This window comes from Fundulus heteroclitus, chromosome 5 (assembly GCF_011125445.2).
Source record: "Fundulus heteroclitus isolate FHET01 chromosome 5, MU-UCD_Fhet_4.1, whole genome shotgun sequence".
NCBI lineage: Eukaryota > Metazoa > Chordata > Actinopteri > Cyprinodontiformes > Fundulidae > Fundulus > Fundulus heteroclitus.
In genome coordinates, this window is record NC_046365.1 from 5151717 (window position 1) to 5295895 (window position 144179).

A 144179-nucleotide genomic window follows, 5' to 3' on the forward strand; every position below is an offset into this window, starting at 1 on the left:
GTACCCTCAGGATGTGTGTCTGTTACACTGCGAGGTATGGTGTGGAAGGAAAACTCAAAGTTGGCTGTAGTTTAAACAAAGGTGGTTTATTAGGCCTCCTTCATCACGGCATAGGTCAGGGACAAGGAAAAAACGACATCTTCCCAACAGTCTCTTAGTTTTCAATCTGCTTCAGACTCTCAAGCCTTCTCCCTCTTTTTTCTTGGTTCAGCCAACAGTTCCCTTATATACTGTTGTCCCCACCTTCTCAATTAACTGCCCAGCCAATCAAAGTCCAGCAAACAAGGTTCTTTCTATAAAAGAGCTTGGTTTGAGGCGGGCCTCCTCTTTGGTAGGTTCCAAGATGGCCGCTACAAGGACACACCCAAAAGGTAACAAACATTTCACAAACAAAAAGATCACATATACCAGGGGTCACTAATTAAAAATCAGCGGGGTCCGAATAAAGAAAATCAACAACCAGTAAAGGTCCGGACACATTTTTTATTACAATCCGTTACTTTAAACAGTATTTAACACTGAAATAAAATGTTTATGCATCCACCTTTTACATTGACTTTTTAAACAAAAAATAACATAATTCAATTCAATTCAATTAAAATAAAACTAGAACTTTTTCTATTTTAAAATCCAAAGTGCTTTTTGAAATAGAGAACCACAATCTTTCACAGTTTGGTATATAGACAATTTCTTGACTGTCACATCTTTTATAAAACAACTGAACTTTTTTTAATTTCTTTTTTATGGCTTAATGATAGACGTGAGCTTTAGGCTGCCCTGCAAGGATTTTACACCTGGGTTTGATTGGCAACAAAGCCAACCTCAAGCACATATCGAGGTGCTCATTCGTTCTACGCCTTTAAATCAGCTATATTCTCCGTATGTATGAGCAAGCGGATATGATTGGGAACGCTCCGGAGGGCTTTGCCATATTAACAAGTGAAGTTAGCACAGGGGTTGAAGCAAAAATAATGTTTGAATGAAAACATTTTCTCGCCAGCCCATATATTCCTGGGGCCGTGGACATCATGCCGCATTAGTTGGCTCACTTACTTAGTGTGCAAAGTCAACTAAATCTGATACTTTTAAAATATCCATTGAAAATTCCTGTATCTCTGCCACCTTTCAGCTTTGAAGCCTTTGCGTCATCCTGGACAGCCTCTCCATCACTTTCCACATCCACATCATCATCTGGGTTACTTTCATCTCTGCAGCATCAAGTTCTTCCTTCACACTGTTGACAAACTGGTCCACAGTCCACTTTACAATCCCAGCTCCCTTTCCTCCCTCGCGTTACTCTTCTTTGTGTTTTAAATAAAACATAATAGCGAATCACGAGGAGATCCCTGGTTGGTCGCCGCGTTTATCAGCGAGGGAATAAACGCTGACAGACGACATGGCCACAGGTGGAAATAATTAATTAATTAACTGCCGGAGCAGATTGACGCTTACCGAGGGAAGTTGTTGTCAGCTGTTCTATCCGCTGAACTTTCTGACCTGCTGGTTCGCATAAATCCAAAGAAAACCTTTGACCACCGCTACTTTCATTCATACCATCTGTAGCCAGTTTAAAATTCTCTCCCAAAGGTTAAAATGATGAATACCGATAAACCTCAGACTGGCAATGTCCGCTTTGGAAAGACCCGCCCTGCTCTCATTCTGATTGGCTAATGTCCCGGCTCTGCCAGGTTTGATTGGTTAAGAGCAGCTTGTGTTTAAAACCTTGAATAAAAAGTCTAGACGGAATTTTTTGCGCTCAATTTCCAAATGACGGAAATCCGTCGCAGCGACGGAGAACTTGAGTTAGACACTGTCGTTGGACAACATGCAGTAATATATAAATTTTTTAAATGAGGTTGGGTCCGGATTAGGTAGCAGCTGGGTCCGGATCCGGACCGTGGTCCGCTAATCCGTGACCTCTGACATATACACATTCTAGAATTTAATTGTTACAGAAAATATTATTGCTTCTTAACAGTGTCTGTGTGTTGAAAGTCATCAGTTGATGAACAATGAATATATCATGGTGTATCTGTATCCTGCTGACTCGTTATGTTAATAAATAAGTTTAGTTAACTTACGAACCCAAGTTTCTTCATTAAGATTAGAAACATTACATGGTACCAGGATTGGTTCAACAGATGTCATGGTAAGTGTGAAACCGCCTGATGCGCGGAAAATAGCACTGCTTCTCACTGTCGCGGGACCTCAGGCTGTAGTGGTATTTAATACGTTTGTGTTTGCTTAAAGTGATCAAAAGGAACAATTTGACAAAGTCGTGGAAAAATTTGATGACCACTGTTCACCAAGGAAGAACGAGACCTTCGAACAGCATGTATTTCGATCCCGCATGCAATCGCAATCTGAAAGTTTTGATGCGGTAGTGGTGGTGGCGCAGCGAGCAGAAGCAAGTGGAAGGGAGGGGTCCCAAACATGTCAAAATCCAGCCTATTTGTAGGCGAACCAACAGCGCCACAAATTAATATAATCCTCATTACCAAAACAAAATATGAATTATCCAAACTAAAAAATATCTCAACCATAAAATCTGTCAACTAAAGTCTAAACAAAACCATCAAAAAATAAATAAATAAATAAAATAAAAAACAATAATAATGATAATGTGCCCAAAGCACATAACAGTCATTCGGGTGAAGAGAGAGGCGGAGCTCTCCACCAACCACTGCCTGGTGATGAGTTAGCACCGATGGTGGGGGAGGAAGCCGGTCAGACCTGGCAGGCCCAAATGTATTGTAAAAGTTTGCTTGGAACGTCTGGCAGAGTCCCCTGTGAGACAGAGCTTTAACTCCAACCTCCAGGAGAGCTTTGAACACGTCCTGAAGGAGGTGGGGGACGTTGAGTCTGAGTGGACCATGTTCCGTGCCTCTATTGTCGAGGTGGCAAGTCAGAGCTGTGACTGCAAGGTGGTCGGTGCATGTCGCGTTGTCAACCCTCAAAGGCACTGGTGGACACAAGCAGTGAGGGAAGCTGTCAAGCTGAAAAAATGGTCCTATCGGGACTGTGGGACTTGGGACTCCGGAAGTAGCTGATAGTTACCAGCAGTGAAAACGGCAGGCTGGTCGCTGTGGCAAAAACTCGGGCGTGGAAAGAGTTCGGAGTGGCCATGGAGAAAGACGTCTGTACGGCTTTGAAGCAATTCTGGTCGACTATCCGGCATCTCAGGAGGGGAAAGCAGTGCAGTACCAACACTGTTTATAATGGGGGTGGCACACTGCTGACCTCGACTCAGGATGTCATGTGTCGGTAGACGGAATACTTTGAAGAGCTCCTTAATCCCACCAACATATCTTCCATTATGGAAGCAGAGCCTGGGGACTTCTGGTCAGGTTCTCCAATATCTGGGGCTGAGGTCAGAGATGGTTAAAAAGCTCCTTGGTGGCAAGGCCCCAGGGGGTGGGTGAGATTCGTCCTGAGTACCTTAAGGCTCTGGATGTTGTGGGGCTGTGTTGGTTAACACGGCTCTCCAATATCGCGTGGACATCGGGGACAGTTCCCCTGGATTAGCAGACTGGGGTGGTGGTCCCCTTAATTAAAAAGGGAGACCGGAGGGTGTGTACCAACTATAGAGGAATCACCCTCTTAAGCCTCCCTGGTAAGGTCTACTATGGGGTTATGGAAAGGAGGGTCCATCAGATAGTCGAATCTGTGTGTGTGTGTGTGTGTGTGTGTGTGTGTGTGTGTGTGTGTGTGTGTGTGTGTGTTGGGCATGGGCGTAGGTTTGCATAGGGACCATAGGGACATGTCCCTACCAAAATTTTGGACCGACTTAATTGTCCCTACCAATAACTTGATGTGAATAACATTGTAATATTTATTATCATTTACAATACAACGTTGCTGCTTGCATCGCTTGTCTTCTGGTGGCTGCGGCTGCCCGGTCTGACTGCCTGCCCGGTCTGACTGCCTGCCCGGTCTGTCCTGTCCCTTTAAATCTGCAGCACACGTGACTGTGCTGTGTGCTGTTTAACACCACTCTCATTGGTTGTGCTGCCCTAAATTCCGCCTTCCCTCTTCCTGATTGGCGTGTGTGTGTGTGTTCTTGTGCGCGCGTGCTTGAAGCGCGAGATTTAAGTTTTGATTCATACTGGGATACTGCGGTTACCATAATTGATACTAGATTATGAAATTAGTCCCTGTTAAGAAACTAAATATTATCTGCACTAAAATGCAGAGCTGCTGGAAGTAATTTTGAACAGGGGGTGCTATGAAATTTTTTGGGGGGGTTTTTTGGACAAAAGACCTATGAGACTATGGGCCTATTTAAAATACAACTAAAAATAAATAAATAGATTGAGATTCACTATATAAGCACGACACACACTAGATGCTGTTTGTTAATGTTTAAAGTATTACTGGATCTGATGAATGTCGAATTGGGACTTTTTTCCCACTTTGAAAAAGTTTGCATTTGAACTTACCAGCATCAGAGACAGACGGTAAATACGTGCCTATTAAACCAAATATAGTCTAAACATGTCTGTTGTCTAAATGTATTGTGTATTTTCTTTTGAAGATATAGAAATGTGCAGAGATAAACCCCACCCTTATTTTTTTATCTAAAATACTCTGTCTGCACCATAAAACATGGCAAAATTATACATTCAAGGGACTGCAAATACATTTCTTGTGTTTACTCTGCACTGGAAGTAGAACTGCAACTGACACTGACAGCATTTCAAATCTTAAATTCAAATTTCAACAAATGTACAGCTGTAGTAACTCTGTAGCCCATTCCATTTAATTTATTTTAACATTCCAAACACATTTCTTACATCATAAATCTGAAGTGTACTGTAGATAACAGCTTCTCCTTACCTACATCTTCTCAGACAACTAATTATTTTCCTAACGATAGTGAGTTGTCAATGTTTAAATGTGCAATAAATCTTAATACATAAGCAGCATGGAGGACCCAACACTGTACTTTGAGTAAGATGGGTGACACCAAGACTGATTTGTAACATGAGTAGTTTTCCATTTCATCATTGAAATGAGAACATATTAATATACTATTGGTATATACTAGTATGACTATTAAAGAACAGCAGATTAAACTTTAAGATATGTAAAGGCCTATATTTAATAAATTTTGCGACCGCATCAACAGATTGAATAATTTCTTACTTTTTGGTGTACCAAATTAATGATGTAATATTTTATGGGCTAAGTCCCTGGTGATAAGAATGTCTAGCTCCACCCCTGCTTTGTACTAATTTACAAATGGACAGTGTGGAAATCTATGTACAATAAAACCAATGTAAATAGTGTTTTATTCGTCTTTACCCTAATTCTAGAAGAAGAAATAGTCAAATAAATAGCACTATTATTTTGTGGAACCCTAATCATGCTATTATAACTAAGCAAAAGTCTAAATTAAAAAATAGCAGTTGTTTAGGCAGCATCTTGTGTTGTTATACTGTATATCATGTAAAATAACACCTGCTATTTATGCCTGAACTGCCTCAAAGGGTTGACAAAAAATTAAACCCGAGACTGGAAGCTATTCATATGGACGTACATGCACATGCAGCCTATGTGAACAAGAGTCTGAAGAACAACATAGAGAGATTGGTTGATGAGGGGATGGGTTAAATGCAGAAGTGAATTTGTCCAGGGTGAGATGAATAAAGTATCAATTATTATAAAAAAAAAAAAAACGGGGGAGTGGTGGCCTAGTGGTTAGAGCAGTGCGCTTGCGCTCTGAGAAGGATGCAAGTACCCGGTTCGATCCCAACTGCCTGCCTGCACTCTGGGTCCCTGAGCAAGACCCTTAACCCCTGATTGCTCCTCGGGCGCCCCACAGTGGCAGCCCACTGCTCCCCAAAGGGGATGGGTTAAATGAAGAAGTGAATTTCTCCATTGTGAGATGAATAAAGTATCAATTATTGTGTGTGACGTCATACCGTAGTCCACGGTATGACGTGGACTACGGTATGACGTAGTCCACGTCATACCGTGGACTACGGTAATACCGTAATTAATCACAAATTAAAGGTATCTTTAATTTGTGATTAATTAAAGATACCTTTAATTAATCACAAAACACTTTTTTAGTTATTTCTAAAATTTCGCTTGTTGGTCCTTTAAACCAGTATCTTTTTCTCATTTGATCAAAATTGGGCAACACATGGGTGCTACTAATTGTCCCCCTGACTTTTTTCATGCCAGGTTGTTTTTTTTTTTTTTTGACAGAGGTTTTTAACATCACTGTTCCGACTCTTGTCTTTTTTAACTCATGTCTTAGCTCAGGAATTGAGCCTACTGTATGTTTCTCGTTTGCCCTTCCTTTTCTAGGTTTTAGACATTTTCTTTACTCAACTACATTTTTAGAAAATAATTAGGCTTTTAGGGGAATTGCAGTCCGGCTTCAGACTGCAACATGAGACAGCATCTGCCTAATTAAAAGTGCATAGTGATGTTGCTTTTTCCATTTATGGTAGGTGCCTGTCCCGGTACTGCTGGACCTCACTGCAGCTTTTGATACCATCTGTCATTCTGTCCTTTTGTCTTAACCAACCCACTATGTTGGTATCTGGGGCTCATCACTTAAATGGTTCACATCCTCTCAGACAGACAGGTCTTTCACATTTATGATTAATAATGTATCTTCCTTTAGCGCTTCTGTCATGTGGGGTGCCACAGGGTTCCATTCTTAGTCCTTTTTTTCGCTATCTGCTGCAACTTGGAGTGACCCAGAACTTCTTTTTAAATTAGCAAATGAAAACATTTTGTTTAGTGGGATTGCCACCACTGATGTCAGCACTCTGATTCTTAAATGTAGTACCACTGTAAGAAATCTGGGGGTGAATTTTGACAAGGATTTTATATTCAGCAAACAAGTTGATTGTGAGATGTATTTCTTAATTTACAGTCTTCTAGCTTAATTTAGGCCTTTTTTAAGCCGTACTAATCTTGAGAGGCTCTGACTTCTAGTGTTAAGAAGTTACAGGTGTAACGTTCCTGGCACTGGAGCTGATACACAATTCAGCACACCTGCTCCACTCCTCTCGTTTCTGCAATTAGTCCTCACTGGTTCCACCTGTCTCACCTCCATATATACCCAGTCCAGATCAGCCCCCAGTGCCAGATTGTCTCAAGCCAACCCTTGTTACTTTCCAGCGTTCCTGAAACCTGCCAGCTTTACCGTTATCTGACCTGATTCCGCCACCGTTTACCGAGCCTGCCAGACCCCTGAATTGTTCCTGTTCTCCCGCCTGTGTGCCCGACCTGATCAGCCTTCTGACCGCCGATTCTGTCTCTGCTCTGGATAGCCTGTTTGTGTACCGGACCCCTGCTCTGATTAAGTCTTCGAATCTGCGTGACCCCTTTTGCATCTTTGCCCATCAGTAAACAGACCTTGGAACGGACCTGGATTTCCCTGCTGGATTGCCCCTGTTTGCCTGCCGCTCAACGGCCTCACATTACTGTCCGCCGTCGGACCTCCGCCCCGGACCTAAACCGGACCCGAGCTCTGAATCCCTCTGCCAGGTTAGTGATCTTCCTTCTCCCTCCTTGCCAGCTTTTTCCCTTTTTTCCCGATCACTAACCTGTAGTGTCTGCCACAGGGGGTTTCCAGTTAGAGAGCTGCCTGCTGTGCGCTCCCCGTGCCGCGCTGCCTGCGCGTTTTCCCCGACACGCTCAGAGCTCAAGTAAATAAAACACTTAAAGGCTCATACCTGTTTGTGTGCATATTGGGTCCTTATTCCTGTACGTTACAGTACAATCTGGCCAAAGAAGATGGACTCTGCACCAAACTATCAGTGGCGACAGGGTGTCGAAAAATCCATTTCTGACTTAGAGACTGGAATGACCGAGATTCTAACTCTTCTTCGCAGCCAGGCGGCCCCGGCTCCGCCACTTCCGCAATCTCCTACTCCAACTACGTCACGCATGGTGACGTCACTTCCTGAGCCGCGGCTCTCCCCGCCCGAGCTCTTTATAGGTGATCCCGTCCAGTGCAGGGCATTTCTCACTCAATGTGAGATTCAGTTTGAGCTCCAACCTTCATCTTATCCCACTGACCGCTCTAGAGTGGCATATGTAATTTCTCTGCTGTCTGGAAAGGCGAGGTTGTGGGCAACATCTGAATGGCAGTCTGATTCCCCTCTGTGCTATTCTTATTTTGATTTTTCCCGTGAGCTGGTCAGAGTATTCAGCCCAGTGCTGCCCTGCAGGGAGTCCACTAGGGGGCTTCTGGCTCTCAGGCAGGGAGATAAGTCTGTCTCCAATTATATCATAGATTTCCTCCTTCTAGCAGCTGAGAGTCCCTGGAATGAGCCTGCACTCATGGATGTCTTCATCTCGGGGTTGAATGACAGAATAAGGGACGAGCTCGCTACCAAGGATTACCCACATTCCCTCAAACAGTTAGAGGAATTGGTGACTCGTATTGACCTCCGTCTTATGGAACGGCGGAGGGAACGCTGTCCTGTTTCCTGGACCTCTTCCACACCAGCAGCACTACTGCCCCCTCCTGGTCCAGCTGCTCCTGAGCCTATGCAGCTAGGCAGAGCGCGACTGTCTGTCGAAGAGCGCCAGCGCAGGTTCCAGCAGAACCTCTGTCTTTATTGTGGGGGGGAGCGCCACCGTGCTAGCACCTGTCCGTTAAAAGACCAGGCTCAGTAGGGCGGGGGGAGTCCCTACTGAGCCGGACCAAGGTCTCTGCCTCCTCTGAATTTTTGTTACCTGCTACCATTTTTGTTTCTGCCAAGCACCATAACCTGTCTGTGTTTGTGGATTCTGGGGCTGAAACCGAATTCATGGACGAGGGATTAGCCAGGAGGCTAAGCATCAGACTCCACCTGGGTCCGTCTCCTCTCAGCATCCTGGCGCTGGACGGCCACAAGTTGCACCATTCCCATCTCGTCACAGAACCCGTCGATCTTCTCATTGGAGGTAATCATAGAGAGAACCTAACCTTTATGATTATTAACTCCCCTCAGGTTCCAGTCATCCTGGGCAGCTCTTGGCTAAAGAAACACAACCCCCTCATAGACTGGCGTAAGGAGGTCACTGGTTGGGCTCCTTCTTGCTCTGTCTCCTGTTTAAGGTCTGCCCTACCTCTCCGGTCGCCTCAAGGAGAGCCGGATGAGATTTACCCCGACCTGTCTAAGGTTCCCTCCGACTACCACGACCTCAGAGAGGTATTTAATAAAGCTAAAGCCACCAGTCTACCTCCGCACCGTCCTTACGACTGCTGCATTGAGCTGCTTCCTGGGACTGCCCCTCCCAGAGGTCGCCTTTATTCCCTGTCTATCCCTGAGTCCGAGGCCATGCAGAGGTACATTGATGACTCTCTCAGGGCTGGCATTATCCGTCCTTCTTCCTCACCTGCTGGGGCAGGTTTTTTCTTTGTGGGTAAGAAGGATGGCTCACTCCGTCCCTGCATTGATTACAGGGGGTTGAATGACATTTCGGTGAAGAATCATTACCCCATTCCCTTAATGAATACAGCCTTCGACCAGGTCAGGGGGGCCAAGCTGTTTACCAAGTTGGACCTCAGAAACGCTTACCACCTGGTTCGAATCAGGGAGGGAGATGAGTGGAAAACGGCCTTTAACACTCCCACGGGTCACTATGAATACCTGGTTATGCCGTTCGGGCTCACCAATGCCCCAGCCGTCTTCCAGAACCTCGTGAACGAAGTGCTTAGGGATATGATTGGGAGGTTCGTCTTTGTCTATCTCAATGACATCTTGATTTATTCAGAAGACCTCACGACCCATAAACAGCATGTACGTTCAGTCCTGCTTCGCCTGTTACAGAACCAGTTATATGTTAAGGCGGAGAATTGTGAATTTCATGTGTCCTCCACTAGTTTTCTTGGGTTTATCCTTGCTCCTGGTCAGATGGCCATGGATCCCGCCAAGGTCCGTTCAGTTATTGAGTGGCCCACACCTGCTGACCGGAGACAACTCCAGAGGTTTCTGGGGTTTGCCAACTTTTATCGACGTTTTATTAGGAGTTATAGCCAAGTGGCATCTCCGCTCCACGCTCTGACCTCTGTAAAAACAAGGTTCGCCTGGAATGACCAGTCAGATCAAGCTTTTCGGCGGCTAAAACGCCTGTTTACCTCAGCCCCAGTGCTGGTCGCCCCTGACCCTGAGAAACAGTTCATCGTGGAGGTTGATGCCTCTAGTTCTGGAGTAGGAGCAGTACTCAGCCAGAAAGTTGAACAGGGTCGGTTACAGCCTTGCGCTTACTTCTCCAGAAAGTTATCTCCGGCAGAGCACAACTACGACGTCGGAGACCGGGAGCTCTTGGCAGTCAAGTTGGCTCTGGAGGAGTGGAGGCACTGGCTGGAGGGGTCCAAACTTCCCTTCCTGGTGTGGACAGATCACAGGAATCTGGAGTATTTAAGGACAGCTAAGAGACTCAATCCTCGTCAAGCTAGATGGGCTCTTTTCTTCAGCCGTTTCAGTTTTTCCCTGTCTTTCAGGCCTGGCTCCAAGAACCTCAAGCCCGATGCTCTGTCCCGTATGTTTGAGGCAGAGAAGGAAGTCCCTGAGCAGACGCAGGGATACATCCTCCCTGAATCGGTCAGATGTGCGGTTACCCGGATCGGGTTGGAGACAGAGGTCAGGAACGCCCTCAATGGGGTACGTGTCCCCGAGGCTTGCCCCAAGAAGAGACTTTTCGTCCCTGACCCACTAAGAGGCAGGGTCCTCGAGTTCTGCCACAGCTCCCGTTTGTACTGTCACCCGGGCATCACCAAGACGCTACACATTGTACGCACCCAGTTCTGGTGGCCCACGCTGTCTAGGGACATTAAGGATTTTGTCTCGGCCTGTACCCACTGCAACCAGGCGAAGGTCTCACGAAAACCCCCGTCCGGTCTCCTCCGACCCCTGCCTGTTCCCTCCCGGCCGTGGTCCAGTCTGTCTATGGACTTTGTCACGGGCCTGCCTGTTTCCGAGGACAACTCGGTCATCCTGACCATTGTAGACCGCTTCTCAAAAATGGTCCACTTGGTTCCCTTACCAAAACTCCCTTCGGCCAAGCAGATGGGCTTCATTCTGGCGAAGGAAGTGTTTCGGCTTCACGGGTTGCCCTCTGACATAGTTTCGGACAGGGGACCCCAGTTTGTGGCCCGTTACTAGCAAGAGTTCTGTGCCATGCTGGGGATCTCAGTTAGCCTCTCCTCTGGTTTCCATCCTCAGACTGACGGCCAGACGGAGAGGCTCAACCAAGAGGTGGAGGCTAAGCTCCGCCTCATCTGTGGGTTCGACTCCACCAAGTGGGCCAGTAACCTCCTTTGGGTGGAGCACGCCATCAATTCAACGCCCTCCAGCTCAACCGGGCTCTCCCCTTTTTACATAGTGTATGGGTTTCAACCACCGGTGTTTACCGTTGAGGAGAGAGAGGCCAGGGTTCCCTCGGCCCATTTGTCCGCCCTAAGGTGTCAGCGAGCCTGGAGGAGAGCTAGAAGGGCCCTTCTCACCTCCTCCCAGTCCCAGGCGCGGGCTGCCAACCGCCGGCGGATCCCAGCCCCTCAGTATACACCCGGGGATAAAGTCTGGCTTTCTACCAGGAACCTTCCGCTTAAGGTGGATTGCAAGAAGCTGGCTCCTCGATTTGTTGGCCCCTTTCCTGTCTCCAAGGTAGTGAACCCGGTGGCGGTCCGTCTCCGCCTGCCTCCGTCAATGAGGGTTCATCCTACCTTCCATGTGTCCCAAGTTAAGCCCTTCAAGACTTCATGCCTGTTGCCCGCCTGTCTCACCTCCATATATACCCAGTCCAGATCAGCCCCCAGTGCCAGATTGTCTCAAGCCAACCCTTGTTACTTTCCAGCGTTCCTGAAACCTGCCAGCTTTACCGTTATCCGACCTGATTCCGCCACCGTTTACCGAGCCTGCCAGACCCCTGAATTGTTCCTGTTCGCCCGCCTGTGTGCCCGACCTGATCAGCCTTCTGACCGCCGATTCTGTCTCTGCCCTGGATAGCCTGTTTGTGTACCGGACCCCCGCTCTGATTAAGTCTTCGAATCTGCCTGACCCTTTTTGCATCTCTGCCCATCAGTTAACAGACCTTGGAACGGACCTGGATTTCCCTGCTGGATTGCCCCTGTTTGCCTGCCGCTCAACGGCCTCACATTACTGTCCGCCGTCGGACCTCCGCCCCGGACCTAAACCGGACCCGAGCTCTTAATCCCTCTACCAGGTTAGTGATCTTCCTTCTCCCTCCTTGCCAGCTTTTTCCCTTTTTTCCCGATCACTAACCTGTAGTGTCTGCCACAGGGGGTTTCCAGTTGGAGAGCTGCCTGCTGTGCGCTCCCCGTGCCGCGCTGCCTGCGCGTTTTCCCCGACACGCTCAGAGCTCGAGTAAATAAAACACTTAAAGGCTCATACCTGTTTGTGTGCATAGTGGGTCCTTATTCCTGTACGTTACAACAGGCCTGTATCCAATCTTCCTTTCTTTTGTAAAACTATTTTAACAAGGTATTTGTTAATCAAGCATGTGGCAATTTCCTGTTTGAAGAGTTTCAGTTAGGCTTTCAGAGCTCATTGTAGTGCTGAAACAGCTCTGGTGAAAGTCACTAATAATATCCTCATGGCACGGTCAGCCCAATATTTATATCTAGTTCTCAGGAGAATTCAAGAAGAGCTGGGACGATGATCGCATGGCTCGACCCCTCATGCAGAACCTCAAATCAGAACAGTAGGATGGGTCCGGATCATTAAGAGCTATAAAAACAAGGCAGCCAGTGGAGAGAAAACACCACAGGGATAATGTGCCCACCTATGGAGGATTTAGTTAAAACATCTTAATCGAAAGTAGGTTTACTACAACTATAAAAGCTTTTGGTATGAATCTGTTTACACAAGATAATTATACCTAGAATATGAGCTCAGTAAACTTGGGTAGAATCAAAAGAACAAAGCAGAGCCTCACTTTATGGTATTGGAGTGAAATTGTCCTAATAATATCAACTAAATGAGCAGTGAAGCCCATTGGTTTGTCACACAGGTATATCACATAAAGGTGGAGATAATTAGAACATCCTTACTCAGCATTTTGATGGAGATTTGTCCTTTGGTGTGTCCCTGGCTGCTTTCTTGCCCTCTTGTCCAAATGTCACCTCCTTTGAAACGTGATTCATTCGTTGTTGTTCTGCGTCGATCAGAATGCTCTGAAGACGTTCTGTGCCGCGGCCTGCACCGCCACACTAACTTTGAAAACTTCGGGGTGGCCCCGCTGACGCTGTACAAAGTTAGCACTGGAGACAACTGGAGTGGCATCCTTAAAGTATGAATGACTTGGGTTAGGGTTAGACATGCCATGTGGAAATCGTTTGTTAAAATTAGTCTGAATTACTTGTTGCAATGAATCTATTAATATGTAAAATTAAATCATTAAATATTCAAATCATATAATGATTTGGATATTTATTGTATTCTTTTATGTTTCTGTATTGCAGCGTGCCATATAACAAAACGAACTTCCATATATTTTAAAGGACGAAATTAATTCAGTATATTGATATATTAAATTCTAAATAATTACTAACTAAATAAGACACATTAACTTTGAATTGTTGGATTTTGACACTTTGACCTCCCTCTCTGCCTTGCAGGACACCATGAGGGAGTGCCGGGTCGGCGACAGTAACTGTCCCAGCTACCTGTTCTGAGCCTCTCCCGTCTTCTTCACCACGTTTGTTGTCACGGTTTGTGCTTGTAAACTTGGTGGTGGCAGCAATCATGCAGGCGCTGGAGGACAGCACCGAGGTAAAACTGTGATTTATGGACCAGCATAAGCTGGAAAGAGTTCATGACTGATTTAACATATATTCTGTTGAACTCACAGTTTTATATCCTGTCATGGCTGCATTTACAGCCACACATGTGTGGTAAAAATATATTTTATGTAATTTAGTTTCTTTTTCATATAGGGCTTCATTTACAGAGACATTTCATTATTTGGAATTTATTTATCACCATAACACTGTATTTCAAAATTAGTGTGCACATTTTGCTTTACCCCGTTTTGTTATGACTCAGTTTTTCAGTTGCTCTAGTCCCTTGGCTGAGGAAGCAGCAGGTGGCCAAGGGGCTGAGCTGATTTGGATCATACCAAATTAGTCTATCCATTTTTGTACATTTGATCCTTTTTGGGTTACATAAAAGAACCCTGTTTTTGAAAATATACCTGTGCCTGACTGTCCTTGCAGCAAGGACAGTCAGTCCTATGTCATGGACCGAGCTGCAAGGTCCTTGCTGCTCGGTCCATGACATATCCACTCTATAAAAGACACAGACACCTTTTTTATTTTGTGATGTAAAATCAGGCTAAATATTTGGTCAGTTTGTGTCACTAAATTATTTAAGGATCTTCAGCCCTAGATGATTTTTTATAAATTTCTTGAACATCAGAGATTTGCCTACGTTTCCTAAATAACAAGTAACATTTCCTGTAAAGTTTTTGACTTTACAAGAAAGTATATTCGGAAGGTCAGAGACTGATGTTGTATGGAGGACCAAGTCTTCCATAATTAAAAATAAATACAGAAATAAATAAATGCTCAATAAATAAATATGCATACAATTATGTGCCACCAAAAATATAATAAACAAATAAATGTAGGTAGAAAATAAATTATACGGTGAGACAAAATGTATATATCTCCTTTAATTAGTCACTTTATTTATTAATTACTTATTTTTTAAGTATTTATTTATGTGCATGTTATAATATTTTTGTCTGTTTTATTCTTTCTTTGTATTTTTTTGCCCTATTTATTTCTCCGATGCTATTTATTTCTGCCTGTCCTTTTTACATTTCTGTTTGTCTTTTTTACATTTCTGTCTGTCCTTTTTACATTTCTGTTTCTCGTTTTTACATTTCTGTCTGTCCTTTTTACATTTCTGTTTGCCATTTTTACATTTCTGTCTGTCCTTTTTACATTTCTGTTTCTCGTTTTTACATTTCTGTGTGTCCTTTTTACATTTCTGTTTCCCGCTTTTACATTTCTGTCTGTCCTTTTTACATTTCTGTTTCTCGTTTTTACATTTCTGTCTCTCGTTTTTACATTTCTGCCTGTCCTTTTTACATTTCTGTATGCATTTCTGCCTCATTATGCAAATGAGGAGGGGCTACAGAAATGTAAAAACGAGAAACAGAAATGTAAAAAGGACAGACAGAAATGTAAAAAAGACAAACAGAAATGTAAAAAGGACAGACAGAAATGTAAAAAAGACAAACAGAAATGTAAAAAGGACAGGCAGAAATAAATAGCATCGGAGAAATAAATAGGGCAAAAAAATACAAAGAAAGAATAAAACAGACAAAAATATTATAACATGCACATAAATAAATACTTAAAAAAAGTAATTAATAAATAAAGTGACTAATTAAAGGGGATATATACATTTTGTCTCACTGTATAATTTATTTTCTACCTACATTTATTTGTTTATTATATTTTTGGTGGCACATAATTGTATGCATATTTATTTATTGAGCATTTATTTATTTCTGTATTTATTTTTAATTATGGAAGACTTGGTCCTCCATAATGTTGGACAAGAAACACAGGCTTGCGATTTTCACTCTAATTCATCCCAGAGATGGTTGAGGTTGGGTCTCAAATTCTCTCTCGCTCATCCATCTCTTTACAGACCTGACTTTGTGAACTGGTGGAGACAGATTATTCATCCCTCCAGAGAACATGCCTCCAGTGCTCTAGAGTTCAGTGCTGGCAGGTTTACAGCATTGCACTTTGTAATGTAATGTTTGTATGCAGCTGGTTAGAAACTGTCCATTGTTCTTGAGCTAAGCTAAAATGCACAAGAACTTTATATAGCTGTTGACTCAGCAGAAAGTTGTAGACCTCTGCACAATCTCTACCCCAGCACCCACTGACTCCATTTTGTACTTTTATGCCACCTTCAACTTGACTGGCCTTATTGCACAGTGAGCATCTTATCACAGTCTCACACTGGAATTTACAGATACCGGCCCATTCTTTCATAAATGTTTGTAGAAGCTTTTTGCAGGCCGTAATGAGCTGTTTCTTTCATTTCCATCAGGAAAACAGCACATGAACATTAAATCCAGTACAGACTCAGATAAAGACTTACAATACTTGCTGGATAGGTGTCGAAACATTTTTAGAAAAATATTATTAGATAATGTTTCATTTTCAACTTAAATTAAAATAAGGAATCACTCAACTAATGGATGTTTGTTTCTTGAAATAGGAGGTCAAACAAGATCGGCTGAGGCTAGTCCTACCAGCCGATGCAGGTCAACCCAGAGGAGAGACGATAACTCTGGACAAGCAAATATTTTTTTCTAAAACTTAAAGTTTATTTACTAAACTTATGTACTTACTTTTGACATACTTATTCTATACTTATGTGTGCATAAGTATAGTATACTTATTTACTTATACACCATTTGTATACTTATTGTATGGCCTTACTTTGGTATAATCATAAAGTTTACCAATTTTAACTTTTTATTAAAATATATTTTAACTGATTAACTTTTAACTGATTTTTACAACACACCGAAATAATACTTCTGAAATATAGATTTAATACCAATTTAATAGTGAAATCGGCTGTTGTAACATGAACTTCAACAGGTCATGGTTCGAGATCATCCATTGTGACTGAATTAAAACAATTCTGCATAAAATAGTAGGCCAACATATCTCCAAAGTAAAGTAAAGCTCTCATTTTACATTCATGCAAAAGCTTGAAGGCAGCTGTTGTAGACAGATGTGCAACCAGTTATTAGTTTTAGGGGTTTGTGTATTTTTCCCCCATTGTGCCAGGTTGGTTAGGACAGCCTATTCATTTAATAAGTGAGACCATTTTGGTTTCACTCAGGTAATTTGTGTTTGGTATTAAAATTGTTTCATGTTCCGCAAAATGTAGGCGTGACCAACAAAGAAACAGAAAATCATGGAAGCCGAGAGCGGATGTGTCCCTGCCAGCGAGTTAATTTTTAATTTTCTCATTATCCAAAAATAAGACAATTTTCTCATGCTAACAGGATGATTTATCCTGAGAAAAGAAACTTTGTTTTCTCGAAATCACGAGATTATTGGTGTGTGAGTTAAAGCTGTTTCCATCCTTCAATGCCACAAGAGTGGGAGAGGACTTCTAAATGTAAGTCATAGCATGTAGTCTATGTGTAATTCTGTAAATAATCCTGTGAATAGATTGTAGGTAAACCATAATGAGATCACGGTGTTGGATTGATGATTTGTTTCTACGTTTCATTCATAGGCTATTAGACCTGGGCTTCTGGGGCTTTAGTGTAACTGGTTCACCCTGCATTGTGTTCTGTTCGCATGTGGTTCGAAGAAGGACAGAGGCTGGTTTTGGGTTGACTTGACATTTAATCTTTCTCTCTCTCTCTGTGATTGCAGCCGAAGCAGCATTAAAATACATACTGGTCTTAGACATAATTGAATTACAGAGTTTTCTTCTAGATTTATAGCAATGATAACATCTAGTCACCCTTGTTAGAATATACCAATAGGAACAATATAAACATAGATATGCCAACATAGATTACATTAATTAACCTGTACCTGTTTGAAGAAGATGCGGTCCAAGACACCTTCCTGAACAAGAAAATAACCTGCAAAATAAAGAATAATTAATACAAAAAGTCTACAGTGTGTAGCGGGAAATTAAGCTAACTGTAGCTCCGCTATTAACCAACAATGCAAGTTATGTTATTTTACATTTTAATAAGACACCGATTTTGACTCACATCTGCCATTTAATACTCAGTGGATAACCAGAATGTATTCTTGTTCAATTAGAAGTAGCAATATATCACCTATAAACTGTAAATCATACAAGAAAAATGCTTTTATAACAGGACAGCAGCAGCAGCATTCACCCGCCCCTTGTGAGCGTCGGATTACGTGCCTGCCTGCTTGAGCTGCGTTCAAGTGCAGTAGGACATACTCATTGCTCCTTCCTAACAGCTACTAACACAATAAAAGCTGCTTACGTAATACTAAAAACCTATTTGGTGGAATTTTTAAGCTTAACCTAAGTAATATTATTAACCTGTTATACTCACGCCCCAACCAGCCGTTACCAACTGCAAAGTCACAGACCATACACAAAGATCTAATCCCAGAATCCAATATTGGAAGCTATCTAACAGACAGATCAAAGAACAAGTTCATCAGAGCTATTCTTCCGGAGTACAGAGGTGCAGCCTACACCCCATAATAAACTGATCTAAATATGTAGTGTTTTGAAACACAACCATACAAAGCAGAGATAAACAAAAAGACAACCATTTAAACTGTGGTTTCAATACATACTGGCTGTAAAAGGTCCCACACAAGGAGTCTCTGACCCATTGTCTCAATAAGATGAGTCACAGGTCTAATGACACGCCATAGCCTAGATATAACCAGTCCCGGTGCAGGAATAGGGCCTCTAAGGGGTCCAAGTCCAATATCATTGTCCCGTCTGATGAGGTCCGTATCAGGCGATAGAACAGTGTCAGTAACCACGACAATGGGTAAGGGATCAGTAGTCAGTTGATGGTCAGAGTCAGCACTAAGTAAATCAGCCACTCAACTGTGAGAGTTTGGCCGGGGAGCTGCAATAACTCTTCCACTATAGCACGGTAGGACCTCGTCACATCCAGCTCATGGTCATCCATCACTGCGTCATGGACACCACTTTGTCTGCAACCTGACATGATCCATGAAGAGATACGCTCCTCTGGACATTCTTCTTCTAGGCTTCCGGGACCGCTCAGCTCCAATCCTGTAGTACCACACTCTTCCGGAGCGTCCTCGGCACCAAGCTCCTCTCCACTGTTGCTTGATGCATGCTCAGTATGAGGGATTGCTGCAAAGCCATCGACAATGCAGAGGACTGTCCACTGTGGCTCTACTCTCTTTCTGGAGGAATGAATGCTGCTTGTCAAGACTCCATGCAATTTGCTGGATTTGCTTAGATAGAAACCTTGTCACCGATTTGTATAATCTGACTGAATTTGACTTTGTAAAGTGACTTGTGTGTTGTGAATTGGCGCTATATCAATACAATTGAACTCAATTGAATTGCCTGACCAGTCAGTTTATGATGGCCAGCCAGGTTTGGGTAGGTTTGCAGTTTTGCCATACTCTTGCTACATTCAGATGTTGAGAGATGTTCAGAGCATGGGAAATTATTTGGGTATCCTGGGTATCCCAGGGCGTTCCCAGGCCAGCCGAGAAACATAGTCCCTCCAGCGTGTCCTGGGTCTTCCTCGTGGTCTCCTCACGGTGGGACATGCCCGGAATACCTTACCAGGGAGACGTCTAGGAGGCATCCTAACCAGATGCCTGAGTCACCTCAACTGGCTCCTCTCGACGTGGAGGAGCAGTGGCTCTACTCTGAGTCCTCCCTGGATGACTGAGCTCCTCATGTAGATTTAACATCCAACTAAAAATGACGAGACGGTTACTTTCATTTAGCTGAACTTTAGTGAATAACGGTGAAAAAAAGGAAGAAAAATCTACAGCGTGTGCCAGTATGGCCCGGCTCAAAAACAATGCCTTTTCATTCTCATGTAAAGTAATTTTTTTTGTTTACTTCCTGCTCCTAGAGCATCGTGGGTAATGAAGTACCCCTCAATGCAACTCCAAATCAAATGACGCCTGTCAATCTCTCGCTCCATCTTCCCCTCATCTGTGAACAAGACCCCAAGATGCTTAAACTCCTCCACTAGGGCCAGTACATCCTCTCCAACCCGGAGAAGGCACTCTACCCTTTTCCGGCTCAAGACCATGGTCTCGGATTTGGAGGCACTGATCCTTATCCTGGCCACTTCACACTCAGCTGCGAACCGCTCCAGTAAGAGCTATAGATCACAACCTGATGAAGCCAGTAGAACCACATCATCCGCGAATAGCAGAGATGCGATCCTAAGGCCACCAAAATGGATCCTCTCAATATCTTGGCTGTGCATAGAAATTCTGTCCATAAAGAATCGGTGACAAAGGGCAACCTTGGCGGAGTCCAACTCACTGGAAACGAGTCCGACTTAATGCCGGCAATGCGGACCAAGCTCTGACACCGGTCATACAGAGAGCTAAAAGCCCTTATTAGAGGGCACTGTACTCCATACTCCTGGAATACCTCCACAGGATCCCCCAAGGGACACGGTCGAATGCCTTCTTCAGATCCACAAAGCACATGTACATTGGTTGGGCAAACCCCCACGCATCCTCCAGGATCCTGCTGAGGGTATACAGCCGATCCAGTGTTCTACGGCCAGGACAAAAAACACACTGCTCTTCCTGAATCCGAGATTCGAGGGACCCTCCCTTCCAGAACCCTGTCATAGAGGCTTAAGAGGGTGATTACTATATAGTTGGAACACACCCTCTGGTCCCCCTCTGACCACCACCCCAATCTGCCAATCCAGGGGAACTGCTCCTGATGTCCATGCAATATTGCAGAGACATGTTAACCAACACGACCCCACAACATCCAGAACCTTAAAGGCATACTATGCAACATTTTTCAGTTAATTAGTGTTCCATACCGTTTTGGAAGATTAAATGAGTAATTTCAGGTCGAACAAAGGTTTTCTCGGCCACCCTGGTGGTCTGTAGGGGAAATACCGTACTTGCAATTGCAGGAGCCCTCGGCTCGCACCCACAGGCTCAGAAGTCTCATGCATCGTGAGAGTCGGTCTTGCTTTACGGCGTGTTGTGAATTTATTTGTTGAGAACTTATTTCATAACAAATTAATGGTAAATTAATGAGTTAAAATTATAAGGTAATGTTAATATTGATAACACAGTTCATGTGTTAAATGTGGTTGAATTTAAGACTGCATTTATTTGATTTGGAGTTTCATTGAGGTAGACTTCATTACCCATAATGCTTGGGGAGCAGGAAGTAAACAAAGAATAACGTAACTTTACGTGCTGTTGTATGCGCGGTCGAATCGAGCCAACTGATTCACGCTGTATGTTTTTCCCTTTTTATTTTCACTGTCATTCACTAAAGTTCAGCACAATGGAAATAACCGTCTCGCCTCGTCATTTTTAGTTGGAAGTTAAATCTGCAACATATTTTGGTGCCGAAACCCGGGAATTCAGAAGATAATGGCTGACAACGCTAGAAGCACCGAGGAGCAACCGAACGCTGTGGAACTACTTTTTGAAAGATCTAAACGGAAGCGTTGGACAATACAGAGCTCCACGACGAAAGTGCTGAACCAGATTGATGATGAGGTATCAAAGGAAGACCCGGACATCAGCCGTGTGTGAGAGATGCTGGCCGTGTTGTCAGCTAAAGAGGACAGTTTGCGCGAACTGGAACGCACCACGGAGGAATACACACCACTGGATGCCATGGACGCGGAGATCGAACTCGCGGAGGAATACAGAGACCGTATCATCCAGATGAAAGCGCGGGCTCACCAAGTGATCTGTGCACATGAGACTGTGAGTAAATACGATCCCCGACCGGCTCGACTAAGTGATGTTAGCGCAAGCACCGCTGGCTCTCAGCGCAGCAACCCGACTGACACTGCCAAAGCTAATGATCGAAAAATTCAATGGAGATGTAAGTTTATGGCAGGAATTTTGGAGTCAGTATGAGACTGCTATTTATAACAATGATACCCTCTGCAGTAAAGAGAAGTTTACCTACCTGAAAACTTACCTCACTGGAACGGCTGCAAAGGCAGTAGCAGGGCTCACCTTGACAGATAGTAACTATGATGCTGCAGTTGATATACTCCGAAGCAGATGTGGACGGAAAGATCTCATTGTAAATGCTCCCATGTCAAAACTTTTGAATCTCACTCCTGTAAAGAAATCATCCGATCTCAGCGCGTTGAGGCAGTTATATGATGACTGTGAAATTCAAATCAGAAGCTTAGAGTCACTTGGAGTAGTATGAGACACCTACGGAGGCATATTATGCCCAATACTGCTCCAGATGTTGCCAGAGGATATGGCTCTTGAATACAGTCGACAGAGAGGAGAACAGATGATGCATCCCCACCTGCTGATTCTGCCAACATGGACACTGTCATTTCATCTGTAATTCCCCAAGCTGAAAAGGACAAACCTGAAATGGAGAACACTGTGCTGCTACAAACAGCAAAGGTATGGGTGGTAGGGCCCACAAGCAGGAAGATGGTCCGCTGCTTTCTAGATGGAGGCAGCCAGGGGAGTTTTGTGCATAAGAATGTGGTGAAGGCTCTGCAGCTACCTGTTACCAGACAAGGGACACTTACCCTTCACCCCCCTAGGGCCAAAACCAAAATTTCCAGGGCGGGCGGGCGAAACGAGACCCTCCGTTTCCGTACAGCCCCGTACGGCCCCAATGCCCAGGTATGCGCGGCGGCGTTCCGAAGCTCGCCGCGGCCGGGCCGGCCCCCTTAAAAATCGGCGGGCGGGCCGGGCAGGTGCAGAGCGGATCCCCGCCCGCCACGCCGCCGCCGCCGTCCCGCCGCCGCGCACGGCGGCCGTGCGGCGGCCCCCCAAAGAAGGCCCTTCTCCGCTCGCAGCGCGGGCTCCATCCACAGTGTGGCGCCCGGGGGTAGGGTCGCGAACCGTACGCAGGCGGAGGGGGGGGGCCGTACAGCCCCGCATTGGCCGAGCCCGCGCGTCCGTCGAAGTGGCGCGATTTTGGGAGGGGCCAGGCGGGCCGAACGTGGACCGGCCGTACAGGACCCACAGATTCCCTTTGCTGCTGGCGTCGGGCCTTCGGCGCCACCAACCTGTCGGAGCGGGGATGGCGCCAGCGTGGCAGGGGGCGGGAAGGGAAAAACGGGAAAGGTTCACGCATTGGCCGAGCCCGCACGTCCGTCAAAGTGGCGCATTTTTGGGAGGGCCAAGCGTCCGAAACGTGGACCGGCCGTACAGGACCCATAGACTCCCTTTGCCGCTGCCGTCGGGCCAGAACTAAAAAAAAATACGCCACTTATTTTAATATAATGTTAAAATTATTATTTAACCCGTTTGCAAATATAGATTCCAGACCCCTAATGTGAAATAAAAAATTAATCTCCCACTTCCAGGCTGGGGGGGTCTTGGTCACAGACCTCTCCCCAGGAAGAGGGCCTCTTGCTGGGTAAGAGTGCTGGAACGATGACCCCCCTGCTGGAGCTCTGACATGCATAAGGCAACATCTCTAAATGTTTGGTAGGACAGGTTACAGTTTGTAACAGTGGTAGCCACATGCTGAACTTCATAAGACAATGTTATATTTATTAAAAATAACCTACCGCGATATGTACACTTTAGATGTACGTACGCTACCGCGTTATGTACACTTTATATGTACGTACGCTACCGCGTTATGTACATTTTAGAAGTAGGGCAGCTACCGCGTTATGTACACTTTATATGTACGTACGCTACCGCGTTATGTACACTTTATATGTACGTACGCTACCGCGTTATGTACAATTTAGATGTACGTACGCTACCGCGTTATGTACACTTTAGATGTATGTACGCTACCGCGTTATGTACAATTTAGATGTACGTACGCTACCGCGTTATGTACACTTTAGATGTACGTACGCTACCGCGTTATGTACACTTTATATGTACGTACGCTACCGCGTTATGTACATTTTAGAAGTAGGGCAGCTACCGCGTTATGTACAATTTAGATGTACGTACGCTACCGCGTTATGTACACTTTAGATGTATGTACGCTACCGCGTTATGTACAATTTAAATGTACGTACGCTACCGCGTTATGTACACTTTAGATGTACGTACGCTACCGCGTTATGTACACTTTATATGTACGTACGCTACCGCGTTATGTACATTTTAGATGTAGGGCAGCTACCGCGTTATGTACACTTTATATGTACGTACGCTACCGCGTTATGTACAATTTAGATGTACGTACGCTACCGCGTTATGTACACTTTAGATGTATGTACGCTACCGCGTTATGTACAATTTAGATGTACGTACGCTACCGCGTTATGTACACTTTAGATGTACGTACGCTACCGCGTTATGTACACTTTATATGTACGTACGCTACCGCGTTATGTACAATTTAGATGTACGTACGCTACCGCGTTATGTACACTTTAGAAGTAGGGCAGCTACCGCGTTATGTACACTTTATATGTACGTACGCTACCGCGTTATGTACAATTTAGATGTACGTACGCTACCGCGTTATGTACACTTTAGATGTACGTACGCTACCGCGTTATGTACACTTTATATGTACGTACGCTACCGCGTTATGTACAATTTAGATGTACGTACGCTACCGCGTTATGTACACTTTATATGTACGTACGCTACCGCGTTATGTACATTTTATATGTACGTACGCTACCGCGTTATGTACATTTTAGATGTAGGGCAGCTACCACGTTATGTACAATTTAGATGTACGTACGCTACCGCGTTATGTACACTTTAGATGTACGTACGCTACCGCGTTATGTACAATTTAGATGTAGGGCAGCCACCGCGTTATGTACATTTTAGAAGTAGGGCAGCTACCGCGTTATGTACAATTTATATGTACGTACGCTACCGCGTTATGTACACTTTATATGTACGTACGCTACCGCGTTATGTACAATTTAGATGTAGGGCAGCCACCGCGTTATGTACACTTTATATGTACGTACACTACCGCGTTATGTACACTTTATATGTACGTACGCTACCGCGTTATGTACATTTAGGACCTAAAAAAAAACGCCACTTGTTAAAAGATAATGTTCAAATTATTATTAAATCTGTTTGCAAATATAGCTTCCAGACCCCTAATGTGAAATTTAAAAAAAAAATAATCTCCCACTTCCAGGCTGGGGGGGTCTCTGTCACACACCTCTCCCCAGGAAGAGTGCCTCTCGCTGGGCTAGAGTGCTTGACTGGACCCCCCCTTCTGGAAGTCTGCCTTACCATAGGCATAATTTGAGCTACTCCTGTTAAATTCGTATCCACGCCATGCTGGAGACAGAACTCAAAAAAAATACGCCACTTATTTTAATATAATGTTAAAATTATTATTTAACCCGTTTGCAAATATAGCTTCCAGACCCTTAATGTGAAATTTAAAAAAAAAAAATTAATCTCCCACTTCCAGGCTGGGGGGGTCTCTGTCACACACCTCTTCCCAGGAAGAGTGCCTCTCGCTGGGCTAGAGTGCTGGAACGATGACCCCCCCTGCTGGAGCTCATTCCAGTGAGATGCTGACCGATCGTTCCCCCGGGGACAGGTTTTGGCAGCATCTCATCCACAAAACCTGCGCTGTTTTAAGAAAACTGTAGGAAATAAATGAGTGATAAGCTAAGTTAAGCTCTTACCACTACTCACAGACATTTTGACACATTTAAAAATTCCACCTCCAGGCTGGGGGGGTCTCTGTCAGAGACCTCTCCCTAGGAAGAGTGCCTCTCGCTGGGCTAGAGTGCTTGACTGGACCCCCCCTTCTGGAAGTCTGCCTTACCATAGGCATAATTTGAGCTACTCCTGTTAAATTCGTATCCACGCCATGCTGGAGACAGAACTCAAAAAAAATACGCCACTTATTTTAATATAATGTTAAAATTATTATTTAACCCGTTTGCAAATATAGCTTCCAGACCCCTAATGTGAAATTTAAAAAAAAAAAAATTTAATCTCCCACTTCCAGGCTGGGGGGGTCTCAGTCAGAGACCTCTCCCCAGGAAAAGTGCCTCTCGCTGGGCTAGAGTGCTTGACTGGACCCCCCTTCTGGAAGTCTGCCTTACCATAGGCATAATTTGAGCTACTCCTGTTAAATTCGTATCCACGCCATGCTGGAGACAGAACTCAAAAAAAATACGCCACTTATTTTAATATAATGTTAAAATTATTATTTAACCCGTTTGCAAATATAGCTTCCAGACCCTTAATGTGAAATTTAAAAAAAAAAAATTAATCTCCCACTTCCAGGCTGGGGGGGTCTCTGTCACACACCTCTTCCCAGGAAGAGTGCCTCTCGCTGGGCTAGAGTGCTGGAACGATGACCCCCCCTGCTGGAGCTCATTCCAGTGAGATGCTGACCGATCGTTCCCCCGGGGACAGGTTTTGGCAGCATCTCACCCACAAAACCTGCGCTGTTTTGAGAAAACTGTAGGAAATAAATGAGTGATAAGCTAAGTTAAGCTCTTACCACTACTCACAGACATTTTGACACATATTTAAAAATTCCACCTCCAGGCTTGGGGGGGTCTCAGTCACACACCTCTCCCCAGGAAGAGTGCCTCTCGCTGGGCTAGAGTGCTGGAACGATGACCCCCCCTGCTGGAGCTCTGACATACATCAGGCAACATCTCTAAATGTTTGGTAGAGCAGGTTACAGTTTATATTTATTAAAAATAACCTACTGCGATATGTACACTTTATATGTACGGCAGCTACGCCGTTATGTACACTTTAGATGTACGTCAGCTACTGCATTATGTACATCTAGAACCGAAAAAAAAAACGCCACTTTTTAAAAGATAATGTTCAAATTATTATTAAATCTGTTTCCAAATATCCCTTCCAGAGTCCTATTAAGAAATTAGAAAAATATTTCAAAGTACAAGATGTTTATTTGCTTTAATTTTGTAAATGAAAATATGATGGCCGAGGTGAGATTCGAACCCTGCTCCTCTGGGTGGAAGGCAATGTTGTTATCCACTCTGCTACACCCCTTAGCCCCTATATATAGGGGGCAGAGAGCCGTTTTGTACTTCCATGTTGCCTGTACAGCCTCCCTCCTTCTGTACACCTTGACCCCTCCTTAACCCACATAATTACATAGGCCACGCTCTCAGCCAATAGCAAAAGCTGTTCCCCTCCCCCGGTAGTTGTGGTCGTGTAGTGCAGTTTCAGACACAACAGTGGAGCTTGATTTCCAATGAGTCCCACCTTCAGCCCGTAACCTACCGTGTTATGTACAATTTATATGTACGTCTGCTACCGTGTTATGTACATCTAGGATCGAAAAAAAAAAACGCCACTTTTTAAAAGATAATGTTCAAATTATTATTAAATCTGTTTCCAAATTTCCCTTCCAGAGCCCTATTAAGAAATTAGAAAAATATTTCAAGTCTAAGTTGTTTATTTACTTTAATGTTGTAAATGAGAATATGATGGCTGAGGTGGGATTCGAACCCTGCTCCTCTGGGTGGAAGGCAGTGTTCTTATCCACTCTGCTACACCCCTTAGCCCCTATATATAGGGGGCAGAGAACCGTTTTGTACTTCCATGTTGCCTGTACAGCCTCCCTCCTTCTGTACACCTTGGCCCTCTGTGTTGTCCTGCTCTAACTCTACTCCTCAGGTGTGCCTAGTTGGCTGAGGGGGTGTGGCCCACACCTGCAGCTCGTTGCAGGCGGCTTCCTCTGGCTTCTTAAGCAGAGCGCTGACACATGGAAGACGCCAGAGCCTTAAGCAGTGGTGGTACGACGTGGCCTCTGACCCAACTCCTGAAAACCTGCTGGTGAGTTTTTTCATCTTTGAACTTTGACTAATTTTGGATCTCCCTGTTTTTGTCACAGTTTTTGGTGCTTCTGGATCCTGCTGGTTCTTCCCTCACTCTGGTCAATCCATCTGTCACCCACTTCTGCCCAGCTTTATGGTAAGCAGTGCAGCTTCTAGTAGTTCTCCTGGTTCACCTTTCAGAGTCACTTACTCTTCTTCTCTTTGCAGTCTCTCCAGCCGTGACGTTCTGACCCTGCCGAGTTGTCCATAGTCCCGTCTGTTATAGCTGCCTGTTTCCTAAATAAACATTTTAAAACTGTGCTTTGCTTCCCGATCATATCTGCATGTGGGCTCGTCATCTGAAAACCATGACAGTACCAAGTTTGGTACACTTCTTTTTAGGAGGCCCTGATTAAGGCCTCATTAAGGTCAAAAACCCAGCTGCTGGAAGACAAAATATAGAGCTAGATGGGCTCCAATGGGCTTGTTTCGATCGTCTCCATTTACTGTTTCGTTTGGTACCAAGTTTGTGAGGCTACGATGCTCCTCTGCTAAACAGTGGCACATAACACTGCTTTCTAGGAGGCCCCATTGAGGCCTCCTAAGCAAGGTGAAAAAACAAGCTGGTGGGAGACAAAGGAAAAAGCTACATGGACTCAAGTGGGCTTGTTTCGATCGTCTCTATTTACTCTTTCATTTGGTACCAAGTTTGTGAGGCTACGATGCTGCTTTGCTAAACAGTGGCCCAGAACACTGGTTTCTAGGAGGCCTATTGAGGCCTCCTAACTAAGGTGAAAAACCCAGCTGCTGGGAGACAAAGGAAAAAGCTACATGGGCTCAAGTGGGCTTGTTTCGATCGTCTTTATTTACTCTTTCGTTTGGTACCAAGTTTGTGAGGCTACGATGCTGCTTTGCTAAACAGTGGCCCAGAACACTGGTTTCTAGGAGGCCTATTGAGGCCTCCTAACTAAGGTGAAAAACCCAGCTGCTGGGAGACAAAGGAAAAAGCTACATGGCCTCAAGTGGGCTTGTTTCGATCGTCTCTATTTACTCTTTCGTTTGGTACCAAGTTTGTGAGGCTACGATGCTCCTTTGCTAAACAGTGGCACATAACACTGGTTTCTGGGAGGCCCTATTGAGCCTCCTAAGCAAGGGGAAAAAACAAGCTGGTGGGAGACAAAGGAAAAAGCTACATGGGCTCAAGTGGGCTTGTTTCGATCGTCTCTATTTACTCTTTCATTTGGTACCAAGTTTGTGAGGCTACAATGCTGCTTTGCTAAACAGTGGCCCAGAACACTGGTTTCTAGGAGGCCTATTGAGGCCTCCTAACTAAGGTGAAAAACCCAGCTGCTGGGAGACAAAGGAAAAAGCTACATGGGCTCAAGTGGGCTTGTTTCGATCGTCTCTATTTACTCTTTCGTTTGGTACCAAGTTTGTGAGGCTACGATGCTCCTTTGCTAAACAGTGGCACATAACACTGGTTTCTGGGAGGCCCTATTGAGCCTCCTAAGCAAGGGGAAAAAACAAGCTGGTGGGAGACAAAGGAAAAAGCTACATGGGCTCAAGTGGGCTTGTTTCGATCGTCTCTATTTACTCTTTCATTTGGTACCAAGTTTGTGAGGCTACAATGCTGCTTTGCTAAACAGTGGCCCAGAACACTGGTTTCTAGGAGGCCTATTGAGGCCTCCTAACTAAGGTGAAAAACCCAGCTGCTGGGAGACAAAGGAAAAAGCTACATGGCCTCAAGTGGGCTTGTTTCGATCGTCTCTATTTACTCTTTCGTTTGGTACCAAGTTTGTGAGGCTACGATGCTCCTTTGCTAAACAGTGGCACATAACACTGGTTTCTGGGAGGCCCTATTGAGCCTCCTAAGCAAGGGGAAAAAACAAGCTGGTGGGAGACAAAGGAAAAAGCTACATGGCCTCAAGTGGGCTTGTTTCGATCGTCTCTATTTACTCTTTCGTTTGGTACCAAGTTTGTGAGGCTACGATGCTCCTTTGCTAAACAGTGGCACATAACACTGGTTTCTGGGAGGCCCTATTGAGCCTCCTAAGCAAGGGGAAAAAACAAGCTGGTGGGAGACAAAGGAAAAAGCTACATGGGCTCAAGTGGGCTTGTTTCGATCGTCTCTATTTACTCTTTCATTTGGTACCAAGTTTGTGAGGCTACAATGCTGCTTTGCTAAACAGTGGCCCAGAACACTGGTTTCTAGGAGGCCTATTGAGGCCTCCTAACTAAGGTGAAAAACCCAGCTGGTGGGAGACAAAGGAAAAAGCTACATGGCCTCAAGTGGGCTTGTTTCGATCGTCTCTATTTACTCTTTCGTTTGGTACCAAGTTTGTGAGGCTACGATGCTCCTTTGCTAAACAGTGGCACATAACACTGGTTTCTGGGAGGCCCTATTGAGCCTCCTAAGCAAGGGGAAAAAACAAGCTGGTGGGAGACAAAGGAAAAAGCTACATGGCCTCAAGTGGGCTTGTTTCGATCGTCTCTATTTACTCTTTCGTTTGGTACCAAGTTTGTGAGGCTACGATGCTCCTTTGCTAAACAGTGGCACATAACACTGGTTTCTGGGAGGCCCTATTGAGCCTCCTAAGCAAGGGGAAAAAACAAGCTGGTGGGAGACAAAGGAAAAAGCTACATGGGCTCAAGTGGGCTTGTTTCGATCGTCTCTATTTACTCTTTCATTTGGTACCAAGTTTGTGAGGCTACAATGCTGCTTTGCTAAACAGTGGCCCAGAACACTGGTTTCTAGGAGGCCTATTGAGGCCTCCTAACTAAGGTGAAAAACCCAGCTGCTGGGAGACAAAGGAAAAAGCTACATGGCCTCAAGTGGGCTTGTTTCGATCGTCTCTATTTACTCTTTCGTTTGGTACCAAGTTTGTGAGGCTACGATGCTCCTTTGCTAAACAGTGGCACATAACACTGGTTTCTGGGAGGCCCTATTGAGCCTCCTAAGCAAGGGGAAAAAACAAGCTGGTGGGAGACAAAGGAAAAAGCTACATGGCCTCAAGTGGGCTTGTTTCGATCGTCTCTATTTACTCTTTCGTTTGGTACCAAGTTTGTGAGGCTACGATGCTCCTTTGCTAAACAGTGGCACATAACACTGGTTTCTGGGAGGCCCTATTGAGCCTCCTAAGCAAGGGGAAAAAACAAGCTGGTGGGAGACAAAGGAAAAAGCTACATGGGCTCAAGTGGGCTTGTTTCGATCGTCTCTATTTACTCTTTCATTTGGTACCAAGTTTGTGAGGCTACAATGCTGCTTTGCTAAACAGTGGCCCAGAACACTGGTTTCTAGGAGGCCTATTGAGGCCTCCTAACTAAGGTGAAAAACCCAGCTGCTGGGAGACAAAGGAAAAAGCTACATGGCCTCAAGTGGGCTTGTTTCGATCGTCTCTATTTACTCTTTCGTTTGGTACCAAGTTTGTGAGGCTACGATGCTCCTTTGCTAAACAGTGGCACATAACACTGGTTTCTGGGAGGCCCTATTGAGCCTCCTAAGCAAGGGGAAAAAACAAGCTGGTGGGAGACAAAGGAAAAAGCTACATGGCCTCAAGTGGGCTTGTTTCGATCGTCTCTATTTACTCTTTCGTTTGGTACCAAGTTTGTGAGGCTACGATGCTCCTATGCTGAACAGTGGCACAAAACACACTGCTTCTCTGTGTTTTGTGCATCTCTTTTTCATACTTCAAACGGTTGCCATTCTTAGACGCAAGCACCCAGAGGCACAAAAATCACAGACGGCGGTTGAGGGGTGAGCTAGAACTCATATCTAAAGTTTGGTATCACTGCGCATAAATAAACCTTTCTTCCTCAGCTTTTGAGACTCAAATACTGTCTTGAACCCTTAGGAAGTTGGCTGAATTTTTTGGGACAAACAGCTTTTGTTGTTTTTTTCACAGGAGGCTGATTTTAACATATTTTGTAGGTGACCTTATGAGGAGCAGAACCTGTGATTTTGAACTCCCTGGGTGGTTCCACGTGGACACAGTGGGGGTCAAAAGGTGAAAATTTGCAACCTTTGATGGCACACAGCTCACACACGGTTTGTCTGTTCCAGCTCAAACTCGGCATACAGGAGCCCCTTTGAGGCATCTACCAACAGGTAAGAGCTCATACCTGTATCCCCTTCCTATAGCTACTTCCTTTTAGCAATGAGATAAGAAGATGTGGTTAGTGGCATGTTGTAGAGCACTTCCAGGAAATGAGCATTTACAAGTTTGGTCCAAATCCATGAGCTGCAAAGGCCTCAATTATCAAAAATCAAATATTGCTTGGCTGGTGGCATAGCTCCAGAAACAAAACGGGCCCAGATTTCCACTCTTGGCCATATGCTGCAGTACCATTCCCCACCACCATTGGTGCTATTGATATTTGGACAGGCCTGTACACCATCCCTCCTTCTGTACACCTTCCATTGTAAAGCAATGGAACCAGTTCTGTACAGCCTCCCTCCTTATGTACGCCTTGGCCCCTAAAAAACACGCATAATTAAATAAGCCATGGTCTCGGCCAATAGCAGAAGCTTCCCCACTTTTCCCTTCCCGCCCGTAGTTGGTCCGTGCAGTGCTCTTTCCGACACGTTGGTGGCGCTATGCTGGGTGGGCTAATAAGCCATTGTAAAGCAATGGAACCCGTTCCGGACAGCCTCCCTCCTTCTGTACACCTTCCATTGTAAAGCAATGGAACCAGTTCTGTACAGCCTCCCTCCTTATGTACGCCTTGGCCCCTAAAAAACACGCATAATTAATTAAGCCACGGTCTCGGCCAATAGCAGAAGCTTCCCCACTTTTCCCTTCCCGCCCGTAGTTGGTTGGTGCAGTGCTCTTTCCGACACGTTGGTGGCGCTATGCTGGGTGGGCCAATAAGCCATTGTAAAGCAATGGGACCAGTTCCGGACAGCCTCCCTCCTTCTGTACACCTTCCATTGTAAAGCAATGGAACCAGTTCTGTACAGCCTCCCTCCTTATGTACGCCTTGGCCCCTAAAAAACACGCATAATTAATTAAGCCACGGTCTCGGCCAATAGCAGAAGCTTCCCCACTTTTCCCTTCCCGCCCGTAGTTGGTTGGTGCAGTGCTCTTTCCGACACGTTGGTGGCGCTATGCTGGGTGGGCCAATAAGCCATTGTAAAGCAATGGGACCAGTTCCGGACAGCCTCCCTCCTTCTGTACACCTTCCATTGTAAAGCAATGGAAATAGTTCTGTACAGCCTCCCTCCTTATGTACGCCTTGGCCCCTAAAAAACGCCCCTAATTAAATAAGCCACGGTCTCGGCCAATAGCAGAAGCTTCCCCACCCCTCCGTAGTTGTGTTCGTGCAGTGCACTTTCCGACACGTTGGTGGCGCTATCCTGGGCGGTCTAATCCGTTGTAACGTACAGCTATCCTTCCTTTCGTACGCGCCCCCCCCTCCGACACCCCCCGATACGCTAAATCTAGAAGAGAGCGCCATCACATGGTGCACGGAAGGCGGCACGCCCGTACGAAACGCCGACTTGGACCAAGCGGGCGAAATGCTGGAGCTTTTATTGCGCGCGTACGTACACTACCTCGTAACGAACACATACATACAGATTGTATGTGTAAATCCGTACGTACGGTATTCAAAATCATTGCGGCTGTACGGCCGAAGGCGTCGTTTCGTACGATTTTCCCTTGACCCCCCACACATTTGGCTCCTCTGCTCCCACAACGGTGAAGCGCAACATAGTGAAACTCAGCTTGGAAAATGTTTGGGACAAAACACTGAAAACTCAAATAGAGGCAGTTGTGACCCCCAACGTGTGTACAGCATTGATGAAAGTTCCTGGTGAACCTATTCAGAAGGAGATGAAAGAGAGAGGTCTCGAACTCGCAGACTTCGCTGGAAATGATCAAACTGAACTTTCTGTGCTAATTGGCTCAGAACCCAGATGATGTGGAAGCGTTGCAGCGGTTTGAAGCTGCTCAGAACAGGAGAGTGCACAAGTGCTGATTCCAGAATCCGACAGCTAAAACCCTTTCTGGATCAAGATGAGCTGCTCAGTGTAGGAGGAAGGCTCCAGCATTCTGACTTCTCTTACAGAGAAAAGCACCCATGGATCCTCCCCAGCGATCACCGATATACAGAACTGTTGGTGCATTTTCAACATGAAAGGATAATGCATGCAGGGGTACGAGACACTTTAGTGCAGACGAGAGAACAATATTGGATTTTGAGAGCACGACAAGTAGTCAAGAAGGTGGTATCAAGATGTCTACTTTGTAGAAGGTTCAAAGTAAGGGCTGGGCAACAAATAACAGCACCGCTGCCCAAGGACAGAATAACGGAGTCACCACCGTTTGAGGTCACAGGTGTGGACTTTGCAGGGCCACTCTATGTGAAGGCACAAGGCTCCATGACGAAGGCGTACATAGCACTATTTACTTGCGCTGTAACCAGAGCTGTGCACTTAGAACTGGTCTCAGATCTATCAACAGAGAACTTTCTGCTAGCACTGAAAAGATTTGTCTCAAGAGGAGGATTGTGCAAGGTTATCTATTCAGATAACGCCAAGACATTCAAGAGAGCTGATCAGGATTTGAAGGAACTCTGGAAAGGCATCAAAGATTCACAGCTACAAGAGTTCTTCACCGAGAAAGGCATCACCTGGCGGTTCATCGCTGAAAGAGCAGCCTGGTGGGGGGGATTCTGGGAAAGGCTTATAAGGTCAGTCAAAACAGTTCTCAGAAAGGTGCTTGGCCGAGCTAGACTCAACTTTGAAGAGATGTGCACCATTTTAACTGAAGCTGAAGCCATAATAAACTCGAGGCCGCTCACTTATGTGCACAATGACGTGGATGAACCACAGCCGCTGACACCTACGCATTTCTTGGTGGGTCAGAGGCTGACTTGTTTGCCCCCTAAGCCATTTCCAGCTGAGACGATCCATCCAACAGCAAACAAGGAGGAGATGACACGGAGGTGGAGTTACCGGCAGAGACTTATGACCAACTTCCCCGTCATTCACTAAAGTTCAGCACAATGGAAATAACCGTCTCGCCTCGTCATTTTTAGTTGGAAGTTAAATCTACAACACGGCGAGAACTGCTACACGCCCCCAGTGAAAGGCATGCTCGTTGCTAGCGCAGTGCCGATATTTGTGCAGTTATCTTGGCGGAACCAGCGAGAAAACAACGAAAGCCCATGTCGGAGCAGGCAAGAAAGAGGAAAAGGGCTCTGGACAGAGAGAGGAGTCTTACATGGGTGAACATCGGGCAAGCTTTTTCCGAATGGCAAGAGCTAAAAGAAAAAGAAGGCTGCAAGGCTGACGCGGACCTCACGTTTCTGCTGATGCGATTGTAAGTAACATTGGAATAGTTTCTCTCTCTGTGTGTGCATGTTCATACTTTCACTGTGTTAGTCATTGTTTGTACTGCCGTTTTTTCGACTTTTCGTTGCGTTCGCCTGTCTGCTAAGCTCAAAACAACCGCGCCTGGCTTGACGGAGAAACCAGGAGGACAGCTGAGCATCTTTACGACAGTGCACTTTTACTTTCGCCCTCTGGGGGGAGCCTTGCTGGAAAATCAACCCCGGTTGCATAGTATACCTTTAAGGTACTCAGGGTGAATCTCATCCAACCCCCGGGGCCTTGCCACCAAGGAGCTTTTTAACCACCTCGGTGACCTCAGCACCAGAGATGGGAGAATCCGACCCGAAGTCCCCGGGCTATGCTTCCTCAATGGAAGACGTGTTGGTGGGATTAAGGAGGTCTTCAAAGTATTCCGCCCACCGACACACGATGTCCCGAGTCGAGGTCAGCAGTGCGCCACCCCCACTATATAAGCAGTGTTGGTACTGCACTGCTTTCCCTTCCTGCCGGATAGTGGACGAGAATCACCTAAAACCCACATGGAAGTCTTTCTCCATGGCCTCCCGAACTCTTCCCACGCCAGAGTTTTTGCCTCAGCGACCAGCCGAGCCGCCTGCTGCTTGGACTGCTGGTACAAATCAGCTGCTTCCGGAGTCCCACAGACTAATAAAGCCTAATAGGACCCTTTTTTCAGCTTGAAAGATCTCCTCACATCTCGTGTCCACCACCGTGTTCGAGGGTTGACACCGTGACATGCACCGACCACCTTGCGGTCACAGCTCTGACTAGCCGCCTCGACAATAGAGGCACGTAACATGGTCCACTCAGACTCAATGTCCTCCACCTGCCTCGGGACGTGATCCAAGCTTTCCAAGAGGTGGGACTCTGCCAGACGTTCCCAACAAACCCTCACAATACGTTTGGGCCTGCCAGGTATGACCGGATTCCTCCCCCACCATCGGAGCCAACTCACCACCAAGTAGTGGTCGGTGGAGAGCTCCGCCCCTCTCTTCATCCGAGTGACCAAGACATGCGGCTGCAGGTCAGATGAAACAACAACAAAGTTGATAATTGAACTACGGCCTAGGCTGTCCTGGTGCCAAGAGCACATATGGACACCCTTATGCTTCATCATGGTGTTCGACTCGAGTTCAGATCAGGTGGGCCGTTCCTTCCAACCATGCCCGTCCAGGTCTCACTGTCATTGCCTATGTGAGCGTTGAAATCGAGAGTGTCGCCAGGAGGGGCACTCTCCAGTACCCCTTGAAGGACTCCAAAAAGGGTGGGTAATCTGAACTGCTGTTTGGCGCATAAGCAAAAACAACAGTTAGAACCCATCCTCCCACACTTATGCGGATGTAGGCCACCCTCTCGTTCACCGGGATAAACCCCAACGAACAGGCACCAAGATGAGGGGCAACAAGTATGCCCACTCCTGCTCGACGCCTCTCACCAGGGGCAACTCCAGAGTGGAAGAATGTCCAACCCCTCTCAAGGAGACGGGTTCCATAGCCAGAGCCATGCGTTGAGGTGAGTGTGACTATCTCTAGCCGTAATCTCTCAATCTCGCCCAGTAGCTCAGGCTCCTTCCCCACCAGAGAGGTGACATTCCACGTCCCAAGAGCCAGCTTCTTTAGCCTTCAGATAAATAGCATGAGCATCAAATATAGTGAAAGTGTAAACTGGCTGTCTCATGGTTTTTGACCTTTATGATGCTAAATCTAAGCCTCTTAAATTATGGAAGTAAATTTGTATCTACTTATAGGATTTGCATCCTGCTTGGAAACAACACAGTAGCCGTAAAAACAAGCTTTCAAAATTGCTTTGTTAATTGACATCATAAGAAGGATTCAATGAACTGTTCAAAAACATTCACATCATGTTAATTATTATTGGGAAATTTATACAGCACATTGATATAAACAATTTGTTGCATTTTTAAAACCTGTTTTATTGCTGTGTCAAAGGTAGTCAATATGGCTATGTATCCAGATACAATACTAATTCGGCATGGTATCGATCAGGTCTGGGCTCTCTCTCTTTCTCTTCTCTGCAGGGTTTGGCGGGCAGGTGCTTCCCATCACTCAGAGCCTTTCTTAAGGAGCGGAAACCAGGAGGAGGGCGTCAGTTCTTTCTCATTTCCAGCGTGGTACTTGACTGACCAAACTCTTTTCCGAGTTACCACCAAACCAGTTCCTAACTCCGTGTCTTTGTTTCTTTCCTAGAACAATTGACTCAAGCCTGAGAACCTCCAAGCCTGGACCTCCTAGGAATTGAAGAAACCCTTTTAGTCGCCAGTTTGCTTTAGTCCTCCTACCTGAGCTCGCCTGCCTGTCCACCCACCAACACCATCTGCACTAGAAAGAGAACTACCGGCTTTACACCAACCTCCTGGACCCCGGACACCACCCTCCCTGGGTCAAGCCAAGCCTCAACCTCCGTGAGTTAAATGACCTCCACAATTCTCATCAGCGCCAGCCTGTTGCTCACCAGTGCCCTCATCTTTCCCAGCAGAATCACGATCCAGCCCACCAGCACCGCCTCTGCTAACACTGCACCTTGACAATAAAACTTCCTTAAAACAAACTGTCTGTCGCCATGGCTGTCCTGATTCAGGGTTAATCTTTTCTAAACTTGACAGAAAGAACGGACCATACTGAATCTGGGCCACAACTGCGGAGCACAGTTTCCTGTCAGGGGTTAATGCTTGGACAACACGAGGCTCTACTACAGTCTATGAGCCAGCAACAGACAACTTATTCAAGCAATGAATTCACTGTATTGCCACAAACCTGTTTGATTATGAATTTTATTATTATAAATTGCTATTATAATTTAATAATAGATTATTCAAACTCAAATGGTAGCTATAACAAATTGAATTCAAATGGTTGTGATCCAAGGGCTATGAGCCTGTAATGATTAACACTAACAATGCATTTATTAATTAGCAGTTATGAACCTATTTATGCTGGAAAAGTGTGATCTGATCAGTGGTTGACCGATTAGACTTATCCAGCAGACGTTGAGAACTCAAATTATAATTGCAATTGGAGTTTTAACCCTTACTTTTTTACCACAAACCAATGAAAATGTCTCAGTTTATTTGGTTATTAACTCAAAAAAGAAGGCATTTCTTTTCTCTTAGAGACAATTCAACTTCTGGACCAAAAGAACCGCAAACAACTACTATTTCACAATTTATTATTTATTAAACTAATAATTACCTGTTACAGCAATTATTCTACTTAATAAAATGCTAGGAAACACTACTCTCTACTCAAAAGTGTCAGGATGGAGCCTGAAGGCTGCACTCTTAACAGTTCCTGCCTCCTCCTTTCTCTGTGCAGCTCTGATTGGAAGCACCTGTCAGGCTGCAATCATCTAATGACTGGTTCCACCTGTTCACACCCCTACATAAGCTCACCTCAGTGTGTTCCTTGTCGCCGGCTAGTATTCAGTCAACCAACACCATGCCTGGTGCCTGCTGTGCTGCTGGACTCTGCACCTCCGTTCCAGTCTTCTTCGTCTCTGGTTTCACTCCCGGTTCTGCAGCAGTTCAGCTTCTTCGTGTCCCTGGTTGTCATGTCAGCTCTGTTTCTGTCAGCCAGCTCCTGCACCCTACTACTCCGTCCAGTAACTGACTCTGGTTCATGTCATTGTCACTATCCACTGTCTGCAATAAACTCTCTTAAACCAGCTCTGTGTGTGTGTTCTGTGTCCGGGTTAATCCAAAGACAAATCATGACAAAAAGAACATGCAAAGGAAATAAATGAAAATAAAACAAGTTAAAATGGATAAATGAGAGGTAGAAATGCTTAAATCAATTCACAGTTGTTAAGACTGATTGACATCACATTCAAGAAGTCAGCGCTTTGACATAGCAGCATTGAAAGAAATGGGCTAAAATAGCTTTGAGATAGCACAACTGGAGTACCGAAACAGACCTGAATCCAGGGGGGATTCAGGTCTGTTTCGGTCAGAGGGACACCTATGTACTGCACAACTAGTCGCTAGCACTTATGCACGGTGGACTTCCAGTCCTCCTAATACCGATGACACGACCAGTGACAGCCAACTGATGTTACTCCACAACAAGCTAGGCTAACCGTTTAGAGCTACCTTGCACCCTTCCAAGATGGCGACTATGACGACATATGACCTATGGCCTTGCGTGGTACGTAAGGGGGCGGCCCTAATGACGTATCTAACGTGCCCTGCCTAGTTTGGGCGGAGTCTGAGTACAAGGCGGTCTCACTCACTAACAAAAAAATGTGGGAAACCGAATATGGACAAGGGAAGAAAAGATGGAGAAAAGGGGACAAAGGAAAGTTCTAAGTCGGCTGTCGGCTCTGAGTTTATCATCAACCAAAACCAAACACAGCAGAATCGCTTAATTACAAGCACAAATATCAGAAATATTCAGCACAGTTAAACAAACTCCTTTCCGGAGTAATTAAGCATTAACTAATTCCTAATAGGTTCTGCCCAGGCACAAAATATCACCTTATGGGTGAAAAAGAGAAATAAAGGAAAGTCCTTTCTTTACTTGGTGTTGCCTCAGTGAGTATGTCCGGTCTCATCCGTGGATCCAAGAGGAGACTTCGGGCAGTGCGGGTCCGTGAGGGGCAAAAAGAAAAAAATTTGGAAAAACCATAAAGTCTCTGGGCGCTCTCCAATGCTTTGTTTGGCCAAAACAACAAGCGGAGGTTGTGACAATCGCTGGAAGATAGCGGCTTCCAGTAGGATCAACAATGAATTCAAGTAGTTTAAAGTCGGCGACCTCCTGTTTAGGTATACAAGGGAGAAATTTGATTCTGCAACTCTTGGACCAGGAAGAAATCAAATCACGTGCCACGTGGGGGAAAACCCAACGTGTCTTCCCAGTTAGCAGCTTGCCAGTGAAGAAGCTGAGATGAGAGCGCAAGGCGCTTTTATAGTAATTTCATGGCAATGGGATAAGGTTGCCATGGTGTTGGTCAGGGCGGCCGTGTTGCATGCTGGGAGATGTGGTCTGTCGCGTCAGAAACATAACATAACTAACCCACGAATTTCAGGATCTAAAAGGACAGCTAAACATGACTACCTACCTCTGCTTCTCCTCCAACAGCCCGTCCTCCCGCAGACCCCAACGCTGAGTATGCTCCTTAGTCTTCTGTCTTTCCCCTCAGTCCTTCCCAGATGATGCTGGGAAAATTTCTTACATTATCGCTCTCCTTGGATACAGTCATTCATTGACAAAACAAACATACACAGCGTCAGCTGCACTGACTTCCGGGCACAATGTAAAGTAACTTTTTCCTCCTCCTTGAGCAAGGAAGAGGTGGCAAAGAGACTGATCCCTGAAACAAGGAAGTTGGTCGGTAGCCGATTACGAGGTCGAGTTCCGAACACTAGCTACCCATTCCTCTCGAGGCCAATTGCAGACCTGAGCCATCCTTTCAAATGTTGTTAAAAAATGCTCAATGTCATCATCAGAGGTCAATGGGAGCAGCTCTGGTTCTCTGTGTTGCTGGTAGCTGATACATCACCCTGCTTGGGCCTTCATCAGGGTTGTTTTCCTCCTCTTCGTGAATAAGATGATCCCCCTCAATGTTGCCTCCATCATGCTTTTGTTCTTCTTTCAAATCCTTCACTTGAGCCTGCAGTTGTTGACAATGGTGTAAAGTCTTCCATCTTAGTTCTTGATGTGATGATTATTTGTCCATCTGTTGGTCTTGTGCAGTTTGAGACAATTTAACAAGGTTTGCCAATTCATCCAGTTTATCACCAGAGCCAGCTCCTGGTTTAGTTCCATCCACAGCTGCAGTGCAGTCTTCACAATCAGCCTCAGTATCATTTATTTTTCCACCTCTGGTCAACATTGTCTCGTTGGTTCTTTCAAAACCACTCCTGACCACTTGTCAGCTTTTGACTGGCGGAGGCTCCACTTTTAATATAGAGGCAGGACCATAAATTACGTTTGAGGTGGCTTTATTTAAGAACTTGCACCAATATCCACCCTGAACAACAACAATGTCTGCCTTTTATATCAGTGCACCCTGAGTGCCTTGCTAGACTGAAGGGGATGATCAGAAAATTAGAAATAAACAAAACTTACACAAAACTAACACCCAACACAGTAAATTAAATCTAACAAATATTTACATAAATGCAAATCATTTCAGCTAAACAAATCTAGTCAGTCAAAAGAATGCTTCAAATTAAACATAATTCTTTAAAGCGCTACCCCTCCCTCAAAATGGTTTGCTCCAAGAGCTTTCAGCAGCACCTGCAGCTTGGTTCTCCCTTTTGCTGCCACACCCTGCTGAGGAGCCAAACCAGGGGTTTGTTCTTCGTACGTTGCTTAAAACATCCAAGATCAAATGACACATCCAAGATGATTTCATCCGGCTAATCCTGATCCGGCTAATTGGGTTCTTCAAACACACCTGTTGTTTACGATTAGTATCCCTGGATTGAGTTATCTGAGACAACTGCGCGTTCATGCGTTTGTTTAAAAGGGGAAATGTATTGATAGTAGAAACAATTATCAGCAGTGCTGCTATTGGCTGTTCAGCATGGCCAAAGAAAGCCCACAGTTTTTTTCCCAGCTGAACAAGAGCTTTTAAAAGAAGGTTATGCCGAATTTGAGTCAATTAAAATGACAGTGAACACCTCAAAGTCTGCTAAAACAAGGAGAGAGGGCTGGCAAACTGCAAAAGACAAATTAAATTGTAAATACTGTCCATGATAGATGTTTCTATCACTTTCTACAGTATATATTTTTGCATTTTAATAATTTCACAAGTACTTTGTTCTTTTATGTCAGAGCCTCCATGGGAGCCACTAGAACATGGGGGGAAAAGTATAAGAATATTCTACAAAATGATAGCCTTTAATTATTATACTGTATTTTAAAAAGCAACTTCTCCTTTTTTTAAAAAGCCACTGTTAAATTATGTGTTTGTCTGTTTTTAACAGCCACCAATAAGAAGGCTGAAAAAAATCGGGTTCTTTTTACTTTTACATGTTTAACCCTTTTTCTTTTTTCTTTTTTTTTCACAAAATGACTCAAGGTGCCATCTGTTCCCTATATTAACGGCATCTTCAACAAAAGAAAAAGTATTTTGACCTGAAAAAAAAAATACAAATTAAGAGGAGAAATTGAACTCCACAACGTGAAAAAGAGAAAAACTGCACTAGAGATCGAGTTGCTTCAAAAGGACCTTCAGAGTAAATTCTAATACACCATTTTATCCACAGTAGTATTGCTGACTTTACATAACTATCTCTTACTGCAGGCAAAAGATGACTTGCTGACTTTTCTTTATAAATAATTGTTTAAACAAAACGACAGGAACAAAGCATTATTTGTTTCGTGTTTTATTGAACATAAAAAAAAAATGGTGTTCCACAATTCTGTCCCTTCCTCTGCCACTAGGTGGTCCAAGTGCGCTGGCTAGACACAGACTTCCCTATCTCCTCCGCTACGAGGACCCTTGTCTTGTTTACATGAAATAAGCCTGCTCGGGAGCAGGCTCAACTTTGCGCACATGTTGCTATGACAACAAGTCCGGGATGAGTTTCGAAGAACCAAAAGATCCAAGATCATGCCAAATCGTCAACAATGAAATCCTGCTAACTGAGTTAGCGACGTACGAAGAACGGACCCCAGGAAGAGGTAAGTGCTTACAACCAAACAAGTGTTCTGTCAAAGCAAGAAATCAAACATTTGGAAGTTTAAAGAAACAAATTGACATTCATGCATCTACACTTCCTTCACACAGAATGGGTGGCCAGTCCCCCTGTCTCTCAAGAATGTACACCTAAATGTCTGAACAAAAATACAAGAAAAATAATACAATAAAATATAACAACTCAACTGTTTGAACTGTAACGTAATCAATAATGTAATTTCCTGATGTAATGGGACCTATCTCCATTACACAGGCATATGAGGGCTAAACAGTGCCCCTACTGTGGTGCCTCCGGGAGTTTTTGTTTAGCCTGTCCCAGTCGCCCAAAAAAGATCCAGCCTGCCAGTAGTTCAGGGGATACTGGCAGGCGCGTGTTCTGAGACCCCCATTTCCTGGTTCCTATTACAATCCGTAATCTGCCACAAAGACTCACAACGTCCGGTCTCTGCCTTAAAAAAATTGGGCTCCGAGCAGGCTCTTGTTGATCCTGCCTTGGTTCGCAGGCTTCACATACCTGTTCGTCTACTATCATCTCCTGTCTCAGTTGCGGCTTTGGATGGCAGCCCACTAGCTACCATTACCCATCAGACACTCCCCCTTCAATTAATTTCTTCTGGAAATCACCATGAGAACATCTCCTTCTTTGTTTTTCCCACTAAACACTCACCTGTTCTTTTGGGGTACCCATGGTTGGCTGCTCATAACCCCCACATAAATTGAACACGAGCTTTTAATAGAAGGTTATGCCGAATTTGAGTCATTAATTAAAACGACAGGGAACACCTCAAAGTCAGCTAAAGCCAGGAGAGAGGGCTGGCAAAAAGTAGCAGACAAATTACATGCATAAGTGCTGTCCATGTTAGATGTTTCTATTACTTTCTACAGTATGTATTTTTGCTTTTTAATATTTTCATATTTACTTTGTTCTTTTATGTCAGAGTCTCCACGGGACCCACTAGAACATGGGGACAAGTAAAAGTGAAATACAAGAATATTCTACAAAATGGTAGCCTTTAATAATTATACTTTATTTTAAAAGGCCACTTGTTATGGCAAAAGATCCAATATCGGTGTCATTCCTTGGACACTGGAAGTAAAGGACGCATGCAAACTGGGAATTTTAACAAAAAAATTCTTTATCTATAAAAAATTAAGTTTTTCCTTTTCCAAGTCATCCACAGTTTACACAGTCAAAAACTGTATTGCTCTGTGTCTAGATAATCCATCCATAATTTTTTCTAATACGATATACGGCTCGACAAGGAAGCAAGCCTTTCAAAGTAAAACTAAACTTCACAATAAAATGCCCTGAACAAATCTTCTTACTGAATATGATAAAAATAAATAGCAAACCATCATACAAATAACTTAAATATTTTCTATTTAAGTAACACCACTTTTTCCTCTTTAAAAGTCACTGTTAAATGATGTGGTTGTCTGTTTATAACAGCCACCAAGAAAAATCTCTCTACAATTACACTGTCGCACTGCGCTAAAGGATCCTGTCTATTGCGCAATATGTGATTAATTAGAAAAGCTCTGAAATTATTCTTGCACCTTCCGCAACAGGTTGCTGTCGTAACAATGGACAAGACATGGCTACGACATACTTCCCTATCTCCTCCGCTTATAAAGCTGCGATCTAATCCTGTTTACATGAAATAAGCCTGCTCGAGAGCAGGTTTAAGCTTGCACACATGTTGCTATGACAGCAAGTTCAGGATGAGTTTCGAAGAACCAAACGATCCAAAATCATGCCAAATCGTCAACAATCAAATCCAGCTAACTGAGTTAGCGACGTACGAAGAACGGACCCCTGATCTTTGCTGGAGGGTGTGGCCATGAGCAGCAGACTGCACACACCTGTCTGAAATCTTCTCATCAGGCTGCTGGAGATGTCAGGAGCTGTGAGACGCCATGTCTTCGCTTGTTGCTCAACCAACCTAGCTATGTATAGTCAAGGAAATATAGCCTTCATGTGCACTTTTTAGATTACCTTTTGAGAGCATTGTTTTTTGCAAATAGTATAATGCCCATCAATCTTTTTACACATTTCATTCACAGAGTTCATAAACTGAATGTGTTCCCGTGACATTTCTTGTTTTTCTTCACTAGCTTTCTCTGGAAAATCCTGATTAAACTGCTGGATCAATAGCTCAGTGACATCGGCGATAGAGATACGATTCATAAAAACACTTAATTTACAGGTCGATGTAGCTGTAGCCATTTGAAGAGGATCATTGACAATCCAGCCCAGTTCGAACGGCATATGGACCATCATCTTCACTGTGGATGATCTGCCATGGTTCCGTAGCCTTGTCAACATCACATCTTATCAAGGATCCAATTTTAGACTCTATATGTGGCAGCTGTAATTTACACTGATGGGGCCACCTTCCCAGATCGTTCAGCACTGGAATGTCAAAATGTGTGTAGACATCAGGCAAGTCAACATGAATCTTTCAATCCATGTTGTTAATAAAAGGATGTCAGTTTTAGGCCAGTTCATGCACATCACATATAAATAAAGAAACAGTGAAAAATACAATTCTTGATAAACAGATCAAATGACTTCAGAATGTTAGATTTACCTTAACTTATTGGGCAAAATGAAGTCAAAATGTTGAAACATAGGTAAATATTCCTCTTGTTAGCTTGGCTTCTTCCTCTATCCTCTCCCCATGTCCCTCAATCTCCACATCTTTCCTTCTGTCCCCTACCATCTGTCACAAATTGTCTATGGATGAACCCAGAACCACCATACACGGAACTTAAAATGCAAAGTCTTTATTGAAGGGTTGAAGGGATATGGATGGTAGACCGTAGAGACATGGCTGCACAGGTAAGGGTGTAGGTGATGGCAGGAGCAGACGGCCCAGAGAAAGAGTCCACAATCACTAGGTGGCTAGGAAAGCTCAGTACTGCTCGGCTAGCAGGCCTCGTAGCAACACCAGGGCACAGAGCAGAACTTCTCCATGGCGGCTAGTCAGGCTAGTTGTTCTCTGGAGACACCAGGGCACAGAGCAGAGATTTTCCAGGGCGGTTAATCAGGTTAGCTGTTCTCTGGAGACACCAGGACAGAGAGCAGAGCTTCTCCAGGAACAAGCAGCAGAGTACAAAGTCTTTCAGAGAGACTGGCAGGACTGACCTTAAACGAGAAAGCAAAAACAAATCTTCCAAGGCAAAAAAAAAAAAACACGACTTGCATGGAGAGGGTGTAGAACGATAACGGACCGGCACTAGAGTGAGACAGAGGGAGGCTTAAATAGGGAGGCTAGCAGGTGAAATGCGTCTGACTGATTAATTACCAACAGGTGTGATTGACTGCAAAGGGAGTGAAGTGAAGGCAGAGTGGAAGGGGAGGAAGAAACTAAAAACAATAACTCAAATCATAACTAAAACTTAAACAAGGTGGAAAAACTGAAAACTAATGGTAAACAAAAGCCAAATCAAAACTAAACCATGACATTATCTCCAAAATATCTCCTATCGAAATTCTATTCAAATTTTACCATCAACACTATCAAACCTTTATCCAAAACCTGAACTGACAGCAGCTCAGAGGCAGAAAGTCATCAGGCATGACCTCAGTGATATAACCACAGCCTCCCATCAGTGTGGGAAGGGTTTGAACATTTCCAAACTATCTGAAGTCCATCATTCTACACAGAGAAAACAATTATTTTTGTGTGAACAACATTTAAGATGGCTGCCAAAATATTATCAAAATACATCTCCTGCTTCCTGTTTCTGCCGCACGCTGAGAGCAAACACCACAAAATGTGTGCTGTGAGCACTGTATTTCTTCATTTTTTTTAATGAATACAACTTCTTCATGAGAGGGACAAGGGCATCGCCTTGCGGGTGAAGCAGGTGAACAGTCTAGAGCAGTATACCAGGACAAATAACATGATCATCTCAGGGCTCCAGATCAAACCCCTGTCACACGCATGAGCGGTGACTTCGACCAATGAGGTAGAGTCGGCCGAGCAGGATGTCACTTCAAAAGAGCAACAGGTGGCTGCGTTTTTATACTCAAGGGGAATAGACACATGCCATCCACTTCCAAGAAGGAGTGCAAGCAACACACCAGAGGTGATATTAAAATTTGTAAGCAGAAAACACAAAGTAGCTCTAATCAATCAAGGTCCTAAACACAAAGGATCCAATGTTTACATTAATGAACACTTTACTAAACAAAACACGGAAATTGCGAAAATTCAAAACAAATGGACAGATAACTGTAAAGTTTTCATAGAGCTCAACGGAACACCTGAGCAGACACAGATCCTTGTCGTCAAGAGTATGGAGGAGCTGGAAATGTACAAATGAGTAATAAGAAATAAGGTAAATACATGAACATAAACTCAACTATAATTGATTACTCAGAAGACTTTATACAAAGGATCACACATTGTGATAATTTGGAGCTACAGACCTAAGGCTACACGGATTATGTCAAGTCAAGTTTGACTCAAGGTGCTTTACCTCATAAAAACATCAGGAAACATCATAAACACATTGAAACAGTCACTGGTTGTGAGACCAGTGACAAAACATTAAATTGTATGAGGCGAAAACATCAATACACATCAAATGTGTTGGTCAATGGTCCTGTTATTATGCGCCAAAAGCAACTTTCAACAGGTGGGTTTTCAGTTTTGATTAAAAAGAACTCAGTGTTTCGGCTGATTTGCAGTTTTCTGGAAGTTTGTCACAGATTTGTGGAGTATTGAAACTAAATGCTGCTTTTCCATGTTTGGTTCTGGGTATGCAGAGTAGACCAGAAGCCAGAAGACTACATCATAATGTAGAGTTGTCTGGAGGGTTGATACATCAACAACAGGTCTTTAATGTATTTTGGTGCTAAGCCAGTCAGTAATTTATAAACTAACAGATGTTAGAAGTATTTGAAAGGATATTCTCTGAGCTTTAGGGAGCCAGTGTAAGGACTTTAGAACTTGATGTGCTCTATCTTCCAGGTTTTAGTGAGAACACGAGCAGCAGCATTCTGGATCAGCTTTTCAATCAGCAAGTTGTCTGATAGATTTTTTTGGGTAGACCTGTGAAGACACTGTTGCAGTGATTCTGGAATGTATTAACTTTGATTCATTTTTTAGTATACATTTATGAAGGCATAACATGCTTTTAATGTGCAATATATTTGCTTTGAGGCCTGTCTGTTTGTTAGAAGAATAGAATGTGAATAGATAAGGTTAAATGAGCTGTGTACGAGCAAAAGTATCAGTAGAGAGTTTCAAGGCCAGTCCTAGGCAGTGGGTAAGAACAGAAACTCCGGTTCACATGCAGCTGGAGGAAACAACGAGAAGATAGTTATTAGGGAGTAAGATAGCAATAAGATGTGTGCGTCATTCATTGTGTGACCTTGTATAATCTATGTTCTAACTTTAATAAAAACTAGCCTGAGCGGGACGGAGAACGAGAGTTGTGTCCCGCAGTCGGCAGGTGTATCATCTCTCCTCTTTGCAAAGGTGAAATGGAATTCTGCATCCATGGCTGAGTTATTATTTTAAAGTCCTGCACACAAATTAATGAACCCGGGGAAGCATGACGGCTTCAACATGATCAATGTGATTAAAGATAAATGCATGGATAAGTTTCTCTAGATCTCATTGGGACACATAGATCTCATTGGAGCACATATGTGTCCTTGAAGGTTCTGGTCTGAGTCCATCACTACATCTAGATATCGGGCCTGAACAGTACAGGGGTTGGACAAAGAAACTGAAACACCTGGTTTTAGACCACAATAATTTATTAGTATGGTGTAGGGCCTCCTTTTGCGGCCAATACAGCGTCAATTCGTCTTGGGAATGACATATACAAGTCCTGCACAGTGGTCAGAGGGATTTTAAGCCATTCTTCTTGCAGGATAGTGGCCAGGTCACGACGTGATGCTGGTGGAGGAAAATGTTTCCTGACTCGCTCCTCCAAAACACCCCAAAGTGGCTCAATATTATTTAGATCTGGTGACTGTGCAGACCATGGGAGATGTTCAACTTCACTTTCATGTTCATCAAACCAATCTTTCACCAGTCTTGCTGTGTGTATTGGTGCATTGTCATCCTGATACACGGCACCTCCTTCAGGATACAATGTTTGAACCATTGGATGCTCATGGTCCTCCAGAATGGTTCGGTAGTCCTTGGCAGTGACGCGCCCATCTAGCACAAGTATGGGGCCAAGGGAATGCCATGATATGGCAGCCCAAACCATCACTGATCCACCCCTATGCTTCACTCTGGGCATGCAACAGTCTGGGTGGTACGCTTCTTTGGCAAGGCAAGGCAAGGCAAATTTATTTATATAGCACAATTCAGTACAAGACAATACAAAGTGCTTTACATGATTAAGATATAGCAAAATAATAAAATGTAGATAGAAAATAGAATAAAAGCAAGTAGGGATAGTAGTAACAAAAAAGAACATTAAAAACAGTAAAACTGTTTAACTAGAACAGTCAAAGGCAATTTTAAACAGATGTGTTTTTAATCTTGATTTAAAAGTGTCAGGATGCAGCTTATTGGCTGCAGGCTGAGCCTCTCTCCCTCTCTCTTGTTCCTGCGCAGCCTGATCGGTTTCACCTGGCAGGCTGCAATTAACCTACAACTGCTTCCACCTGTTTCCACCGCTTTATAAGACTCACCTCTTTCTGTTCCCGTCGCCGGTCCATAGCGTTCACTCCCGCTCAGTCTCTGCCAGTATTCTTGTCAGCTCCGTTTTGTTACCGTCAGCCTGAAGACTCCGTTCAACCTGGTTTTTGTTACAGTCAGCCCATAGACTTTCCGTCAGTTTGTTTTCTCCAGAACACGGCTCCGATGTTCAGCTCTCCACTGCACGGTTCTGATGTTCAGCTCTCCACTGCACGGCTCAGACGTTCTGCCCTCCAGTGCACGGCTCTGAGGTTCGGCTCTCCACTGCACGGTTCTGACGTTCTGTTCTCCAGCGCTCGGCTCTGATGCTCTGCTCTCCAGCGCTCGGCTCTGATGCTCTGCTCTCCAGCGCTCGGCTCTGATGCTCTGCTTTCCAGCACTCGGCTCAGATGTTCTGCTCTCCAGTGTTCGGCTCCAGAGTTCCTCCCGGTCAGTCTCTCCACACTCCTCCTGCCGGCCAGCTTCTACACCCTTCACCTCCGTCCGTTGAAAGACTCTGGTCTCATCATCCATCTTCCACACTATTCAATAAAAACTCACTCATAAGAACTGACTCTGTGTGTGCGTGCTGTGTCCGGGTTCATCCCAGAAAAATATATCATAACATTATGGACCGGCCAAGGGATGAACCCGAGCACGCACAGAGCCTGGTGTAGAAGCTGGTAGGATCTGCCTCGCCTCCGGTTCGTCTCGCCTGGGTCGCTGAGTTGCGACGCCACGCTTCTGTTTCGTCTCGCATGGTCGCGGAGTTGCGACGTCTTGCTTCCGGTTTGTCTGCCGGGGTCGCATCCGCGACGCCCCGCCTCTGACTCTGATTCCTGGATCGCCTTTCGCGAGGTCCACCTCCCACGCTGCGCAGCAATTAAAAGACGGCGCTCCTTGTCGTCGCTGCCCAGCGTTAACTTTTGCTGCTGCCCAGCATATTCAGACTTTGCTGCCCAGCGCCTTCTGGTTTTTGTTTGGAGTTATATTTTGGTGTTGTGTTCTAGTTCTGCTTTTGTTTCTGGTCTTTTTGTATATTTTTTATTGTTTTAGAAGAATTATTTCCGCCATCTGTTCTTTTGTTTTGCCTCAACCTTAGTTTTTGGTTTACTTAGGATTTTTTGGGATTTATGTTGTTTTGAGTATTGTGTTTTATTTTGTTGGTTTTGTCCGGGTTTTTGTGTCCCAGGTTATACTAGTCAATCGGGTTTTTCTTTAGCATTCTAATTTTTGTTTTTAGTCGGCTAGTTCGGGTTTTTGTTCTCCGTATTCTTGTTTTAGCCATAGCCCTGATTTAGTGTTCTAGGTTCGCCTTTAGTCTTCTGAGTTTTGTTTTTTAGTTCCAGTTTTTTTTTTTACCTTAGACTCCCTGTTCTGTTCCGTTTCATAGTTTTGCTTTAGCGTTTGGTTCCTTTCCTAGTTGTCAGTCTTGTTTTGATTTGTTTGTAGATCCGGTTTTAGTCCCTGTCTAGCCCCCGTAATTTCTGTCCTAGCCCTGTAGTTTTAGTCTTGTTCTGTATTTGTTTTTTCTTTATTAAGTTTTGTTTGTCTTTATTTTCCCCCCCCCCCCCCCCCCCCCCTTAGTATTTATGTGTTTGGGTTCCTGCGCCATCTGGGTTCCTGCGCTGCATGGGTTCCTGCGTTGGATGGAGTCCAGCGCTTTTAAAGGTCCCTGCGCTCTCTAAGGTCCCTGCGCTTTCTAGGTCCCTACACCCATCTGTTTTCTTTGTTTGTTTTTGCTCTGTTTAGGTCAGTTTAGTTCCCTTCAGTAGTTGTTTTGTTCTGTCTTGCCCTAGTGTCTCTGTTCTGTTCCCCTAGCCCTCTTGTTGTTCCCCTGTTTTAGGCGCATGCAGGTCGCCGCCAGAGCCCTCCGGCGCTCCCATGTCGCCGGCTGAGCCCTCTGGTGTGCCAGACTGTCGCTGCCCAGCGCACGCAGGTCGCCGCCAGAGCCCTCCGGTGCTTAAAGTCGCTGTCTGTGCCCTCTGGCGCCACTGGCCTCTTGCTGCTTAGCTTACCCTCTAGTTCCTGGTGTTTACGTTTAGCTTGATTCCCCGGCGTGTTTAGACGCCCTTTGTTCTTGGTTCCCCGGCGTGTTAGGACGCCCTCTGATTCTCGGTTTCCCGGCGTGTTAGGACGCCCTCTGATTCATGGTTCCCCGGCGTGTTAGGACGCCCTCTTTTCTCTGTTCCCCGGCGTGTTAGTACGCCCTCCGTTCTTGTTCCCTGGTGTTTTAGATATTCCTGTTTCCCTTCACGCCCTGGCAATCTCCTTCCTTGCGCCCCGGCGTTTTTCATCGCGCCCCGGTGTTCTCCCCACGCCCCGGCGTTCTTTTCCCCAAGCCCCGGTGTTTCCCTCACACCCCGGCGGGTGTCCCTCTGGCGTTGTCGTACGCCTGTTCTTCCCTCTGGCGTTATCGCACGCCTGTTCTTCCCTCTGGCGTTGTCGCACGCCTGTTCTTCCCTCTGGCGTTGTCGCACGCCTGTTCTTCCCTCTGGCGTTAAGTACGCCCGTTCCTTCCCTTTGGCGTTAAGTACGCCCGTTCCTTCCCTTTGGCGTTAAGTACGCCCGTTCCTTCCCTTTGGCGTTAAGTACGCCCGTTCTTTCCCTTTGGCGTTAAGTACGTCCGTTCTTTCCCTCTTGGCGTTTTCGTACGCCTATATTTTCCCCTTGGCGCTGTCATGCGTCCGTTTTGCCTCGGCGTTTCCCTCACGCCCCTGCAAACTTCTCCCTAGTGCCCCGGCGTTTCCCTCACGCCCCGGCGAGTTTCTCCCTTGCGCCCCGGCGATTCCCTCACGCCCTGGCGAACTTCTCCCTTACGCCCCGGCGGTTCCCTCACGCCCCGGCGATCTCGTCCCTTGGGCCCCAGCGCTCCTCTCACGCTCCAGCGTTGTGTCTCCTTGGCGTTTCCACACGCCCGTTCCTTGGCGTTTCCACACGCCCGTTCCTTGGCGTTTTCACACGCCCGTTCCTTGGCGTTTCCACACGCCCGTTCCTTGGCGTTTTCACACGCCCGTTCCTTGGCGCTGTTGAGCTCTGACGTGTCAGTCCGCCTGTCCTTTCCCCCTTGGCGTTTCATACGCCCGTTCCTTCCCTAGGCTTTTCTGTACGCCCGTTGCCTTCCTTAGCGCTGCCGTTGGTCCGTCCCTTCCCTTTGGCGCTGTCGTGCGCCCGTTCCTTCCCTTTGGCGCTGCCGTGCGCCCGTTCCTTCCCTTTGGCGCTGTGTCGCGCCCGTTCCTTCCCTTTGGCGCTGTGTCGCGCCCGTTCAGTCCCTTTGGCGCTGTGTCGCGCCCGTTCATTCCCTTTGGCGCTGTGTCGCGCCCGTTCATTCCCTTGGGCGCTGTGTCGCGCCCGTTCATTCCCTTGGGCGCTGTGTTGTGCCCGTTCTTTCCCTTTGGCGCTGTGTTGCGCCCGTTCCTTCCCTTTGGCGCTGTGTAGCGCTCGCTTTTTCCCCCGGCGCAGTCAAGCATTCGTGCCTTTCCCTGATGTGCCGCCCCCTGGTTGTGCTTTGGCACATCAGTGTTCTCTAGCTCCTTGGTTCCCCCGTGTTCTTTGGCTCCTTGATTCCCCGCTGTTCTCTAGTTCCTTGGTTCCCCGTGTTCTCTGGCCCCTTTTGGTTCCTCGTGTTTGCAGGCTCTTTGGTCCCTCAGTGTTCGGTTTCAACTCTTGCCCGCCTTCCTGGGCCCCCTCCACCCGCCCGGCGTGGGGATTCTGGGCCGTCCGGTGTCCGGCCTTGGGGGGGGGGGGGGTACTGTCAGGATGCAGCTTATTGGCTGCAGGCTGAGCCTCTCTCCCTCTCTCTTGTTCCTGCGCAGCCTGATCGGTTTCACCTGGCAGGCTGCAATTAACCCACAACTGCTTCCACCTGTTTCCACCGCTTTATAAGACTCACCTCTTTCTGTTCCCGTCGCCGGTCCATAGCGTTCACTCCCGCTCAGTCTCTGCCAGTATTCTTGTCAGCTCCGTTTTGTTACCGTCAGCCTGAAGACTCCGTTCAACCTGGTTTTTGTTACAGTCAGCCCATAGACTTTCCGTCAGTTTGTTTTCTCCAGAACACGGCTCCGATGTTCAGCTCTCCACTGCACGGTTCTGATGTTCAGCTCTCCACTGCACGGCTCAGACGTTCTGCCCTCCAGTGCACGGCTCTGAGGTTCGGCTCTCCACTGCACGGTTCTGACGTTCTGTTCTCCAGCGCTCGGCTCTGATGCTCTGCTCTCCAGCGCTCGGCTCTGATGCTCTGCTTTCCAGCACTCGGCTCAGATGTTCTGCTCTCCAGTGTTCGGCTCCAGAGTTCCTCCCGGTCAGTCTCTCCACACTCCTCCTGCCGGCCAGCTTCTACACCCTTCACCTCCGTCCGTTGAAAGACTCTGGTCTCATCATCCATCTTCCACACTATTCAATAAAAACTCACTCATAAGAACTGACTCTGTGTGTGCGTGCTGTGTCCGGGTTCATCCCAGAAAAATATATCATAACAAAAAGAACTCAGGCTTTCCGCACATTTACAGTTTTCTGGAAGTTTGTTTAAGATAAGCGGAGCATAGGAACTAAATGCTGCATCTCCATGTTTGGTTCTGGTTCTAGGTATGCAGAGTAGGCTGGAGCCAGAAGACCTGAGTGGTCTGGAGGGTTGATACACTGATAACAAGTCTGTAATGTATTTAGGTGCTAAGCCATTTAGGGATTTATAGACTAACAGAAGTATTTTAAAGTCTATTCTCTGAGATACAGGGAGCCAGTGAAAGGACTTTAGAACTGGGGTTATGTTTTCTACTTTCTTAGTCTTAGTGAGGACGCGGGCAGCAGTGTTCTGGATCAGCTGCAGCTGTCTGATCCACTTTTTAGGAAGACCTGTGAAAACACCGTTGCAGTAATCAATTCGACTAAAAATAAACGCATGGATTAGTTTTTCCAGAACCTGCTGAGACATCAATCCTTTAATCCTGGAAATGTTCTTCAGGTGATAGAAAGCCGACCTTGTAACTGTCTTTAGATGCTTTTGGAGGTTCAGGTCTGAGTCCATCACTACTCCCAGATTTTTGGGGCTTCTCCACACCGTAACTCTCCCAGATGTGGGGAAAACAGTAAAGGTGGACTCATCAGAGAACAATACATGTTTCAAATTGTCCACAGCCCTCCTCCTTGGGCTTGCACCATTGAAACCGACGTTTGGCATTGGCACGAGTGACCAAAGGTTTGGCTATAGCAGTCCGGCCGTGGATATTGACCCTGTGGAGCTCCCGACGGACAGTTTTGGTGGAAACAGGAGAGTTGGGGTGCACATTTAATTCTGCAGTGATTTGGGGAGCCGTGGTTTTATGTTTTTTGGATACAATCTGGGTTAGCACCCGAACATCCCTTTCAGACAGCTTCCTCTTGCATCCACAGTTAATCCTGTTGGATGTGGTTTGTCCTTCTTGGATACCGTGGCTCTTGATACATCACAAAGACTTGCTGTCTTGGTCACAGATGCACCAGCAAGACATGCACCAACAATTTGTCCTCTTTGGAACTCTGGTATGTCACCCATAATGTTGTGTGCATTGCAATATTTTGAGCAAAACTGTGCTCTTACCCTGCTAATTGGACCTTCACACTCTGCTCTTATTGGTTGAAGATTGGCCACCAGGCTGATCCAATTTAGCCATGAAACCTCCCACACTAAAATCAGAGGTGTTTCAGTTTCATTGTCCAACCCCTGTAGTTTGTAGCTGTAATAACAGAAGCTGCTTGCTGACTCTAGTTTGTTCCTATTCAGGTCCAAATATAACTTAAGTTTTGTCTCTGTTCAGCAGGAGAAGGTTTTAACACATTGTTCTAAGCATCTGTTCAGTGCATGGATGGGTTCAGAGTCACCTGGTGACATCATAATGTAGATCTGTGTATCATCTGCATAGTTATAATAACTAATCTTGTTTCTTGTTTTAACCTCAGCTAGTGGGAGCATATAGATATTGAATAGAAAGAGTCCCAGGATTGAACCACGGGGTACCCCACATGTGACTTTTGTCCACTCTGATGAGAGGGTAACCGAATGAGCCACAGAGAAGTCCCTGTTCTTTAGCAAGGATTTGAACCTGTTGCGTGCAGTGCCAGAGAGTCCAACCCAGCTCTCCCAGCGGTTTAATAATATAATATGGTTAACTATGTGTTATAAGAATTATTATTCTTAAGTCACTATGGCCTCACACCACTCGGACAGAGGAGGCCTGGAGACCTGATGTCTGTGTATAAGATCCACTGTTTTCTGATTGCAAGGCCAAATTCTGCAGCTGCTGAGGGATACTGATTGTTTACGATAGACTGTCTTTGTTTTGTCTCATGGGAGAGCCACGGTGCAGTATTAGGGGAAGCCCGAAAAGCGAGGCAGGCAGAGACAGGGCAGACGCAGACCGCAGCGGAACAGAGAGGTGCGATTACTTTCCAACTATGTGAATCTCTGCTCTGTTTCTCAATAAAAGTGCTGGAACGTCATACCACCGTCTCGTCATTTGGTAAAGATGGGAACTCAGTTACTATTGTTTAATATTCCACCCAAAACTCCCATAACACTATGTCAAATGCTGCACTGAGGTCCAACAGAACAAACACTGTAGTCATTCCACAGTCTGAGACCACCAACTTTGACGAGAGTAGTCTCAGTACTGTGTTGAGCATGGAAACTGGATAAACACAAAGCAGCTGGTCATTGTAAGGAACCTATTTAATAGTTGAAACACAGCTTTTTCAATAATTTTACTGATAAATGGCAGTTTGGAGATTGGCCTGTAAGGTTGGAGATTACAACACACAGGATGTGGAATATAATATTGACCCAGATAATATTATGTAGTTCAAAGGGAATATACAACTAACTGCATGTGGTTATGAGTAGTGCTGGAGAACCCAATATTCAGCCAGACACAGAGTTACGTTTTTAAATAGTTTTTTGCAAGGATGAGTAATGATAGACTAGGCAGGCAAGCAAAACCAAACTGGGTGGATGAGTAGTGGATGATGAGGCAGGCAAAACCAGACAGACCAGGAGATGCTGGCAGTGACAGACTTGAACCAGTGATGAAGGTAGGAGCTGACCAGAACAGGCGATGCGGACCAAAGAACCACTAGAATGAGCAGAGTAAGCAGCTGGAACTCATGAGGAGACAGGACAGACTTGTGCAGCAGTGGCGGCTGGTGCTAAAAAAACTGAGGGGGGCGCACACAAGCAAACAAATGAAAAACAAACAAAAAAAAAATCTTAAAAAATAGCACTATTTGAACATGAATTTTGCCCTCCTTTCCTTCTGCCCAGCAAATTTCTCAATTATATTCTTGTTAAAGTCAGTCATCTCTGTGACTAGTCTTTTCTCCATTGACAACATGGCCAATGCATTCAGCCTGTCCTGAGTCATTGAGTTTCTCAGAAAAGTCTTGATTCTTTTCAGAGTTGAAAAGCACCTTTCAGCTTTTGCTGTGGTCATGGGTGTGGTGATGAGGATCTTCAAGAGCGTGACAGTTTCTGAAAAGACTTCTTCTAGATTGTTTTCCTGATTTTAATAACATTTGCTGCCATTTTTTAAGGCTGTGTTATAAAATGTGTTACAGCATTTTTGTGGGACAAGATTATACAAAATTCAGTAACCAAATGTTTTATTCCCCATTACCCATAAACTTCAGTACAACTTAAATGATAAAATATCTTGCTGACAAACATTATATCAACATACCTACACAGCATAGACACAACTAAAGGTATTTCTAACTACAACACACATCTTCCTAATATATTAAATAACGTTACTATAAACCAGTGTAACAGTGATTTTCCACAACAACTCACCTCTGCAGCAATCCTTTCATGGTCTTCTACACTGAGTATCCGACGCCTCTTCACTGGCTGACTACTAGCTACACTGTTTTGTCCAACCATGGAGTGGAGAGATCACTTGCCTGCTGCTGAATTTGTAAATTAAGACGATCCGGTCCAAGCTCCTTTATCCTGTTTTTTTCTTCAAGTGAACGCTTTGCAAAAGCATTTTTTTGTAAAGACAAAACAGAATTTTCTCTCATTTTAAAACTACTCCACTTTGCAAGCATAACCGTGAATCAACCTAACGAACCGCAGCTGCGCTGAGTCGAATCGGGGATTGTCCAATCACACAATGTTTTTAAAAAAATTAGCCAGTACTGACACTCTACCAGTAATGACACAACAGAATGGGTGTGTCCGGGACGCAGAGCGCTGCGCCCCTATGGAAAACCCTAGATAACCAATTAAAAGTCAGCCTCAGATCACGTGCTTGCCCAAGTTGCTGTGCCTACATTCACTCTCATTAGACCGGCGCCCTGCACATAGGAAAGGAAGTGTGCACAATGTGAGCAATTAAATAGAATTATGTATTTACTATTTTAATAAGTTCTAACATGTCTATTGGACACACAGTATGAATAAATACATTTTTAAGTACTTTGCAGTTCAGAAATCATTTATTATCTAAACGATTTAAAGGGGGCGGCGCCCGAGCGCCCCCTACTGGCCAGCCGCCACTGTTGTGCAGCACGCAGACACTGGCATCTTGCAACAGTGAGGGCTGAACACAAACAGAGCAGAAGAGGCCAGCTGGCTGCTCTCACAGAAACTGGTAGAGGCACGGCGGCAGTGCAGATGATACAAGGCGAGACATTGTGGCAAGGAGTGGTTGAGTGAGGCTGGTGTAAATAGAGAGAATGACAAGGAGACAGGGTAAGCACTATTTAGTGGCAGCATGGTGGAACTGATCTGAGCTGATTGACTGGTGACTGAGCAATGGACTGGGCTGATTGGATGGTGACACATGGCTGTTGACTAAAGGGACTGGAAACTAATAAATCCAGAAAAGTCCAAAAATAAAGAAAAAAAAAACAAAACCACGACAAGAGCTCTTTACTATTCAGTTCAATAGTTGAAGTCTTTAAGCTAACTTTGAACACAACAAGCTCTACCATTTCAGCATCAATTTAATGTTATTGCTATATCTGAAACATGGATAACAGAAAGTAAAGGAGCTAATTTTGAATTGAAAGGATATTAAACCATATAAACAGGCAAAATAAAGGAGGGTTGTATTGGCCGTGTTTGTGGAAAAAAACCCTGAACAACAGGATCAAAGGCACGTGGACGATAACACTGAACAATTTGCTGGAATGCATAACAATTGAGCTCATAATGGATGGTGCTAAAAATATTGTTGTTAGTTGTAGATACAGAGTACCTGGCTCAAATGTAGAGTTACTTAAGGACTGGATAGAGGAAACATTTACAAGGAGAAATAACAGAATGTATTTATGTGCAGATATTAATATTGATTTGCTTAATCCATGTAACCACAGTCCCACAGAAGAATTTCTGAATACTATTTACAGTTTGAATTTACTTTCAAAAATAACTAAACCATAAAGAATTACAACACACTGTGCAACTCCTATTGATAAGTGTTTACAAATGATCTAACCAACAGTACAGTAAGTGGTTTGTTGATAAATGATATTACAGATGAATCACTGATATTTACAATAATAAATCAACCTAGTAAAAATAATGACTCAGAGAGAAATTACAATTATAGACATATGAGATCAGTGTATCAAAACATTTAAGAATAATTTAATGGAGCAAGACTGGACTGCAATTGTCAGGGTTCTCTGTGTTTGCCTGCTCTAACTCTGCTCCTCAGGTGTGTCTAGTTGGTTGTGGGGGCGTGGTCCACACCTGCAGCTCATTGGAGGCGGCTTCCTCTGGCTTCTTAAGCAGAGCACTGACAGATGGAAGATGCCAGAGCCTTAAACAAGTCATACTACGAACAAGCGCCTGGAAATCTGCTTGTGAGTTTTTCCTACACTCAACTTTTGACTAACTTTGAGTCTCCTGTTTTTGTCATAGTTTTTTGGTGCTGGTAAGCACTCACCTACCTTGACGCTCTGTCCGAAGAATCACCTCCAGAATCACTAGGCTCAGATTTTACTCTGGTTAATCCATCTGTCACTCGACCCAGCGGATGCTTGCTCCGGATCCCTCGTCAGCTGCTGCTGCTGCCCTCCAGCCACTAGCCACCCACTCCATCTAGAGCAGGCTCACAGGGTTCCCTTGGCACTCTCGCCTCCCCGGTTAGGTCTGCCCGGCTAATGGTAAGCAGAGCACGTTCTGACCATTACTGGATTCTAGCCGTAGATCTAACAACTTTGTTCTCTTGCAGTCTCCTCCGCTTCGACGTTCAGACCTCGCTGCTGCAGTCAATATTTCGTCCTTGTTATTTGCACATTTCCTAATAAACTGTTTAAAGCTAGCAGGCTGTCGCGTCGCCTGTTCGTATCTGCATGTGGGCAAAACATCTGAAAACCATGATGGCAATATGTAAGACAATGGAGACTGATGAGGCATATGAGTCTTTGTTCCTCCAACATGTTAAACAGCTCCCATTAATACTATTCGATTGTTGTCACGCTGCCAGAGTAATTCATTCATCATTAAAACACATTCTGCATTTGAAGGTCTATATGTTATGATAACATCTAACATAAATCCTCAAATTCATTCAACCTAATTTTCATTTAACTGTGTTATTTGTTCATAATTAATGTTCTCCTTGAAAATAAAATGGTTTGCTAGATTATGTCAACAAACCCAGGGACACTTTTCAAATGTCATTCGTCTCTACTTTCTTTCATGTTTTGTTTTAATCCAAATCCATGTAAAATTTTAACATGTTCTACATTTTCAACTGAGTCACTGAGACACAGTAAAATAACTCAGATTAAGCCAGTTTTCTGATCAATCCTCTGCCGAAAGACCTAACGCTGCTTCCCTGTAAGGTGCAGCCATTACACTATGAATTTATAATTTAACATGGATTGTATTTAGAAATATTTATATTTTAATATTGTGTAAAATTTTAAAGAACGAATGCACAGACGTCTGTTCTATTTGAATTACCAAAGTTGTTTTTTAAACAGCAGTTAAAAATGTATAAGATCTTCCAAATATTACATGCAATTTCAGGGGTTACCATGGCAACAATGATTCCATGTTGTCTCTTTGCCATGGTTACGTTTAAACGTAAAACAAAACAATGTTTTGAAATAGTTGCATATTGCTGAAACTATCCAGGGTTGATCGATAAATTCGGTGCAGTGATATTTAATCACGTCAGCGCTCTCAAAGTGATTTAAAAAGTCTTCAGGCAACACTCAGAGTTTGACTGCGATTGAAGTTAGGGTAAGAAATCAAAACAATCCTTTAATATCGACATTATTAGTTCAATGATTTGAAAAGTAGTTATTGAACCTCTAAAAGTCTTCACTGAATGTTTTCTACAGCTGAGTTATAGTGCTTTGCTAAAGTATTCACACCCCTTAATTGTTGACAAAATACAGTTTATTTCATCTTGATTAAATATGACAGAGTAACACATGGTAGTGCATAATTATAGAGAAGAATGGAAATATCTACCCCTCCATCAATCCCTCCATTTTCTACACCTGCTAATCCTTGCGTGGAGGATGGTGTGTATCTCCAGAAGTCACCGGGTGGGTGGCGGGGTATACCATGGACAGGTTGCTAGTCAATTGGAAGAAAGAAATTTGTTTACGTTTTTTTATATATATTTTTTTTTAATAAAAGTCGATTAAAATGAGTGAATATTTGAAACAGTTAATTTTTGAAGAAGTGTAAACATTTTGTTGAACCACTTTTCACTGCAATTGGTTTAACTTTTCCCCATTCTTGTTTGTAAAATCATTTAAGTCCAGTCAGAATGTATTGAGGGCATCTGTGGAAATAATTTTCCAAGTTTTGTCACAGATTCTCAATACAACTGAGGTTTGGACTGTGACTAGGCCATTTTTAGTAATGTTCTTTAGTTTGGCTGCCCTGCTGGAAGGTGAACCTCTGCCCCAGACCCACATCTTTTGCAGCCTCTAACAGGGTTTCTTCCAGGTTTGCCCTGAATTTGGCTCCTTCCATTTTCCAAAAAAGTCTGACTGGCTTCACAGTTCCCTTCTAAAAAATCAAGTCCCACATACTTCTGCAAGGCACTGTAAATCAATGACTTTATCTAATGTCTTTGTCTGATGAAAACCACATTTTGCATTTGAAGGTCTATATGTTATGATCAAAATGAAACATCAATCCTCAAATTCATTCAACCTAATTTTCATTTAACCGTGTTATTTGTTCATAATTTATGTTCTCCTTGAAAATAAAATAACACACTTCTATTACCCTGGGTTTGCTAGATTATGTCAGCAAGCCCAGGGACACTCTTCAAATGTCATTCGTCTCTACTTTCTTTTATGTTTTATTTTAATCCAAATCCATGTGAAATTTTAACATGTTCTACATTTTTAACTGAGTCACTGAGACACAGTAAAATAACTCAGATTAAGCCAGTTTTCTGGATCAATCCTCTGCCGACAGACCTAACGCTGCTTCCCTATAAGGTGCAGCCATTACACAATATGAATTTATAATTTAACGTGGATTGTATTACTTAGAATTATTTATCTATATTTTAATATTGATATTTGTGTAAAACTGTAGTTAAAGAACAACAAATGCACAGAGACGTCTGTTCTATTTGAATTACCAAAGTTGTTCATTGTTGTTTTTTAAAAAACAGCAGTTAAAAATTTATATAAGATCTTCCAAATATCACATGCAATTTCAGGGGTTACCATGGCAACAATGATTCCAAGTTGTCTCTCTGCCGTGGTTACGTCTACAAAACAAAAAATGTTAAATAGTTGCATTTTGCTGAAACTATCCAGGGTTGATTGATAAATTCGGTGCAGTGATACTTAATCACGTCAGCGCTCTCAAAGTGATCTAAAAAGTCTTCAGGCAACACTCAGAGTTTGACTGCGATTGAAGTGAGGGTAAGAAATCAAAACAATCCTTTAATATCGACATTATTAGTTCAATGATTTGAAAAGTAGTTATTGAACCTCTAAAAGTCTTCACTGACTGTTTTCTACAGTTGAGTTATAGTGCTTTGCTAAAGTATTAACACCCCTTAATTGTTGACAAAATACAGTTTATTTCATCAGGATTAAATATGACAGAGTAACACATGGTAGTGCATAATTGGAGAGAAGAATGGAAATATCTACCCCTCCATCAAGCCCTCAATTTTCTACACCTGCTAATCCTTGTGGGGAGGATGGTGTGTATCTCCAGATGTCACCGGGTGGGTGGTGGGGTATACCATGGACAGGTTGCTAGTCAATTGGAAGAAAGAAATTTGTTGACGTTTATTTTATAATTTTTTTTTAAATAAAACTCGATTAAAATGAGTGAATATTTGAAACAGAAAATATTTGAAGAAGTGTAAACATTTTGTTGAACCACTTTTCTCTGCAATTGGTTTAACTTTTTCCCATGCTTGTTTGTAAAATAATTAAAGTCCAGTCAGAATGTATTGAGGGCATCTGTAGAAATCATTTTCCAAGTTTTGTCACAGATTCTCAATACAACTGAGGTTTGGACTGTGACTAGTCATGATCAAACTTTGTTTTCTAGTTTGGCTGTTGGTTTAGGTCTGTTGCCCTGCTGCAAGGTGAACCTCTGCCCCAGACCCACATCTTTTGCAGCCTCTAACAGGGTTTCTTCCAGGATTGCCCTGAATTTGGTTCCTTCCATTTTCCTATAAAGTCTGACTAGCTTCACAGTTCCCTTCTAAAAAAACAAGTCCCACATACTTCTGCAAGACACTGTAAATCAATGACTTTATCTAATGATTTTTATCTGATAAAAAAACACATTTTGTATTTCAAGGTCTATTTGTTATGATCAAAATGAAAGATATCTTTTCTGCAAATCATTTAAGATCATTTTCACCTAACCATGTTTTTTGTTGACAGCTTATGTTCTCCTTTGCGATAAAATAAGAAGCCTCCTCAATGACCCTGGGTTTGCTGGACTAGGTCACCGTGTGAGGCAGGAACACTTTCTAAATGTCATTCCTCTTTATTGTCTTTCATGTTTTGTTTTAATCCAACTGTGTCAGATGTGAAATAATCAATAACATGTTCTACATTTTCAACTGGATCACTGAGACACAGTAAAATAACTGAAATTAAGCCAGTTTTCTGGATCAAGCCTGTTCTGTTTGAGTAACCAGAGCTGTTCATTGTTGTTTTTTAAACAACAGTAGTTTAAAATTAATATGGAATGTTCCAAATATCACAAGCAAGCTCAGGGGTTACCATGGAAACCACATTTCCATTTTGTGTCTCTGCCATGGTTACGTTTAGAAAACAAAATGTTTTTAAATAGTTGCATTTTGCTGAAACTTTCCAGAGTTGATAGATAATTCAGTGGAGTAAATTCATATTTAATCACATCAGCACTCTCAAAGTGATCTGAAAAGTCTTTAGACAACACTCAGAGTTTGAACACGACTGAAGTAAGGGTAAGAAATCAAAACAATCCTTTAATAGCTACAATTTATTGTTCAATGATTTTAGGTATAGCATAAACTCTGATATTATGTAGCATGCATATTAAGGTGACAGTAGCTCAAGCATTTTTTTTTTAAATTGGCATGATTAAAACTTGATTACATGTGCTTTATGGGATTTTTAAGGGAGCGACATGCTCCAAAATACAAGATTAACCTCACAAAAAACACTGTGTTAATCTATAAAACAACAGCAGTCGCATTAGGTTTGGTCCGAGGATTTCTGAGCAGGCTGCTATTCCACCAGAGGATGGCTAATTTATTAACATAAAACAACCCAGAACCCAGAGTTAGTTTCCTATAAGTGCATGTTTGGACAATGAGGAGAGGCAATGTGAGACAATATGACTGACAGCGTGGCTAGCTGATGATGGGATCAGGTTTATAGACACTAATGTCCTGCAAAATGATATGGTTATTTCACCCCGATACATTTAAAACATTTCTAGTTTACAGTTTTAAATCTTTACACTGGTCAACCCCAGATGGTTGTATTGAACACTGATTACAAAATCCTTTTAACACACTTGATTTGTTACACCTTGAATCTGAAAATGGGTATCATGAGCAGGATCAGACGCTCACCCAGGCGGCCATTCATTCAGGAAACAACGCTGATAAAAGATTTAAGTTTATTTAAATAGATTTTCTATCTATGCAGATATGAGGAAAATGCCTCTATGTGGAGAAAAATGGTTTATTCTACCTCTTTGGAAACACAAATAACAGTGTTTATGGTGAGAAGGTAAACAAGATGTTTCTTGGTTGATATCAGCTCGGTTTAGTATAGTTCAATTCAAAAACAATTCAGAGGTTTTTATTTAGGACTACAATAAAGCCTGGATAACAAAAAAAGGCCCGTTATGCTCATACAGAAGGACGTGTATTCAGTTGTTTTTCCTGGTGACTGTTTCCTGGTTGTATGGCTGTTTATTTATTATGTTGTATGAGTGAAATTTCAATATCGATATTAATAATGATGTTTTAAAATCTTCATGGTTTTATTTCACAATCATGCCTCCTAGATATTTGAAAGCAACCTTCAGTTCTCTTTGACTCTCCTCCAGTTTCAGCCTGTTTGGTGGTGTCTTCTGCCACTAAAGAAGAGGGTTCCAGTCATGATGACTGGGACCCAAGGTCCAAGGAGGGAGCAGCCTAATGCAGAGGTCAACATGGCTGGACCAGGAGAGCAGCAGCCCGACCAGACCACGGCCCACCTGAGGTGTTTTGGTTGGAGGCCAGCCGTACCGTTCCGTCAGCGGCTCTTTCAGTTGGTCTTTAGTACATATCCTTTGCCGATGGCTTCAGTCGCCATTTGCTAAAACCAATAACGCATTTCAACTCTAACCTGTCTAACACTACTTTACATTTTTCAGACTAATCATTTTAAAAATGTTGGTCCAGTGTGTGAGCCTCAACCTCAGTTATAATGAAACTGTTTCATTTTGTTTTGTCCTTAACTTCTGACACTGGGTTAAACTGCATCTCTATCCTGATCATCCTTATCAACTGCATCATTCAAGGAAATTTTCAGCCCTGCATAGAGGACCACCTGCTGCAGGATGTGAGATCTGAACTCATTTAGCCACATGTAACCACAAACTGTTGTCACTGCCTGTCTGTAAAGCACGATGTTTCCTTCTTTCCAACCAGATTTTGGTATGCTTTGTCTTTGTCTACTTCCTGGTGGAGATGCTGATCAAAGTGACGGCCCTGGGCCTGACGGTCTACCTCCAACACAACTGGCACAAGTTTGACGTCTTCATTCTCTGTGGAGAGTTAGTGACCCTCTATTCCTCATGCCGATTCTGTGTTGCAGACACAAACTTGACAGCAATAAAGTAAACGAAACACAAAACCCTGCCTTTACTCTCCTCAGGCTCCTGGATTTCTCTCTGAAGGCGTTGGGGTTCCACATGGAGATCTGCTACGTGCTCACCCCATTGCGACTGTTCAGCAGGGTAGACGGTAGGGTTGCCAACTCAGCACTTACAAAATACAGGACAGCTTTGAGTGGGGAGGGGGGTCATTCTCAAATAATGTCACATTTACCTGGAGACAGCTCGACAGCAACTGCAATACCAATCATTTTGGTAGATGATGACGTTCAGAGAGCTTCATTTCTACATGCTTCACTTGAGAAATCCAGGATAGAACAGCTTAAGAGCTTAATGCAAAAAGCAGACTTAAAAATTTATTTTCTAAAGTCGCAAACCAGTCCTTTTTTTCCTTTTCTTTTTTTGTTGTAAAATTACAAAATACAGAACAAAGATAGGGCAAATTGTACATGTATCTCAAATCAACTTAACATCGGCTCAGATTAAGCCAGATAATGACTCTCTTTCAAATTTAGGAGCCAAGATCATGAAAACACAGCGAATTGCAGGCTGCAGTCAAAATACTGGAATTAAGTGTCAAATCTAGGACAAAACAAACTACTTGAGTAGTAGTTAAAGCCCAAATTAAATAAAAATAACTTAATTGTGTTGAAATCATTTGCTGACATATTGAACCCCCCCCCCCCACACACACACACACACACACACACCCCCCCACCCCCCTGGTTGTCAATGTGATTAGAGATAAGATGTATAAATTCAGTCCATTAACTGTTAGCCAAATATTTTCAAGTAATCGGTCTGTCTGCCAATTGGTGTGGTGTCCATACATTCATCTCATATTTAACGCCTACAATAGAAAAATATTCTGTACAACCGGTGCATTTATACTAAAAACAGGTGTAAAGGTTGTAGCCATCAAATATAATCCTAATAAGATTGTAACCAATTATTAAATCAACAGTGAGATTAAATCCCAGGAATTTATGTGATGCCATTCCATCAATAAAACTTGCATTCAGTAGTAAAGCTGAGTAGACAGAGACCCATGAAAATTCTGTAAATCAAGTGAGACAAAGAGCCTGAAACCCGCCTGTGTTCACCTCTGCAGAGATGCGGAAACTGGTGTCCATGCTCCTGGGCATCCTGCCCATGCTGGGAAACGTCCTCATCCTCTATGCCTTCGTCGTCTACATCTTCGGCCTGGTGGGGGTCCAGCTGTGGGCGGGGGACCTGCGCTACAGATGCTTCCTGGGAGAGGACATTGCAACGTATGAAACCTTCCTTCTTCCTCTGGGTTTCATTATATCTGCAGGAAAATATTCAGTCTGTGAATTCATTCAGGAATTTAAAACTTTCAGAATTCTTCCTGAAATTTCCTAAAGACCGAAGAAATAAATGTGGAGCTTGGTGAGAATTGTGAACAGGCCCAAAATGGCAGCAGTCCAACAAACAAAACAAAAAATAATTGTTACAATATGTCATTGTTTTAATTAAACCAGAAATAATATGTTTACATGAAAGTGAAAAACATGTTATATGTTTAAATTATGTATTATTATAGAATAATGGTTATATGAGAACATCTCCTTTATTTGAATTGTCTGCATATTAAAATCATAAATAGTTATCTCTTTATTTATTTAATTATATTACAGCTAAATAAAATGAAACTATCACTGCGACTTACCAGACTCTACTATATTCTTTATCTGTCAATTTCAGACCAATCATCTTTACGTATCTTTAAATTAGTTTATTATAAATGTATTTATCATATACTAATAAAACATTTTGAATAGTGTAAATAATATTAAATAGATTATTGCACGTATAACTGTTTAGGTTATTCATTAAATTAATTATTAAATATTTAGGTGTCAACCATTTTGATTTTGAACTATTATAGTTTACAATCTTAAAAAACTATTATTTTTTTAGATCCCTGGTTTCATACTTCGCTACTGTGTGAAAATAAAGAAACTGTCAGACTGTGCAAATTTTTGTTTCAACTTAAATAACAACAAATTTGTCAAAAAACATTAAATACACCTTTTAATAATCTTTTTAACTGTATATTTTATTCATTTTTATTGCCAGGACATAAAAAATTTGCCTGAGTAAAATGTACAGAAATTGAAGAACTTATTTTGACTCAGACCAAATGTTATCTGTTTGAGGAAATTTCACTCAAATTTATTGTGTATATATTGAGATTTTTTTGAAGCTCACACCCCTTCTAGTATTGGGTTCAGTGCAATCTTTTGCTTTTTGGTTATATTTGCAGTTTTTTTTTTTTAAATCTCTTCATAAGAATACTGTGCACAGTAGGTAGCGGTTCGGGTCTCTTCAGCTGGGAATGTTTGTTCTGGTGCATTGCAGCCTTTTCATGGCGTTCATCTTTAATGTGCTTTTATCCACCCAGGCTGTATAACAGAAGCCTGAGTCCGTACTATGTGTCCTTGCCTGGCGAAAGAGCTCCTTTCATCTGTTCTGTCGAGAAGACTGGCATGCGGCACTGCTGGGACATACCTCCTCTCCATGAAAACGGGAACACCTGTTTGCTGGCTGCTCCCCAGCAGAATCCGACAGGTCCCCTCGGGGCCAATGTTAGCGGCTGTGTTAACTGGAATGCATACTACAATGTGTGTCTTTCCGATGGACAAAACCCAAACTTGGGCTCCATCAATTTTGACAACATCGGCTACGCCTGGATTGCCGTTTTCCAGGTAAACCACCCATTATCCTATTGAGACGGTGTCTTTCCCACGGCCAAAACTTAACAGATCAAAAACTTATCTAAATGGAACAAATCATAAAAACCTAATAAAAATCAATACGGTTCACCTTGAACCTAAAAATAAAACAATTAAATGTGGTTTATTAAATATAAGGTCTCTCCCTCCAAATACTTTGTTAGTTAACGAATTGATTTCTGATAAACAGATTGATTTGTTTTGTCTCACAGAAACCTGGCTACAAGAGGACTACGTTAGTATAAATGAGTCAACTTCCTCCAAATATTCAAATTTCCACATTCCCAGATCTGTGGGAAGAGGAGGAGGAGTGGCAACCATCTTTCAGTCTGATTTATTAATTAGTCCCAGGCCAATTAATAATACAGTTCTTTTGAACATTTAACCCTCAGTTTCCCTCATCCAAACTGCAAAGCAATAAAACCTCTTCTGTTTGTTGTTTTGTATCGTCCACCAGGCCCTTACACTCAGTTTTTGGATGAGTTGTCAGATTTCTTATCTGATTTGGTGTTAAATACTGATAAGGTTATTATAGTGGGTGATTTTAACATCCATGTTGACACAGAATGTGATAACCTTAGTGTAGCCTTTAAAACTATCCTAGATTCAATTGGTTTTGCTCAAAATGTGCATAAACCGACGCACTCTTGGCTCCATACTTTAGACCTTGTGCTGACATATGGCATTGATTGTGAAGAATTAACAGTATTTCCTCACAACCCTGTCCTATCTGATCATTTTTTAATAACATTTGAGTTTAATCTAACTGAGTTCTCCACCCCCAAAAGAGGGTTCCATTATAGTAGATCTTTATCGGATAATGCTGTATCAAAACTTAAAGAGTCTGTCCCCTTTTTAATATCCTCCATATTGCAGAAATGCCCTGTAGATGGCAGCAATGTTGTTTCTTCCAATTCACAAATAGATGTCTTTGTAAACGGTATGACTTCGTCATTGCGTTCTGCATTAGACAATGTAGCTCCCTTGAAAAAGAAGGTCATTATTCACAGGAAGCTGGCTCCTTGGTTTAATTCAGATCTGCGTTCCTTGAAGCACAATGTTAGGAAATTGGAGAGAAAATGGCGCTCTACACACCAAGAGGAATCCTACCTAATCTGGAGGGACAGTCTATTGTTGTATAACAAGACCCTTCGCAGAGTTAGAGCAGCATATTTTTCATCATTAATTGAGGAGAATAAGAATAATCCTAGATTTCTCTTCAGTACAGTTGCCAAATTTACCCAGAGCCACAGCTCTGTTGATCCATCAATTCCCTTAGTTCTTAGCAGTAATGATTTTATGGGATTCTTCATAAATAAAATTGATTCCATTAAAAATAAAATAATTGGCATCCTCCCAAACATGATTACCTCGTCCTCAGTAAGTGAGGCAGCATTGGAGGAATCCTTAGAACCTGCGCAGTGTCTGAACTGTTTAAAAGCAGTAGAGCTTTCTGAGCTATCTAAAATTTTAGCTTCATCTAAACCTTCTACCTGTATGTTAGACCCAATCCCAACCAAGTTGTTTAAGGAGGTATTCCCTCTGATCAGTGGTCCTATTTTAGACATGATTAATCTATCCTTGGTAAATGGATATGTACCACAGGCTTTTAAAGTAGCTGTTATTAAACCTTTACTTAAGAAACCATCTCTTTATCAAGATGAGTTAGTAAATTACAGACCTATATCTAATCTTCTTTTCTTATCTAAAATTCTTGAGAAAGTAGTTGCTAATCAACTATGTGAACATTTACAAAGTAATGACCTACTTGAGGAGTTTCAGTCAGGCTTTAGAGCTCATCATAGCACTGAAACAGCTCTGGTAAAGGTCACCAATGATATTCTCATGGCCTCAGATAATGGACTTGTGTCTATACTTGTCCTGTTAGATCTCAGTGCTGCATTTGATACAGTTGATCACAATATTCTCCTACAAAGACTTGAGCATACTGTAGGGATTAAGGGAAAAGCATTAGGCTGGTTTAAATCTTATCTGTCGGACAGATTCCAGTTTGTCCATGTTAATAATAAATCCTCCTCAAACTCTAGGATCACTTGTGGAGTACCACAGGGTTCAGTCCTTGGACCAATTCTATTTACTATATATATGCTTCCGATTGGCAAAATTATCAGACAGCATGGGATTAATTTCCACTCTTATGCTGATGACACTCAGCTATATTTATCCATAAATCCTGATGAATCCAATCAGTTACTTCGACTGCAGTCATGTGTTGATGACATCAAAAGCTGGATGACTTTAAATTTCCTGCATTTAAATTCTGACAAGACAGAAGTTGTAATCTTTGGGCCAGAGTCTTCAAAAAATAAAGTTCTTAATCAATCACTTAATCTGGATGGGATTAACTTGGCCTCTGGTAATAAAGTTAAAAATCTTGGTGTTGTTTTCGACCAAGACATGTCATTTAAATCCCATATTAAACAGGTTTCCAGAGTTTCCTTTTTTCACCTCCGGAATATCGCCAAAATTAGAAACATTCTGTCCAGGGGTGATGCTGAAAAACTAGTCCATGCATTTGTTACTTCAAGGCTGGAGTATTGTAATTCTTTACTATCAGGAAGTCCACAAAATGCAGTTCGAAGTCTTCAGCTGATCCAAAATGCTGCGGCAAGAGTTCTGATGAAACGTATAAAGCCCTTAATAATCAAGCTCCATCATATATCAGAGCTCTGCTTACCCCGTATGTTCCTAACAGAGCACTTCGCTCTCAGACTGCAGGTCTGCTGGTGGTTCCTAGAGTCTCTAAAAGTAGAATGGGAGGCAGATCCTTTAGCTATCAGGCTCCTCTCCTGTGGAACCAACTCCCAGTTTTGGTCCGTGAGGCAGATACCCTGTCTACTTTTAAGACTAATCTTAAAACTTTCCTTTTTGACAAAGCTTATAGTTAGAGTGGCTCATATTACCCTGAGCTATCTCTATAGTTGTGCTGTGATAGGCCTAGGCTGCTGGAGGACATCAGGGTCTAATTCTCTCACTCTACTGATTTCTACTGTTCTTCAGTCTACTGTTCTCCAGTTTTGCATTGTATTACATTGAAATGACTGTCGTCATTTCAGCTTTTAACTTTTTGCTCTCTCTCTTTTTCTTCATAGTAGGTACACCTGGTCTGGTGTTCTGTTAACTGTGACATCATCTAGAGAAGACGGCTCGCCCGCTACTACCATCTAATGTAGAACAGATTACTAGATCAATGTGTGCTTCTGTGCTTTTTTGTCTCTCTTGTTGTGTCTCTGCTCTGTCTGCTGTAACCCCAGTCGGTCGAGGCAGATGGCCGTTCATACTGAGCCCGGTTCTGCCGGAGGTTTTCCTTCCCATTAATGGGGAGTTTTTCTTCCCACTGTCGCTTCATGCTTGCTCAGTATGAGGGATTGCAGCAAAGTCATGTACAATGCAGACGACTCTCCCTGTGGCTCTACGGTTCCCCAGGAGTGAATGCTGCTTGTCGGGACTTTGATGCAATCAACTGGTTTCCTTATATAGGACATTTTTGACCAATCTGTATAATCTGACCCAATCTGTATAATATGATTGAACTTGATTTTGTAAAGTGCCTTGAGATGACATGTTTCATGATTTGGCGCTATATAAATAAAATTGAATTGAATTGAATTGAATTGTTACAAGACATTTTTCCCCCTCGTCATCTAGAGCTTCATGACAACAGAGCAGTGCTCTGGCTGCTGTAGTTATGCAAAAAACTATTTGCTTTACCAAGGGACGCTTTAGATGTATGAAGCTACCCTTGATTTTTTTAGCCGAATGCAGCTAACCGCTGCCAAGGCCTATTGTTATCAAAGGGTTTCTTATTATTCCATTGCCTCCAAGAACAGCTTTTTGGAGGTCTAAACATGCATGAAAACTCACCAAACTTTATCAAAAGTTGTCCGCTGAGTAAAAGATTTTAATGTCATGAAAAATGGGTGTGGCCAAATTGCTTTACAGCGCCGCCAAAAGAGTTGGACCAAACCATAAGCTGTAGAGATTTGAAATTTGGTATATAGGTAGATCACTCAAAATCATGAAAAAGCCTCTTGGCATTATGCCGTAAAACCAACAGGAAGTCAAAGGGTAAATTTTGGCCGTTTTTGACATCTACACCTCTCAAACATTAATTTTGAGCTATCGTCTTCAAATTCGCGCAGTATGCAGTCAAGGCCCTGGGGATTAAAAGTTGGGGGGGGTGACAATGTATAGGAAGCGTAGCCACAGCTTGAACATTACCTACTCGCCAAAACATTTGAAACGTTTTAATTCTCGTATAAAAAGGTTGAATTGAAACAAAAGCTGGTAAGATGGATCCCTTTCAGGTGCCCGACGATCCTTTGTGGGTCAAAGTCTGACATCATCAAAGTCACGCCCCTTCAGAAGAGGAAGCCACTTTTTTCACTTGATGCTTCTTTGACCTCCTTGACCCACTTTGATCAACTTGAAACTGCCTTAATAGACAGATAACATGTTGGTCTCAGATCCTTTGGAGCATAGTTTTCACTGGAGGGTGTGGTAACGGCGGCGTGGCAAAGTTTGGCTCTAATCTCCACAATTTTCATCTGATCTGCACCAAATTCGCTATGATGGATCTTAGTCCTAACCTGACACCGCCAGATAGATTTGCTTCGCATATCCATCTGGAAACTTTCCGTTGAAGTAATTTTGGGAAGGGGCGAAAATACTGGTTAGCTGATTGGCCTATGTTGGTGATAGACGGGCCAAATAAACCAATCAGATCAACGAAGCATATGACGTACTCGTCAACATGCTTCGTCGTCGCTCGTAACAGAGCCACGACGAAAACACAACCACAAGCCAAGCTACTCTTGCTGCTGCAGGTAAAGGCTCGTTAGCTCAGCAAAGAAATACTCTGTAATTCCGATAAAACTTGCTCGATAGCCACGCTAACGCTAGTTTCATCGGCTGAAGCCGCCATGTTCTTTAGACTGAACTGTCGCGCTTCTCGTTGCGTCACACCTCAACCTGCCTCAAAGCCAACGCTGATTGGACGTTCGTTTGGTGAACGGCTCCAAATTTTCTTTAACGGAGAGTAGCCAGACTGATCTGCGAGTGAAACCTTGAAAGCTCGCGAGATCAGGATGGTCTCACGAGGCTATCTTAGTCCAGGCCCCAAAAGATATGTAGTGAAACAAGTGGTGGGCATGGCCTAATCTCTCCACAGCGCCACCTAGCAACACTAAAAGAATCAGCCCCAAGCCACGCTTTGACCAAAGGATTGGGAAATTTGGTAAACATACATTAATTCTCAGAACCCACAAAAAAGTGTCTTGGACCGATGGTCCAAGCCCAACAGGAAGTCGGCGATTTTAGGTCAAACCCACCATTTTGTCTCTTTTACTCATATTGTATCAGAGCGAACTCCTCCAGCAGCTTTGGACTTAGAGACTTCAAAATCACTCAGTATAGTCGTAAGGCATTGGGAATCAAAAGTTATGAAAAGCTTTTTGATGCATCAAAGTATGTGTGTGTGACCAAGCCTCAAAATCTGACTTCTCGCCATAAAAGACAGAATTATAATAACATCCACAGTGAGGTTTCCTGCAGCGTGACACTTTCTATGAGTCATCTCACAGATTGCATTCATCTATCATTGGATGACATCAGTTTAGCCCCACCCTCTGAAATGATTCTTCACAATAACTTGATCTATCCTCCCTCCTAACTGGAGCAAGATGATTCTTCATGGTTGGGATATGCTGCTTCTCTTGCTTAAGATTCATTCATTCTGCTTTTTTTTAATATATATTAAGCCTTTGAGACCCTAATAATGTTTTTGAGATGCTGGTTATAGGTTATAAGAAAGTTTCATTTCTCTTTTATTGTTGCAGACTTTCATTTCCTTTTTTGACTTTTTTATTCACCAAATCTTCACATTTTATATGTTCTGTCTGTTTCCTTCAGGCTGTTTCTCTGGAAGGCTGGACAGACATTATGTACTATGTGATGGACTCATACTCCTACTGGAGTTGTATCTATTTCATCATCCTCACGATTGTAAGTCTATTTATTTAGAGTTTTGTTTGCAATCAAGATTTTTTTAAGCCTCACAAAACCTTAGTAACTGGACTAATTTGTAAAGAAATGTTTTTTGGAGATACAGTAATGCTTTTTATACAAAGAGATTACCTAATTGCTTAGTTAATTTACCTGAAACTTTAATGAAGCTTTCCTGAAACTTAAAGCCTGTAAACATTTGAATAAACCCATCAGAAGTTTCTTCCTGATTCAAGGGAGTGGTTCCTCTCCACAGTAACAACATGCTTGCTCAAGATGAGAACCACTGCAAAGTCCTTGGAAATGTTCAAATTATAGCTCCTAGCTCCTGGTCCTAGCTCCTGTCCCCTGGGCTTTCTTTAAGTCAACAGTAAGGAAGCTATTATTTGTGGGAAGAAAAAAATCCTCACAGAGAAGTGTTCCAGCAGGTAGAAGTGAAAAAACGGTGTTGAAACGCAGAACGCAGGTGGAGAACGACTAGACTCCAGGTTCATTATGACATCTATAAAGAGAGACTTCAAAGATATTACTTAAAACTGAAAAATGTAAGGGAATTTGTCTTCTGAGATCATCAACTAAAACATTAATAATGCTTGTGCCTTATTTGCCACGGTCGACAGGTTAACAAATCCCCCTCTGTCTGTGGCATCTGACCTCCATTCCACCAGAGCCTGTAATGAATTTGCTAATTCTTTGCTGAGAAAATCCGAAAGATTCTGGAGCCTATACATCCTTATCATGTTCAGAACCAAAGCTGTCTCCAACTAGAACTGATCTTGACAAAATGTCCCAATTCTGCCAAATAAACTATGAAAGCTTAGAAGACAGTATTCACCAGCTAAGTTACTCTTCCTGCTGCCTTGATGTTCTCCCCACAGCTTTCTTTAAGAAAGTCTTCCCTGTCATAATGTCTGATTTGACTCAGATAATAAACATGTCTCTTCTGTCAGGTGTTTTCCCCCAGTCTCTAAAAACAGCAATTATCAAACCACTGTTGAAAAAGAACTGTTTAGACAAGTTACTACTGCAGAACTACAGGCCCATCTCCAACTTCTCTTTTATCAGTAAGATTATTGAAAAAGCTGTATTTCAACAATTAAACACCTTCTTAACTATGACCAGTCGCTCTTACGTTTTCAAGTCAGGTTTATGTGCCCAGCACAGTGCAGAAACTGCCATTGTCAAGGTGTTTAATGATATCCATATAAATACAGACTGTGGAAGAAGCACAGCTCTGGTATTATTGGACCTCAGTGCAGCATTTTATACTGTCGATCACTCCATTCTGTTAGAGTGCCTGGAAAACTGGGTCGGCCTTTGTGGTACAGCACTCAGCTAGTTTAAATCCTACTTAAAGGACAGGGACTTTTTTGTATCAGTAGGTAACTTTACATCCCAGATGGCAAAAATCACATGTGGGGCTTCCCAAGGGTCCATCCTGGGTCCCCTCCTATTAAATATCTACATGGTCCCTCTAGCTCAGATCATAAAAAACAACATCAGCTACCATAACTATGCAGACAACACACAGCTGTATATTACCATGTCACCAGGTGACTATGAACCCGTTCAAGCACTAAGTAAATGCTTTGAAGAAATCAATGCATGAATTTTTTGGACCGATAGAGGAGCAATCAAAAGTTAGCACACAGCTTCAGCTAGTGACCACTGATCAGGCCCAAACTCTGGGTGTAGTGATGGACTCAGATCTGAACCTCCAAACGCATCTTTACAAGCTCGGCCTTTAAAGGACTGATGTGTCAGCAGGATCCTGAAAAACTAATCCATGTGTTTACCTTTAGTAGAATTGATTACAGTGTTTCACAGGTCTGCCAAAAAAAGTGGATCAGACAGCTGCAGCTGATCCAGAATGCTGCTGCTCACATCCTCACTAAGACTAAGAAAGTAGAGCACATCACCCCAGTTCTAAAGTCCTTACACTGGCTCCCTGTATCTCAGAGAATAGACTTTAAAATACTTCTGTTAGTCTATAAATCACTGAATGGCTTAGCACCTAAATACATCACAGACTTGCTGTCAGTGTATCAACCATCCAGACCACTCAGGTCTTCTGGCTTCAGCCTACTATGCATTCCCAGATCCAGAACCAAACATGGAGAAGCAGCATTTAGTTCCTATGCTCCACTTATCTGGAACAAACTCCCAGGAAACTGTAAAAGTGCTGAAAGCCTGAGTTCTTTTAAATCGAGATTAAAAACACATTTCTTTAGGAATGCCTTTGACTGTTCTAGTTAAATGGAAACATCATTAGTTTAAGTTTGTAGTCCAACTGTTTTTAAAATCATTTATATTTGCTTTTAGTTTCCATTTTCCGTGTTTTCCGTCCGTCCGTCCGTCTTCTTCCGCTTATCCGGGGTCGGGTCGCGGGGGTAGCAGCTTCAGTAGGGAGGCCCAGACGTCCCTCTCCCCAGCCACTTGGGCCAGCTCCTCAGGAGGAATCCCAAGGCGTTCCCAGGCCAGCCGGGAGACATAGTCCCTCCAGCGTGTCCTGGGTCTTCCCCTGGGCCTCCTCCCGGTGGGACGTGCCCGGAACACCTCACCAGGGAGGCGTCCAGGAGGCATCCTGACCAGATGCCCGAGCCACCTCAACTGGCTCCTCTCGACGTGGAGGAGCAGCGGCTCTACTCTGAGTCCTCCCCGGATGACCGAGCTCCTCACCCTATCTCTAAGGGAGAGCCCAGACACACTACGGAGAAAACTCATTTCAGCCGCTTGTATCCGGGATCTCGTTCTTTCGGTCACGACCCAAAGCTCGTGACCATAGATGAGGGTAGGAACGTAGATCGACCGGTAAATCGAGAGCTTCGCCTTTTGGCTCAGCTCTCTCTTCACCACAACGGATCGGTACAGCGCCCGCTTCACAGCAGATGCTGCACCAATCCGCCTGTCGATCTCCCGCTCCATCCTCCCCTCATTCGTGAACAAGACCCCAAGATACTTGAACTCCTCCACTAGGGGCAGGACATCCTCCCCAACCCGGAGAAGGCACTCTACCCTTTTCCGGTTCAAGACCATGGTCTCGGATTTGGAGGCACTGATTTTCATCCCGGCCGCTTCGCACTCGGCTGCGAACCGCTCCAGTGAGAGCTGTAGATCACGCCCTGATGAAACCAATAGGACCACGTCATCCGCGAATAGCAGAGACGCAATCCTAAGGCCACCAAAACGGATCCCCTCAACACCTTGGCTGCGCCTAGAAATTCTGTCCATAAAAGTTATGAACAGAATCGGTGACAAAGGGCAACCTTGGCGGAGTCCAACTCTCACCGGAAACGAGTCCGACTTACTGCCGGCAATGCGGACCAGACTCTGACACCGGTCGTACAGAGACCTGACAGCCCTTATTAAAGGGTCCGGTACTCCATACTCCCGGAGTACCCCCCACAGGATCCCCCGGGGGACACGGTCGAATGCCTTCTCCAGATCCACAAAACACATGTAGACTGGTTGGGCAAACTCCCATGCCCCCTCAAGAATCCTGCTGAGGATATAGAGCTGGTCCAGTGTTCCACGGCCAGGACGAAAACCACACTGCTCTTCCTGAATCCGAGATTCGACTATCCGACGGACCCTCCTTTCCAGAACCCCTGAATAGACCTTACCAGGGAGGCTTAAGAGTGTGATTCCCCTGTAGTTGGAACACACCCTCCGGTCCCCCTTTTTAAATAGGGGGACCACCACCCCAGTCTGCCAATCCAGAGGAACTGCCCCCGATGTCCACGCAATGTTGCAGAGCCGCGTTAACCAACACAGCCCCACAACATCCAGAGCCTTAAGGTACTCAGGGCGAATCTCATCCACCCCCGGGGCCTTGCCACCGAGGAGCTTTTTAACAACCTCGGCAACCTCAGCCCCAGAGATGGGAGGACCCGACCCAGAGTCCTCAGGCTCTGCTTCCTCAATGGAAGACGTGTTGGTGGGATTAAGGAGGTCTTCGAAGTATTCCGCCCACCGATGCACGACGTCCCGAGTCGAGGTCAGCAGCACACCACCCCCACTGTAAACAGTGTTGGTGCTGCACTCCTTCCCCCTCCCGAGATGCCGGATAGTGGACCAGAATCGCTTCGAAGCCGTACGGAAGTCTTTCTCCATGGCCTCTCCGAACTCTTCCCACGCCCGAGTTTTTGCCTCGGCGACCAGCCGAGCCGCCTGCCGCTTTGACTGCCGGTACACATCAGCTGCTTCCGGAGTCCCACAGGCCAAAAAAGCCCGGTAGGACTCCTTCTTCAGCTTGACGGCTTCCCTCACCGCTGGTGTCCACCAGCGGGTTCTAGGGTTGCCGCCGCGACATGCACCGACAACCTTGGGGCCACAGCTCCAACTAGCCGCCTCAACAATAGAGGCGTGGAACATGGTCCATTCAGACTCAATGTCCCCCGCCTCCCTCGGGACGTGTTTAAAGTTCTCCCGGAGGTGGGAGTTAAAGCTCCGCCTCACAGGGGACTCTGCCAGACGTTCCCAGCAAACCCTCACAGTGCGTTTGGGCCTGCCCGGTCGGACCAGGTTCCTCCCCCGCCATCGGAGCCAACTCACCACCAGGTAGTGGTCGGTGGAGAGCTCTGCCCCTCTTTTCACCCGAGTGTCCAAGACATACGGCCGCAGGTCAGATGAAACGACAACAAAGTCGATCATTGAACTGCGACCTAGGGTGTCCTGGTGCCAAGAGCACATATGGACACCCTTATGCTTGAACATGGTGTTTGTGATGGACAATCCATGACGAGCACAGAAGTCCAACAACAAAACACCACTCGAGTTCAGATCAGGTGGGCCATTCCTCCCAACCACGCCCCTCCAGGTCCCACTGTCATTGCCCACGTGAGCGTTGAAGTCCCCCAGCAAAACGAGGGAGTCCCCAGGAGGGGCACTCTCCAGTACCCCTTCCAAGGACTCCAAAAAGGGTGGGTAATCTGAACTGCTGTTTGGCGCATAAGCGCAAACAACAGTCAGAACCCGTCCCCCCACACGGATGCGGAGGGAGGCCACCCTCTCGTTCACCGGGGAAAACCCCAACGTGCAGGCACCGAGATGGGGGGCAACCAGTATGCCAACCCCAGCTCGGCGCCTCCCACCATGGGCAACTCCAGAGTGGAAGAATGTCCAGCCCCTCTCAAGGAGACTGGTTCCGGAGCCAGAGCGGTGCGTCGAGGTGAGTCCGACTATCTCTAGTCGGAACCTCTCAACCTCGCGCACAAGCTCAGGCTCCTTCCCCACTAGAGAGGTGACATTCCACGTCCCAAGAGCCAGCTTCTGCAGCCGATGATCGGAACGCCAAGGTCCCCGCCCTCTACTGCTACCCGTTGCACAATGCACCCGACCCCTTTGGCCCCTCCGACAGGTGGGGAGCCCATTGGAAGGGGGACCCATGTTGCCTCTTCGGGCTGAGCCCAGCCGGGCTCCATGGGCAAAAGCCCGGCCACCAGACGCTCGCCAACGTGCCCCACCTCCAGGCCTGGCTCCAGAGTGGGGCCCCGGTGACCCGCGTCCGGGCGAGGGAACACGAGGTCCAATAATATTACTCATCATAAGGGGCATTTTGGGCTGCACTTTGTCTGGTCCCTCACCTAGGACCTGTCTGCCTTGGGTGACCCTACTAGGGGCTTAAAGCCCCTGACAGCATAGCTCCTAGGATCATTGGGACACTCAAACCCCTCCACCACGGTAAGGTGGCAGCCCAGGGAGGGGTTTTATTTAGTTAATTTTTTTCTACATTTTATCCCAACTTGCTTTTATTCTGTTTCTGTTTTCCTATAGTTTAATCATGTAAAGCACTTTGAGTTGTCCTTGTACTGAAATGTGCTATACAAATAAATTTGTCTTGCCTTGCCTTATTGTGGGAGAGCTTCGCACTGCTGTGTCGATTTCAGACAGCCTGTAACTCATACATCATTATGCAATGGAAATGCACATGGATAATGCGAGTCGAATCTGGGCCTACAGCCATTAGAAATAAATTGGAACCAGGCTCCTTTCCTATCTCCTTCCTTACTGACTGCATTATTCTGACAAAAATACTCATGGTGAACACTGACGCACATCTGCTTTGACTGACGAGTCCTTACCAATTAGACAGTTTGGGATGCAGCCCACAACTCACTGCAATCAGCTGCCTTATAGATATCTTTTTACAACTAAGTGAAACTGAATTTGACTGTATTTTATTACTAGAATCAAATTAGACTGTTTGTGATTTAACCTGTCTACACAAGTAGATTGAATCAGATTCATTTTTAACAGTATAGGTCTATACAACACCACATGCATTGAGTCTGTTTGTCTTGTATAATTTCTTTAGATATCTAGTGAATGGATCCTAACGAAATAAACTGAATTGAATTGTACTCTTAACGTCTCATACAAGCTACTGATTTGTTGTTTATGTCTTGATGAAGCTTGGCTCCTTCATCGTAATGAACACGTGTGCAGTCGTTATCGCCACCCACTACTCAGAGGCCACGGAGGACGATGCTGGAGAGCCGCTCCCCGGTACTCTGAGTCTCAACATGGTCTGGACCACGCTGAGAAACTGGCTTGTGCAGCTCTACAGCAGGTCAGATACTAGTTACAGAATAAAATGAAGAAGGAATCTAAGCTCAAAAGAATGTACTAATTTAGAAAACACCTAAAAATAGGATAAATGAACCACTGTGGCAAAAGTCAAATGGCAAATTACACCACAGAATACGGCAAAATCTGAACAAAATAAGAAAAACAAAACCACCACCTGGAGCTCGTGACTATGAATTACCAAATATTAATTTAACGATTTACACTAAATATTCATTAAATTGTGGGTCTTTAGGCCAAGTTAAACTAGTTTTAGTCAAGGAAAACATCAGAACTGCATAAATAAACGACTGCATGTCAGTTCAGCCTGAAAATCCCTCCTGGTTCCTGGGTAACTCATCTTCATCTTATTGTTGTTTTAATCGTTAGTTTGTGCAACAAGTGGAGTTCCAGTGACAGCCGGAGCAGTGCAACCCCGTCCAAGGTGAGAGCACCAACGAACCGCCTCCACCAGATTTTATCCGCTACTAACACAGGGCAGACCGACATGACTCTGTCATCTAACAGATTCCATGCTGGCAGCCATTCCAGAAAAAGCTGGAGGTGATAGTGACAGGCCAAATATTCAACAGAGTAATCATGGCTGCCATTTTCCTGAACATCCTCTGCATGGCTGTGGAGCACCATAACCAGGTAAGACATTTTTGAAAAGTTGTTGGCTGGATGTCAGAAGAACAGCTGATCTGTGATTGTGAGTCCTCATAGAGTCACATTATTGTACAACTGTTAGGGATCATGATCATGCTGTTTTTATCTGTCTCTGACACGTCTTCAGTGCAGTTTCAAGCTAAGGTTTCAGGCCTTGTCTCATCTCCATCTTCATACTCTCTGTATCACATCCTCCTGCAGCCTCTCCTGATGACCATGGCATTGCAGATCTGTAACACTGTCTTCGCTGCTCTCTTTGTCCTGGAGATGATTCTCAAACAGCTCGCCTTCAGGTGGGCTTACTTCGAGGACTGGAGCAACGTGTTTGACTTTGCCATCGTCATTATCAGGTATGATCCCATGCAAGTGGGTGTCTGACCTGGCTTGTAGCATAGACTTGAGACGGGTCACTATCCAGTGAAACTCAAATAAACTGGATTCAGATTCCAAACGTTTCTCTGTTTCAGAGTTTTATGTGTAATGTTAACTGTAGAGCAAACTAAAATGTTTGTGCCTTTCAGTTTGTGGGAACTCGGAGCCCAATCTGACAGCAAGCTATCGGTGATTCGTGCGTTTCGAGCGCTGCGGTTAGGGAAGCTGGTGCACTTTCTGCCCTACCTGCAGAGACAACTGCTGGTGCTGAAGAGGACCATGGTGGAGGCGGCCATGCTCTGCTGGCTGCTGTTCTTTGGGATCTATCTCTTCGGGTGCATGCTCACACTGAGTCCTATATCTAGCAGAGCAAAGATGAGTAGTTTTAATTATTATCTGCTGTGTCCCTGCAGCATCTTGGGAATGCATCTGTTTGGTTGCAAGATTGAGAGCTCAGGTCCAGATTTCAGCTCCAACATCGACGACATGGTTGATAACAGGAAGAATTTCGACACGCTCCTCTGGTCCATGGTCACGGTGTTCCAGGTCAGAGTCTGGTATTAAAGTTGTTACCATTTTTGTATAATTTGTTGTATATTCATATTTATTTGTTCATATTCCTGCAGGTTTTGACTCAAGAGGACTGGAATTTTGTCCTGTACAACACGATGGCATCTATCTCTGCCTGGGCTACTGTCTACTTTGTTGCGGTCATTATTCTGGGAAAGAACGTGCTCCTCAACATCCTGGTGGGCATTGTTGTGGAGAGCTTCCAGAACCAGGTCAGAACCTGTCCAAGCGTTTTCTCCCTTCACTGAAACACACAGCTGCCTCAGATTTTCAGAAATGTGATTCATGTTGTTGGTTTTCTGCTCTTTGATCTAAAAGCCAGAAGAAGTCTTCCCACCTCCAGAATCTGGTTCTGCCACGTTGAACCCTGATGTAAGTTTGAACTTTCTCACACCATGAACTGTTTCACATAAAATGAAAACGCAAATGAAAAGTGTGGTTTGCATTTGTACTCAGCCCCCAGGCTGACAGGTTTCCCTGTACTTACAGCTCCCAATGGAGAATTTCTCAACCAGCTTTGCACGTCTACAGACAGAAAATGTCACCTATGCTTCTTTACAAAATAGCTCAGGCAGGCAGGCAGACAGGAGATTATGTGGCAGCAGCATTATGTCTTGCCACAAGTTTCCATTTAGATTTCAGTCTGAACTTTGACTAGGCCGCTCTAGCTTATGAATATGCTTTGATCTAAACCAGGGGTGTCCAGGTCTAGTACATTAGAGCTACTAGCCCTTCTCTAACACCTGAATGAACTGAGTGGCTTCCGAGATGGTCTGCAGTTTCCTTCTCAGGTATCAGGCATCGCCGTGCTATTAGGGAATGCTAATTCAGTTTAGCAGAACAAGTGCTGCACTTTTTTCTGTTAGGTTTAACACTCTCTTGGCTTCTTTTTGCCTCCCTCCGTGAATGCTTGGCGTCCACGTATCAGCAGTGCAGGCTATTATTAGATGAAAGGGGAGTGTTTTTGCAACACCAGTACCCACCTGAACAGTTCGCTGAGCAGTTAAACTGAATTTGACAAAGTCTTGAGGCAGATCATTTGCCTGAAATAAATTTTAACCAAGTTACTCTAATCAATTGAGGAATTGTTTCAGCCCTAGTTCTTTCATGATGCTGTTTGTTGCTATTTATTTATTAATACTAACATTAGTTAATGCACAGGTGAATTCTGCTGATCCGGAAGTCAAACCCAGACGTTAGATTAATGGGAGCTGAATAGAAATGCATGCCTCACTTTTGTCCATAAAATCTTTGAAGAAATACCATTAAGTTTATGGTTGTAAAGTAAGCAACTAAGTTCAGCTGGTCTGCATGCTTTTGTAAGGCTCTGTACATATTATGGCTTCTGATCAGACCCCACACCATATTCACCATGCAGAAACATTTGCAAACATAATTTTTTTTTCAGGATCCTTCAGGTACCAGCCTGGGTCCTTCAAACTCTGAGTCCAGCTCTGGTCAGATGCAGTCAATTCAGGTGGAGGAAGCCGCCGTAACACAGATGGACCAGGACCATGTAAGTCTGTGTGACAGGCAGCTTTCTAGGGCTGCTGTTGAGCACGTTGAGAAGCTAATCCTGAAAGAATGTTTTAAAGAATTTTCATTAGACATTTAGGGAAGCTACACTATTTAAAAAAATAATATAGAAAACGATACCAAACACATTTTTTATTTGTTTATGTTAACTATCATACGATTTGTGTCATTGTAGCCTCATACTTAATTTATTCAGATTTTGTTTTAAACACCAACACAAAGTTGTGCATTTTTCGGATGTGGAAGGAGAACGGAACATGGTTTGAAATTATTTAAATTTCTGTAAATTGTAGAAAATTTTGGCCCTAGTTCAGAGCCCTGAGGGACACCTTTTGTCGCATTCAAGTAATGTGGGAAAAGACCTGTGAGCTAAACACACTGCTTACGACCAGAGAGATTATTTCATTCATAAACAGCCAACTGCTTAGTCTGAGCAGCCGACATCTAAAAACTGCTGGCATCAGATGACACGTGGTCTACAGTATTACTTTATTAAGAAAAGTCCATAAAAGTCAAGCAAGGACACAGAGTTTATTCTATCCTGGGGTATAGTTAATACAGACATTAAACAGCCTCAGTTTAACACACTAGGCAGAACAGCTTCAAAGTTTTCCAGTTTTGTTTTCTATGCTGTCAGGAAGGTGAAACCAATGTCTCTGATGTGTGACTGTTTAGGGATCTATGGGCTGGATGAGGAAGATGCAGCGCTGGTGCAAAGACCATGAAGATTGGTCCCTCTATTTGCTGTCTCCACAGAACTGGCAAGTCAGAGATGCACACCCACTAAGACACAGAAATTCACTATCAGTGTATTCAGCACAGGATAGACCTGATATTAGAAGGAATTTTATAATATGCTGAGATAATTATTAATGCAACTTGACCAAAATGGAGCCAAGGTTAAATCGGACTGTGGCTCTGCATGGCTTAGCTCTGATACACATTCTCTCTCTTTTTCTTCTTCCATTCGTATAAAAACATTAAATTGTCTGTTACTACTCATAAACACTGAAACTTACAATCAGTCTTCATCTTCTGGACTTAGGCACAAACAGTAGTTAATTAGACTTAGACTTAGACTTAGACTTTCTTTATTGTCATTTTGTATACACAGAGTGCATACAGAACGAAATTTCGTTTTTCACACAGCTCAGAAATATTGCAGTAACTCTACAGGATACCTTGCAGTGAATTACAGTACATGATAAAGTGCAGTGATCAGTCGCAGTCACTTACAGGATAAAATTTACTTCCGGATAAAGTGCAGCAGTGAACAGTAGGCAGTTGAAATGTAAACAATGTAAACCAAATGTAGACAAATATGCAGTAGGGTGCAGCAGTGATTTAAAAGTGGACAGTTGCATTGTACACAGTTTTGCAGTACGTTTCCGGTTATGGTGCAGCATCAATTTTGCAGAATACGATACAATGTGCAATTTTGCTGTGGCTCCCCTGCTAAGAGAAAGGTATTTCTCTAACAGATAGTGGTGCTTTAAAGGTGTGGAAGACTGGGCGCATATTGATTCAGCATGGCTGTCCACTTAAACTGAAAGATCACCAGAATCATCATGACCCTGGCACTGGAAAACACTGCATGTTGTCTTCAAAACACCAGCACCCTTATGGGGAAACAGGATGGTGGCGGCATCATGCTGTGGGGAGGCTTTTTTTTTTTTAACAAGGACAGAGACTTTGGTCAGAGTTGATGGGAAGATGGATGAAGCTAAATATGGAACTGTCCTGGAAGAAAAAGGATTAAACCAAGCATGAAGGTTCAACTTCCAACTGGAAAACAACCCAGAACATACAGCCAGAACTACAATAGATGGTATAGACTAAAGCACATTCATGTGTTAGAAATCCAGACTTAAAAATGAATGTTCATAGATGTTCTCTGTTCGATCTAACAGAACTTGAGCTGTTTTGGGCAAATATTTCAGTCTCTTGATGTGTAAAACTGATGGAGGTCAATTAAATTAGATTGTGTTGAAATTGATTTAATGTTGCTCTATGAATCATTGCTTTTACTTTTACTGAAGACTTATAAAACAGCAAAATGAGTGTTTCGATAAATTTCCTGCAACCTGATAATCAGATTATCTCATTTAGAAGTAACATGATTGGTATGTTAAACAATAATTGCACCTTCCCCTTTAAAATAATCGTCTGTTTTGCCGAATCCAGCTGTTTTATAACTGGATTTGCATTTTCTTAGGTGGCGTCGATTTTGCACAAAGGTTGTCTCCCATAAGAATTTCGACATGATAATCCAAATCTTTATCATGATTAACTGCGTCACCATCGCCTGGGAGAGACCTTCCATCCAGCCAGACAGCATGGTGAGAGAAATTCACACCCACACCAGTCCTATTCCCACCCACAACACCAAACACCACACACACACTCACACACACACACACACACACACACACACACACACACACACACACACACACACACACACACACACACTGCTATTCATAGATGAGCTGCACGTTACGATCTGATGACCTGGTCCAGATGAGCGGTGCTTTGTGAAAGAAGTACCAAAACACACCAGCACCCAGACAGGCCACTGAAAGGAATCAGTTGTGTAATATAAGTTGTATTAAGTGGAGCACATGTTTCCCTCAGGAACGTCGACACTTGGATCTGATCTCTCATGTCCTCTCTGTCATCTTTCTGTTGGAAATGCTTATCAAGGTAAATTTACTATATGCTGCTTTTTGAACTCCTGTGGGACTTTAAACGGGCGTCAGGGCTTCTGGATCCCCTAGCATCTGCCTTGGTGCTCTGGAGGCCGGGTCTTTGGCTCCTCACAACTGCCATGCTTTTAATGGAAAAATCTTACATACACAAGCACATGCTTGCGCTTGGATTCAGGTAGATTCACTTCTATACAGAAAACATGAACATGAAATAATCCCAGCATAAAATTTGATAAAGCTACTTGCATATATAAATCAAGCGGAGTACTATGGGGAAAGCAGTAAGGCTCCACTTGTGAAAGTAAAATCTGTTGGGCTCTTTTTGGCATTAAGACAACAATTCTTATTGCCACATTCCCAGACAGGACACAAAAAAAAAAAAAAAATGGAAATGCTTCTCAAGGTAAATTCACTTTGTTTCTTTTTGAACTGCTGTGAGATTTTAAACATTGTATTTCAGACATAATTACAATGTAATTATGAGATCTTGTTTTTTAAACCAGATCTCAGCGCTTGGGCTGGTGTTTGGGAAGGGGAGCTACTGCCACAGTCTTTGGAACATCATAGATGGCTTGTTGGTGATCACATCTTTAGCTGACATCTGCGTGGAGCTCATGTCATCTGGAACAAACAGCTCTCTGGACATCCTCAAAATCCTGCGCCTGCTGCGTACGTTCCGTCCCCTCAGGTGCGTCGTTTATGTGTGCATCATGATCGTATTTCTGGGGATTTGTGCTTAACTCTGTCTGCGGACGGGTGTATTGACAGATAGACACTAACTTGTATGTGTTTGTGTGATGCAGGATGGTCAAACGAACACCCAAACTGAAGCTGGCTGTGGAGGCTCTGCTGGCATCTGTTAAACCCATGGGGAACATTATTCTCATTTGTGGCATTTTCATCTTCTTCTACAGCCTCCTCGGGTTGCAGGTTGGTTGGTGCGCACGCTCAACTGTCTTTTAAAATGACCCATTATCACCTGGACTCAGCCAGACACTTCTACGGTACTTTAGAAAACTATTGATGCCCTTTTAGGTTTTCAGGTTTTGTCAAGTTACAAACTGTAAAGATTATAATAGCACACAGTTGTAATCCTCCCAGTCCTTTGCCCTGGAGAAGCGGTCTTCTTTAATTGTTGACTTCTTAAAGTGTAACTCATCCATGAACCAGAGCCTTACCCCGCCCAATCTCATTCTTGAAAAATGTGCCGAGTGTAGGTAGCACCTGGTAAACCAGGAAACGTGTTGAGGGGGTGAGAGCTGGGTGTGGTCTGGGCCACTAGTAAAAGCTAAATAAATGTTAAATAAACTAACTGAATGCCAATCTAATAAATTGCTAACCTGAAATTGATAGACCACAAAACTCACCCTTTAAACTCCAACTTGCTACACAGACACAAAACGGAGCTGCTTTTTATAGTCCACAGCAGCAGAGCTGCTGATACCTCAGTTTCTCCAGATTACATCACAAAAACCTTTGAACCAATAGCAATATTGATGCGAAATTCAATGTAAGACCACTGTTTAACCCTAGGAAAGAGCAACACTGATGGTTTTAGACACAAAAGCAGGATCTAAACATGCACTAAATTATCAAAATAATAACCAGGATATGTAGACGGCACTATAAAACCAGGTTAACAGTTATTTTTAGCAAAAAAAAGTTGAGTTACCCTTCAAGTAGGAAATGATTATTGAGCCAGAAACTATACTTTAACACATTTAATCTAAACAAGCCAGAGGAATGATACAGCTCAGCACTGGACTCTCATATTAATCATGATGTAGGAAAAGGTCAAATTAGGAAGTTAGAGCACCAAACTCTTGGTTATATCAGTTTATTTTGATCAGCAAGGACACGCCCCTGCAGGTGTGGTTGATCCCTACCATGTTGTCTTTGGGATGTGTGTCACTGTTAGACTGTGAAATAGCATCAGCTCCAGGTTTCTTCCACATGACCATACTGCCCCGAGATAACTGTCCATTTGTTGATGTATGCCACATCTGTGATGTCCTCCGTCTCCGCGAGTCATCTGTTGTTTCCCAGTAACTGCTTTCCACAGCTCTAGCATCTTTAATCTCATAATCTTTAATAAAACTCTAATATTTGTTATTGGGATTTAATGTAATAAACCAACCACCATTGGAAGCTAAAGGAAAATCATAAAAATCTGAAAATTGTGACATGAATTTATATTCAGCACTGATACCCCTCTTTAAAACCAATGATAACTGATCACCTTTTAGAAGATAGTGTGGAAATTGGGCCCACCTGTGTGTAATCTTATCTCAGTATAAATCCAGCTGTTCAGTTTAGACCAATGAACAAAAATCTTCATCAAAGCCAAGGAACACAGCAGATAGACCAGGAATAAAGTTAGGAAGTTTAACCCAGAGTTTAGCTTGAATAAAACATCAACAATTTTGAACATCTCAGAGAGCTGTCTCACATCTCACAGTTGAGCCATCAGAATGGAAGAACCCTGAACTCACACATGGTCTTGGCAGAGTCATTATGTGAGGTCCAACCAGGACAGGGAAGATGTTCAGAGTTGATGGGTCTAAATGAGGAACCATCCTGGAAGAAAACCTATTAGAGGCTGTAAAAGACTCGCAAAAAAACTGAGACCGGGATAAAGGTTCACTTTCTAGCAGGGTTAAAGCTTAAACATGCTGTCAGAGCTCTATCAGAATGGTTTAGATCAACGTCCGTTCACATTAAGATGGTTAAGGCTAGGCGAGGCAAGTTTATTCATAAAGCATTTTTCAGTAACAAGTCTATTCAAAGTGTTATACATGAATGAAACAAAAAAACAGGAAAGCAAAGCATTACAGAGATAAACACATGACAGTGGAATTGTAGCAGTAGGTCAGATATATAAGACAAGTTGGACTACAAACTTCATTTAATGGCAACTCTAATTAAACTCAGGGTTTCAGGACACATGGATAAGTTTTTCAAGGTCCTGCAGAGACATTAGTCCTTTCATCCTGGAAATATTATTCAGGTGATACAAAATGGACTTTGTAATTGTATTTAGATGCTTTTGGAGGTTCGAGCCAGAATGCATCACTACACCTGATTACGGGCCTGATCAGTGGTTACTAGCTGAAGCTGTGGGCTAACTTTTGATTGCTCTGCTATTGGTCCAAAAATTCTAACTTAAATATTAAGGTTTGTGGACCTGTGGCTTGCTTATTCTATGGCAGTTTAGGAGAAGACTGTTTAGAATGAAGATTGTTGTCATACTTTTGATTGTCATCTGGGGAAGGATTATTTTCCTGGGTGCAAGGTTGAAATGGGGCAAATCTTTTTTCTATCTGTTTGCCTCCACATTTACTTCAAGTTGGTGAAGTTTCATTTCCATAACAACAATTTTTGTATAAGCTTCTCAAAGTCCTCTAAGGTGAATCTGATCTAAAATAGTTTTGTCCAACTTTTCTGTAGTTTTGGCAAGGAGATAAAAAGTTAAAGGCAAAAAAAGAAAAAAATCCAAGCAAGCAGGGAGCAGAGGCAAAAAGCATCCAAGTAGGCGGTGACAGAAAACCCAATTAATCTCTGGCAAAACTCAAAGAGTGGTATTCCTAGATCCTCTCTGGGCAGTCTGACTGAGCTTTTGTGCAAATAAGAATGAGAGTCACACCCCAAAGGACAGCTGGAACTGCAGAAAAGGATGGCCTGCACAAGGCCATCAATTGACACAAGGGGGTTGAATGAGAAATGCATGCTGCAAATTTCACATTTCTGTATGCAAAATCTTTTGAATACCAAGTAGGATTTTCCATCGGGTTTATATTAATGCTCTACATTGTGTTGGTCTATGACTATAAATTCCCATTAAATACAACAAAATTTGTAGTAGTAGTGTGTCAAAATGTGAAAAGGTTCAAGGTGTATGAATACTTTACAACTAGAGATCACTCTCCAGCAAGGTTAGTTCAGTTATAGGACACTAAGAGCTTTCCTATTTTGCTGCATCATCAGTATAAAAGCCTACGAGGTTTGAGGTAATAGTCTGATGGCTACGGTTGATTAAACTAAACTCTGTATTTATGTCTTCCCCTCCAACTGAAGCTGTTTAAAGGGAAGTTCTTCCACTGTGTGGGTGGGAACATAACCAGAGTCCTCAACAAGTCTGACTGTCTGGATGCCAACTACCAGTGGGTTAAAAAGGAGTACAACTTTGACAACCTGATTCAGGTAGGAACTGACCAGTAGGGAAACAAAGCTGAGTCACATTTTCTTTGCTGTTTAATACACACCAATGATAATTTGTGCTCATTATTCATTTGTTGGTCAGAAACGTCCTGTGTGGTAAAGCAACGCTTAAGCGACTGCAATAATCACATCCTCTGCGCTATTTTTCTTGTCAGGACATTTTTTCCAAAATAATCAAATATTTTGATACATTTTGATACAAATTTATGTGACAGATAAACACAAAGTAGTGCATAATTGTGAAGTGGGAGGAAAATGGAGTCAGTCTTTTCCATTTTGCATGTTCTTCAGAATTGATGTTTGCTTCAGTAAACATTCATTTTTAATTTACATGTCGGAGTCTTAATCAGCTTTAGGTGTGTATTTTGACTGGGCCATCCTAACACATGACTATGTTTTGATCTTTGCCATTCCACTATCCCTCTGGCTGTGTGTTTAGAGCTGTAGGATCATTTCTGCCCATGTCTCAAGTCTTTTGTTGCCTTCAATCGGGTTTTCTCCTAGGATTGCTCTTGTTTAGCGCCATTAATATTCCCACCAACTATGATCAACTTCCCTGTTCTTGCTAATGTAAAGCATCCCTACAGAATGATGCTACCGCCATATTTTGTTGGGGGAATGTAGTGAGCAGAGGATGTGCAGTGTTGTACTGGATGTTATTCAGTTGGGATTAGAGTAAATGGGGCTGAATATGTCAAGAACCGGAGACAGAGGACCCAGTATTCACCCAGACAAGTGGGATGAAGGAATAAGGTGGTTTATTAGAGTGAGATTGGCAAGACAGGGACAGGCAGGCCCGGTGGTCAAATAACAGTCCAGGGGCGATACAAAAACAGGCAGACAGACAGGCTGGACGAGGACAGGCAGATACGAAGGTCAGACACAGTCCAGAACGGTACACAGACAAGCAGAACTTAACTGGCAGGGATCAGGCAAATTTAAGTAATCCAAAAACAGAACAGGCCAAACAGGCCGGCAGTCAGAACAGGCAGGAAAAACAAGTTCAGGGGTCAGGCTGGCACAGAATCCAGGGGCCAATCAAAAGAGAACACTGGACAAAACTCACCAAAGGCTTGTAAATGATCTGGCACTGAACAAAGGAGGGAAGCAGGAATAAATATGGGAGTGCCAGAGGACGGCCCCACGTGTCAAGATGTCCTGCGGGCGTCCCGGGGACGACCCCGGCGTGTCAAGATCCCTGACGGGCGGAGTCCACGGTGGAAGGCCCCTGGCGGGGGGAGTTGACGGTGCAGGGCCCTATTCGGGTGTCGATGGCGAAGCAAACCCCTTGGCGGGCGTCGTTGATGAGGCAGGCCGCCCCAACGCAAAGCCAGTAGCTAGCCTGGCGTATGGCCTCAGGTGGCGCCGGGCTACAGGGTCCAGAGGGCACCAAACTACAGGGTTCAGAGGGCGCCCAACTACAGGCTTCAAAGGGCGCCCAACTACAGGCTTCAAAGGGCGCCCAACTACAGACGTCAGAGGGCGCCAAACTACAGACTTCAGAGAATCAGAATCAGAAATACTTTTATAATCCCAGAGGAAAATTGTTGTTTCAGTTCAATCGCCATAACAAACAAACAAACATCCTAAACATTTCAGGGGGAGATGATTTACTGAGGCCTTGCTGCCAAGGTCACCACACGGTTCGCACATGGCGCTGCCATTACTCTGTGAATAGAGGCCACAAAAAAAGGAAGGTGTGAGGGAAAAAAACATAACTCAAACTTTATCCTATAACAGGATACAGTTTGAGATATCAAAAAACCTCTTGCACAAAAAGCACAAATAAGACAACACACATTTAGCAGAAGGTAAACATTTGAGACCAGTTGTGTGTACTTAAGTTAATCAGTTTTAATGGGCATCAGTTATGTGTGTCTGTTTGGGTCATCGTGTTTATATTTCCGTGAACACTCTCCAGAGGCCATTGTCCTTGATGTTATCAGCCGACCAACAGTTCAGGAAGCATCCACAGGTGTCAGTGGGGAAGAGGGGTAGCCGGGGAGCGTTTCTGAGCATTCTACGCCATAACAATCCAGTAGTAGAGCTAGGGAGGGCAAATATGTTATTTGTTAAGCTGCACTGCCTTTCCTGTCAGCTTTAAGTCTTTTGCTGGCTCCAAATGGTGAAATCCAATTTTCAAAATTTTTGGGCTTTTCCGTAATTCACTTCCAGATTTTATCCCATCACCCGTTATCAGCCAGTTCTGGATAACGGGTGATGGGAGTTCTACTGAGTTCAACCACCGAAGCCAGTCTGTGTACCAGCACATCCAGCTTCTTGACTCTGCTCCCCCACCTTCCAGAACTGTCTGTTCACTGCCTTAGTGAGCGCGTCATATGCAGCCGGCAGCCTGATCAAGGCCAAATGGTTACCGACATCCACTGTATTTGCTGATACATCAAAAATCCACAAAAACCAATAAGTAGAAATCCAAGTATCCTGAATCCAATCATGCAAACATTTCAAAGTCCAGGAATGACAAAGTCGAAAGACACACCGTTTTCCATCCAAGAATATAGGGTGTATCACACAAAATGAGTCAAATCAGGACCGGACGGGTCCGCCTTTCGTTGCCTACCCGTCGAAAAAATTTGATCAATAGCATTGAGAGACCAGCTTACCAGATCCATGATTTTGAGAATTCGGTTAGTATAAAGAAAGTGCTCAGAAAGACAAGACATAGCAGCAGAAGCAGGAAAGGGGGAGGGGGTGAAAGCTGGTGAGGAGAGAAAGACATGACTGACCTCGAAGAGAGACTGAACAGACAGAGGGAGCCGGGCAACAGGATTCAGACGGTGCCTGGCTACAGAGTTCAGATGGCGCCTGGGTACAGACTTTAGACGGTGCCTGGCTACAGACTTCAGACGGTGCCTGGCTACAGACTTCAGATGACCCTAGACACTTGGAAACAAGTAGCCTCAACAGGAGCCCCTCCAGCACCTCAGACCAAGACAGCCTGTTCAACCACTTGGTAAATTGGCTGTCTAGCCGAAGGTGAGGGGGGTCCCCCACCTCATGGGCCGGCGGTCTAGTGGTTGAAACTCTCTCGGTGGCAGGAACGGCTGCCTGCATTGCACCCTCGGTGGCAGGAACGAATGCATTGCACCCTTGGTGACTGAAGCCGAGGCATTGACCAGACGCTCGGCAGCAGGAACATAATTTGATTTAGCAGTTGGTCCCTCAGTGACGGGAACAGAGTCGGAATCGCCCACTGGGCCCTTAATACCAGGGACAGTATCTGAGGCAGCTGATGTAACTACAGTGGGTGAAGATGGATGGTGATAAAGTGTCTGGAGGGCTACTCTGTAATACTCCTCCAACTTCTTTAAATTTACTGTCCATGTCAACTGAGTAATTCTGTAATGAGGCCTCTCTCGTTACAGAAAAGATCTCAATTTTTAAATATTTCTACAAGAAATGACAATAAAGTGACAATAAAGAAATGACAGTAAATGACAATAAAGGAAGTCTAAGTCTAAGAAAAAACCTTGGCTGACTCTGTGGAAGGAGCTGCCGGGATCCCAACCTGGGGGGAACTGGCAACCAGCTCCGCCGCGCTGGAAGGCGGACACACGATCGTAGCTGAAGCAAGGAATATTTCAGGCAGCAGAGAGTCAGAAACAAATGGCAATATAATGGACGCAGTTGTTTGGATAACTGAATCAGGGGTAACCTGACTGACAGGTCCATGTCGCCGCTTACGGTGTCAACCTGAACGGAAATGCTGCGGAACTGTCTACCAGCGGATCTGGGACTGCATGGACTCGCGCTGGCGGGCACGTCTCCTCCACATAATCAGGAAATAGGCAAGGATCGGGGATGAGATCTGGGTGAAGATCTGGGATCAAATCAGCCTCGACCTCCATAAACCAACATGGGTCTGGACGCCATAGTTTCTGGGTGAGTGGCCCTCCCTTCTCTGAACTGGGAGTGAGGCATGGGTATCCACCACCATTATTCTTCCTGAGCGTAAGCATCGAACTGCAAGTGGGTATATATATATATATATATATATATATATATATATATATATATATATAATATGTATATGTGTGTGTGTGTGTGTGTGTGTGTGTGTGTGTGTATATATATTGACTTTGGTTCCCGAAGTCAAGAGTGGCGCGCAGGGCTTTCGTCCCCATGCACCATTGAGCTCAATCTGCTTTCCCTGGCTGTGATACGCCGGCTGTGGCTGAGGTTGCTGTTTAGGGATGCGGTAGACCGGTCGAGTTGTCGTCTGAGTGAACATCTGATGAGGTCTTCTGGGCAGAGTTGCAGCGCTTCACCTTCTCTCTTTTTTTTCCTCGCAGCGTTTTTGCATTGCTGCAACGGTGGGGCCGAATAAGCCCTTCGGGTCCACTGGAGTGTTGAGGAGTTGTTTTTCTCTCTCTTTGAGACAGACTGGGCAGATTCAACCATCTGGCTCTCTCCTGAGTGACCATCAGAGCTATTGCTCTCCTTAAGGCCTGGACAGCATTTCTGTGGAGACGCAGGCAGAGGTCTGTCACCACGCACAGCTCGTCCCACAGATCTGCGGTTGGTGCACCAGTCATCTGCTCCTGCAGTTTTGCTTAATAAGCGAGGAGAAGCTGTTGCTGTCTTGGTCAATTTCTATGAGGGGTGCAGGTGGAATGCCAGCGGAGTCTCAACAGGAGGCATCCGGAAAAAAACGGTCCTCCATGCCGCTCCAGTCCAGCGCCTACACTCCCAGAACGGGGTTCTTGGCGTTGAGCGGATTACGCCAGGACCGGATTGCTTCCTCGAGGCATTCTGGGAAAACCGGCAGCAGCTGTCTGGTGGAAGATTTGGCTTTTGGAAGCCTTTTTCCCTCATACTGAGATGTGGTGGTCTCGGCCGGGGTTTCCGGCCATTCAATGACCAGCTTTGCAGCTGCTCTTCTGCAGGCATCGTGCAGGTCCGATGCAGTCGGGTTTGGGGAGCTGCTGCAGCGGGTTTCACTAGTTCCGTGGACTTTGCAGCCAAGGGGATGGAGAATGTCTCGCCTTCGTGCTCGTAGTCATCAGACCTGAGACTAACGAATTTCACCTCGGAGTCACCAGCAAAATTACTGAATGCCGGGAGGTCGGCTTCGTCCTCCTGCATGTCAAGAAGTGGTGCTACAGCATCAAGCTGGTCGCCCCAACTGGCTTGAGCTAAAGGGAGCTCTCCATCATCGGTCGCGGCAGGAACCGGTGGAGGAGGATTGGATACCCCCAGCACAGGGTCCGCCTCTGACAAGCTAGCTTGGCGCGCTAGCCTATGTCAACGAGTTTTAACAGAGAGCCGTGCACAATGTTCGCAGCTTGCTGGCGACGCTAACCCGTCCTGGGCATGTTGCAGCCCCAGACATGAAGCGCAGACAGAATGGGTATCTGCCCCAGCAATGAGGTTGCCACACGTGCATGTTCTAGCCAGTAGTTTGGTCCTGTCCATGGTGAGTACAGGTCTAAGCTTTGTGACTATTAGCTTTGTTTAAAATCAAAGCAAAGAGGCGCAGCTAGTTTGGAGACTAGCTGCAGCTGCTGCTGTTTGGTGACAGACCAGCAGTAGAAGAACTCAGAACAACCAAGCGACCGAGTTGTTAGCTCGCTCTGTGAACAGTTAAGCTAGCTCAATTGTACCGTACTAGCCATCTGAGAGTTGCTTCTAGGAGCGAGAAGAGGTGTTAGACTGAAGATCGCTTGCGTGATGTCAGGCATTTATACTGGGAGGAAGTACCTCCTCCCGAAGCCGACGTCACTTCTGCTGGGCAGTCAAGGCTGCCGTAATGTAATAGAGCTTCTGGGGGAAAGGCGCTGGTGTTGTGTCCCATAGTGAGATACCGAAACAAATGTTGAAAGAGAACCAGAGACAGAGGACCCAGTATTCAGCCAGACAAACGGGATGAATAAATAAGATGGTTTATTAGAGTCAGATTGGCAAGACAGGAACAGGCAGGCCCGGTGGACAAATAACAGTCCAGGATCGATACAAAAACAGGCAGACAGGCTGGATGAGGACCGGCAGTTACGGAGGTCAGATACAGTCCAGAACGGTACACAGACGTGCAGAACTTAACAGGCAGGGATCAGGCAAATTTAAGTAATCCAAAAACAGAACTAGGTCAGGCCAAACAGGCAGGCAGTCAGAACAGGCAGGAAACACAGGTTCAGAGGTCAGGCTGGCTCAGAATCCAGAGGCAATCGGGTTTGTATCAACAGGTCAAGCGAAAGAGAATGCTGGACAAAACTCACCAAAGGCTTGTAAATGATCTGGCATTGAACAAAGGAGTGAAGCAGGAATAAATAGGGTAGTGAGCAGGTGAATGGAGTAGAAACTAATTACAGAAAACAGGTGGAACTAATCAATAGAAGGGAAGTGACTGACAGATAAATAGCTCTGACTGGCTGGTGACTACTGACAGGGGAGTGACACAAACTGATTGGGTGAAGACAGATACGTGGGCTGTCAGGTAAACAGAACTGAACTAAAAGCTTGCAGAACCCTGACTGATAATAAAGTAAAATAAAGAAAAATGCAAAACTGAACTAACAAAAAACCCAAATCATGACAGAATAAAAATGCAAACCAAACATTTTGGACACTTTGAAAGCCAGGTGTCATTTTCCTTCTAATTTCCAATTTGCTGCAACTTTGTGTTGGTCTGCCACATAATATACATTAAACTGTCATGACAATGTGACAAAATGTGGAAAAGTTCAACACAGGCGATAAATTGATTAATCTTTTTTGATTAATTTTAATTTGTTGTTCACAAAAGATGTAATTTTGGGAAAACTAATTTTTTTATTTTCTTTTTCTTTGCCAACTTACTCCTTGGGCTTCTGTGGCATAGAGTGTCATCAGACCGCCCATCTCACACAGATACACATATCATGGTAGCTAGCACAGAAGAGCATTTCATGATATGAAAGTGGTTCATTTCTTGGAGCAACAAATGGTGCTCTGTTGACCACATCATCAGGGTTCAGGACAGCAGCAGCTCATAAAACCCTGTGACAAGACAACCCACTTCAGGGGAATCCTTTTCACACTGTGTCCCCTACGATGCGAGCATTTAGTGTAGACGGGGGCATTGTAGCATGCCTCTGAGCAAGTCTGAAGCCAGATGCTGTAGACAGGTTCGACTTTGTTGCTGAAAATGTGTAATGAATTAATAAATAAAGATGACAAGAATGTACTTATGAGTTTACTGACTATTCAGTGAATTTCGTAGATTTGAAACATGACAGTTTAATTTTATTTACAACAGGTTTGTTAAAATTGTGTTTTGTACACAAGTATATTTTTTTCAAAACGCATGTAAAGTATAATGAAACTTAGCTTTGCATCATCACTCCCAAAAGGGGAAATTGTTTTGCCAATAGCATACGATATATTGATAAAATTTATTTACTCCAAAGGGGAAATGTTTTTAACCTATCAAGAGGCACTTTGATAAAAAAAAAAAAATTAAAAAAAGAATTAGCTTGAAGTTACACAAGGGAAGTGAGGCTTGGTCTTAGATGTAGACTCAAAACTGAGAAACCTGCTCGTTGTGGTACCGCTAGCAGTGAGTTATGTTTGTATTGTTTACCATGGCAGGGCTGGGCCTCTTGTTTTACATGTATGTGTCACAGCTTGTATTTAGTTGCTCTGTGAATTCAGGTCCACTGTTAACAGAAATTATTGAAATAAAAGCAAGTTTATAATTTCCGTACACAAATACTGACATTCTGACTCTCTCTGAATAGATTGTTTAGCTTTCTTATATCATTGTGATTTTGCTACTTTCAGGCAAATTAAATAAGCATCACTTTCTATTTCAAAGCAGAGGCTTGAGCTAAATGTTGCTTTTAAATTACAGAATTTTTTTACATATCTTGTAATTTGAATCCCAGTTCATGGAAAACCATACGAGAGCTGACTTGACAAGCGTTGTTTTTTCGCATGTCCCTTTCAGGCCGCCATATCTGTGTTTGTGATGTATTCCAAGGATGGCTGGGTTAACCTGATGTATGACGGGCTGGACGCAGTGGGAGTTGACCAACAGGTACCTCACAAAACCATCAACAGAGACATAGTAATGTAACAAACAACTCTTGCAAATTTCACGGTATATTTTTTTTTAAACTTGGTAACTTTGAAAAGTAGACGAGTTTAGTTTGGAAATAGGAGCCTGTAGGAGATAACATCAAATTTCTGTCCCTCGCTCTGCTGTGACTAAGCTCTGCCTCCCCGTCTTCCTGCAGAGGATGTAGTAAGCCACAGCAGCTATAGAACAGGCTCAAGGTTACCCAGAAAGGGACATGTACCGGTTCTGATTTGGTTTCTGACAATAACAGCAGAGACGAGGGATTCTCCCTTCTCCCCAGATTTAATGTTTTTGAAGAAAAAAAACATTATTGCACTAAGGGTGTGTGGAAGAGCAGCAGGAAGCATGCCGTTTCACAGAGATCAGTGAAGTAACTTTGATTGTCTTTGTCCTCAGCCGCAGCCCAACTACAACCTCTGGATGCTGCTCTACTTCATCTCCTTCATCCTGATGAGCTTCCTTCTGCTGGACATGTTCATCGGGGTGATGGTGGACACCTTTCACAAATGTCAGCGGGAGCAGAGAACAGTCAAAGAAATCGAGACTGATACAGAAAGTGGTAAGACTGTGTAATGGATATTAATAATTATCAATTAAGTGAGCACACCACTCATGAAAACAAATGATGCATCGTTTGTCTTTAAGTTATTTATTCAAAGGCATGAGCGTTTGAATGTCTCTGTCCCCCAACGCAGTCAGGAAACAGAGCAAAATGAGAAAAAGAATACACTAAACTTTTATACATTCTGGGTTAACAAAGAAAGTGGGAGTAATCTTTGGAGGAGTGCAGCCACTGGAACGATCCAGTTCCTATCTAACTCAATTCCTCTCTGTGTCCTTGGATGTGGAAACACAGTAGTAAATCTGTAAGCATGAGAGCTTCTTTCACACGGGAAAGTTATGCAGGTGCATCCAGAGAAGATATGATCAGAGTTATATACATCAATAAAATTTTTCACAACAGACTGGTTACCACCTGGCTTATCTTTAAAAGCTAGTTGCTAGTTTTAAATCTTTAAAACTAGCATCTCTGCCAGCTGAAGATGATCTTTCTTTTTTAGAAACATCAAGGTATCTCAGACTCTGCTAATGGTTGTATGTTTTCTGTTTTAAACTTTACGTTTGAGCACTGTTTGGACATTTGTTGTGTTCCAACTAAAAGCTACAATCATTTTCTTAGGATTTTGTTTGACATACATGCATTTGTGGTCAGCCTCTTCACCTTAAAAACAATGTAGTGACACAACATCCATATCAAATTTCCTCTTTTCAATTGTACTCTTCTTTGTGTTGGTCAGTTACATACAAATGAAACTAAATACACTGATGTTTACTGCTACTACATGGCAGAATGTGAAGAAGGTCAAGGCGTATGAATACTTTTGCAAGGCCTTATGAACATACCTGGGAACTGGTGTGTTGCAGAGCATGAGGAGGTGACGTATTTCCTCAACTATTCCTGGTTACGTCTCAAAATCCTCAACCTCTGCAGAAATGAGTCTATGGAGTGCTTCATAACGGCCATCATCATTGTCAGCTTGCTGCTGATGGGTGTAGAGCACTATGAACAGCCTGAGGTAACACACACACACACACACACACACACACACACACACACACACACACACAAACAGACTAAAAAATTGTGTCTGTTTCAGCTCTCGGTGATCAGGGTTGGTAACTGATGTGTGTGTGTTCAGTCTGTGCGACAGTTTTTAGAGTGGGTCTTCTACGTCATCACCTTCGTGCTGGTCCTTGAAGTTGTGCTGAAGATCATCGCTTTTGGCCTAGTGAGGTTCCTGAAAGTCGGGTAAGAGACCCTTTCCCTCTGCACCTCTCTCTCCCTTCAGTTGGCTCAATCCTGGAAGCACCTGACTCATCTTATGTGTGTTTAGATGGAACGTGTTGGACGTCTTTATTGTCCTGATTTCTGTCATCAGCGTCGTTTTGAGCCAGTTCAAAATCTCTGACAACATGCCCATCAAACCCAGCATCTTCCGCGTGATGAGAGTCCTCAGACTTGCACAAGGTACAAAAACGGACTCTGAAGGGAAATGTCCTTAGTAAGAAAGGATTCACAGGTCAACCCAGCTGTTGAGTTCAGACTGGTTCACCTGATGCTTCTTGTCTTCTGTTTAGTTCTCAAGACCACCAAGATGAAGGTTTTGCTTAAAACCATCACCAGAACCTTGTACCAGGTAAAACACACACTGTGGGATCTTTTCTCAAGGTGGTCTGTTAAATCTAGGGCTGCAACAACAAATTTATGAAATTGCTAAAAATCGACGGATAAAAAAAATCAATATTTTCAAATGTTGCTTTTTGTAGTAGATTCCAATAATGACGACAGAGAAAACAGCTCAAACCAAGTCCTCAAAAGATAGGGAGCATGTTGCGCTCCACAAAACCAAAAAATAAGCAACATGTGAAATTTGACATGGCATAATAGCTCCACAGTGATGTTACAGGACCTGAGACAACATGGAGTCATTGATGAGGGCGATAGGAGCTCAACAACAGTGATGTAATGTGTGTATATGTAGCATGTAGTATTTACATAAAATGCAGCTTGTGCTAAAACAGTCTGAAATGGGCTGGTGGTTTATCTGATTCTCATAAGTGGTGTTTTTGCACTGGTTTCATCGTTATGCCCAATTATTTCCCTTAGATGCACTAACACAAGGGTGACGTTCAACCAAACCGCATTGACACCAGTTTTATAGCTTTACTTTTGTGGCGTTAAGTTGCTGTTCATAGACAACATTGACTATTAAATGATTGACTTACAATCTAACTTCTTTATTCGAAGCAAAAAAATGTATTACCTATTATTGTGACAGAACACCTAAGTAGCCTGTTCACGGGCGCTAGTACGTCTGTGTTTACGCTGCAATGTCGCCGACACACCCACCCATTTTAACAAGACAAAAACACCAAAATAATCCGTAGTAAACAATGTTTTTTCTTTTTACCTACCGGGCGGGTCTTCCTCTCTGCTGAGACGCAGTCTGTGTCCGACTCGTTGTCTTTTGTTGTGTGGATCTGGCAATCTGATACCATCAACCATAAACTTACTCTTAAAACGATCTTGTGATACGTTATCTAAAGAAGAAAAATACGTGGAGAACTCGTCTCTGTTTGCGTCCGCCATTGTGTTCGGCTTTTGCCTACCAGTCCGGCGCGCATGCGCGAAAAACCCACATCAAAACAATAACAATGAACTACCCTATTGGAGAAACCAAACAACCTCTCCACAGATGCATGGCTCAACACAGGAGAGCTACCTCCTCAGGACAAGACTCTGCCATCCACCTACACCTTAAGGACAAAGGACACTCTTTTGAGGACCAACATGTTCACATTTTGGACAAAGAAGACTGATGGTTTGAAAGGGGTGTGAAGGAAGCCATCTACGTTAAGAGAGAAAAAAACAACCTTAAACAGAGGAGGAGGCCTTAGGTTCCAACTCTCAAAAACCTATAATGCAGCTATAGGATTAATTCCGGCCAATCATCACCTTAACTCTCACCCTCATTTGGGTGATCAAAACATTGCTCCTTTAAGTCAGGCCAACAGCAACCCTAATGACTCCTCGTTACAGAGTGGACCAGTTTCGGTTCAATCTGCTGACTTAATGTCTTTAACGACCGCCCATTACTAAGGGGTGGACCTGTTTAGGTTGTATTTGCATGTTATCTAAGCCATTACAAGGCCTTTGTTTGGGCAGTGGTATATAGCTTGGTACTCCACATTATTCCAGACTTTTTGAATTGAGAAAGCTTCCTGGAGAGGAAGCAAAACGTCTTCAACTACGGAAAACAAGTCCAGTTGCTTTGTTTTTTACTTTTTTGGAATTGTTATTATTTGCTCTCAGTCCAAATGTTGTATTTTGGAAAAAAGAAGTGGAAATAAAACAGTTTTTGTTGTCCGATTGATCGATTAAACGTAAAAACAATTGACCGGTTAATTGATTATTAAAATAGTCGTTAGTTGCAGCCGTAGTTAAAACCAACAAAACAAAAGGCTTCTAACTTGAAATGTTCCTAAAGAAATGTTTCATTTCATGATATTTTTTGAAAAGTAGGTTTGAAATTTGTTAATTTGGTCATGAACAACGTTGTTTCTGGAAGGTTTCATCATCATGTCGGGTTTTAGAGGGCAAATATACTGTAGAACCAACTAAAGATCAGACCGGGCCCTGAGCTCGGTTTGCTTCACATTCGGCTATAACTCTTAACAGAAATATCAAACGTTAAAGCTTCTTTCTTTGCATGTTAAACCCGCAATAGCCCGACATTTGTTATTTTCAATAATAAATTTTTTCGACATTAGTGGCCTTTAGTCACACAAATCAGAAATTAACAAAGAGGGAAAAAAGGGGGGGGGGCATGCAGCAAAGGTCCTCAGATAAGGCACGCACACTTCCTTCTTAGTTGTTCTTTTTTAATGTGAATTTAAGCCTTTAGATTTATAACTATTTTACATTTTTATAATGACTTTTCAAATACCTCTTGGATCAAACTCAAAATAGAGCTCCTTCCCTGTAAACCTGACTATAAATATGATGTTTTACGTCACCTGTATTGTGTCGTGTTTAAGATTGATTGTTAATAATAATAAACACAGTATCACAAGAATGTGTGTGTGTGTGTGTGTGTGTGTGTGTGTGTGTGTGTGTGTGTGTGTGTGTGTGTGTGTGTGTGTGTGTGTGTGTGTGTGTGTGTGTGTGCGATCATGTGTGTATAAATTGTTGCCATGAGACGTTCCAATCTTTGTAGAAAACCATTGGATCTTGTTGGGTCCCCAATACTTAGATTAAATAATAAGGAATTGGACTCATAATTTATTTCTCATTTAAAGTACAGGAATTTGTTTTGAAAGGACTTATTCTGTGTGAATTTCCTGACCTGTAGATTGAAGCTGCTCTTTGATTCCAGGTTGGAAACCTTGGCCTCCTGTTCATGTTTTTCTTCTTAATCTACGCTGCGCTCGGAGTGGAGCTCTTTGGAAAGTTAGGTGCGTACCACTGCTGATGTAATAAACACAAACACATCCGCTGCTCAGGAGGTTGGTACTGTAGAATCCATATTGTTCATTCAGTTCAACTCAGTTCATTAATATAGAGCCAACTCCCAACAAATGCTGAAAGGCTGAAGGACAGTGGAAGAAAGACAGATCTGACAGATCTTTATCAGACAAGAATGAAAAACCCAGTTTTAGTCTAACATCATACCCAGCAGCAGCCTTTGGCCTGTGGTGTTATTTGATACAATTAGCTTTGTTTCAAACCCACCCACTTCTGTTTAGCTTGATGTCTCAGTCACTACTAATGAGAATTTGATCCCTTTTCCTGGAGAAAGCGGTGCCTGTTAGAGATGTTAATGGTACGGTGTTTACGTACTGGTCTCCGCTGTCCGTGCTGGTTCTGCAGTTTTTAAACAGTTTATAGGAGCAAAACAGCATCCACCTTTCAGAGCAACATGTCTGGTGAAGAAGTAGGTAACTCAAAACTTTATAATGTTCTTAGTAAGAGATTGTTTTGATCCATTGGGCTTCCTCTTCCCCATTTTGTGCCTGGCGGTGGCATTTTATGGGCAGGGAGGGGCTAACCCGAGACAGGAAGCTATTCACATGGACGTTCATGCACACGCAGCCGCCCTGGCTATGTGAAAAAGAGCCTGGAGAACAACACAGAGAAATTGTGTGTGACGTCATACCATAGTCCATCTAAAAAGATACCTTTAGTTCATCATAAAACACTTTTTTAGTTATTTCTAAAATAATGAAATTTCGCTTGTTGCTCCTTTAAACCAGTATAATTTTCTCATTTGATCATAATTGGGCAACACATGGGCACTACTAATTGTCCCCCTTACTTTTTTCATACCAGGTTGTTTTCAACATCACTGTTCCAACTCTTTTTTTAACTCATGTCTTAGCTCAGGAATTGAGCCTACTGTATGTTTCTCTTTTGCCCTTCTTTTCCTAGGTTTTAGACATTTTCTTTACTCAACTACATTTTTAGAAAATAATTAGGGTTTTAAAAGGAATTGCAGTCCGGCTTCAGACTGCAACATGAGACTGAATCTGCCTAATTAAAAGTGCATAGTTACTTTGCTTTTTCCATTTATGGGAGGTGCCTGTCCCGGTGCTGCTGGACCTCACTGCAGCCTTTGATACCATCTGTCATTCTGTCCTTTTGTCTCAATCAACCCACTATGTTGGTATCTGGGGCTCATCACTTAAATGGTTCACATCCTCTCAGACAGACAGGTCTTTCTTATTTATGATTAATAATGTATCTTCCTCTAGTGCTTCTCTGTCATGTGGGGTGCCACAGGGTTCCATTCTTGGTCCTTTTTTTTCTGCTATAACTAGATATAAATATTGGGCTGACTGGCTCATGAGGATATTATTAGTGATTTTTACCAGAGCTGTTTCAGCGCTACGATGAACTCTGAAAGCATGACTGAAACTCTTCAAACTGGAAATAGTCACATGCTTGATTAACAAATATTTTGGTTAAATAGTTTCACAAAAGAAAGGAAGATTGGATACAGGCCTGTAACTTTTTAAGACATCTTAATCAAGAGTAGGTTTACTACAACTTTAAAAGCTATTGGTATGAATCTGTTTACACAGGATAATTATATCTAGAATATGAGCTCAGTAAACTTGGGTAGAGTCAAAAGAACAAAACAGAGCCTAACTTTATGGTATTGGAGTGAAGTTTTGCTAATATTATCAGGTAAATGAGCTGTGAAGCCCATTGGGTTGTCACACAGGTATATCACATAAAGGTGGAGATAAATAGAATATCCTTACTCAGCATTTTGATGGAGATTTGTCCTTTGGTGACTCCCTGGCTGCTTTCTTGCCCTCTTGTCCAAATGTCCCCTCCTTTGAAACGTGATTAATTTGTTGTTGTTCTGTGTTGATCAGAATGCTCTGAAGACTTTCCGTGCCTTGGCCTGCACCGCCACACTAACTTTGAAAACTTCGGGGTGGCCCTGCTGACGCTGTACAAAGTTAGCACTGGAGACAACTGGAGCGGCATCCTTAAAGTATGAATGACTTGGGTTAGGGTTAGACATGCCATGTGGAAATAGTTTGTTAAAATTATGCTGAATTACTTGTTGCAATGAATCTACTAATGTGTAATATTAAACCATTAAATATTCAAATCGTATAATCATTTGGATATTTTTTGTGCTATATAACAAAACTAACTTCCATATCTTTTAAATGACAAAATTAATTCATCCATCCATTTTCTGAACCGCTTAATATATTAAATTATAAATAATTACTGACTAAATAATACACATTAAATTTGGATTGTTGGACTTTGACACTTTTGACTTTTTCCTTCTCTGCCTTGCAGGACACCATGAGGGAGTGCCGGGTCGGCGACAGTAACTGTCCCAGCTACCTGTTCTGGGCCTCTCCCATCTTCTTCACCACATTTGTCATCACTGTCCAGTTTGTGCTTGTAAACCTGGTGGTGGCAGCAATCATGCAGGCGCTGGAGGACAGCACAGAGGTAAAACTGCAATTTATAGACCAGCATAAGCTGGAAAGAGTTCATGACTGATTTAACATATATTCTGTTGAACTCACAGTTTTATATACACTCTATAAAAAGACACAGACACCGTTTTTATTTTGTGATGTAAAATCAGGCTAAATATTTGGTCAGTTTGGGTCTCTAAATGATTTAAGGATCTTCAGCCCTAGATGTTTTTTTTTTTATGAATTTCTTCAATGTCAGAGACCTACATTTTAGTAACAAGTAACATTTCCTAAAGTTTTAAATGAAAGTTTTTGACTTTAAAAGAAAGTATATTTGTAAGGTCAGAGACTGATGTTGGACAAGAAGCACAGGCTTGCGATTTTCACTTTAATTCATCCCAGAGATGGTTGAGGTTGGGTCTCAAATTGTCTCTCGCTCATCCATGTCTTTACGGACCTAACTTTGTGAACTGGTGGAGACAGATAATTCATCCCTCCAGAGAACATGCCTCCAGTGCTCTAGAGTTCAGTGCTGGCAGGTTTACAGCATTGCACTTTGTAATGTAATGTTTGCATGCAGCTGGTTAGAAACTGTTCATTTTTCTTGAGCTAAGCTAAAATGCACAAGAACTTTGGAATTCTGTAGCTGTTGACTCAGCAGAAAGTTGTAGACCTCTGCACAATCTCTACCCCAGTACTTTAATGCTACCTTCAACTTTGTCGCTCCCAGTAATGTTCACTTTGTTATAATACCGCTAACAGTTAACTGTGGAATATTTAGGCGAAGGAAAATTTCCTGTCTGGGCTTATTGCACAGTGCATCTTATCACCGTCCCACGCTGGAATTTACAGATACCGGCCCATTCTTTCATAAATGTTTGTAGAAGCAAGTCTGCAGGCCGTAGTGAGCTGTCTGTTTCACTTCCATGAGGAAAACAGCACAGGAACATTAAATCCAGCACAGACTCAGATAAAGACAGACAATGACTCCTGGATAGGTGTCGAAACATTTTAAGAAAAACTGATCAAAAGTCCAGTTGTCTGTTGTTTTTATTCCATAGTGTTTGTATCCATGCATGAAAGTATGTCAGTTCTGACCCAACTTTAACCAGTGTCAAAAAATGTAATTAGAAAATAATGTTTAATTTCCATCATTGAAATTAAAATAAGGAATCACTCAACTAATGGATGTTTGTTTCTTGGAATAGGAGGTCAAAAACGATCGGCTGAGACTAGTCCCTCCCGTTATTGTTCAACATCAGCCGATCCAGGTCAACTCAGAGGAGAGTGGATAACTCCGGACAAGCACACAGTTTTTTCTTCTAAAACTTCAATAAAGTTTATTTACTAAACTTATGTACCTACCTTTGAAATATTTATATACTTATTTACCTAGACATGATCTGTATAGTTAATTATTGTATGGCCTTACTTTGGTATGATCATAAAGCTTACTAATTTAACTTTTTATAAATATATTTCAATATATGGTTAATTAGAGCAGTTTTAATAACTGATGTTTTACAACACACTGAAATATAGATGTAATACTAATTTAATAGTGAAAGGCCAGGCTTAAATACTAGCGAAATGCTGTAGCGTGAACTTCAACAGGTCATGGTCCTACACGGACAAAAATCAAAGAGAAATTTAAGAAAGGAGAACTCGTTAGGATATTGAAGCAACGAGATGTTTTTGATAAAAAATACAAACAGAGTTTTATGGATGAAGTATTTGTGGTGTCGGAATGTATCCCCCGTTATCCTCCTGTCTACAAATTATCTGATTAAGACGGAGAAGTCCTTGATGGGAGTTTTCACAAATAGGAGATCCAAAAAGTCAAAATTGAAGATTTTTGAAGATTAAATGTACCATATTAAAGCGATGCCTGGTTAGAGGGGAAGATCAAGTTTTTGTAAAATGGAAGAACTGGCCAGATAGATTCAACAGCTGGATCAGAGCCGGGTAAACCTTTCGTGATAATTCACCATGGACCCAATGAATGAGAATGAGGGGTTTTACATCACTCTGCCTTCTAATGCCTGTCATGATGTGTTTAAGAGTAAAACTATTTTGAGTTTCCACGTGAATTTAGCTCAGCATATCAATCTAGAAGGTTTGTGGCATATTTCTTTTCCTCACACATGGCACAACATTCCAGACATTCAGCCTACTTTGAATGGAGGAAGACAAAAGGAAATATTTATGGAGGTTTGAATTTCAAGCCTAGAGAATGGGTCATGTTGGAGCAAATACTAGCTCTCTACCAAGCACATATAAAGTCTGTTTTTTATCATCTGTACTGTTACAGTGACATAGTCGCCCCACAAATAGTAAAATACTTATGCGCCTCTACTGCGCACGATCAAAGAGGATGGAAAATTAAGTCGAATGGTTACTCAGACTTTTAATCCTCCTCATTACCTACCCGTTTCCAAGAAACATATTGAAGATATCCATCCATACATACATTTTCCAACACCCTTATCCCAGTTGGGGTCGCAAGGGGTGCTGGTGCCTATCTCCATTGAAAATATCCACAGAGAAATTAAATTGGATCAGAATGTTCCTATAAATTTCACCTATAGAAAGACCATCATCAGACTAAACTTTAAACTAATGCTATTGCAGCGTACACAGAGATAAATCTTATAGCCAATGAGATATATAATCTGTATGAAGAATAGGTTAGCATTAATTTTATCCTGTTCCTTTACCTCGCAGTATTAAAGACGAAACATCATGGTTCAAGTAACCCTGAGAGATGACCCCCGTGGTTTTGTATTGTATTATGTAGATATTAGTACCGGCCTGCTCCTGCATATCTCTGAAGGCCCATCTTACCCCGGCTTAAGATTTGACAGTAAGGCATAACAATTATCAGAGACAAACATTGAAATATGCATATTTAATTCATTAGGAATTCCCAACGGAGACAAAAGTTACATTGTTACCTACGTGCTTCTCCCAGGCATTGCAGCTTGTGTCTGATCTAAGTTTCGCAAAGACATCCTTTTAATAAACTGGCTGCCCCTCCAATCTCTTCAGCAGGGGGTGGTGTCAAATTTGGGGCTATCTGTTCGAACTAAGAGGCTGTTCTTCTCAGTTAGGGGTCAAGCCAAATGACCTATTCCGGCCATAAACCAAATGTTTATCTTACACTCAAAGGGGGAGACAGTGAAAAACCATGCATTCCTCAGTTCTTTCATATGAATACCTGATTAATATAACAACTAAGATATTTATTTTCCTCAACAATTACCAGAGCCAAGTAGGAGGTGATTTACCCATTTTTTTTATTGGGCTCCTGTAATGCACGGAAGAGAGATAGGATCGATATTTTCAAGTCTATTTCGATTCGTCTCACCTTTACTTAAATCGGGTTTGGCCATCACAAAACCTCACCTCAAAAAAACAGCCACAAACATTGCATCTGACATCACAGGAAAATCTGTGAACAATGGTGCCTCCAAAAATCTTTCATATGGGTGGCCAGATGGGGCCATTTAAATGCTTGAGGTGGCACACTGAAACTAAAAGCCATAATTTCAGGATTTTATTCCACTGTTGTAGTAATGCTGCCTGTAGAAAACTTTTTTAAAGATTTAGGTAAATGCCTACTAACATCGTTTGGTTTATTATTTGATTTTAATGTTATTTTTATCTAATATGTGTAACGTACGATAACTGGACTCAAGATTCAGTCGGAAACAGGACTGTGGCGGCAAGTTATTTATTGAGAGCAGGAAGTGGTTTCTGCGTTTTCGGGACGCGGAGCCTCCTGCGCGGCCGTGAGTTCCTGGACAGAGGCAACAGGTTAGTGATCGGCGTGTAATGAGAGGTTAAGGAGAGGACGGCCAGATCACTAACCTGATGGCGGGGTTTGGCGGAAACAGATTCGAAGGAGGAGGTCCGGCTGCGGAGGGAGTCTGCGGGCTCTGGGCCGTTGAGCGGCCGGGTATCCAGACGGGCGGTCCTCCTTGATCCTTCCAGAGACGAAGTCCACAGACGGTCGGAGCGGCGGTACAGAGGGGCCAAGGCAGAGAATCTAGTCGAAGACAGGTCCAGGGTCCAAAACCAAAGGTCAGTCAAAAATCGGCAGACAGAAACAGACGAGGGTCGGGCTAGCTCGGAGTCAGAGGGAAAAAACGGATCAGGACTGGTAACAGTTTGACAGGCAGATATTTCACAGGCTGGAGGAATCGGGCTTGACGCGAGACACTCTGGCACTGGTGTCAGATCAGTAAGCAGGTTATATAGGGACAGATGCAGGTGGGATCCATGAAGGATAATTGCAGGAAACCCAGAGTGGACAGGTGTGCTGAGTAGTGACTTGGACTGACACCAGTGCTGGGATCATCACAATATGCATAGACCAATAACAATACAGTCAACATTTTGAGTTGAACAACAATTCCTTTTTTCCTATTAGGAATTAGGTGTACATTTATTCATTTATTGAAAAGCAAAACAATTACTAGGGGAAAGTAGATACAGGCAGATACAAATAAAAGCGTGATAGAAGGTCAAAAAGAGCAGATGCCTTGCTGGCTGTGCATACCGCCTTACGGTAAAAGCCGGGGCACCATCAACCAGACGGGGAGGGGGTCTAGAGGTGGGAAAAAACCTTGAAGGCTTGACGGGCTTGATTCGGGAGACATGAAAAGTTGGGTGGACTTTCATGGTTGGGGGCAGATGGAGCCGGACCGCTACCGGATTCACCACCCTGGAGACAGTGAAGGGACCAATAAACCGGGGCGCGAGCTTCTTACTCTCAACCTTAAGGGGAAGGTCCCTTGTGGAGAGCCATACTTTATCCCCCGGTTGGTAAAGTGGGGCTGGAACCCGTCGGCGGTTGGCCGCCCGGGCCTGGACCTGAGAGGACTTAAGAATGGCTTTCCTTGCCATTCTCATGACCCGCTGACACCTCAATGCAGATGAGCGGGCAGACGGGACCCTGAACTCCCTCTCCTCGACGGAGAACACTGGCGGCTGAAACCCGTACACTACATAAAAAGGGGAGAGCCCGGTGGAGCTGGAAGATGTAGAGTTAATGGCGTGCTCCACCCAGGGTAGGTTCTGGCAGTGGCGTGCACAGACATTTTGGGGGGCAGGTGCTCAGGAGGGGGGGGCACTTTTTAGCGCACGTGGAACACTTAATTATAAAAAAAATAATAATAAAATACACACGCATGTTGAATGAAATTTGACTTTTATTTGTAACATTCACTAAATGTGAGTTTTCAATGGAAAAAAGTCACACCACCAACAGAACAGACTAAAGTGTACTACTTTAAAGCAGCATCCTCCTTGGTGCCATGTCTTTAAAGATGTTGATGACCTCGCTGTGGTTTACCTCAATGTCTTTTTCAATGGCAAGCAGAAGAAGGTCAGAGAGCCTTTCTTCTCCACACAGGCTTCTTAGTTTAGTTTTGATGATTTTCAGCTTGGAAAATGATCTTTCAACTGAAGCTGTCGTCATTGGTAATGTTGCATATATTTGGATCATTTTGACAAAGGCAGGAAAGATCAGCTCGCCATTGTTTTCCCTCAGTATTGAACATATTTCTTATAGGTTCTTTGAAGTAAAGCTGGAGTGGAAGACCTTTAGTTCTGTCTTAAGCTGCTCCTCATCTTCTCCATAGAAGATGCAGGCGACCGCGCGAGTTCACGTGACAAAGGAAGAGAGATAGGCTGGTCGGGTGTGCACAAGGAGGTGGCTCATTTCGGGGCATTGTTTCAGTCGTTTTTAATGGTTTAGGTTTTCACAAGATAATTTCAAAACTGACCTCAGTAAGATCTTAATAATATTCAGGGCAGTCAAACTTTTTTACAGTAGCAGGCTACACACTACCAGGTAGGAGGGTGCACTTTATATATATATATATATATATATATATATATATATATATATATATATATATATATATATATATATATACACACTTCAGACTGAACAGTGGCTCTGTGACTACTGTAACAAACAAATAGCAATAGTGTAGTCAGTGTTGCCAAATTAGGCAGGTTTCCAACCAATTAGGCTTTTGAACAAAAAAATTGCTTATGGGCAGATTGTAAAAAATTTCGGAAGCTTTTCATAACATTTGTTGGGCTTTTAGAAAGAATTACTAACAAAATATATCAAAATAGTCATTATTTATTTTTTAAATATGTTGAATCTGTCGATCTAACATCGTCAATGAAAATTAGCTATAATGAATAATATTGATTGTTATAATAAAACAAGAAAAGAATAATGGTTAATCAAGTGTTTGGTCAATGTAAACGCCCAAGAGGGGTTGAGTTCTACTTATCAACTTAAAAATATTTCATGACTGCGTGTAAGAGAAATGTTTAATTGAGCTATACTGAGAAAAATTAAGTTCATATTAAAGGTAGATTTACAACTCATGTTGGGAAGCTATTTATAATTTATTTTTTCTGGGTGAAATATCCTGATTGTTAAAGAGATCTTGTGTTATTTGGTTGTCTGATTGTACATTTTGTTTGGAGCCCATATGCACAGTTTTTTTTTTTTCTTTGCTTCAGCTCAGTTGTGTGCTAATGGCATGTTCTTATGTTTAATAGTTCTGTGCTATTGACATGAGAGAGTTTGAGATTTGGCCTTATTTTTTCTTTTAAGTTGGGCAGGTTTTATGCTGGTTTGGGTTACTGGAAACTAACAGTGACTTAGGGTAACCTGTAGCGCTGTGTCTTAACTCAAAAGTCCAGCATAAGCAATACGCTAATAAACATGAGCGCTGGTGTGAGGCTGAACACTGACTGAAGTAACAATTCTGACTAGAACAGGTTCTTTAATTACAGCAGCTATGAGAACAAGGATCAGAACAAAGCAGAGTTCCCTTCTACCTGCAAGTAACTCAAATCACTTCAGTTTGGCAGTTTTAGTGCTTGGTTCTGCTCCTTGTGCTGCTAGCTGTCCCCTAGCTAACCCTGCTAGCTGTCCTAGCTAACCCTCCTAGTGTGAATGTTTACTCCAGTTTAGACTTCAGCGCTGACATTTCAAACAGAAATTAATAGCGCTGCTTCCAGCTCGCTCTCTGCTTTGTTGTCACTTCTTGTAATTGTTTGGTAATCAGACCAAATTTCCATCCCGCTCTACTGACACCAACGGTGACCACAGCCGAACTGCGGCGGCGACTGAAGGCTATGATTCAGTGTCCCGCCCCTCTCCAGCTGTGATTGGCTAGCATGTTGCCTTCAGTCGTTGATTTGATTGGTTAAATTGTATGATTGACACATCAAAGATAGTATTAAAAGGACGATGGCCACTCAGAGGTAAAGAAAAAAAGAAAAAAAAAAGAAGAAGACGGCTTCCAGTCCAGGGTCTGCTCCGCGCTCACCCAGAAGGCACAAATATCGCTCCATTATATAATCAGGGAAATGTTGACCGGCTACTTTTGACTGCCCTGAATATTAAAAAAAAAAAAAAAAAAAAAAAAAAAAAAACGAGTTTCAAAAGGGCATTTTCGTTGATAAAGGGCAAACTTCCTAGTGCTTTAGCACCACCTAGTGTCTATGTATGCACGCCCCTGGGTTCTGGGCCCACTTGGTAAGATCGGACTCACAGATGAGGCGAAGCTTAGTCTCAACCTCCTGGTTAAGTCTTTCGGTCTGGCCATCAGTTTGGGGATGGAAACCAGAGGACAGATTGACGGAAATCCCCAGCATAGAGCAGAACTCCCTCCAATAGCGAGCCACAAACTGAGGGCCTCTATCAGAGACGATGTCGGTTGGTAATCCATGCAACCGGAACACCTCTCTAGCCAGGATGGAGCCCATTTCCTTGGCAGAAGGGAGTTTGGGTAAGGGAGCCAAGTGGACCATTTTAGAAAATCGATCCACTATGGTGAGAATGACTGAGTTGCCTCCTGAGACAGGCAGGCCAGTAACAAAATCCATAGACAGGCTGGACCAGGGCCAGGGGGGTATAGGCAGAGGCCGGAGCAAGCCGGACGGAGCCTGACGGGAAACTTTAGCCTGGCAACAACTGGGACAGGCGGAGACGAATTCCCTGACGTCTTTACCCAAGGAAGGCCACCAAAACTGAGAGCGGATTAGGCGGAGGGATTTGGTAATTCCAGGATGGCAGTACAGACGGGAACCATGGCAAAGCTTGAGGACCTTGTCCCTCAGGGGTTCAGTGACAAAAAGCCTGTTCTTGGGGCATGCTTCGGGGACCTGGATCCCATCAAGAGACTGCCTGCCCTCACTCTCTAATTTGAGCCTGGTGACGGCACATCTTACTGTGTCTGGTAGGATGAATTCGGGTGTCTTGCTGGGTTCCTCCTCCTCCATCTCAAACATTCGGGACAGGGCGTCAGGCTTAACATTCTTGGAGCCTGGCCTGTAAGACAGGGAGAAGTTAAAACGACCAAAAAATAGGGCCCACCTGGCTTGTCGGGAATTTAGTCTCTTCGCTGTTTTCAGATATTTCAGGTTTCGGTGATCCGTCCACACCAGGAAAGGGACTTTGGAGCCCTCCAACCAGTGCCTCCATTCCTCCAGAGCCAGCTTGACCGCCAGGAGCTCCCGGTTTCCTACGTCGTAGTTGCGCTCTGCACTGGATAGCTTTCTGGAAAAATAAGCACAAGGGTGAACCCGGCCGTCCTTGGCCCTCTGACTGAGAACAACCCCAACGCTGGAACTAGAGGCATCAACTTCAACAATGAATTGCCTCTCTGGGTCGGGGGAGGTGAGAACTGGGGCAGAAGTGAACAAGTCCTTCAGCCGCCTGAACGCCTTGTCTGCTAGATCATTCCAGGAAAACTTCTGCTTACAGGATGTCAAGGCGTGAAGGGGTGCCGCCACTTGACTGTAGTTCCTGATAAACCTTCTATAAAAATGTGCAAACCCCAGAAACCTCTGTAGCTGTTTCCGATCGGCTGGGAGGGGCCACTCAGTGACCGATCGGACCTTAGCTGGGTCCATTGACATCCGGCCAGGAGATAGAATAAAGCCGAGAAAAGAGGTGGTGGTGACGTGAAACTCACACTTCTCTGCCTTTACATATAACTGGTTTTGTAAGAGGCGGAGTAAGACTGAGCGGACCTGTTGTGTGTGAGTAGTTAGGTTGTCGGAGTAGATGAGGATGTCGTCCAGGTACACAAAAACGAATCGCCCAATCATGTCTCTCAGGACCTCATTAACAAGGTTCTGAAAAACAGCCGGGGCATTGGTGAGCCCAAACGGCATGACTAAATACTCATAGTGGCCCGTTGGGGTGTTAAAGGCGGTCTTCCATTCATCCCCCTCCCTAATTCGAACCATGTGATAGGCGTTTCGCAAATCCAGTTTCGTAAAGACTTTGGCCCCCTGGATCTGGTCGAAGGCCATGTTCATGAGGGGGATGGGGTATCGATTCTTTACAGAAATGTCATTGAGCCCCCTGTAATCAATACAAGGGCGGAGAGAGCCGTCCTTCTTCCCCACAAAGAAGAACCCAGCACCTGCAGGAGAGGAAGAGGGGCGAATGATACCAGCTCTTAGAGCCTCGTTAACGTACCTCTGCATGGCATTAGACTCGGGGGCCGACAGAGAATACAGGCGACCCCTAGGAGGAGTTGTCCCGGGTAGCAGGTCGATCTGACAGTCAAATGGGCGGTGCGGAGGCAGGCTCGTGGCCCTGGCCTTATTGAAAACCTCCCTTAGATCATGGTACACAGAAGGAACCTTGGATAAGTCTGGGTAGGTCTCCTCCATGCTGCCATCTGGCTTCTGAAACGGTTTGGCTGACAGTAAACAAGAACCAGAGCAGGAGGGAGACCACCCAAAAATCTCCCTTTTCTGCCAGTCTATTTGGGGGTTGTGTCTCCTCAGCCATGTAGCACCCAGGACAATCGGAACCTGTGGAGAGTCGATTATCAAAAAAGTCAGCCTCTCCCTGTGATTACCTCCGACTAACAGTTCAACAGGTTCCGTGACGAGATGAGAGTGGTTAAGTGGGCGACCGTCCAGTGCCAAAACATTATGAGGAGGTGATCCCGGGAGGAGTTTAATGTTCAGTCTCCTGGCCAGTCCCTCGTCCATAAACTCCGTATCTGCCCCAGAATCAATGAAAACAGAGAGATTGTGAAATTTGGTGGAGACAGTCAGTGTTGCAGGGAACAAAAGATCTGGGGAGGTTGAGAGTTTTGTAAGGCTCATTAGGAAACCCCCTCTACCTAATGAGCCTGACCTTTTACTGGGCAGGAACGGACGCGGTGACCCTCACCACCACAGTACAGACAGAGATCTTGTTGCTGTCTGTGCTGGCGCTCCTCCTTGGACAAAACTGTTTTTCCCAGCTGCATGGGTTCCGGATCAGCTGGACTACGAGAGGCTGACGGCCCAGCTGGAGAAAAAGAAGAGACCCAGGAACGGGGTGGGGGAATGGGTCGATGCTCCCTTCGCCGTTCCATTAATCGGAGGTCGACTCGGGTAACAAGATCTTCTAGCTGCTTGAGAGTCTGGGGATAATCCCGGGTAGCGAGCTCATCTTTTATCTTTCCATTTAACCCCTCAAAAAAGACATCCATAAGAGCCGGCTCGTTCCACAGGCTATTAGCAGTTAACAGGTGAAAGTCAATAATGTAATCAGAGACAGTCCTCTCTCCCTGTTTGAGAGAAAGAAGCCCCCTGGATGACTCCCGGCAGGACAGCACCGGACTGAATTCTCGTGAGAACTCATAATAGGAATGGCTAATCCGGGAGTCATTCTGCCATTCAGCAGCTCCCCACAGTCTTGCCTTGCCGGTCAGCAGGGAAATTACATACGCAATTCTTGAGCGATCCGTAGGGTAGGAAGAAGGCTGCAACTCAAAGTGGATCTCACACTGAGTGAGAAACGCTCTGCATTGTTCGGGATCGCCCCCGAATTGCTGAGGCGGGGGAAGGTGTTTGCGGAAGCGCCGGTGCCGGAGCCTCCTGGCCGCGGAGATGACCTAATATCTCAGCAACGCCCGACTCTAGCATGGAAATGGATTTTTCCACGCCAGCACGCCACTCAGCATCCGATGAGGAGTCCATCTTTTGGCCAGAGTGTACTGTAACGTACGATAACTGGACTCAAGATTCAGTCGGAAACAGGACTGTGGCGGCAAGTTATTTATTGAGAGCAGGAAGTGGTTTCTGCGTTTTCGGGACGCGGAGCCTCCTGCGCGGCCGTGAGTTCCTGGACAGAGGCAACAGGTTAGTGATCGGCATGTAATGAGAGGTTAAGGAGAGGACGGCCAGATCACTAACCTGATGGCGGGGTTTGGCGGAAACAGATTCGAAGGAGGAGGTCCGGCTGCGGAGGGAGTCTGCGGGCTCTGGGCCGTTGAGCGGCCGGGTATCCAGACGGGCGGTCCTCCTTGATCCTTCCAGAGACGAGGTCCACAGACGGTCGGAGCGGCGGTACAGAGGGGCCAAGGCAGAGAATCTAGTCGAAGACAGGTCCAGGGTCCAAAACCAAAGGTCAGTCAAAAATCGGCAGACAGAAACAGACGAGGGTCGGGCTAGCTCGGAGTCAGAGGGAAAAAACGGATCAGGACTGGTAACAGTTTGACAGGCAGATATTTCACAGGCTGGAGGAATCGGGCTTGACGCGAGACACTCTGGCACTGGTGTCAGATCAGTAAGCAGGTTATATAGGGACAGATGCAGGTGGGATCCATGAAGGATAATTGCAGGAAACCCAGAGTGGACAGGTGTGCTGAGTAGTGACTTGGACTGACACCAGTGCTGGGATCATCACAATATGCATAGACCAATAACAATACAGTCAACATTTTGAGTTGAACAACAATTCCTTTTTTCCTATTAGGAATTAGGTGTACATTTATTCATTTATTGAAAAGCAAAACAATTACTAGGGGAAAGTAGATACAGGCAGATACAAATAAAAGCGTGATAGAAGGTCAAAAAGAGCAGATGCCTTGCTGGCTGTGCATAATGGGATTAAATGCTAAACTGATGCTACTACAATTTACACTGGCTAGTGGGATGGCCAGTGGGGTGGCCAGTACATGGCATGGGGGGGGCATGGCCACCCCTGGCCATCCCCTGGTGGTGCCACTGGCTGTGAAGAAGTTACCCGGAAATGAACAAGATGGGTCAGGGATTATGGTTCTGTCCCACAGAGCCAGAAAAAGGCCCCCGGGAGAACATGTGTGGGGTCTGGATAAATGTGTCGGAGGGGGAAAAAATAAATCAGTTGTTAAGGGCAAAACCAAGGGAAGGCAGTCTGTGCAGAGCAGGGATACATTTCATTAATTAAACACCCAGAAGTCATGGCTCTTTTGTATCAGAAATCTACAGAATGCGTCCTGACACAGCTGGATTTATTTTCAGATCCCATGACCCAACTTTCTATAGAGGATAAGGTCTATACAGAAATCCTTTCCCTGTCTGCGATAACAGGCCTATAGACTTTTTTATACCCGGAGCGAAAAATATTTTGATCTGAGTGACACCCTGCTTCATCTGCATGCCCAGATCAATAACAATAATGGGAGTAACATAGCGGAAGTTGCGGTCGTTGGTCGCGTTAATTACGCTCTGAATAAAATTTTTAATCAATGCGATGTTATTCTGGGGGATAGGTTGATTTAGCGCTACCCACCCACACAGAGCTATTATTGAGACCATACTGAACTATTCGAAAGAGGCTTTAAAGAGTCAATTCAGCGCCAGTCTGTATTTTAAAAATATTGCGGGAACTTTAGACTTTATCATGGTCGTAAATTACCATAATAACGGTTTAAATAAAAGTCCCGCTTTTACCTCTGAATCCAAGGAGGTTCACCTGCTGGGACCTCTCCACTGAGATATTTTTCAGCGAAAGACTCCTGCTGAACTCTGTGGAAAAGAGAATTAAATTAACCAGAGCCAGTGATGCCTTTTGTCTCATGGGCGCCTGTGACTCCACCTTACGGTTGAAAATACTGGGAGCTTCTGTTTTTGTTAAAAAAGTCAGAGTTTCTCGAGCTATTTACTTAAGTCATGCATCGACTTTGTTGAGAGGAAACGCTCTGTATCCATTGTCATGCGTGAATGTGAAAACATACTCTATCCCTGAAAATGTCATTGTGTGTACTCAAGAGAATCTCTTTCTCAGAACAATGCCTAAATATGTTAGGCCTGCAAATTCTGGGGGGTGAAGGTCTGATCAAAGGCTCAGCTGTGGAAACAGCAGAAAAAAAAGGTTTTTTTCAAATACAAACATCACAGGAAGTCCAGTCAGGGAATGTAAACAGCACAAAATGGCAGACAGTCTTCTTGTTAAGCACAAAGTAGCTGACAAATTTTCTATTAAACTCACCAATTTCCTCGGCTTGTTCATGACTCCTCACTCCAGCGTCCGGAGCACCATTTCGGGGTAATGTGTTAGCAATTTGTACCTGGAGCGGTCATCCTGAAGAATTTAAAGTTTGTGTTTTCTAGAGTAGAAGAATGAGTGAAGAATCAGTCTATAGGGAGCCTTGTTTACCTCTGTTTATTGGGTAGAAGGGCAGGGGGTAGAAGTGGAATGGTTCTAGAGGCGGGTCTTGCAAGGCGGGGATGTCATAGGATCGTCCTCAGTATTCCCCATTTCTTGGGGTTGGAAAATAGCGATCTTACATGCTGCATCCGTGTTATCGAGGATGGCTTAGCCTAGTTCTTCATACGTTTCTGTCGCAGCTAATCCAATGACACAAGTCTGAAAATTATAATTTCAAGTCTTTTTGAGTCTTTAATAATGTTGAAATACATGTTAAATGTAAATAATAGAGCATGTGTTCTTTTTAAAGCAGTATTTATCTCAAAACATAATGAAACCAATGCAACTGACCTTACAAAACAGTAAAATTAAACTTAGCTTCAAGAACAGTGCTACTTTGAACTATATTTTCCTAGAATATTAAAAAAAGAAAGCTGAACCCCACTCGCCAGTGTAAATTGTAGTAGCATCAGTTTGCCGTTTTATCCCATATCCACAGTCAGCGAGGCAGCCGCTCTTCTTGACCTTCTATCGTGCACCCTCCCATCCCTCACTCCCTCCCTCCCTGCCATCGTACAACTCTGCGTGTGCCAGCTTTCCAATGACGATTTTAAAAGGAATTACTAGAGAAAGCGAACCAAAATGCCAGTATGTAAATCAGTCAAATTATTTGTTTGTAAAAGCAGAGGGGGAAATGTGTATTGCAACAGTATAGTTAGGGTTGGGAATTGAAAAGATTTTCACAATTCCGATTCTCTTATCGATTCTGTGAAACGATTCAATTCCTTTTCGATTCTCTTTTCGATTCCAATTTGGGGAAAAAAGGAGAACAAACAGTTTGATGATGAGCATCAACATTGTTTACTTAACTATCACATGACCTTACAAACTAACAAGGTCAAGATGTCCACAGAAAATGTGCAACTGGAGTAACATTTATATTTGGTTAAATAAAAAAGGAATATAAGAACAAACTTAAATACAGTAGATGAGTTGTTTAGAATACAAGAAAATGTAAGTTTGTTGTGACAGTTGCTTAATAATCTCTCTCTTCAGATAATCATCTAAATCTAATGGAGAAGCCATCCGATTAATGAAAAAGCATTACTGTACAATTTTGGGAAATAAACTCATCTTCCCCTAATTTAAATTGAACAAGCGTCACCGTTCTCTCGCTTCCGGAACTGCGGAGCAACTTCGTAGCATGTTTCGTTACATCCATTGCAATAGCTAGAATCATGTAAGAATTCCAGCTACCAGTAGTTCTAATTAAACATGCTACCAATGAAGGGCTGGATTAACGAGAAAGGCACACTCCCTTAATAACCCCAAAGAGAGGTAGGAAATTGGTTTACTTCCAGAAATGGCATATGATTTACTAGGCACCACATTAAGCACAGCGATCTGCTCCTGCAACACTGAGGAAGAAATGTGGAGTGTCACACATGAAAGCCTTGAATTTGACTTCTTAACTCCGATCTCATGTCTGCCTGAATCTGTTGCATGTCAGTCCGAGTCCATTTCAGGTGCCACAGCCTGGTATCAAACATCTTTAAGGTAAAACACACAGTTATTTTTAGTCATATACTACTGAACAAATTTAATGGTATGTGATGTTGGATGACATGTTTCCTCATATTTTTATTTTTCTCCATGTTTTGAGCACTCAGGCAAATGAATCAGGAGATGGTACAACATTTCTTAAGGCAGCCGAATTGAGCGTATCCCAGTGCACAGGTTTGCGGTTTTGAAAAATATTCTAATTTCTATAAAAAATTTTGCTATGTAACTGATATGTTCCTTTTAAACATGAATTTCAATTCTATTATGCACAGGACCGTATTGCTCATAATTAAACAGCAGCAAGTGTATTTTACTATATCTTCTATGGGCAGAAAATCCATTGGGGTGGGAATACTTTCACATGCTCCACTTACATTTAGGTTTCTGTGAGTTGTCTCTCTGATTAACAACTGCATGTCATACATTTAAACATAAAGGTTAAACACAATATTTTATCAGTATGTAAGTAACTTGGAATATCCAGCATTCTCACAAAATCGAATTGCTGTGTGCAACTGAGGCCATCAGTCTACAAGTCAGCATTTCAATAGGTATTCTGATCTTACACAACTTTTGAAGGACTTCTTGTAGATCTATGGTATGAAAAAAATTGCATTATGTTTTGATTTGAATTCAGGATATAAGGCAGTGTTTTTCATACTTCAACACAGAAAAGCACTTGTAGTTAAGTTTTTGTAACAAAATTACTTTTGTTCCATGGAGGGAAAATTAGGATAAAATAAAAAAAAACTACATAAAATGGAAAAGGGTAGGTATGTCACTGCGTTATAAATTAGATAACGTTTTTAAAAAAAAACCAAAAAAAAAAACAAAGAATTCTCTGGAATGTTGGTTCAGTCTACTCCCAAACACAAGCCTGGACCATAAATTAGATTTAATGTGTCGGAAAAGCCCGTATCTGCTGGAGGAAGATTCTAGAAGGGTTAAACAGATGGGTTTTTGGAAACAGGCCCACAGTTTAAGCAGTACAATAAAGTGAATGTCAAATGAAATAGAAAAACTATATAAACTAAGAAAAACTGGATAAAATAGACAAACAGAGAAAAACAGAGGGTAACTTAATGTATAACTAAACTAATTTTATTAAAGACCCTGTTAAAATAGGATTCAAAGCCACATATCTCGTGTTGGAGTTAACTGGATCAGGGTTTGTAACAACTGGATACAATGATAAGTGAACAAAATAGGGGTTTGGTACAAAACACATCAAATGATGCATAAGGGTGGATGCAGGACTTTTTGACATGAGGATGGCATCTATTGAAGGTAAACCAAGAGAGGAATTCATTGCAAGGGGACTACATTTTATGAAATTACCTGATGGGGGTTTGCTTTTTCTGTCAGATTAAAAATAGGAACTTTTTTGCAGCATGGACATCTGAGTAGGGGGTAAAGGGTACATAATTTAATGGAGTGGTGACATGCTGAGAAGTTTTGTGTGCAATGTCTGGTAATTTTTTAATTCCAAAAACATTTTTACAGAATAAATGTACTTTGATTTCAAAACTGCATTAACTATTTTTTGATTTTACAGTCAAGGGGATTCTCAGCAGAGATTAAAGTATGTGTAGTTGCTGCATTTTCTTACAGGACAATCGGAAGCCCAGCGTAAGGAAAGAGAAATTGCGATAAAGTGTCTCATTAACTATTACATTTATAAAATAGGTTTCCCATAGGCTGGAGATGGAACAATGGAAGGTGGTAAGGATTAATGGGGATAATTCTAAACACAATTGGCAAACATTCTGTGCACAGTACAAATTGAAAAGGGGGTTAAAAGCTTCGATGGGTGTTTCTTGTGGGAGTGTTCAGTTAATTTCATTACAGGATATTATTCCATATGACTGAAAGGAGTTTTTCGGGACCGAAGTCAACCTCCGGAATTACAGGTAGCACACGACATTTAATATCTAAAAGATTGTCGTGTAAGTTTCAGGTTGTATTGGAGACATAAAATTAGGAGAGTCCAGGAATGGGAGGGGAAGTCCACTGACCCCCGACCTCGAAGGAGTGCGCGCTAAGGTCATCAACAGACAGATGTGGTGGGCCAGAGGTCAAGGGCCCATCGGATTCGAGAGCTATAGGCCCGTTTACACTACACTTTTTTAACCGAGCCGAGCCGAGACCAGTCTGAGCTTGGATCAGTTAACCAAGATAAGACGACTGTTTGCACACCATACTATCCCGGTTCCTTGGTTGCTCATTGCCTCCTAGTGGCGATCTGTGGTACTACCGCTCTCTGGGATTGAAGGCAGAAGCAGCAAAACAAAACAGCGGCGCCCCGTAACATTCAGGAAGTAATGCTTGATATTGTGATATTTCGGTGTTTGTGGAGAGTCAGGGGAAAAAGGCAACCATTGGTGAATTTACTTGAGAGAGTCGGCTTTTGGGAAGTGGATGAGACAAATGAACGTCTAATAAGGATTTACAGACGCAGGAAACAACGACAGACACTGAGGTTCATCACACTGCTAAGCAGAATCATCACTGGAAACCGTGTGGCACGGTAAGGAAGCTAGTATTTTTATGAATGTCTGAAATTTGTCTGAATGGAGTGTGAATCGGGACGTGCAGCCAGACACGCCGGAAAAACCGCGGACAGTCAGCTGACTGTAAGGGGATGACGCGGTCTGCTCATGCGCTCTTTATCAGAAAACCGGGCCAGAAAAAAAACCAGGCCGAGACCTGCTCAGGAACTGGTCTGCAGTTAGCGCTGTCCGGTTATGTTTAGCGTGGTTCAGTCTGCTGACCGTTTACACACAAGAGTTATCTCGGTTACCGAGCTCGGACTGGTCTCGGCTCGGTTAAAAAAGTGTAGTGTTAACGGGCCTTATGTGTACCAGCCATAGAGAGTTAAGGGAACAACACCGGGCCAGCTTTCGGGTCAGACTGGCTGACTGGAAGGGTTTTCAACTACCGCCCACCTGCACCAACGGGTGACAGGGATGCTCGACACACCGATTGCCACTCGCTGATGAGGCTGCTGGATTTTTATTTTGTTTCTGTTTTTTATTTTTAATAAAATGATTCACATACAGCTCTGTGGAGATCGCGGTGGGAACATTGACTCTTTAAACTATCTTCTTTAAGGGCGAGGAGAAGACATCTCTGAGACGCAAGACATCATAACAACAATTGAATGCATTGTCTAAAAAAAAAAAAGAAAAGAAAAAGTTTTTTGTAATCACTGTAATTCCCATATGAGTTACATATTCCTTGGATGTTAAATGCTAGTATTGTTAGAATCTTGGTTTTGCATTGCATGATAATCTGGTTTTTACTCTGTGGTTTGATCTGAGTGTAGTGCTTTTACAGGTTATATTAATTTCTAAAAATATATGTTGTTAATCTAGGTTAGGAATCTTAAAGTCATATTTAGATCATATAATAGTTTCTGGTAGTTGCAAAGTTATCTTAGCTTTGCACCTCTCGGACAAAGGTGCTTACTTTTCTTAATTCTAGGAGGTTATTAGCTTATACTTGGGTTATTTTACATTGAAGGGGTAAATTTGAACTTCATTTGATTTCATAAGTCGCCAACAGAAGGGAACGGTGGGTTACAATATTACATCTTACCATTTACACTTTGTTTAAGGGTTTCAAGACATGGACTTAGTTTAGCCTATTTATTGGTTTGATCTGTGAGATCAAAACAGAGGGAAATGTTAAGCAAATATCTTAAGGGGGTGGTGAGAAGGAGAGGGGGTCAGTCCTCCTCCCCCTGAGCGAGCAGGAGGAGTTTTAAAGTTGATAAAAAGAGTCTTTGTCCAGAACTTACTTCAGACAGACTTTGCGACCGCACGGTGAAATCATCTTGATTGGTAAATGTATACTCTGTCTCCATATTTAATTTCCATGAATTAAATATGCATTTAAACTGTTCTACCTTTTGATTAATGTTTTCTCACTTGCGGCCAAATCCGGAACCGGGGTAAGATGGGTTTTCAATAGACATGTAACAGCAGGCCAGTAAACCCAATCTTTAACAACAGCCAGTGATGTAAAACTAGCTACTTACCACCAGAGTTGCCTTCAATGCTGGTCGTAACTTTAGCTTCTGTCCGGTAAGAATCAAAAACACGGCATTCGTTAAAATGTATGACATGTTGTATGCGCAGGTGTTTCTGCCTGTTGGATGTATTTCCTCCCGCGGATATAGTTGCCACTTTGCAATGATTGCAAAGCGCCTTGTTGCCATCTTTCTCTTCCTTAAAATGAAACCAAACTTTCGACCGCTTCCCCCGATGGGGCGCCACTTTTTTTTGTTTTGCTTTAAGCCTGGTCAAGTCATGCGCAACTTACGTACACATGCTTACCGAATGCCGTGTGTGTAACTTGCGTATAAAACGTGGCGTGACATGCGTAAAAAAAACGTTGTGCTACCGTTGTGCTGCTCAGAGCCGCGGCACGATGGAATCGAAAAGAGAATGGTTAAGCGAGCTGCCAAACGGTGCCACGGAATTGGAAAACACGGAACCGGTTCTGAACAGGAACCGGTTTTCGATTCCCATCCCTAAGTATAGTGCAGTTTACTGTTACAGCAGCTTTTTGGTGTGTTTTTGACAAGTTTTGACAGAGTTACGTAGATAATGTCGGTAGCTGGTGCTTGTGTATGGTTTGTCCATTTTCAGACAATAAAGAGAAAGCTCACAGACAGCTCTTCTTATTTTAAGAAGAAAATAAAGAGATGGCAGGGGAGCAATAGAGGCTCAGTGAGGTAGAGGAGGAAGAGAGCAGCATGACAGGGATACAGTGCCAGCATTAGTAGAGCACAGTGACAAGGAAACACTGCAGACAGCAGCAAACCAGGGACAGTCAGCACCATTGATCACAGAAGCATGTCAGAACTCAGTGAAAGCAGGGGCTCAACCTGTTCCTGGACCGACAGGTGAAGTTATGACCACATGGCCATAAAAATGAAATTAATGACTTGCCTAGATAGTAACATCATCTGGAGAAATGTATGTTTTGTTTAGTGTGTTTCCATGAAATCACAAATCATGACATAATCAGACTTGATTTGTCTGAATCAAAATGCCTATAGGCCATTATTACAGCTATAATTGATCATTACTATGGAGAGGTTATTATTATTGTTATTCTGCTGTGCCATTACACACTGTTTTAATTTATTTAATGTTTAATAAATAACTCTCTGTCTGTTAGGTAGTGTCCAGTGAATGTCAGCCCAAACAGCTGATATTAGGACAATAGTTGAAAGGAATGATTTGAGCACTGGTCTTCTTTTAACAGCAAACTCTGCACACATACAGAATAAATGGGTGACAATTTCTTTTCAAAAATTAAGATAAAAAGAAGGTAAGGAACTATGTACATACAAAGTAACAAACTGTCATGGTTTAAGTTTTGTCTTGCTTCTTTGTTAGTTTGTAGTTCACTTAGCTCTCCCTTGCTCAGCTTTAGTCACTCCTCTGGACACTAATTAGTTTTCATTCCCGTCACCTGTCAGGCAGCAATTACCCCTGATCTCTTGCCACCTGTGTTCACCTCTTTATAGGACTCACCTCATTCTGTTCTCGTCGCTGGTCCATAGCGTTCACCCCCGCTCTGTCTCTGCCAGAATTCTTGTCAGCTCAGTTTTTTTGTTACAGTCAGCCTGAAGACTTCCTTTAACTTGTTTTTTTTGTTACAGTCAACCAATAGACTTTCCGTCAGCTTTGTTTTGTTCCAGTCTCAGTCTAGATCAAGCTCAGCTCTGTCCCCACTCCTGTTCTCATCTCCTGGTGAGCTGTTCCGGTCTCAAATCCACGGTTCAGAGGTTCTGCTCTCCAGTGCGCGGCTCAGAGGTTCTGCTCTCCAGTGCGCGGCTCAGAGGTTCTGCTCTCCAGTGCACGGCTCAGAGGTTCTGCTCTCCAAGACCTCAGCTCAGATGCTCTGTCCTGGTCGCTAGTCTTCGGCTCCAGAGTTCCTCCCGGTCAGTCTCTCCACACGCCTCCTGCCGGCCAGCTTCTGCACCCAACACCTCCGTCTGTTGAATGACTCTGGTCCCATCATCATCCATCTTCCACACTTTTCAATGAAGTCACTCTTAAGAACTAGCTCTGTGTGTGTGTGCTGTGTCCGGGTTCATCCTAGACAAATATCATAACACAAACAGACAAAATAAAATGGTTGAACACCATCATCGGTGTTCCCTGGTGAGGTGTTCCGGGCACGTCCCACCGGGAGGAGGCCCAGGGGAAGACCCAGGACACGCTGGAGGGACTATGTCTCCCGGCTGGCCTGGGAACGCCTTGGGATTCCTCCTGAGGAGCTGGCCCAAGTGGCTGGGGAGAGGGACGTCTGGGCCTCCCTACTGAAGCTGCTACCCCCGCGACACGACCCCGGATAAGCGGAAGACAACGGACAACGGACCATCATCGGAATGATTCAGTGAATCCTGGTTCACTGCATCTCACCAAGGTTCATCTTAAAGAATGTGAAATGAGGTTAAATTAACTTAACTAATTTAGAACAACATTTGGTATGTGTTTCAACCTATTCATAATGCAAATCCTAAGTTAAACAAAACATTATTTGATAAAATAACATTTTAAAGAATCAGTTGCTCAGTAAAATCTGTAACGTTAGGACGTTGATTTTATAAATGAGATTATTAGCAATCAGTCGCTAAATGGGTTAATTCTAAAGTTTTACAAAACACATTTAAATTAACATTAATGTTCCATATCAATGCGTAATAACGCTCATAGCACTTGAACGATGGCGGAGCGAAATGAAACAAACCTTATGTTTAAAACTAACCGAAGTTGCATGGTAGCCCGAATGATAATAGCATGGTAAGCTATAGCATTATGCAAGAGGACATTTGGCATTAATTTTAAAAGGCCCTAAGTTCTATTTTGGTCGTAATGAGCAGACCGGAAAACACAAACATTAATATCCCATCAATGTATAAAACCCTTATGGAAATAAAGTTTGTTGTTGGAAGCAGTTGAAGCAGGGAGGATGAAGGCTGGTTGTCTGACCAGCTATCTGCGTCTGGCCCGGAAAGTGGCCATGAGGAGGCAGCTCCGGGTCCTAGGCCATAGGAAACTCAGCACTGCGGGGCAGCAGCATGTGTGCTTTGGGGCTGCAGGAGCAATAAAAAGGAATTGGTGTTCAACTCAAAATGCTAACTTTACTGTTATTGGTATATGCACATTAGATCATTAGTAACATTAGAATTCACCCAATAAACCAAAAGATATGAGTAGGTGTTTATGATAGTTTTCTACAGGCAGGTTTACTACAACAGTAGCATAAAATCCTGAAATTGGGTATTTTAGTTTCAGGGTCTCATCTGGCAACCCCTATGAAAATTTTCTGGAGGCGCCACCGATTTAATCAAAACAGTATAAATGTGGAGCGGTATGCTGATGTTGCTTGTTAGAAAATGCTGTTTTGACAGATTTTTCCTAATAACAAATACAGTTTATGAAGGGGACTGCTTAGTTGATTTTGACATATTTAATCCCATTTAATCTTAGCTCCTCATAGAAAACTTCAGTGTACATTTCTTACAAGGCATGCAATTAGGTAATGTGTAATTCATACTGGACATAATATGCATAAACCACTCATAGTGGGGGGGGGGGTATACTGAAATAATGAATGGAATTTAACAATTGCGAAATTATGCGGGTTTCATTGCAGCAAATGAATATTAACCGAGGTATGCTGTTCTGATGGGTATGGTGAACCGTCAGAACCCCAGCATTAACCATGCCCTGTTGATAGGGGAGGCCAAACTGCATGTGGGATTAAATGTGCAGAACAGCACATCCCAAACCGCTGAAGAGCCTGAAGAACCTCTACCTCACTAGCCTTAGAACTGAGACAGCTCTTCAGATGAACAGCCAATAGTTTCCAGCTACAAGTCCAGAAGTCTGGTTGTTTTGTTATTTTTAACCCTTTTGTTTGATTTGCCATGTTCTGGATGATCGAGAATCATCACCAGCATATCGGTAACAGATTCAGCTCACAGGCTCATGTTCAGAGTTCTGTTCGGTAAAACTTCTTACTTGTTTTAGGAGGAGGAGGAGGATAAATGTGACTGCTCCTGTAATATTCTGTTCTGGTTTATCTTTATTATTTGGTTAAATTTAGCTCTTTCCTGTTTTCTGTGTTCTGTTTAGGCTTATTTGTATCTTTAGACTTGTTCTGTTTGCTCCCTTGATCATTTCCACCTGGTTTTAGTTAATTGGTCCCTCCCTGCTACCTTGTCTGCCCGCCTATTTAAACCTCTCTTAGTTTTCAGTTTGTTGCCGGGACTTCACAATCACTTCATTGGTAAGAGCCCTCCTGCCTTTTGTTCTTGTCTGACCTGTTCTTTGTTTTTTTGAGTCTGCCAAGCTTTTTGATGTTGGGATCATCAGCAGCCTGGAACCTGTCTGTTTGCCTGTTTAATTCTTTCACCTTCAATAAACACCTCAAAAGGATTACTATCGTGTCTGGCTGAGCTCTGGGTTCATCTCTACACAAATCATCACAGCTCCATATAAAAGGCAAATGTGATTGTGACAAGACAGGATTTCATGACTGGTTCCAGAGGTTCTGATAGCCCCAGAGGGCACGGTTCAGGTTGGGTGGTGGTGGCAGCTTGAAGTGCTCAGAGAGTTTTCCAAGACTCGGCTGCAGGTGAGAACAGGCTGGCAGGTAGGCTTCAGCAGACGATGACTGGGAGGCCGATCTGAGTCGAGGTGGGTCATCGCGTCTCAGGAGGTGACTGAAGAGATCCAGCGTCTCAGGATGGAAGCACATTCACAGGATTCAACCCAGGAAGCACAGAGGGTAGACAGGGTGAGGCTCTAAAAAGTGAGTCACTGTTTACTCAAAAGGAGATTTGACTATCTCTGATGGTCAAGCTGGCAGCTCCCTGTATCCTCGGCACTCTGATGACGGACATGCAGCCTGTCTGGCCATGCTGGTGGAGAGAACTTGCTGCTCAGGAGGACGTCACTGAAGCACACCCACACACGTCCAAAATCATGACAGAAAATGCCCAATCAATGTGAACTTGTGCGTTTGGTTCCTGCCATTAACAATCACTGAAACTGTATTTTGTATTATCATTCTGTACTGAAATGCAAGTTTAAAAACGGAAAATGAGCGTTCATGTGCGTCCAGGAGTACACTTTTGATCACAAGTGTGTCTGATTTCAATGTGCTGCTTGTGGACTATCTGTAGTTTTTATACACAACAACACTGGCAGATCTAAGCCTGAGAAGAGAAGCAACTTCAGTAGAAAAGCAAAGGTGTTAAACTTTGTTCCACTCTGAGAGCTTGAGGAAGAGTCTAACAATGAGTTCATTTGTTACGGAGCTGGCAGAGAGAACATGTGGGGGCAGCTGATTATCAGAGCTGCGCTATGTGTGTGTGTGTGTGTGTGTGTGTGTGTGTGTGTGTGTGTGTGTGTGTGTGTGTGCTGGAGGGTAATCAGGCAGGTTGGAGCTTCCTGTCAGTGTTGAGTCCGTCCACACCAGACGTCACAGGCGGACAAACTGGATCTGCAGCTTACTGCTCTGCTGTTTGCTTCCTGCAGATGAAAATGGCTGAATCACACGGGCTAACAGCACAGGGCCGGAAGGTAGGCTTACACACTTGGACAGCAAGTAGTTTACACTTAACCAGAAAAAAAAAAAACTATAAAATAACTCTGCCTCCTATTCAGTTTTGTAGATGTAGTGGAGCCTGTCTGGTGGCAGCTAAGACTGGAGCTATTTACTTGGTTTGGTTTTGAAAAGGAATGTGAACCTGTTTTTGTCCCAGCTGGTGTCAGGCAAAAATACAGAAGATCCTTTTTGAAAACTACCAAAATAAAAGCTAGGTTTTATCCTTTTTTTCCAAATTAAGTTTCTGAACAATTATTTGTGAACTTTCTTTGACCGGGTAAAGCCCCATTAAGATTCAAAATCTCTTTTCCAAGAGTGACCTGGCAAGACGGCAGCAGAGTTGCAATAAAACAGCATTAAAACCAAATACATTAATACATAATATAACATGGAACAAATCTGGGAGCACAAAATAGTACTAAAGTACTAACTTAAAAACAATTACAAGAAGTCTCTTTCCTGGTCCAGTAAGATTGTCTTGAATTTCCCAACAGTCACCGGCTCTGTCTGTCTTTCTGGAATTCAGTCCTAAATTTACGTCCATTGTTGCAGTAAAAAATGTCCTGGGAATTCAGCAAACTGTTTGTGTTTTAGGATCTGGGACTTTCAAGGCAGAGCAAGTGTAATTATATAGCACATTCCAGTGGAATAGTAGGTCATTCAAGAAATGTCTTCATCGTGGGATATTGAAAAGATAAACGCTGACAAAAAAAAAAGGAGCACCCAGAAGGATGGATCTGATTTGAATATAATGTAGAAATAAAGACCAGTGGTGGGTATAATACCTGTTTTCCAAAGAGTTGGCACATCCAGAACAAACACTAGAGGACACTAGTTGTTGCACGGTGAATGGAGGGTTCGTGTTATAGGCAGCAGATGAAGCCCCCAACAGTTAGTTGCAACACTGTGTGTGGAGTTTTCACCAGACACACTCCTTGATGCTCTAGACAGCACTGAGTTTGACAGGCGTTACATTTAGGGTTTTAATCAGGCTTGGCGCCACCGTAGCAAACCACGCTGCTTCCAAAACTGACTGACACCAGTGATTCCAGGCACTCACGCACGCCTAGTCACCTCACAGTTGTGAGGAATACGAATACTCTGCCATTCTGTCGAGAGGAGACCAGACGCACACACAAAATCCGACCACTATCAAACTCCATCAAGTGCTTGTAATGCTGTGAAAGGAGAAATCCTCTGTTTTATGTGACTGCCGGACGCTCCAGCAGCTGCTATTTTACCAGTGACACCCTCATGCGTGCCCTCTAGTTTTTATTCCACAAATGGCAGCTCTTTACAAATGCAATCCTTTTCAACCCTTTTGCTGGCCTGCATCTGCTGCATTATCATCCAATTCAGACTAGTCCTGCTGAATGCTCAATGATTTCCACATTACAGCTATAAATAGCAAAAATCCTCAGTTAGCTGCCTTTCACTTTAATCGATGCATCCACCTTTTTGTTTTTGAAATAAATCCCCGGAAAAGTTGACACTAAAAGCTTTTATTTTGAATTTTGAATGTAAAACTTCCTGTTTGACCGGGGCTTGAATGTGGCACATGGTGGTCACAGGACAGGAGGCTTTACGTCACTCTGAACTTAGTACCCTGCAAGCAAAGGCAGAGACTGTAAACAATGAAACGGCTACAGATTAAAAGGTTTTCTTCACACATAGGAGCTATTTGTGACTGAACACAAAATAATTAAAACAGACTTCGAAAGAAGCCCAGCAAAGTTATTATGCATTTATTTCCTTCCTTTCAGAGATGGAGTTTACCACAAAGACAGGAGACGGATCAGAACAAATTGGGCTCTCGGTGTCTGGATGGAGAATCTGATAGAACCCTGGTAAAAAAAAAAAAACACTGAAGGCAGCACATGTAAACCCAGCAGATAAACACAGAAAAAAAGCAGCAAAACTTTTTACAGTTTTATTTTTTGCAAAATATCATGAACATGTAGGGTGTAATCATAACTTAGAAGACTATAGCTGTGGAAAATACAAGCAAATAAATCAATTAAAATAAATAAAACATCAAATTGTATGAGATAAGTGAGTCATGTGAGAGTATTAACTGTTTCTCTGGCTTATTGCACATTTCTTTTCTTATTGGTCTTGTTTTAGAGCACACTTAAAAACGGCAGGTCAGCAAACTGCCAATCTCTTCTTTCAAACCTCCCTTCAAAGTTTGAGTTAAACAGTGTGTGATTGGTATCCTGTTAGCACAAACCTACTCTCTTAGCCGTTGTAGAACAGCAAAGGTACAGGTGATTGATGTAATAGTATAATAGGTGTTGCAATATTAGCTAACAAACATGGCATTTACCTAAGCCTTTCCAAACTTGATAGTTTTTAAGTGTCACAATTAGGCATGTGCAAAAACAAAATTCTGATAGCATGATATGAAAATTGTGCTCCTTTAATTTCCTGCTGAGCTGGATGAAAGATCTAAAAGCATCATTTTATGTGCAGAACGTGTCAAACTTAGATTTAAAGAAATGTAAATTGTCTATCTATTGCCATGGAAACCTTTGTGTGTGCAGACAGTTCCTTTCAGAGGTCAAATCTCAGGTGGACTGCAGCCGGGGAAGAAGGTTATAGTGGTCGGGGTTGTGGATCCCCGTCCTGATCGGTAAGAATCCTTTGCCCTGTTGGTAATCTGTTTTGTCTGAAGTCTTTTTTTTTTTTTGTATAGTACTTATTGGTTGTGTTGTAGTGACGGTGTAAAAAGCCTCTGCACAAAACAGCAGGTTTATGGATTTATTACTCAGAATGGAATTTTAAAAAGGACCTATTACCTTATTGGGATTGATTTCAAACTAAAACCAATATCTTTGGCAGGATCAGCTGAAAAAAAAAAACAACAAAAAAAACAGCTCCCCCACAGGGGTTGGACAGTGCCTTGCAAAAGTAGCTTTTCTTTGGTGGCTGAAAAGTTCAGTTTTAGTCTCATGGGACCAGAGCACCTTCCTCCATACATTTTGGGAATCACTCACGTGCCATTTGGCAAAGTCAAAATGGGCCTTCTTGTTGTTAACACTAAGTAGCAACAGTAGCACAGGAACTAGTTCATCTTGTAACAGGTGGCTGGCTGGTTTCAGTGCCTGCTTCCAATGTTTGAGTCATGTCCTTGGGCAAGACTTCACCTGCTTTGCCTGCAGCAGTGGTCAGTTTGTATGGCAGCCTTGCTCCTGCCAGTCTGCCAAATGTAGTTTAGCACCATGTAGTCTGGGAGTTCTGCTGGGCGGTCCTCTCTTGGGAGGTTTGTTGTGGTACCATGTGCTTTCCATATGCAGATGAGGGATTAGATGGTGCTTCAAGGAGAACATCAAAGATCTGGATTTTCTTTTAACCCCACCCTGACTTGTACTTCTCAACAACTTTCTCCCTGGCTTGTTTGGAGAGCTCCTTGATCTTAATGGAGTGATGCTGTAATATTCTGAGTTCTGTTCTGGTTCATGTTTGTTATTTGATTAGTTGTTTCAGTTTCTGGTTATGGGTTCTTTCGGTTTGGTTTTGATAGTAGCTTGTGTACTGTTTAGGTTACCTGTTTTACCTTGTCACATTATCAGTCTAAGTTTTGTTATCAGCTCACCTTCAGCTTCCTGTCAGCTCACTTGCTCTGATCGTTTCCACCTGCCTGTATTGTAATTAGCTTCACTTGGTTTCACCTGCTCTCTCCACTATATAGTCCTGCCTCAGCGTTCAGTTCCCTGCCAGTTCATTATTGCGCTTTTGGTGAGTTCTGTCCATTTTGTTTGTAAGCCTGTAGACTTAACCCAATTGCCCTTTTTGTGTTTTCTGAGCCAGCCTGTGTTCCTGTCTGATTTTTTTCTGTCCTGGTTTTTTGAATGCTTTCCTTTGTTGACAAACCTTAGTCTGTGTTTAGAGCCTTTGGATCCACCTAAGGTTTGTTCAAGTTCGCATCACCCCTGTCTGTGATTCCTGCCTGTTTTTTTTTTTTGTTTTTTTTGTTTTTTTTTTGTTTTTTTGGATTGCCTTCTCGTGTGCCTACTTTTGGATTCCCTGTATGACCTTTGAGACTGCCTGTTGCTGTTCTAATAAGTTCTGCATATTAAAACCTGGTTTCTTTACGTACCTCGCTTGTTTTGGCTGAATTCTGGGTCCACCTTCATCTAATTCGTTACAGATGCCTCTTGTTCAGTGGTGGTTTCAGAAAAGGTTTGTTTATACTGACAGATCATGTGACATTAATTTCACTGGTGGTTGGACTTTTGAAGTTAATTGGTTGCACCAGAACTTTTAGGGGCTTCGTAGCAAAGGGGGTGGAGATTCATGTTATGCTAGTTTTCATGGGGTGTGTGGTTTTGTTTCTTTTTTTTTTTTTTTTTTTTCCCCCCAATTCTTTCCAATATTTTTCTAATTTCACTTCACCAAATTAGACTATTTTGTGCAAATCCATAACATAAAATAAGTTTAAAAAAAGGACACCACAAGTTTCGGTATAACAAAATTGGTAAAATGCCAAGGGTTGAGTAATTTTGCATAGCACTTTATGCATTACGGGCAAATAAGGAAAAACAGCGCTTCTTGTGACAGTGTTTATACTGGAATAAAATGCATTATCTGCTTAGTGGAATCAATATTCCTTCCCTTTTGCCAGATTCTACATTGCTCTGACATGTGGCCGTGGAACATCCAGGGAACCCCCACCTAATGTGGCGCTGGAGCTCTGTGTTCGATTTAAGGACCGACAAGTCCTGCGGAGAGCCTGCATGTCAGGTTCCTGGGGCGAAGTGGAGAGAACGGTGCCTTTTTTCCCCTTCATCAAGGATCAGCCCTTTAAGGTACCAGAATCTTTGCACAAACCAGTCACTGTCGGTTGCAGTATCTGTGTCTGAAAGAGTTACTAGTTTCAGGAGAGTTGTCTTGTTGTGTTCATTATGCACAATGTTTAGTGAGGAAAAGCTATATAAGCCTGGGTGTTTGGCTCGGTGCACCTGTAGTCACAGAGTTCTGCTGATGTGTGCACAGATAGACCCCCAGTATTTTGATACTTCTTGGGGCCCCCTGTTTAATCCCCGGCGTGCCCAAGCCCCATCTCCCCCCTCCCTCCTCCTCCCCCTGGCCCTCATGCTGTGCTGAGCACCGGACCAAACCGCTGCAGCCGCCATAATCCTCCTCTGACATCAGACAGACAGGTAATGCCAGTGTTTGTGGAGTCCCCAAAGTTGTTTGATGCAAAATTAACTCATATACTTAGCATCCTAGCACCACTGAAAACAATACAAGGCTTCTGGCTTGATGTTTCCTAAAAAAAAAAAAAAAAAAGGACTTCGACTCTTTTGTAAATAATTGTATTCTACAGAGAATATTGGATGCTTTTTATTGGATGAAGTTTGCTAAGTTTTAGTTAGAATATTTTTTGTTCTATATATTGTTTTTGTTACGAATAAATGGATGTCATTTGTTGACCAAGAGCTTCACTGTTACACCAACAATTATGAAATAGAAACACAGAAGTGTTAAGATTTCTTTAGGGATAAGGTTTATTTTGCATCTCATACTCATGCCAGAGAAAAAAGATGAGGTTTAAATGATTCTATGCTCTGCGCGGAGTGGCGATGTAGAGGTAAGTTATTCCACAGTCTTGGAGCGGTCACAGTGACTGTGCGATCACCTCAGTTTTAACTTTGACCTCAGAACATTAAAGAGAAACTGACTGATTGACCAAAGGTGTGTGAATGTTGAGGGGATTATGCAAAATTGAGCAATAAAATAAAATTGTATTAAATCAATTTGACGACAGACAAGAGGACAATGAAGAGATTTTAAAACTGGAGTTATGTGTTCATGCTTCTTTGTACCGGTTAAAAGATGAGCTGCAGCATTTTGAACTATTACGCAGGAAGCGGTGATTGATCTAACCTGACAAATAAAGAGTTACAATAGTCCAGACAAGAGGTGATAAAGGCATGAGTAACCTTCTCCAGATTCCTACAAGAGAAATGAAGCTTTGCTTTAGCAATGAGTCATTGTTGGAAAACGCTTGACCTAATGACAACACTTATCTGTTCAGCCACCTAGTGTGGAGAAATGGAACATTTTATGATGAACAGAAAACTGACTGACAGGAATTGAATCTACAAACACACAATACTAAAACATGTGGGGGGGGGGGGATGAACAGAACTGCACCATTCCCACTAACCTAAAAAAACGGGCGTGACAGAAAATTAATGAATCCTTTTTTTTCACTGTGTTATTTCTATAACTAGGAGACAGTGGCATAGGAGTAAGGGAGTTGGTGGGTTGCCGGTTTGATCCCTCGCTCTGACCGTCTCAGTCGTTATGTCCTTGGGCAAGACGCATCGCTTGAAATGCCTGCTGCCGGTGGTCAGAGGTCCTGGTGGTGCTGATGTACGGCAGCCTCGCCTCTGTCAGTCTGCCCCAGGGCAGCTGTGGCTACTAACATAGCTCACCACCGTCAGGGTGTGATTGTGTGAATGACTGACTGACTGTAGTGTAGAGCACTTTGGGATCATCAGACTTGATAAAGCGCTGTACAAGCCATTTACCATTTAACAACACTACTCTAAAGTGACAAACAACATACAGACCGGTAAAAGGTGACGTGAATAACACTGATTATCTCTTTATCAGGCACATGTTAGGGGGTGGCAGTGAACATTTTGTCCCCGTTTATGCGTTAGAAGCAGGAAAAATGGACAGACATGAGGACATGAGTGAGTTTGGTAAAGGCTCATGTCATGGATAGAGAGCTGGGTCGGAGCATCTCCAAATCTGCAGCTTGGTGGTCAGCGTCTGCTAAAAAGACTGGTGAACGGGTTACAGGTTCATTAGTGGCTAAGGCTCATCGATGCACGCGACAGTCAAAGGTTCCTCAGTGAGTTTTAATCCAACAGTCGAGTTCCTCCAGCTCTCATGGCGTAAGATTGCCCATGCTGACCGATGTCCATCACCAATAGAGTAAATGCTGGGTGTCTGAGCATTAGAATACCACATGTCTCCTTCAGAGGTCTACTGGAGACAGGGCCATTTAAGCTGCAAAAGGAGGACCACCACACTGTTTGGCTGGTGGTCATAATGTCAGGGTGTAAAGAGGTGCCATATTAAATGTGTCAAGCCTTTTCATTTCCCCGTCATCCTCGGCCTTTGGGATCAGTGAGGTTATAGGAGTGTTAAAAATAATGGGTGACGTAACGAGAACTGCTCTGTGCCGTTGTACAGCTCCTGAAAGTCTGGAGCTGTTTGGAGACCATGGTCAGACGTTGGAGGATCTTGAACTGAACCTGTTTTCTGTCTCCAGATTGAGATCCACTGCGAGCAGAGCAGATTTCGAGTGTTCGTGGATGGACAGAAGCTGTTTGACTTTCACCACAGAGTGCTGCCCCTCAGGGACATTGATACTTTATGGATCAAAGGCAGCATAAATATCACAAAACTTGCTTAAAACAAAAGACTTCCTTTTTAGACATTCACATGCCACTTGAGAACACCACAGATGTGTATATTTATTCAAAATCCTTTTTTTATGTTTATAAAATTGTTCTAATTTTGTATTTTCTGTTGGTTTACTCTCTTGCTTTTGGTCAGTCTAACTAAAAACCTCCATTAAACATAATTACTCACTTTAATCTTAATTCAAATTGATAATGAAAGAAATTAAACAGTCCATTGACATGTTCTCTCGATATCACAGGTCCAATGCTTTTCATTATTTCATCATCTACTTTGGCGGTAAATATGATTTTTTTGTTTTTTTACATATCTGCTTTTAAGCGTAGTTCTTGACCAGCACAGATCAAGACGATTAAAATTTCTGATTTTATTAACAGCTTGTTCTTATAGAGTGAAACTTAACTGAATGAATTTGGGATTACTACCTCAGTCCAAATGGTATGAAGTTTATCATTTATCAGCCATTATCAGAATGAGATTGCACACTATTAAAAGCTCTATATCATATGCCATTGTGCCGTTGCACTATAAAGTTAGTTAGGCTACTGTACTGTGAGAGAATCAAGGGAAAACAGCCCTTCTTTGTACATATTTCCTTGTACATCATGTAAATTAATGTTTTCAAGAATAAAATTATTAAACACTGTTTGTCTCTGGGTTGCTGAAATAATGTTTGCATGATAGATTCAATTCATAATTTTTTAAAGAATTATGATTTTTTTCTATATTATGTGCAAAATGTTTGGCTGAAAAAATACATTTAAATCCCTTCTTTTCTTTTTCTTTTTGTTTACTTTTGGATTAAAAATCTGTCCGATTACAGAGGCATTGCTGTTGGGGGATTAAAACCAATACTATACAGACAGAGAGCCCACAATAGAATAGCTGTTTTTCAGGTTACACCCTGGTAAAACAGTGTGGTGCTTCACGATATAACAGAAATTACTAACCTTTGCAGAAATTCCAGGACGGTCCGCTTCCTAATCTCTCTTCACATTTGTTTTGTTACAGTTTTTTTAAAAGTCTGCGCTTTCAAAAGTCCACTTCCATAGGTCTGCGCTTATCCTAATCGCTCCAGGAGACGACTTGGAATAATCTCTACCAAAGCCACCCAACCTCCACCTAGAAAACCATTCTGCCGGTTTTCCTACTTGTTCTGTCTTTTTATCCGACTAAAATTGGATCTGGTTGGATTCCAAATCCTTTGTTGATGAAAATATCAAATACTTTTATCATAGTTCTTGACATTCTAAACTTGTTTCTAATAAATTATTGTCCAGGTTTTGTACATAAAAAGGAATGAAACAGTTGATGAACAGAATGACAGACGTTTGTTGAAATAACATTCTGGCAACTGTGGTAGAGGAAATCCCTCACATTTAAAACATGCACTGATTATAGAGAAATTTGTAAAGATTTTAGATTGTAAATTTTTTACAAAAAGTCATTCACCACTGATTTATAGATCGGCTGGTCCTGCCACTGCTATTAAACACTGATGTCCAACATCGGTCTCAGAAACTAAAAATGAAGAGATGAGTTAAATAGTGACATACAACCTTTAAATATGCACAAAATCTATTTGAAAACGTCTTTTATGATGTTTCTGTAATAACTGTCTTTTGAACTCTGCTATCGTTTGTAGCAGGATATTTTATATGTTTAACATGACATAACAGTTTTACAATCTTTCTACAGATTTATTTGGAATGTACATGCGAACAACAGGAAATATACAACTGACACAAGTTTCCACGATCAACTGGAAACACCCACAGTACACCAGTATGACCAGCAGGAGGCAGCAGACGCCTTCCCCACTTTTATATTGAGCTGCATTTTTATGCTACTCAGATATTAAGAAATGTAAACTTAAAGTTTTAGTAAAGAGGAAAAAAAATGCATTATAAACCATCTGTGGACAGATTCTTAAGGCAACTCGTAAAATGTTTGTAGCCTGTCAGAATTAACAGAACGGCTCAGAAGACGTCATTATGTGGTTCTCATTACAAGACTGTGTCCATGGCTGGAATCAACAAGCACGCAAACATGAGCGTACAGCTGTGATTCTAGTTATTTCATATAGGAAAGACTTTTTATTCCAAATACCGAGACAAAAATAAAATTGATCATTAAAATTTTAAATCAAGAAATCCCAATATGCGTATCACAATGTACGTTGGAAAGCCCACAAAAAAGTGGTGCTGCATTGTAATAGGCTGTGAAACACTGTGCCATTAAAACAACTTTGTTTCAATATGTGTGTAGTTGTGCCTTTGCCAACCCCCCCCCCCCCCCCTTCCCCCCAAAAATAAAAGCAAAAACTTAAAACAAACACTATGGCACAGGCTTCAAATAATAAAACTGTCAACAACAAAAAAAAAGCGTGCTGTTCCAAATCACAAATAAAGATTAAGGGTAATGAAAGATTCTCATCCAAAATGCCTGTTTGTTTATTCTCTGATTGGGGTGAATATTGATGAAGTTTAGACGCTCTGCAGCCTCGTCTTCTTCAGTTTCATGGAGATGCTCCTCTATTATCAGCCCCTGTCTCCTCTCATCCATAATACATCACAGTCACAGTTCACCGACCTGCGATACAGTCCCTTCAGCTCTACATAGTCAGTGTGTGTGTGTGTGTGTGTGTGTGTGTGTGAGAGAGAGGCAGAGGCAGAGACAGAGACAGAGAGAGAGAGATCATACTTGTATTACTTGCTCCACAAGAGTGTGGGTTTGTTTACACAAGCACAATTTAGGAGGGGGTCATCTTCCTTTCAGGGGACACCGAGGTACATTCACTGTTCAGTGGAAACAGTTGGTTAAAGTTCAGGGAGAAGGTTGGGTAACCTGTTTTCAGGGTTGGTGACTTTGTGCCTGGAAAACGTGTCAGGATGTCAAATGTTTTCTCAGAGAACTGCAGTATGAGTTGCTGTCTGGTTTGCTTTCAGTATTTGTGCCTGAACAGTCAGATTACAGCAACAGGGTGACAACTGAGTAAAATTAAAAAAAGAAGGATCATGAAGCACATTAAAATAAAGTGGTCTTGGCATTCTTCGTGCCTGTGATATGTTCTGTGAGGTTTTAAGGGTGTAAAAGCTCAGGAAGTTTTCCTGATTTTTTAGTTTTTGCCTGCCTTGACAGAAACTCTTAGTTTCATGTTACCCGTGGCATGCTGGAGCTGTAACAGAAACATTTGTGACTTCACAAAAGGCGGATGGTTTGGTTACCTTTTTGGAAAATAAATCCCTGTTAACAAATAATAAATAAAATAAATAAAAATTTAGACTACTGAGCATTTTATAAAACCAAAATTGAGAACTGGTGTTGGTATTTCAGGTGCAGCACCGTGCTTGTAAAAACTTGTTAAACTGACACCAGGCGTGTGCTTAAAGGTGGTTTTGGGATGGTTATTGCACAAGCCAGGCACCTCCAAGCACCTCTCTGCTTTTAAGCAGTCTGCTCCGGGCAGGTGGCGACCAACATTAACAGGATGGGTGAATTTTTGTGATTTGATAAATTAAAGAAATCAAACTCTGAGCACCCAAAATTTTACTTCTCCACTCAAGAGTAAAGGTGGGATTTTTGATTTCCGGTCCACAGTTCAATTGTACTGATCCAGCTGTCATCTGAGAGAAGCTCATTAAAAACCTGTTCCTGCCCTGCCATGACCAGTACCAGTACGTTAAGTAGGGCGTGACCTCTCCACACCTTCACACTTTTGCCTGATATCTAAGCCCATGAAATATTCAAACGTCGATGCGGTAGCTTGTCTCATTTTGAGTCTCCTCTGGAGTTGTTTAGTGTTTCCTCCACAGACATGATCCAGCTGGGAGCCGCCAGCCATGCGCTGTGAAGCCAGCACTGACCAGAGCACACATTCTGCTCCTTTAAGCACAGCCACACATTACTGTCTCTCAGTGATATACGAGTTCACTAAAAGGGAATCAACAAAAAATAATGAGATGACCAAAACGAATGCAGCAGAGGTCTGCAGATGTGTTGGGGGGGGGGGGAAATTGTCTCAATACAAAATAATGCAGCTTTTATTTAAATTTTAACTGAGCTCCACATATTTAAATTTACACAAAACACGTAGAAAATATCCTCCCAAATCACCATTGCTCATTAGTCTGAATTTGTATAGTGTTTAATGCATACTAAATTTACATTAGATCAAAGATTATGATGAAACATTTTATGACAGCAAATATATAAAAATAGAAAAAAAAACAGCTTTACTGCGCTTTCTTGTTATAAACAGTTTTCAAACTAATATTATTAGTATTAGTATTAGTTTTGTAAGAAGAATTAAAAACATCATTTTTTTTATTGACATGTCAGGCAGTTAAAAGCAGCATCTGTTAAAAAAACAAAACAAAAGCTTACATTTAGCCAACCTCTGGGGAATTATACCAAAGTGTCAAACAATGAGAAATCTCCAAAGTAGACCTTTCAGAAATCTCCGAAGTAGACCTTTCAACACATTGGGCTGAACCTGTTTAAATGAGTCATTGTGTCTGGGTTCTGTTGATCTGTCAACAAAGCAACTCTGTGGAACCAACCGTCGGGGACAGCTGGGCGCCAACGTTGTTCTTCGGATGTCCCATGGCTGAGATCCTGCGATGCACCAGATGTTGCGGCGAAGCTTCCTCAGAACAAACTACAAGTTGGCGGTCTCCCTCACTCTCAGCGTTCCCGTCATGTCAGCAGGCCACAGTGTTACGTACAGCAATAAAAAAAAGTCTGTTGTGTTCGTGTGCGTCTGGCGTGGCTGTGTTAGCAGGAGGGGTCTAGAAGGATTTCCACCGTATCGCAGACAATATCGTGTGGACGAAGTAGAGGAGGGTGGCTATGTAGGAGAAAACCTGAAAAGAAGACGACATTTGTTCAGATTGGCGGCTCTGTAGATTTATTTTTAGTTTAAAGGGTTTGTTCACATGTTTGGAAGCAAGGGTCTTTGTAGATTGCTGGTTCCTGGACCATGTTAGCATGTGGTAAAAAGATGACGAATCGCTGTGAGCTTGTTGTCTTGGAAGGCTGAGCTAATTACACAAACTGTTTGCTTTAGTTTACTTTAACAGATTAAAAGGACACAAACCGTAAAGGTTCATATCAGCGGATTAATGAGGCTTAAATCTTACTACTTTGCTTTCCTCCAAGCTAAGGATCTATTTACAAAGCCCAGTGAACGTTCTACTGCAGTAAAGAAGCTGTTATGTACATGTTATTACATGTACATTTTTAAAAAGGTCTGCTCAACACACTTCACAAACAAAAGTATAAATCTAAAGAAAATTAGAAACTTTTTTGAATAGAATTTGAATACAGTTAATTAAAACAAGAACATATAGGCTCTCTATAGAATTGCCACCTGATCTCCGATATAGATGCCCTATGTAACAGGTTTTATTTTCCAAGTTCAAGTTCTCCAAAAATAGTTTGTCAGCGTCTACTGAGTCGATGGATCGCTGACTGTCCCCAACAAATCAGCCATACTTACAACTGCAGAGATGTCCAGCTTGTAGTCTTTACTGGGCGGATCAGATTTCAAGTCCAGAGTCACTTTAGCCAGGGCAACCGAGGCACTGAGGTAGAAAAAGGCAGCGATGCCATGGTAGAGGAAGTCCTGATGGAGGAAGATAGAGGAGAG

At 43.2% G+C, this 144179-nt stretch overlaps 3 protein-coding genes and 1 long non-coding RNA gene across 10 annotated transcripts in view; 3 read left to right on the forward strand and 1 right to left on the reverse strand.

Moving 5' to 3' along the window:
• Window positions 1–345: 345 nt before the first annotated feature.
• On the forward strand, window positions 346–37331 carry LOC118563091. Of its 2 annotated transcripts, XR_004931010.1 has the most exons (6): window positions 348–371; window positions 13145–13266; window positions 13595–13748; window positions 36831–36923; window positions 37000–37214; window positions 37289–37331. It is a non-coding gene; the product is annotated as an uncharacterized LOC118563091 (long non-coding RNA). The 2 variants fall into 2 exon arrangements; XR_004931009.1 differs by lacking the exon at window positions 13145–13266 and having other exon boundaries at window positions 346–371.
• A 24522-nt stretch (window positions 37332–61853) lies between these two features.
• LOC105918388 (voltage-dependent T-type calcium channel subunit alpha-1I-like) lies at window positions 61854–107769 on the forward strand. 4 transcript variants are annotated; one of them, XM_036136759.1, is made up of 34 exons: window positions 61854–61995; window positions 62980–63055; window positions 64646–64863; window positions 65049–65142; window positions 65232–65356; window positions 65458–65546; window positions 66528–66687; window positions 67842–68145; window positions 74104–74196; window positions 80610–80767; window positions 81154–81208; window positions 81292–81417; window positions 81634–81782; window positions 81954–82139; window positions 82218–82350; window positions 82431–82586; window positions 82693–82746; window positions 83783–83890; window positions 84586–84671; window positions 86126–86249; window positions 86545–86613; window positions 87122–87306; window positions 87422–87548; window positions 90693–90818; window positions 98782–98871; window positions 99310–99472; window positions 100339–100490; window positions 100614–100723; window positions 100809–100942; window positions 101053–101111; window positions 103851–103929; window positions 105856–105977; window positions 106298–106456; window positions 107634–107769. In XM_036136759.1, the coding sequence occupies exons 3-34, from the start codon at window positions 64697–64699 to the stop codon at window positions 107718–107720; spliced, it is 4029 nt and encodes a 1342-aa protein (XP_035992652.1). In that variant the 5' UTR covers window positions 61854–61995; window positions 62980–63055; window positions 64646–64696; the 3' UTR covers window positions 107721–107769. The 4 variants fall into 4 exon arrangements, with proteins under 4 accessions (XP_035992652.1, XP_035992651.1, XP_035992654.1 ...); XM_036136758.1 differs by lacking the exon at window positions 62980–63055; XM_036136761.1 differs by lacking the exon at window positions 62980–63055 and having other exon boundaries at window positions 81307–81417.
• A 21981-nt stretch (window positions 107770–129750) lies between these two features.
• LOC105918395 (galectin-related protein) lies at window positions 129751–138935 on the forward strand. Of its 3 annotated transcripts, none has more exons than XM_012853472.3 (6): window positions 129751–129763; window positions 131017–131061; window positions 132850–132933; window positions 133630–133718; window positions 135711–135894; window positions 138378–138935. In XM_012853472.3, exons 2-6 carry the CDS (start codon window positions 131017–131019, stop codon window positions 138519–138521), a joined length of 546 nt encoding a protein of 181 aa, XP_012708926.1. In that variant the 5' UTR covers window positions 129751–129763; the 3' UTR covers window positions 138522–138935. The 3 variants fall into 3 exon arrangements, 2 of the variants coding, with proteins under 2 accessions (XP_012708926.1, XP_035992656.1); XR_004931011.1 differs by lacking the exon at window positions 129751–129763 and adding an exon at window positions 136082–136248 and having other exon boundaries at window positions 130906–131061; window positions 138378–138498; XM_036136763.1 differs by lacking the exon at window positions 129751–129763 and adding an exon at window positions 136082–136241 and having other exon boundaries at window positions 130906–131061; window positions 138375–138483.
• A 4082-nt stretch (window positions 138936–143017) lies between these two features.
• The window catches only part of LOC105918398 (myelin and lymphocyte protein), a 4942-nt gene continuing 3780 nt past the window's right edge, over window positions 143018–144179 (reverse strand). The window contains exons 3-4 of the mRNA XM_012853475.3: window positions 144030–144155; window positions 143018–143394 (exon numbers count right to left, since the gene is read on the reverse strand). Coding sequence (XP_012708929.1) covers window positions 143320–143394; window positions 144030–144155 — 201 coding nt within the window. The 3' untranslated portion in view covers window positions 143018–143319. The remainder of the gene's footprint in view (window positions 143395–144029; window positions 144156–144179) is intronic.

Coding starts and splice junctions, on each gene's coding strand:
- LOC105918388 (XM_036136759.1), top strand. CDS start 64,697: ATGATGACTGGGACCCAAGGTCCAAGGAGGGAGCAGCCTAATGCAGAG. Junction 66,688..67,841: donor CTGGGAGAGGACATTGCAAC/GTATGAAACCTT, acceptor TTATCCACCCAG/GCTGTATAACAGAAGCCTGA. Junction 84,672..86,125: donor TTGCTGTCTCCACAGAACTG/GCAAGTCAGAGA, acceptor GCATTTTCTTAG/GTGGCGTCGATTTTGCACAA.
- LOC105918395 (XM_012853472.3), top strand. CDS start 131,017: ATGAAAATGGCTGAATCACACGGGCTAACAGCACAGGGCCGGAAG. Junction 133,719..135,710: donor GTGGATCCCCGTCCTGATCG/GTAAGAATCCTT, acceptor CCCTTTTGCCAG/ATTCTACATTGCTCTGACAT. Junction 135,895..138,377: donor TCAAGGATCAGCCCTTTAAG/GTACCAGAATCT, acceptor TTCTGTCTCCAG/ATTGAGATCCACTGCGAGCA.